Raw genomic sequence first — 144179 nt, forward strand, 5'->3', positions numbered from 1 at the left:
CTTTTATTATATAAACTTTTTCATCTTGGCACAGTTCTTTTTTATTTTTACTGCATCAAAGAGTCGAGACACTTTACCTGAGAGTATGCCGTGTTACAGACACAGACATATATGCTTTTTGTCTCCAGCTCCGTTGGGTCATGATCACACTGCTGCTCCAACAGCACAACTTTGACTGATTGGGACAGTCTTCCGGCCTTACAACAGCTGTTGTTGTAATGCGCATTCAAACCAGCAGGTGGCTCTGTGTCTTCCTTTTTTATTGAAGGAATATCTATTATGATCCATATCACACCACTACTTATGAGATTCTTTAATGTGAGGCCTTTTTAAACATGCAGGGATATTTAATGATGCGCGTTGTGGAGAAAGGTGGTCTAATGTGACATCCAGGTATGTGGAGGTATCACTGCCTTCATGGTTTGCTGAATAGACAATGGTACTTATCATGACCATTATTGAATAATACACGTGTGTGTGTTTAAATAGATGGGACCACAGAAGCTCTAGCAAAATATAAACAGCATTGTTGTTCCAGCTGTGGTTTCAAATCTGACATCCACCCATGATAGTATACAGTTGCACATAAACACGGAGTATTTCAGAGTTATAAGAGGACACACATTCGTCATTATTGACACTGGTGCAAAGAAATCCCTCAGAAGACAATATTGTGCGTCCACGTGCGCGCGCATGCACACGTGAAAGGGCCCAATTGTGATAGAATTGCATGTGGCTATTGTTTTAAATCGAGACAACAACTGCTGATACTCCAAAATGAAATCGCTGTATCTACTTGTGTATCTTGCAGTAGCCAGTTTATTTTGCGGTTGCATAACTGTCAGGTAGGTTATTATAATGATGTGCACGTTGCGATCCCCCCCCCCCCCCCCCCCCCCCCCCGTCCATTCCACCAAATCCAATCACACCCTCCCCCATCTCAAGTACATTTACGTGTTGGGTGACGTTTCAGCATGCGGAGGAGGGCGCTGGGCAGGGACCACTTGGACCAAAGAGGACTAAACGCGATTTCATTTCAGCAGCGCAGAAACAACGCATTGAAGGCAGCGGACCAGGGCGCCGTGCTGAAGCCCATTGTCTCCTGCGAAACAGAGCGACGGAGGAAAACGGGTTAGACCGACAGCAGCGGGGCAGCCCATAAAGGAGTGTCCGAGTGGTAGGCATTGCGGGTTTGTAAGCCACAGAGAGAGAACAAGAAAGAAGGGCCCTGGACAGATCTGGCCAAATAACGGAAAATGAATCACAGTCAAGTTTTAATAATATGAACAACAGCCGCGTTTCGTTGCATTTGGCGATCAACTATTGATGCTTCTGCGCCGATCGTTTTCCACACCATCAGTTCGCGCGGACTTCTTTTGTTCGCATCGCTTCAATCCCAAATTGTAGTCTGCATATTTGTGTTGCAGTTGTAAAAAAAAAAAAAAAAAAAAAAAAAAAGAGTTAGTCGCTCCCCCTCCAAAAAACAAAAAAAAAAAAAAAGATGAATTTCCAGTCGAGCGTCCCAGGGTCTGGTATCTCGCAGCAGTCTCAGCCAGCCATGCCTACTCCAGGCACGGTCCCGACGCCGGTTCCCGTCCCAGTGCCCCAGTCCATCCCGTCCCAGTTCGGATCCGGATCGTCCGCGAGCTCAGGGGCCGGCCAGTTCGGTTCGGGGACTGTTTCGGGACAGGCTTCCCAACCCGGCTCGGCGAGCTCGCAGTTTGTTTTGTCCAACTCGGCCGCCATCCGGGCAGAGATCCACCGGTTCGAGTCTGTCCACCCGAACATTTACGCCATCTACGACCTGATCGAGCGCATCGACGACCTGGCCCTGCAGAACCAGATCCGAGAGCATGTAATCTCCATCGAAGGTGAGTAGGTCGGGGAATCATGCTGGGGGGGTTCTCTGGCGTTTTGTGGCCGCTCATTCATTGAGGGTTGGGGGATGGAGGGGGGGTGGTGTGTGTCTGTTTTGAAGAGGGGGGGGGGGGGGTACTTTTTCCTTCCTTTTATGTACACATTGTTATGGGCGCACAGCAGTGTCAACAATCACACTGTGAGGTCGAAGGTTGGGGGCGTAGCCCAGCTCACAGTCCTGCTCCAGGAGTGGATTGCCCCCCGAGACACTGCAGTGTTAATAAAAGGCACTCACAGGAGGCAGCACCCTGCCATTGTAATGAGCTCTAAAAACACCTTTCTGCTGTTTAATGCCGTTTCCTAAAGAGACCACTTGTTTTCACTCCTCATGCACAACAGCGTGACCTTATTTTCCTTCTGAACCTCAGTGTAGCAGAGCCACAAGTCACATGTTGCATGAAACGAATGGTTGCTCTGGACAATGCAGAGGCACACATGCACAGCGTGCCACTAGGAAACGGCATGATGGACATCACTGGGTGTGTTATGAAGCCGCTCTGCGAGTTTATTCTTCACACACGCAGGAAATCGAGTCCAAATGTTGTGAGCTGACCGGAGGAGGATGACGACAGTGGCTGTAAACCAGCTACCACAGCTTGTCAAAATCTTAAGTGCGGGTGATGCACATGTCAGATTTGAACGTCTTAAATGATGGTTTGCGGTTTCTTATGTGTTTCTCTCTGCCTCTCACCCGCCCATGTATCCAGTCAGTGGCTGTGTGACACAGCAGTCAGCGTATGTCCATCAAAGTCAGCATGTGGGGGGGGGGGGGGGGGGGGTTGGAAGAGTGTTACAGCAACTGTCTGCATGTACACGCTTGCACCACTGCTTCCAAGACTGTCTTTTGGTAGCGTTGCCCTCATTTAAAGGGTCAAAGATCAGGAATCAAGGGGCACTTTATCTTGAAAGCAGAAATCCTTCCGAATACACCAGCAGTTGTTTCATATTTCTAGAATCTGAGGAATTGTGTTGGAGTTGGCAGTGAAAGAGTGAGATTCAAAATGTGGGGAAATCTTTTTAACAGTGTTATCGTTTAGCATTTCTGCACTGGGCAGTACAACTTGAGCTTTTGTTTTTGTAATTTCACACAAAAATATAGCAATTTTGTTATCATTAACAAACAATTACAGTTGCCCTTAGGAGTTGGCATTGTGCCAATAGCAAAGATTTATGGGAAACGTTACATAAATATTTAAAGGGACAGTTCATCCCAAATTCAAAAATACATATTTTCCCTCTTACCTTTTAGAGCTATTTATCAATCCAGATTGTTTCGGTGTGAGTTGCGTAGTGTTGGAGGTATCGGCCACAGACATGTCTGTCTTCTCTCCTATATAATGGGACTACACTCAGTTTCACGTAAGACAGATAATAATCACAACAAGGTCTGTGAATTATCTCGACTAACCGGGTCGTTATTTCTAGAAAGAGACATTGCTGTTGAGTTTTTCAAAAGTATTTCGGCGCTTTTCAGCAACATAATATTCAAGAGAAGGCCGACATCTCGACGTCCAATATCTCCAAAACAACACTCACGCCAAAACACCGTGGACCGATAAATATCACGACTGTCCCTTTAATGCAACTTTAACGATATTGACATGTTGTTTTTTCATGTGGATTGGTGACCTACCAAAATGTCCAGGTTATCAACAGAGTGTCAGAAATGATCTTTACAATATTTACCTGGGAAAAATCTGAATATGCAGTCAACATTGATGTTTTAGGATATTCCAGGATGCTTCCTGTCAATGACACAGATTTATATGTGTCTGGCGGTGTCCGTAGATTTGGGACAGGTCAGATCAATGGAAAAGGAAAGTCATCCTCGTGAAAATAAGCAACAGCTTTTGGCCTGTGCTGTCTCCGTTTTTTTCTGATGCCTTTAGGATTGTTGCATAATCTTCTCGATGAAGGCACGTCTTTATTCTGTATCTTGACGGGGCAACACTGGAGCCTTTTATGAGTTATCTCTTAGATGCACTTAAAAACATAACGGTAATTGCTTGCACTATTCACAAATCATTTTCAATACAAATATGTTTTCGGGTTAGAGTTGGGGGAAACAAATTTAATAAGCATTCTTGGATAAATGTTGTGGTGTTAAAAACGTCTTTATTATTGCGGATTCATTCTCCTTCTAGCTTTTGTGTCGACTTAAGCTGCAGAATTTTCTTTTCCCACAATGCCCTTCCACAAACCTCAGGAAAGATAGTTAGTATTGAGCGAGCTAGCTAGTTAGCTAGGAACATGTCTGAAGGCTGCTGTACCTTTTTTATTGTTCTCAAACCCTGACATATGGACTGCATGAATGTCAACTGCAGCTTCTGCTGGTGCAGAAACTGGTCCCTGTGGGACATGTTCCTCACAGTTCCCCCTCAGTTCCCCTCGTGTCATTGGGGAACGTCAAAACAGAGATTAGAAAAGAGCCCATGCTTTCTGATTCTGGAGCGCCGCATGCTAATCCTGATGTTTGAGATAATAAATCTCTCAACAGGATGTCACATTATCTGTATTTGGCCAGGTATCCTTGGGAATAAAAGCAAAAACTGTTGCTGCTGTGGCACCGTGTACACACCTGCAGGCTTATATACAAAATGTTGCATTGGGAAATGTTTAACCCCAAAAGCAAAAATCCACCGCTGAACAACAAAACAGCAGCAGAGATGCCAAGCACACTCCCTGTACCTGTTTATTTATGAATCTGTAACGCACATCGTTAACCCGTTTGAGGTAAAACCACGACGACAAGTGTACGACGCTTGGTGTTGAATTGATATTTCTAAGCATACACGGAATGTCAGCGGCCTCAACAGATTTTGGTGTCCTCACAGAAGAACCCATTGCATTAGCTTTGATGTACGTTCTGGTGCCTTTTTATTTCATGCTGTTAGATGAGATGCAGTTGCTTTAATAACTGTAACTCCAAGAGGCTTTGAAGAGCGGCAACAGGAGACGTTGGCCGACTTGTCTTCACCTGCACTCTGGAGCTGCAGAGCCGTTCCTCTTCAATCTTGCATCATTGCAGAGTCTGTTGCTAAGGAACCAGTGGCTCATGCATTTAGCTGAAAATGCTGAAGAAAGAGTGAATATAAATCACAGCCCTCACAAAATGAATTCCCATTATTACTAAGGTTTCCCTGTTTTGTTGATTAATAAGACCTTTCGTATGATGATGACAAGCCATTCAGACTCTTGTGTGCGTTTGTTCGGCCTCACATTCTTTGCTTTTGCTCTGATTGGCATTCAAGGTGCTGCTTGGTTTCCGTGCCAATTCATATATTGCACCTCCAAATTACATTTATTCTCTTGTCTTTTTTTAAAAACAGTGTTTCTGAATACAGAACTTAAGCTGATCTAAATTAGACAGGCGTGTAATTGACGATAAACCCATGAGTATGACAGGAAACGCAAATAATATAAAGAAGTGCAAAGTGGTTCTCAAGTGGATTTGCTGTTCTACTCACGGTTCGTTAATACTCCCAGAGGCTTGGATAAGCTGCATCTGTTTCTGGGCCCCAGGGCAAAAGAACATGATGCTGTTTTTTCCCCCATTGCCTTCAATTTCCCACCAGGTGCAGTTCACACAGCACACGAAAAGATGGCAGCTTCGGTATTTTTTGCACAGAGGTCCAGAAACCAGCCAGCGCTCCTATACTAGAATACTAAGCGGCCCCAAGTTGTCATGTCGGTTTGTGATAATTTGATGGAACAAATGACCGTAAAAGAACTGACACACGGTGAACCGGTGACTTTTAGAGGCCCGGGGCCAGTTGCCCACTTGGCCTCGCTGGTAATCACAGATCACAAAACGTCTGTGATCTGTGACCTGAATGACTGAGGACCGTCATCGACATAATGCTAAAATGACTCTAAAATCCCCAGGATTAGATGGTGGGGGTTGCCAGAGTGGTAAACCTTCATCAATATCAGGCTGGACAACGATTTGGCCTAATCCATAAAATGCTTTTAATGGCCGTGTCAGTTAAACCTTTAGTCTGGGAATGATTCTAGGTCTGGGCTTCTTCTCCATGTGAGCAACCGGCTCTCAGACTCCGCTTGTAACTGCGTCCCGTGATGGATCATATTCTGTCGTTTTTTGGAACTTGTCGGACACACTGACCAACAGATTGACTTGCACTAACGGCAGGATGCTGCTAAATAAATAACGGAAGAGCAGAGATTTATACATAGTGGCGACGATGCACTTCAGGACAGAATTGTTATAATAATTAATATATACATCCTAAAAAATAAAAGGGAAAAAATGTGTAGTGTATAGTATATAATAAATAGTATAATAGTCTATATGGAAACACGTCTAATGAGTAGTAGTAAGAATTGAGGATTGCACCACAGCAGTGATCACCCGATATCAGGTTAGCCTTCAACCAGTATGCTGTTGAGTCACACATTGTCATCGGGAGAAAAAAAGGATATAAATAAGAAAAGCTGTTCATGCACATTAGTGTTGCACAACCTGTACTGTGCATGACTGGATAAAAGCTGACCTCTAGTCAGTACAGATAGACGGGCTAATGAATACCCAACAATCATCTGGCAAGGCATTGGATATCATGTCCTTGCTGCATAATTAATTGTTAGAAATATCAGATTTATTCAGAGGAACAAACTCATTTTTATTCATAAATGTGTTTTTTACTGACTCTAATCCGTTGGAGGCAGGATTTGGTCATGGATTTTATTTGAGGGGAATAAATACTCGAGCGTATGTAAATAGAAGAAAATCCAGATCACTGAGATATGGACACAGCTGCAGAGATGTTCTGTGATTCCAGTTATATTTTTAGCTGTTCGTGTCAACGTGGAGGAGTGTTTCATTAACAAGACTACGTCCTGGGAATAGTTTTCTTTGGAGTTAATGTGCAATGGGAGTTCTGATTGCTTCCATGATTCACGTTCTTATCAAACTTGCGAAATGTTCTTTAGATTTACAAGGAAGCTGTGTAGGTAATTGAAAAGATATGTGGATGATTGCACTGCAGTATAAAGTACAAAAGCACCTACAGTCTGTCATTATAGCAAAGGGCAAGAACTACGCAGGTCGGTGATGGACAGGATGACGTAAATGTTTGACTCCTTCCTGCTTTTTTTAGCCATCTCACTTTCCCAACAGCCGGTTGTGATTTCTGCCCTGTGTGTATTCCTGAGGAGATTTCCTTTTTCGCCTGTTGTGAGTGTTATGATGTTACTCCGTAATGTAATCTTGCATCTTGAGCAATGACCCTGTTTCAGAAAACTGCAAAAAGCCCACGCTGACTTCCATATTTCCAACAGAGAGTCCAATGTCAGAGCAAGGGCAGTCACCCAAGTCCACTGCTACTCAAGAGGGGTGCTTGGGATTTGGAGAAAGCACGAATACGCCCGCACAATAGGACATTGTGTGCTCAGATAGCAATAGGGACGACACAGAGAGATACAAAAAGAGCACAGACTGAACCCTCGTATAGCTCTCTGTAGGCATTGTGTGGCACCACACATCTCTCTTGCAGTCAATTGCCAATGAGAGTGAAGCAGAGTGCTCGTCTGCCGATCACAAGCAGAGAGTGATGATAATGCATCTTTCCATCGCTGCTGAAGCGGAATTTATTTCCTCATGACCACTGAGATGTAAAACTGTGTGTGTGTGTGTGTGTGTGTGTGTGTGTGTGTGTGTGTGTGTGTGTGTGTGTGTGTGTGTGTGTGTGTGTGTGTGTGTGTGTGTGTGTGTGTGTGTGTGTGTGTGTGTGTGTGTGTGTGTGTGTGTGTGTGTGTGTGTGTGTGTGTGTGTGTGGTTTGAATTTGATTGGAGGAACTGGCCTTACAGTTGTCACTGTGGGCCATCTGTGTCGGGGAAATGCCGCTACTACTTCTGGCGAGTGCCGTCTCTACAATGTGCTCATTATAGTTCTGAACCGTATCCGTGAATATGGATTAGAAACTGTTATAGAGTTAGAAATGTCAGTCAATACCACCAGCTGTGTCGCTTACACGGTGTGTCAATATAAATTGCTGTTAGTGTGGAATGCTGGTGTTTATAGAGCAGCTCAGTAAGTATTTACTAGTTGTAGATCTTGTGCCTAAATAAAGCCTTACATAAATACATCTGTGAGGCGTGGAAGAGGTCCAACTATGGCCTGTTCTTTTTTCTTCATACTGAGTTACAAAGAAAACATAGGTTAAACACTGAAATTGCCATCTTTAGAAACGTGTAGGCGCTAATTATCGTCCTATTATTCTGGAGATTGGTCTGCAAAACCTCACATTTCTTAAGGGATAGTTAAACATCTTCATTCGCTTCCTTGTGCCCGGGCCACGCGGCCTGCGTGACAGCTGCCTCGCTGAACTGCTGCGTCTCTCACCGCGTGGTGTCCACACAGACAGCCCTTCTTTCTACATGTTTCATTTCATTATAAATGTCATTTGTATTTGTTTCAGACAGACAGAAAGTAAAGATGTGTGTGCTCATTTGTAAATGACAATCCACACTGTCCCGCAAATATTTCAGAACAAAAGCCTTGTGTAAACACAGAAAGACGCTAGAGGGCTTTTATTTTGAAAGTGTTAGGGTTGCAACGGATCATAAAACTCATGGTTCTGATCGTATTACTGTTTTGAGTCTCGGATCGGATCGGCACAAAAGAAAAAAAGGAAGCAAATATAACTTTGAGAGATTCGCCGGTCATTTTTTGCTGCTTATACCACTTGCAGATCGTTGATGATCCATATCGCCCAGGACAGATAGTTTTTGTTTCCAAACGTTAGATGAGGAGATTGATACCATGTACCAAAATAGTTTAACTGTTCCTTTAAATCAACTGTAGAAATGTAATTATGGTATATTGTTTTGCCTTTTCAAGATGGAACCAAGTGTTAGACGTACAAAAGCTGAAGTGAACTTGGGATGTCACTGTAAGTAAATGGGATGCATCTTAGACTGATGGACCTCTAGGATCTGTCATTTTGCTGCCAGTGAATATTTGTGAAAATGAAGACAAACACAGATTACCCTGAAGAAACGCATTTCACTTCAGTTCCATCAATGTTGAAGAAGAGAATGATCCTGTGTCTGTCGGGGGAAGAAGCTCCTTTGCTGCATCTAACGTCTCCGAGGTCTACAACAGCCCTGTCGAGCTCTCAGTTGAGCCTCTTTGATGTGATGTACCGTGGATTAATGTGAACACCTGAAATGTACCCTTGTCAACTTGCTCAAGCGGCCATTGATAAAAGCGTAAGCTTCTTTTTGATTTCCCATTCGCTTGAAGACCATCTGTAGCAAATGGAGCACCTCTGTGTTGAGCATGCCAAGTATCAGGCCCCAGTTTAATCTTTGAGAGTCAGCGTTGGGAAAAGAAACACTTGACATCACGTTTACGTCACAGGTTTATTCTTGGGAGCGCAGTAGTAACGGACGTTTCCCCCCGAACAGATGCTCACCAGATAACAGGGTATGCACATGCCTCAGCGCTCAAAAGACTCCCCTGCTTTGTGATCAGCTCATAAAAGTTCTGTCATCTGCAGCTTGAGAACGCTCATCCCGTCCCCATTGAAATGCATTTCAACACGCCGCCCGACTTTTGACCGTGGGTCAGCAGAGACGAGCTGAACTGGAGAGCTGTAGACGGCCTCGGTCTGGGAGGTCCGCGGGGTCAGAGTGCCATTTCTGCCTCAGCCCTGCTGTCCTCTCTCTGCTGCAGCACCACAGCATTGGCTTATTGAATGTGACGCTATCCTCAACAGCAGAATGTCCTCCATTGTGCTATTGAACAAAGGCTTGCTCTCTCCTATTGATGGACAACACATTTTTTTCTTCTGTTCTGAATGTGGAGGGACGGGATTGAGCTGTTTTTTTTAGTTTTTTTTTTAGAGTACCCTAATCTCTTCTGTACAGAAAGTAGAGGGTTGTTAATGGGTAGTGTGGAGTAGTTCTGATCTAATGTTGTATTAAAGGTAAGAGCCACTGAGTTTCTAAGCTCAGTTCATTTTGAATCACTGGGTTTTCAATACAGAAAAGGAGATAAGTGCTTGTCCCAACCATACATGCTGTGGTTGTTCATCCTTAAGAAGCTTTGCTACATTTAGATGAAAGAAAGAAGAAAAAAATCTGGGTTTTTGGAGTTATGTGGTGATGTAATATGGTCTATATTCACTTTCTCACATTGTGAATTTAGCTATAACTAGAAGGCCAATAGAGAGGATGTGACATTTATAATTTAGATTGCTGTCTTAACAAGAGCCGCTGATTGTAAAACCGTGGTAGTGTTGTTCGCCTCGCTCAAAGGCCATCCATACCATAATAACACTATTTTAGGAGCAACAGAAGTCAGACGGCGGCTCACGTTACAGCAGTTTCACAAGCGTGCAGAGAAGTACGGTGGCCGTCAGGTAGCGTAAAAAAACAAAACACTCTCGCTAGAGCCAGTGTTTGGTTTGTCCGTTCTGGGCTACTGTAGAAACATGAAGAGGACCCACCATGGATATATAAAGAGAACTGGATACAGCATTGGAGCTGGCGAATGAAATTTGCTCAGCGGCACATCAAGCCACTTTGTAAAATTTGCTTTAAATCCCGGCCCTCTTCCTCGGGCCTGGGGCCATCTCCCTATATGAAAGGCTCCTTCTAAGCTCACTAAAACATGTCTTTAGTTCCAGGTGATTGTACTCTGAAAACATAACTATGAATATTATGATCCATTTCTGCTGATAGATCCCCCCCCCCCCCCCAAAGTGCGACACACTACCTTTTTAAAAAAATGACTAGAATGATTATTCGGTTGAAGCCCTACATCTAAGGTTGTATTGTTTTGTAATATTTATTATTCCCTATATTAACGTTTAGCTTTTTACGGGAGACAGCGGTCAATACATTTGCCTTAGGCTCTTGTTTATTTTTTTGCGTGCATCATCTATATCCTATGCTGGAAGTGCTCATGTTTCCTGCCAGTGGGGTAGGGCTGGAAGCAGATGGCTGCTGACAGAGGAAGGGGTTTGGAAAGCAGCGAGTGAGCAACAGATGGAAAGGCGCATATGCCTCCAAGTCCCCTCAGCCTGCCAGCAGTCCCGTGACTAACTGTGGGAAGATTCTGGCCTCATCCAGGTTGGGGATGGATAGAGGATCATGGTGAAGTATGAAGTGTCCTTCGAATGAAAATGGCTATCCGAGAGCAGTTTGTCTCTGGAATTTCAACTGGGGGAGGATTCAGATCTCTTGATGAATGGAGAATAGAGGCAATAGAGGAGTGTTTTTTTTATTTTTATAAAACACAGTTTAGAAGAGCAAGCGGTGATCTTGAATTAGTTATCCAGGTATTTAGGAAAAGAAGCTCAGTTGCCTTTGAAAATAAATCTCATACAGGGACTTTTCTGGCCCTCGGGGAGCACATTTTCTCCGTTGAAGAGGAAAATGCCGGATACAGGAAGTGTGGCCTACAATATGTGAGGCCATATGGCTGCCGAATATGGCAGCATACGCGATGCAAGCGAGACAGTTACTCCTGCTCCTGGAGAGAAATAAAATTGAGAACACGGCGACTATTTAAAGGGCTGCGGAAATTAAATGTAATTCCCTTCACAGCTCGGGGACATGTCACAGTTTTTCTGCGTCAGTCAACCTTCAAGGACGTGCCTCGAGTTTGTTTGTTTTCCACGTGAGGGTTGCTGGAGTTATTCAAAGAAAAGTTGGTGTTCTACTCTGTGAATGAATCATGTCCATCAAAAAGGTTGGAGGGCCGCGTTGTTCTTAATCTGATAGTATCACTGCCACTTCACATCTATTTAAAAATGGCATACAAACCAGCTCCATTGTCTCTTGCTTAAGTGTGTAGTTAGATGTGTGTATGCGGCAATTTGACATTTGCTCTCACACTAGAATATCCTTACTGTATATATTTATATCTGTCACCAGAATAGTGTCAGCGTCAGTGCTACTTTGCTTCTTTTCTTTCATGCTAGCCCTGTTGTCAGTGCAGCTTGTTCAACATGTGCCAGCTGAGCGTTATCAGCCAGGTCCTACATTCCTTTAGTAGATGTCATTGTTTTGATGGTGTTGTGGCATGTCCTCTGGCCTTGTGCTCGCTGCCTTCAAAGGACTCACTCAGGCAACATGCCAGGTGCTTGTTCTTTCCTGTTTGTTTTTTTTTGTCGTAGTTGCTGTTGCTGATTGTGGGAAAGTAGATGTCACAGTTGAGAAAATATTAAAACCAACTGTCGATTGCAACATTGGTCTGTTGCTTTGTGAATCGTGACTAAACTCTAAGGAGGGTTTGTTGTGGAGTTTTCTGTGGGAATCACTTGAGAGGAAGAGTAATGTGACCCCTATTTACTGTTTATACCCCCGTTTCCTGCCTTCCCCCCGCCAACTGGAATAACCTAAAGTTGTTCCACTGCTGAATCCCCCCTGGCCATGACCCAGGAACATGTCATGTGGTGGGGTATGTGAACTGCATGTAGAACAACCCCTCGAGGAACACAATCGCGGTTCCCATTTTGGACCCGACATCTGACTCGGACATCGGCTCCAAGCTGTAAAGACTTACTTCCTGTGGCACTGAATGTCGTCCGGTCTTTTCATGTCTGAGTTTGTATTCGTTTCCCTGATGTGATTCAGAGAGCTCCAACGCTCTAATTCAGACCAATTAATAATGTCCGTATTGTTCTGATAATTGTCTACTTCATGAAAGGCTAGCGCAGATTCTGTTTGTTTTACTGATGAGAGGAAATGAAAAGAAAGAGATAGCCTGTCACCTCTGCCTTAATGCATTCATGTGGTCTCATTTATAAAGTATTTACCATGTGGATATGTTGTATGTATGTGATCCACTGTTCTCACTGATGAGGCCTGGTGTGATTTGGGTCACGGTGGTTTGTTTTACAAAGTGGACCTGCAGAACAAAAAGTTTGGGAAACGCTGCTCTACCTTATTGTCAGTGGTGCATTGACCAGATGTGGAACATTTTAAAGTCTGAAGACATTTTGTTTCCAGTTTGCAAGCAAGTAATGACCTGTGGTGAGCAAGAAATCATAACCCTAATGCATTATGCTCTTGTGGTTTTAGGGGTCTGAGTTTATCATTGCACACAAAGCAAACATTTTCCACTTATCCAGAAGCAAAACGGTTAATATCTCTGTGTGTGTGTGTGTGTGTGTGTGTGTAGGGAGTTTAATGACTTCATTGCTGCAGTATTTGTATACATATGTATTAATCATGAATAGGAGAGCTAGGAGAGTTGCCCTATGTTTGGAAGAAAAAAAAAAGTGGAGCCCTTGGCAACAAGACAGCACATTTAACTGAAGGTTCAGCCAAAATAATAGAAGGCCACGAATTGCCAGGACGCAAGAGGCCGAGCACACGAAGGCAAAAGTCATTCACACGAGTTGTATTCTTTAATACCCTGCCAGTTAGGAGCGATGTTACTATGGAGATTTGGAAGAAAAAAGGCAACCAGAATGCTGCGTCGTTCGCCAAGCACCATTTGGTCCTTTTTAAAAAAATTTAAAGCAGTTTCTGACACGAGGCGGTGCTGTAAACTGAGCGGCTGTATCGTCCTCTGTGTGGACGGGCGCTCTGTAGTGCCAGTTTTGATACAAGTCGCTGTAAGTCTTGCTCAGGGCTGTGTCAGTGCAGCTTCTCTGCAGCTCTGGTTTGGATGATGAGATTTTCCTCATTGAGGAGTGTTGGCGTAGAAAGTGCACCGTTCAGCAGCCCGACGCTGTTCTCCGAAGATGAGCTCTTCCTCGGTTTTGTGTTAGCGTATACTGGAAGGAACTGCTGGCCTGGAATGAAATACTGTACAGCTGAAAAGGAGGAATTATGACACTTGTGTTGCCACACAGTACATCTCAGGCCCCTGTTGTGCTCTTGGGCCCATTCTGTTGTAAAATTGGACCAACTGGTGTCTAGAGATGCACCCTGCTGCTGTGTTAAAACACAGTCAGCCATTTGTATCCATTTTGCAAGTCATTTGCAGGACATTTATTACATCAGCAAATGTTTTTTTTCGGTGCACCGTGCTGTTGACTTGCAGGGCAACTTGTCCAGTTACAAGTACATCTGTTCAAGGCGAGGGACAACTCACAATGCTAATGTTTGTGTTGGGCCCCTCTGAGAATACTCGCACTACTAAATTGTGGCTTTTCACACATTTGGCTTCAAGAGACCCTCCGCTCCAAAAAAGGTATCTTTGGTTGTGTCCGAATCTGGCATGAAGTTTTAGCTTTTGCCTCAGAAAAATAAATTGGCAGCTGATGTGGGCCCAAGCTTATTCAAAGCTACATTTTGTCTGTTTACACAATAAAACAAACCTTCGTCTGGTCTTTTCATGCCAACAGGGCTTTTAGTAAATAGGACCCTACGTTTAGTTGTGCTGGCGAAGCGAGAGCTTGGGCACGATTAGTGGTCCACTTTCAAAACGAATCCTTTGGCCACACTCTCAACCCTCATGGATCGTCAGATGTCAGTCCATGACAAGTCCATCCGACTGAAATCTCGGTTTTACACCATGAAGACAAACACGGGTCATTCAGCATCAGCACCTGTCCTCGCGTCTGACACGAGTCTTCCAGGCAGAGAAGTGCATCCTTATACTTTTGCAGCGTAAGCGCTCTGGTGATGCATCTCCGTCGGTGGCTGAGCGTAGTGCAGATCTGGCGGTGGATGGGTAGGCAGCGCCATGTGTTATGTAACACAAGTAGGTGGCTGGAATAGCTCTGCGTGTGTGTGTGTGTGTGTGTGTGTGTGTTTGTGGTGTGTGTTTAATACTTTGGATGGGTGTCTGTTGGATGCAGAACCCCGAGGAGATGGATGTAATGGGAGTTTGGGTTTGTTGGGGCGGGTAGGGACATGGTATTAGAGCTGTGTCATGTTGTGACAAAGGGTCAGGAATTGGGGTTGTTGGCGGTGAGTTTGCAGTCCAGGAAGCCTCTTAACACCACTTGTATGGCAGGATCAATCTATACCATTTTCTAGGATTGAAACCTACGTTTTTTTGTTTTTTTTTACTCTGTTCTCTCAATATCTCTACAGCCTCTGTGCAGATAATTGCCCCTGTATGGCACAGACTGCTGGCCCCGACCTCTTTGTTTGCAGCTGGTCTAGGACTACACATCCTTATTTCTGACAAAGAGGGGATCAGATAGAGTCCCCCGAGGCCAGGTTGACCTGAGGTTATCTGAGCCTGAGCTACTGGTCTGGTATTTTTTCCACAGATGGGATAATCCAGCTCAGTATTTGTTCTCTCAATCATCTACACAGGTCTGTTTACAGCAATGCACTCTGTGAAATCAAATGTGAGAGCAATTTTTACCTTTCAGTCACACTTAAACATGAATTCATTCACTTTCTATATCCGTTTAGTTAGTGGAGCACATCCCAGCATGCACAGGGGGAAAGAATGTGTAGAAAAGTAGCGTGTGTGTCGTTGGACAAACCTCATCCTGCAGACAAACACACTCACACTGACTACAGGTAAATACCACTCAACCTGATCTGCATGTTCTGTGACTTGGGAACAATAGAGCTCAAACAATTGGTCAATTAATCGATTAAAACAGCAATTATTTAATCACTTTTTCATGCAAAAATGCAAATTCATGCTTTTCAAAGGTGAACATTTGCTGCTTTTCTTTGTCCTATATAATAGTTAATTGAATATTTTCAGGGTTCGGGCTGATATTCGGATACAATTATGAATTTTCATTTTACATTTTTCATTTCAGTAATTGAGAGAGTAGTCGGCAGACCACCTGATGTTTATTCGTTTTACTATACTACACGGCTTGTTGCTTTAAATGTTCTGGTACATGCGTCTTTGTTGGTCACAATGTCTCACAACACGTCTTGACTGCAGGAAGAACTGAGCAAGCTATTATATGATGCACGTTGTGATTTAACTGGTATGCTGATGAGTCATTGTAAATTCTTCTGGATGCATATGACCCGCGCTGAGCAATACAGCACCTCGGCCTGACTCAAGGACGGGGATAGCTACTGCACAGCCAAACATGGAGTGGCTCTCGATGACTATGAGCTATTGGACATCAGAGTCCCACCATGACGAAGCACTTCGCACGTTAAAGATATAATGTTACATTTTGTCTGTAGAAACAGACACCACCGCACACTTCTAGTGGGTTATAAGTGATGATTAAGAGGGATTGTTTTTGTATGAGCCCATGCATTGTTTTTTTTAGAAAATTCCTGCATATTATACTTTTAATTCCTCTTCAACATGGAAGCAGTTAGGCTGATTTGGTTGTTTTCTACGGAGCCTTACTCGAATATCCTGGATAATTTGTCCTCTTGTGTCCATCTGGAGATAAAACACCCACTCTAACCAACCTTTGTGTTGGCTCCCTTGCTTATGAAGAACTCTATGGAGGAGATTTCAAATGTTCTATGTTCAGAATGTTGTGACATGTTAAAAACATTTCATATGATGTAACACAATATGAATCGTGTTTGGCAAATTCATGCAGTAGAGAAGCAAAGTTTACTTTTAAATGGGAAGCTGAGCTTGTGGTGTGATTCAGTCTGTTACTGTACATTACTGTACATGCAGCGCAGTGGCAACAATCAGGCCAGGAGCAGACAGGAGAGGGGCTCGGATAGATGGGGGTAGATGGAGAAGCAACTAACTCAGTTAAGCATCTGGTCGTCAGCAGATTTTGTCGACTGGATATCGAACAGCTCTCGCCAAGATTATCTAAACTCGATAAGGAACATCTCTGATGTCTGTGATCAATTTGATGCAATGCCACCGAACAGGAATGTCATCAATAATATTGCATTTTCATTGAACGGTGCTCTTCAAATCTGACACATAACCACCCCAAAGCCTTCTCTTCTGTCTGCAACAAAAAGGTTGAATCGATCACTAAGCTTCGCACGTCTGACATCTTTGGCTTATCTTTGTCGTCTTACAAAAATGGGAAAATGCCAACCGCCCTATCACATCCTCCTCACGACTTGTGTTTCTTTGTGATGATCCCATGAATTATTCATGTCATATTTTAGATGAATTATTCAACTCCTTTATTGAGTTACCTGAGACAGCTTGCAGTGTTGCAAGCAGGTGTCAACAAAACTGTCAACACACCAAACCGTCAACTGAACACAGTGATTATTATACTAACGAAGCCAAACTTATCCGGAGGTTGGTGGAGAATTCTTTCTGAAAGGTGTCAAACTTGGGACGGTAGTGGGTCGAATACAAAGAACGCACCGGAATAATCAACGACAAGTAAACTGATATTTGCTGACAGCATACCCTTAAGAAGTAACTCTCCAAGTTTGGCAGAATGTCAGCTCTGTCTTCGGATTTTAGTTTTTATCGTGACATGTTCACTGATGATTATACTGCAATGTAATGCAAGAATTCTGTCGCATGTCTTTGTGTAACGAGGGGTCTTTCCCGTCCTCCTCTTGACTATCTACGGTTCGTAACGGCTCCGGTGAAACTCGATAGGAGTGACGGCAAACCGACTCTGCGTTGTGTTCTACGATGGTTAGTCTACACTCCAACGAAGAAACACAGACAACTCCGATGACGATTCAAAGATGGTTTGATTGCTTAGAAGCACTTCAGGATGTGGTGGATACGAGTCAGATCCCAGTAAAACTATTCAATATGGAATACAGTTATAATCAAAGGAAGCAATACCAATCGATGATTTCTGTAGCCAAACTCAATAACCGTTAATAGACAATTTACAGGACCAGCGGTCAAACTTTGACCCGGATCTAATCATTCATTACAAGTTGCTCAAAGATATTATTGATACAGATGGATCAGTACACATAGATCAACACTACATATATCGTATTTGTTTAATAATTACTTTTTCATAAGAAAACAACACAAATATATACACCTTACAAGGGAAATAACTGACAAATTATATTTCTATATGACATGTTTTTTTTCTATCAGACAAAGTAACAAACCAATTCAAGCTGAAGTTATGTATCTAATATAAAATGCAAGATGTATACGTTTAATTTGGATGCGATGGGTATGTCCGTAAGTAGGCTCTGGGGTACTACTAGATTAGTGTATGCAATTTAGGTAAAGCAGTACAACAATGGAGGACACCGCCTTATCGCGTAACCCCTCAACTGATTTATTTTCAGCTTGACATCTATCGGACTTCTCATTGATTTTCTTTGTTTCCTCTCCCTCATGCTCTCGCTGCCTTTGGCCCACCTTGATGGACTCCCAACACCATGCGACTCTGCAGGTGAGCCTCAAAAATACAAGCCAATATGAACTCGCACTCAACACATATTTGTTAGATATCGGGGTGTACAGTTGTGATGTGTGTTTCATGACACACCTGGATGGATGCGTGCATAATTTGAGGGTTAGCCAGCCTGCCATACAGCGATGTGTCTAAGGATACAAAGCCCTGACTCCTTGCCCTCTCGCTCTCTAGTAGTTTTAAAAAGCCAACGTGCAGGCAGCCAAACCAACCATAAGCCTCCTAATGTGTTGACTTGACTGATTTGGCTTTCTAATCTGCTGAAGAAGCGAGTGCAAAAGAGGGAGGGGGGGGGGGTGTGTGTGACACATTACCCTTTGGTTTCTGTACTGCATAGATTTCCATGAAAGGAGAGGAGCATATAGCCCAGGGCGGGTTATAAGCAGGGCAGCTCTGATGATGTATTAAGGGGTCTTGTCTGGCTCTTCTTCTGGAGCATGCTGATTGCTCATGGTGATAGCCTCCTGAGAGGATCCCAGATGGGGATGCCATCCTCTCAGCTGGCCCACTTCCACGCCACTCGTAACACGTAGCAATTTGTCCAATCCGCCTGCGCCTCTTCTCTTGCTAAGCCAGCCATGTAATTATTGTGTACATTTTGGTTTTTTTCCGGCCCTGCTGCCGTGGAAGATACTCCTCTTGTGCAGAGTTTCCCGTACGGTGAGCAATTGGGGTCAGAGCCTGGCACGGCAAAAGTGACGGGGGGGGGGTGGCTCGGTAGAATGTGATGCTGACAGTGATGATGTGGGATAAAAGCAGTGGTTCTCAAACTTTTTCTGTCGCGCCCCACTTTGGAGGAAGAAAAATGTTCATGCCCCACCACCCCAACAAAATTGTAACAAAATGGTCTATGTTGAATTTTTATTGAAATAACATTTTGTGACTCCTCCGTCCGTGCTTTTTCAAATAATAGAATAAAGAAAATTGCAATCACTTTTAAGTAAACCAGATTGCTCCATCAGACAAAAACAAATAAAATGTGCAATCACTTTGTTAGAACAATGCAAATAAAGTTCAATCTGTGCAAAAAAGAACTACAATTTGGCAAAAAATAGCTTATTACAATTGGCTGATATGAGATGCTAAGTCATAATTATGAGATGCTCAGTCATTATTTTGAGATAGTATCTCATTATAATGACTTACAGGATCTGTAATTTTTCCTCACAGTGACGGAAACGGGCTTCCATACATTTTGCCATGTATTTATTAATTACTTAAAAAAAAAAAAAAAGATTCTTCATTTCCCCCTGCGCCCCACCTGTAATACCACCGCGCCACACTAGAGGGGCGCGCCCCACAGTTTGAGACCCACTGGATAAAAGTAAGGACCTGAGTCTACTTTATACTGGAGCAACAAAATGAACAAACAGAGATAGATAAAGGTCTGCCTCAGTCACCTGCATGACAATCGATTTAGCTCGATGGACTGTCACAAGTAGGATCACAACGTTGCAGGTCATCTCCTGGTATCTCCTGCTGGGAGGATGCAGATGCAATCCATGTGATCGAAGGTGGCTAGGCGTGCGGTACGCAGTGAAAGTGAGGCAGTAGTCAGTAGTAGTCCCTTCACACATAATGTGACGCTAACTTGTGAGGGCTTCAGTCATCAAACCGGATAACTTTAAACTCACCGGCACTAACTCCATTCATGTCTCTTGGTCCATCCTTACTTCCAGAAATAATAATCGTAAAAGCTCAAGAAGGAATCCAAAGGGAATAAACTTTTCAATTTAATTGTGTTATTTTATGCTAACAGGGTTGTCATGTGTAATTATGTTTACACTTTTTGCTATTTATCATTCATTATTTGGACTCATCTCAGTATTTGTCATTTGACATGTTCACTGACTCATGCGGTGTGTCAGTCAAAAACAACACCACCACTACTTACCTCCATTAAGCTTTGATTCTTGCCGACTGATAGAGATCCCTGTGGTCGTCCTGCAGTCGTGGGTGAGAGCCTGTGGTTTGGAGCTTGTTTGAAGCTCTGCTTGGCACCTGCAGAATGATTTTGCACTTTGTTTACATCTCTTAATTACTCGCTGTCATCATATTGACAGTGTGGACAATAGGTAGCCACACAAACGACCTCTAAAATGGTGTGTGTAATGAGAATCAAACGCCATGACGCATGACTGACACATTATGAACATTTTACGTGATAAACAACGTATCACGGAAGTAGATTTGTGAATAATGACCAACATGGTTTTTATTTTAAAATAAATCACAATAAAAGGGGGATTTTACAACCCAATTATAGCATCCGATAGATGTGTTTTTATTGGTATCTAACGCTACATCTCTATGAATGTGGGATGAACGAAACAGGGTTTTTAAGTATGATACTAACAATACAATTCAGAATTCATGAAACACCAGTCAAGCAATTAATGTGCAGTATGGAATGATGATTATTAGTTTGTATTCTTATATTTCTGCATCACTCGATTCACTGGGAAAGTGTCTGACACTGACCCATAACGGTAAATGTGCATCATGGTAACGTTACGCCGAAATATGTTGCGTGTCTAAATTTGCTAAACTATACGTGCAAAACTAATCGTTACGTCCAAAATATTATCCAAAATGTTTACAAAAGAAAATTGGCTAGCAGCTGTGTGAGGCGGCTAAACTTGCTTTGAGCTAAATGCTAATGTAGGAAACCCAAGACAACGTATGGTCACTTCAGAAATGATGATATAGCAACAAGACCACAACTAAGGATCCGTATGTCCATAAATCTTTTCACAGACGTTCAGTCGTGTCCATGTGACATGACGAAGCGTATTTTTGCTCCTCTGATTCTAGGTTTGACAGAAACTTGCTTACGGTCACACCTCCGCACCGCAGTATAATCACATGCCATTTATAATTCTGTTTTTAGCTCTTCAAGCAGTATTTGTGAAAATTGGCTCACTTATTTAAATACATATCACAATACAGTGCTTTGGCAGATCAAAGGAGAAAATGACTTTCAGTGTGCTTTTATGTGTGATGTCCTTGAAAACATCAGATGCTGTATGTGTTGTAATTGGCTTGAAGACCTGAGAGTCGACAAAAGCTTCCGGTGATGGGAGGCTTTTGTGATCCAGGTGGCTCCGGTGGTTTTTTCTTTGCTTTTCCAGTCCCGACTATACTGTGAAATCATTGGGATGTGACAAAAGCACATGGGCGCACAGGTGGTGCAGGTATCTTTCATTGCCGCCCTGTGGATTGGCTCAGGGTTTCTTCAGGTGAATGGAGTTACGTAAGATCTGCAGCCTCGTACTTAAAACAGGACGGTCGTGAATCAACCTGTGACGCCACAACAGCACGGCAACTTTTGCCTGAGTTGTTGTGAGTTCTCCTCTTCCTCTTTGTTCACCACTTCCCTCTCTCTTACTCGTTCCTTTATGTAATCCGGAGAAGATAGAAATGACAGGCATTTTGGATGATTCATAACCGTCCTGTTGTCGGGGCTCTCAGAGTGCACATATTGGTAATGATAGCAATTTGGCCCGAAATTGACAAAAAGACATGCATGTCCTTTCCTTTGCCATGACACAATCCATCCTCTCATTTCTTCACTGCAGTGCGCTTTGAGGCCAGAAAATTGTACGCTCATATTTTTTGCCAGAGTTGCCACATTTCCTCGTCTCATCAACTTTTCCGAGCAAAGGGGGAAGTCTGCGATTCTTTCTCTCCTGCTTTTTCTTTTGCATTCTTTCGGCATCACATAGCAGCACTTCGGCGGGAGCATCTCGTGAAAGTCTTTTCCAAAAGTTTGAGAAAATAGAAGCTGATGCAACTCTTTCCACGCTCGCTGAAGATGATTCGCTTTGCCAGTCTTGGGAGTGTGAAATTAGCTGTGACACGCTCTCTCTTCCTCTCTCTTATACTCTCTCCGTCTTTAAGCCGTGTCGCACTCGTTCTGCTACACGCTCATATTCTCTCGCTCTCACACAAAGATTCACTCGTACTCAAGCCCTTAATTATTTCAAACTTTTTGTTTCACAACACTTATCTACAATGAAGCTTAAGTCAAATTTGAATTTCAGCTTTTATGCTGTTTATGTAATGATGTGCATGCAGCCAGAGCAGTTAATCTGTTGCTTTAATAGAATTTAATTTTAATTACAATCGTACATATTTTCTGTCTGGTTTTTTTCACTTCAGTATTTGTCATTTATAAAACAAAACAATGGCAGTGGAGAGCAGCTGTATGCTCTGGACAAATCAATAAATGTACTTTAATGGCTTTCTATTTCCTCCGTCAGTGTTTGCGTTGCATCGACAATACAGCTCTGCCATCTTGTCATCTTACTAATAAGCAGCTTAAAACCTTCGCTGAAGCACAAAGACAGGGGAGCATCCGGCCTCCACGGCCTCCATGACGGGGGAAGGAGGAGAATGGGACTCAGCCACCGGATGTGTAGTCAGGCACCAGTCATCGCTCTCTTTCCTAATCTCCCTCCTTCGCCCCACTGTTCGCCACCATCTGGAAAGGATGCCAGGGACTGGCCTGGTGGCAGAATTATACTCGCGTGCTCGGAGCGCCGCCAGGCTCGAGAGGAGAATCCTGGAGGGAAGGGGCCTTTTTTTTGCAGCTCCCGCTTGTCTGTCCTGTGCCCTTGCTCCGCGGGGCTGGACAGCAGCCTGCAGTGCTGACGTAGGCCGCCCTGCCTCTCAACGAGACAGCATCTCGCTCATCTGGCAGCCAAAACATGCCCGTAACAACCAAATCCCTGTCCCGTGGGTTAGTTAAAAGGCTGCAGAGAAGCATTACTTTCGGCCGTATTGCTATCGAGCTGCTCCCCGGCAGTTATTTTGTAGTCTTTCTATTCTTTGCTGTGAAGGTTTAATTTCAAAGTATAAAAAAGGCTTTTCTTTCCCTCCTCCCTCTTTTGCGGCAACCGCCTAAATAAAGCAGTTAAGGTCAAAAATCGAGGCATCGGTGCCTCGTCTCTTGCTGTGCTCTATTACCCCGGAGGGCAATGAACTGCAGAAAGCTATCTTTCTCCGAGTAATGAGTCTGCTTGCTGCCTAATACCTGCCCGCAAAAATAACGAGCCCAAATGGAAGAGGCACCGAGCGTGTGTTCACACTGTATGCTGTACTTCTATATTGGCTGCCGTGTGCCGCACTCCTTATTAATAATGCTATTCCTGCTGCGGCTAATGGAGAGTGTATCGGATAGTGTCAGTCTGGACCCTCTTGTCATTTCATTCAATACAGGTTGGCTAATTGGTGATGTTAGTAGAGAGGGAGAGTGCAGTAATCCCCTCTCCATGGCTACCCAGGTTTAATGCTTTGTAGCGAGCTACAGGAAGGGACATTTTGTCTCTGACGGTGTGGTTGGTAAGCCAGATGGAATTCAGGCTGCATGGTGAAATGATTTTAGTTTGCTCAGTGGACCTCTGCTGCCAAAACCTGATTATCTCTCCGCTGCTGCTCCTGTTTTCCGTCATAACTACCAGTCGAACTAGTTCTGGTGGCCGCCTTTCATTTCCTGTCAGCTCATGGTCTGCGGGGAGAGGAGACGAGGACAGGAAGTCACAAAGGGCCGTTTGGGTGCTAGTGTTTGTTGTGTGCTCCCGAGCGAGCGGCCTTGAATCTGAGTCCCAGGAGATGAGCTCATCCTCACTGATGAACTGCCTCTGATAAATCCCCCCCCCCACCGCAGTAATATGGGTCACGGTCATGAGGGATCTTTAGATAGTAACGTAGATCAGTCAAGTCCCTACATGATTCCCATTGGTTTGTTATTTTATTGTGCATTTCTTTTTGCGAATTTCTCTTCCTGGGAACTTAATTTCCCCCAAATATGAAGGTCCACAGGGCACTTTAAAGCTCTCTCCACACTCAGCCCTTATTTATTTATTATTCTGTCGGTCAATAAGTAGTTAAATGTAAACGTATGTCTTCAAAAAGTAGTAATCCGCTTATAAAATGCTTCTCTCAAGTTGCCAACACCCCCGAATCCATAGAGGACAGAGAGGACATGACCCCAGTGGTGTAGAATGGCAGCTGCAGTCCTCCACCTCTGCCATTTTAACATCTTACAGGTTTTCGGATGGAAATTTGTTGGTCTTACGTAACATGACTGTTTTCTTTTTTTTTCTTTCTGCGGCCTAATTATGAAAGCTGTGTTTCAGAAACACAGCTTTCATAACTATGCCGCAGTATTCAGGATTTGAGTCTTGTCTAGACAGAAAAGTAGAAGTGTCTTGTATTCTTATTGGTGTGTTAGAGAAACATAGAAGCATAGAAGACCTGAGGGATAAACAGTATATCCGAAAATCTTCGGAATTGGCGTCTCAAATAAAAGGATTTTTTTTTTTCATTAACACATTAACAATTAATTTGTCAGGAAATTGCTGAAGTTTAGGGAGGGTAAACATGTCCCCGTTATATTGAGAACATCAACACAGCTCTTTGGCGCGTAGATTTAGGTTGCGCTTCCTTTCGGCTCTATTCAGCCGTGCAACCGGGACTATAGTAATCAAGGCCTGGCATTCCGCCTCGGATTTGTACAATATGCGCGCCTATTGTTTGGTCATGTAGTGGTTTGTAAGAACAAAAACAGCATGGAGCAATATGGTTTGTCCTTCCATAATGTATCGCTGGTCTCTCACTGTGAAAGCAAGGTTTTCTCTTCTACCTCCCTCCCACTCTCTCTCTCTCTCTCTCTCTCTCTCCCCCCCCCCCCCCTCTCTCTCTCTTTCCTTTCTCTCACACTCTGCGAGGGTGAACGTGGGCGGCTGTACAGAGCATGACAGCAGCGCTCTGTTGAATGTAGACTAGAAATGAGGAATTAAGAGATGCAACACCCATGGAAACACTGAGCCAGTCTTGATAATGGAGCTTGTTTGTCTGTGAGGCTGTGGATGTGCAGTTCTTCAGCATATAGTTTTAGTTGCGCCACCATTTTGCGGTGTCTGCGTGTGAGACTCCCACTTTTGGAAAAAGGTTGATTGCGAGACTTCCATTGATGCTGATTCTGTGTGCTTATCTCCAGTTTGGCAATCATTTGGAAGCATCTTTTTTTTTACTGATCTTATCGTGCTGTATATTCTTTTGTCTGTGTTCATGCCAGAGGTTGTTTGTTTGCATCCCGCAAGTCCTTTGTTTCCATGTTCGTCTTTATGTAAGCATCCTCTTCCTTCCATCGCGTGCACCCCTGCTGTGATTTGTGCAGTGAGGGGCTCGGCGGCAGTGACACTGATGAGCACAGCGCCGGCCTCCAGCCGTGTGTGTGTGTGTGTGTGTGTGTGTGTGTGTGTGTGTGTGTGTGTGTGTGTGTGTGTGTGTGTGTGTGTGTGTGTGTGTGTGTGTGTGTGTGTGTGTGTGTGTGTGTGTGTGTGTGTGTGTGTGTGTGTGTGTGTGTGTGTGTGTGTGTGTGTGTGTGTGTGTGTGTGCTTCATAGTGAGTTTGCCTTGTGTGTGTCACGCCCCCCTTGACAGAGCGTTGGCATTGATGAATGCAACAGCAGCTGAGTTGAACTGAATGTTACTTGTTATTCTGTCTCTCTCTTTCTGGGTGTGTTTTTTGTTTTTCTCTCTGACACAAACACAGACAGCAGATAGACATTTTTCCAATTTCCTAACTCGTGTTATTTTCTGATAGAGACAGGAAATGGTGTCGGTTAGTCGGATGGCTGTGCATCAGTCAAAGGCGTGGAGTCAATGATGAAAAATCACTCTGGACTGGATATTAACATGTTTCATGAAATACTAGAAATTGAATAAAGATAATGCAGCTCATTTCAGAATTGATATGTCTGCAGGTCATATCTAATAAAATACAAGCAGCGCTGTGACTTTGGATCATGTAGCCTCACTTATCAAACCTGTAGGTTTGTGCAAAAGTGTTAAAAGCCAGCATGGGCTCTTGGTTTCACTGTATTCATCACTGTTACTTAACAGGTAAGTTGCTCCTGTTATGTAACTGAGACTCTGGTATAATGTTTGTTTAGTTGTTTATTATTTGATCATTTATTTGTATTATGGCTTTGGCTGTGTTTCTACATTGCTGTGGTGGAAACAGCACGCGGTAATTGGGATTCAAATTACGCTGATCTGTCGTAGCTATTTGAAGATGATCTCTATCCGGTTATTCTCTGCTCATCATGGCCTACTTTGTGAAGCTGCGGCAGTTGTATTAGTTCTGTAAGACACAGGCATTGATGGAGAACAGTGTCTTGAGTGTCTGTTTGCCTCATTTTTTCGACGCCACATTGCAATTTTGTTTGGAGAGGGTCAGAGTTCAAATCTGAGCTCGAGCTTTGCTCTCAGAAAGAGAGACGGGCAGATGTGGAAATAGATTCATGAATGAAAACTGAACCGTTTGTGCAAGTATAAAATGTGAAATTTGTCTTGACACTGAAACAGGCGCGAGGGCTTTTTGGGGTTGCCACGGCAACTGGTTGCCTGTGCAGCGGAGTGGCAAGTGGGCGTGGAGTCAACGCGGGTTTGTGGGCCGGTGAGAGCGGAGGCAGGCGATTGGCACACAGCCTGCAGCACACGGGGGCTTGATGCCGCCTGCTTGGCGGCAGTGTTGACCATCATCTCTCTGCTGGGGGATGAGGTGGGTGACGACAGCGTGACAGCGTTGGGAACCTCTGCCTCTGTGGCACGCCGCTGCTGGAGGCCGACAGCGGTTTGTGAAAACGTCACAATCGATCCGTCCTTCCTCCGGCTGCTGTTTAGATGGCCGTCTTTTGCGGATCGAACGTGAAGGCCTCGCGCCACGTGTTGTAGCTGCCGTACAGGTAGTGCTGAAAGGATTAGTTCATGACTGGGCCAACAGAAAAGGTGTCTGCAACTATTTTCATAGTTGCCAAAATGCCAAATAATTAGATTTTTGTATTTTGGACTATCCATTTATCTGCCTTTCATATCCTGATTAATCGTTTGTCTAATAAAACTAAAAAAATACCAAAGTAACCTCTTAAACTTGCTTTTATGTCTGACCAACAGTCAAAATATTGAAGATTCCCCGATGTTTATTGTAGGGCTGCCACTACCGATTATTCTCACGATCGATTAAACCGCCCAATATTTTCTCTGTTAATGGATTTTGCCTATAAAATGACAGAAATAAATTACCAGTAGACCAAGGTGAAGTGTTGAAATTGCTCCAAAACCCTCAAGTATTCAGATACCACAAAGAAAAGCATCAAAGCTTCACATTTGAGAAGCTGTCAGCAGTGAATGTTTGGCATCTTTGCTTGAAAAAATGACTCAAATAATGACTTGATCATCAATTAACTGCTGAAATTACTCTTGAAATAATGTCTCCATGCTAATACAGTCCAGTTCACTCCTCTCGTTGACACTCAGTTGGTGCAATGAGCTCAAACTCCTATAAAAACTGCTGCATAGAAAAAAGCCCCGCAGCCTGGTATTAAAGGTCAAGGATTGTGTGGTTTTTACATTAGTACTCACTCTAACCGCGGTGAAGACCCCACTGACCACACTCTGCTCTCTGCTCACAAAAGGAAGTGGATCAACATTGGGAAACAACAGCAGTCTCCATATTGCGATGCATAAATAATGCTTGTTATGCATTAATGGGCTAATTAGCATTCCCTTCCCTGAAGCATTTGATCATTTCTAACGCTGCCTTTTCCCCTGAATCATATAGGCGCCCGGTTCGTTTGCACCGAGTATAGCGTCTCTTTAATGGCTAATTATTCACATCAATTTGCAGCCTGTCTGCTGCATTCTTCCCCCCCCAAGCCAGTCACCTCAGCCATTTTGTTCTTACTTTGAGTGAGAGGCCGATCAACAGCGAGAGATCCCACTGAGGATGCGGAGTGCGTGGGCCACTACCCCACTGATGAGCTTCTTATGTAATATCCATCTTCCAGCCTCTCCGTGCATGCTGCTGGTGCTGGATTGTCCACAGTGAGCACAAGCTGATTTGTACTCCTGTGTTGCTGTGGCTAACATTCAAGATCCATGTTTTTTGTATACTGTAAGATTAAATGTCGACACATAAAAGATATCTAAGATATCTGTTTAACAGGATTTTAGAAAATATGACAAATGGTTACCCTGCAAACATGCATGTAGACTGTGTCTGTACTATCTGTTCCTCTTTGAGATTCTCTACGTTTCCTCGTAAAGTAGTAAAAATCTGCTCTAGCTCCAGATGATTTTACGATTTCCTCCCTAAATATATTGAGTATTGTCCTACAGCAACAGCGACCCCCTGTGGTGACGCTCTGCCACCGCATACACGCCGGGAGAGTTTTTCTTTTTGACTTCTGATGTGAAACTCTTTGTTTATACGTTTTCAGCTGACAGAGGTGCAAAGTAGGTTTGCCACGTCAAATTGAAGTGGGACCGCAGCAGCAGCAGCAGCAGCAGCAGCAGCAGCAGCAGCAACAGCCGCGGCAACAAATGGCATTACCCATAAGCGCCGGGGATGCAGAAGCGGGAGGGTGTCTGTTTGTGTTGCGCCCGTCTCTGCGCAGTACGTGGGCAGAGCGTATGTTGGGATTTAAATGAATCTCCTCCGTTTATTGTGTCAAAGCAGCGCTCGGTTGTTGGCTAAAGTCAGATAAGCTATTTGCTTACTGTCTGCAGCTGTCCCTTCTCCAGGGGCTGTGCACAGATGCTGTTATGTTTTGGTTATTATCTGCCGATCTGGAAGTCTATTTGGAGTATCTGGAAAAGGCCAGTGTGCCATGATTATACTCCGTCCTTATCACTTGACTGACTGTATTTCTCATTTATTTTGTGGCTTCGGTTGAGCGGACAAGGACGGTCAAGGCGCTTTCCCCAAGTGACCTGTATATTTAATTGCAGACGTCCCTTTTCCCCTCACATTCCTAGGTTTTTTTTTTTCTCTGCGGTGGAGTCATTTCTGTCATATTAATCTGGAAAGGCAAGTTTATAATCTCAAGAGAAGTCTGAGCTTTAAAGGGCTGCAGTGCGACTTTGCTTAGAGCTGTATATTCGATGGCACACACAGAATCACGATGGCAGAGGACGGCGATCAAGTTGCACCTCTGATGGTCTTTAAATTATATCAGCTTTGAGAGATGTGATGGTTTCCTCCGTTCACAAGCCGTAAAATAAGTAGCAATTTCTGTCTTCATAATGCTGAAATACATCAAGGCGCCGTGTGACATTACTCGTGAGTGAGTTAGCTTTAATACCACGATAGATGGATACAAGTTTCTCTGGGCCTTAGATCTGTTGCAGAATGAGTCATTGCTGGACCATTAGGAGATAGATGGAGACGCGTACAGGATTACAGCAGAACGGGCAGCTATTTACATGTGAAGAGGATAATTAGCAGTCCCGCTCCCACATATCTGTATTATTAGAATGAGCTTTAGAATAGTCGAGAGAGTTTATTCGCGGTCGGCGCGCCCCGCAGGATCCTGGCAAGCACGGCCTCGGTGTAAGTTATGCGTTCTCCGCGGTGTTTGTTTCCTACCGAATGTGCATGTGTCATGACTTTTCCAGTGTGTGCTTTCAAAAAGCAAAGTCTACCAAAGTGAAAGCCAGCGCAAATCAGACTGAATCCCAGAGAGCAGCTGCTTATCTGTCAAGTATTTCGCAGGCAAACATGCATTTACCTCCTTACACGGGAAGTTAATTTGCCGTTTTTGAGGAGCGGGAAATCACCGCTGAGACTTGACACTTGCAGTATATTCACTCGAGTCACTTGTTTCTCCTAAATATTTGCTTCTTTTTGCACACTTAAACTGCTGGGTGTTCATTTAAATCATCACAGCAATGTAGTTTTGTACCTGACGCCCATGAAATCCTTGAATCGAATAACTTTTATTCGCAAACCGCGGTGGACTGTGAAAGAACATTTCCATTACTGACAGACTCTCCGTCTCCAGCAAGTCCAATAAGGAGCTTATTCATATCCGCCTGGTTGGGAGCGCCGAGCCCACAGGATCACCTTTAATTTATGCATTAGAGCAAAATCAATTTCTATTTTTTATCTGATCACCTCTCAACACGGCGTTCCTTAAAACAGTCAGTCATCGTGACAGCAGGCTTATTTCCACAGCTCTCATTAGGTGAGAGATTATAACTCGACGTCGGTACGCGATTAAAGCAGAGCAGTGATGTCACTCGAATATGTTCAGGTTGTGGCGTGATGATAATGAAATAAGCGTCGTCTAATGGGAAGGTGGTGTCGCTCTTCTCCTTCTCTTGCAGTAGTTGTTTAGAAACAACTTTAAACTTGGGCAGTTTCATTTATTTGTAGCTTTCAGGGACATTAATCATCTGTTTGATCCTGTTTAATGGCACCTAGTACATTAAGGTAGACTAGTGCTTCTGACTGCGTACCAATACAGATGCATAACATCAAACAGGGATGTGTTCATTACACAGTCCTTTGGAAAACCTTGTCTTTTGTTTATAATAAATTCAGTGGAGCCCGTTCAGTTTTCATTATTTTTATTTCCTGTTGCATGATTAATTTCCTAAAAAGCCCAAAACTGCAGGCTTTTTATTTTGACCGCGCCTTGAACTGGGAACAAAAAGACTTACCTATTTAGAAATTTGAGATTATTTAATTGATGAGTTTAAGTTTCTTTACTCAAGAAGTCATGCCCTAAAACTGTGGTTCCCATCCTGAGGATCAGAGTTTTCTACCAGCATTAGCTTTTTTTTTTCTTGTGAATTATTGAATGGGCTCCTAGACCTCTAATAGTAAACCACTGCGTCTCTTAAGGGGCCATTTGCCAAAAAGGTTGGCAACCACTGCCCTAAAACACAACAGAACATCATTGTACTGTGTGTCAGATTCAGTTTCCTGCTTGACAAGCTACACACTTATTGAGTGCAGGACTTATCTGGCATTCGGACAGCGAATAGCTGAGATACTGGATATGTTTCTTCTCCAGCCAGATACACGAAAAGATGACTTTTGGTGTACGTTATCATAAGACGTCTACTGAGACGCTGTCTCTGCCATCTGGCCTTTTTGGTATTGTCATTCATAGAGTTCTTTATCAGCCCTTCTGAATGCACCAGTCCTGTTTCTTCACTAGATAGACATGGCAAAGGGAGTCTGATGTCGACATAATGCCGACCATCCTGCAGCTGTCACTGTGATGAGGCGTAAAACTGACACTGCTGCTGTGCTGATCTCATTGGCATGCAGCAGCAGCAGCAGCAGCAGCAGCAGCAGCAGCAGCAGCAGCGGCGGCCATGCAACCGGTTCCGACTCAATCCAAACGATCTGTCAGAAATAACAGCAACCTACGCCAGCTTTTACCTTTCTGATCCCCGAACTCTGACCGTGGCTTGATTAAACTGCCTCCGTCACACTAGAGGTGAAACATGGGGGGGGGGGGGGGTTGGCATACCAGTTATTTTTTTGCACCATGCGGTATCTTTCCTGAAGCAGCGGATTGCTGTAGCACCTTTCTACCCCCCCCCCCCCCCCCCCCCCCCCCCCCCCCCCACCTGTCTCTTCCTGGAGCCCAGAAATGGAGCACTGCAGCAGTGTGCTTCTCCGAGGAGGGGGGGCAGCCATGTGACCTGAGAAACCACAGTACCTATGGAGATGCCAGAGTAAAAAAAATAGCAGAACTGGCATCTCCTAGTATTGTAGATCAGGCAGTGTTTGGGTGGGGGTGGGGGGGCTTCCCCTGGATTTCATGAATCTTGGAGAGTCTGCGGTTATTCATCAGCGGGTTACGTAACGGAGAATCGCATTATAGAAGCACATCTTCCCAGAAGGTGTGGGAGCAGATGGAGCCGGGGCATCTTGGCGGCGGTCTAGTTAAAGAGCAGGTCTCCCTTCTCCTGGGGAGGCTGCTGATGCATTGCTCAGCAAGCGCAAGGGTGGGGGGGGAGGCGGAGGGTTGTGGGCGGATTATGATCGAGGAGGAGGAGGAGGAGGAGGAGGAGGAGGAGGAGGAGGAGGAGGAGGAGGAGGAGGAGGAGGAGGAGGAGGAGGAGGAGGAGGAGGAGGAGGAGGAGGAGGAGGAGGAGGAATATTCAAACACAATCAACCTCAGTGGCATGGGGGGAAAATCAATTGCTGAAAAGTTTGCATGGATTGAAGGTGTAGGAGGTTATGACACTTCAAATCTCAACGAGGCAGCCATGCTGAATAATAATGCAGCCTGTACATGCTCTGCATTGAAGATACTTTCTATTAAGTGCATTCAAGAGTCCTCTGGTAGATGAAATATATAAACCGGGGGCACATCAGCATCTCAAGTGCAGCATATTTCGCTCATGCTCATTTAAATGCCCGTTAATGGCAATTTAAATGTAATTTTCCTCGCTGCCAGTGATTGGTTTCAGGTGGAAATGTGCATATTGCTACGCTTACTAAAAATTAGAAATATCAGAAATTGGACATTTCATCACGTAAAGTGCAGACATGACTGCCGCATCGTGGATGTTTGCTTAAAGTTCTTCACTGTGCCGGTGTGGCAGCTGCCTGCTCGGACACTCTCCACAGAGCTGCAGGAGTTGTTAGATATATATCTCTTTGGTACAGATATGTGCCTCCATTAAACCGACTCGATTCTGACACTTCCCAAAGCGAGAACTCCCCCTCATCTAATAAAGATGGCTTGTCAGCTTCTGGAAGAATTCGATCTCCAGGCTGGATGCAAGTCGAGTTGATTTCTCGTGGTGTTGAATATCAGTTAATATGATTTCAAAGCACATTTTTATTTTTTCCCTGTTGCCCCTGCAGGTTGAATACGCAGCACTTATCTCTTCACGTGATATCTCAAACAGGCTTTTTGCCCCCCCCCCCCCCCCCCCCCCTGTGTTTCCTCAATCCTACAAAATTGCTTCATACAGTTTTGTCTACCTTTCATTTTTCTGATTTTGAGTGATTATGAAGGCGCTGTTTTATTTTTTTAGGGAGGATTTGATGGCCAATAGTTCTTTGTAATGTTTCTAAACCTTTCACTTGTCAGTGTCAAAACCTGACAAAGACTCTGCAGTAAAGTATCGGATGGAGTCACAGAAACTGTGGACTCAGCACGCTGTGGTGCCCTGCGGAGAATCGAATCTTCTGATCAGCACTTTTGATATCCTCACATTTAACGTTAAAGATGCCACAAAAAAGAGACTGAAACAAGCTCATGTTTCTATATTATAGACGTTTGTGAGCATGTTAAGCTGCTGTTGTTTTTTTGTTTCTTAATATCCCAGCTCGTCCATCTCGTTGCTGCCATTTTCAGACTTGGTTGACATTTTAACAAAAAGGCCTCAGGCGGACCTCATTTCTCGAAAGCCAAATTGCAGGAAATGCTGGTCGGACACCATCACTCAGCGTCCCCACGTCTAATTCAATCACATTCAGCTTTTCTGGTTCACCTCGACCTGCTTGTTCCCGCCTACATCTTACCGGACTGAAACAATAAAAGGTTTCCTCCTCCAGGACAGGACGGTGCGTCATTGTGTTAATGTAACTGCTCCATATTGACTTTGACAAATTGAGCCGTCATGAAACTTCACCAATTAGGATAGAGATGTTTTCGCGGCGGCCTCTCCGGCGTCTGTGTCATTCAGACGGTGCGGGGGTCAGCGACTGAGCTGGGACTGAGCCGCCGTGTCTGGCTGTCGGACATTTTTTGATGGAGGTTCACAACGTGGAGTATAAATGATTTCAAAGTTATTCAATTTCACGCTGAAGTCCCACTTTTGGAAGCCTCGGTAAGATTTCAGGTCTGTGCGAGCCACAGGGAGGGGAAATAAAAATCAATTTGGTGTTTTTTGATATTGAGATATTATAAGTTAATAGATTTTTGTATGTTTACTTCTTCCATTTTGTGCCCATCAATCTCACAAGTTACCACGGCGGCCATCACACCGAGCTCCATTTAACTTGAACTGGCGGAGCGTGGCTTAATTGTTAATTGTCAGTCACCTGTGGAACTAAATCTCCCAGAGCTATTTCACAGGCCGAGCGTTTGAGATTTTCATCAGTCACAGATATGCTGGTTAAATGAACACAGCAATTAATCCCACCCCGGTGCCGTTATCTGTATCTGCAAACTCATTACATAACTGTTTGCAGTACGCAAATGGCCTCAACAGAGAGACACTGGCTCTTTTATTTTGTAAACCTGAGGTTCATGGGCTGTAGCAGCTTGATAGAAACCAATAAAGACTCCTGTGTTAGATCAGTCAGCAGCTGCTCCATAGGTTTGTGTGTTATTAGCGCGGGTGGGGGGGCATCAGTAGGAACACCGGTCTTCCTCCTGACTTCTTCTTTGTAAAACGGTGTTGTCAGCTTCATAACGAAGCTCCCTGCTTATTGTCTCAGCGTGCAAGGGCGGCACAGGAACGGAGACAAAAGGCGTGGGAAATTACATGGGAGCTTGTGCCCAAATGTGTCTCTATTCTTGGCCCTCTTTTTTGCAACGGCACGGAAAGAAAAGCCTTGAAAGGAGCGAAAAAGGAGGAGACCGAACAGAAGTGTATTATATGCTGTAGATGTTCTGCTTCTTCTAGAGACATGCAATAGAAAGATACGCAGCAGGATTGTGGTTTTTGCATGAAAATCACAGAAAGAACCAATGATATTGTCTCATGTTATGATTAGAATCTCAGCATCTTATGAAGAATAGCATGGGTATATGAAAATCTGAATTAAAGCAAAGTCGGTTTAATAGTTAAAGTGACTTTACGGTGTCATAGCAGGATGACGTCGGTTTGTGGCTGAGTAACGTTGTGATTGGCAGTTCCATTCATCTGAACAACTGCAGTATTGTAACAACAGGATGGCGGCGAGATACAAGAATGCAGCAGAAGGCCAGGTGGCGCACGACAAGTGACACGTAGCTGTTGCAAGAAGGACATTGGAGAAAGATGATGATCCATGTAGCATGATCGTTTGAAGGGTATGGATATTGATGAGCAAGCGCGAGTGACGTGTGAGAAGCTGCAACGTGACCTTTCAATACTCGAAAGCTCTCTTCCTAAAATGATGGCGAAGCCTGGTCGAAGGGATTTCTTTCACTTTAAAATGGCCTCCATCTCAACCTCCCTTAGTATTCTGGCGTTTCACGGATATGCCAACACATTACTGCACATTATAGCCATCATTAGTCATGGCTTCCAGTGAAGTGATTCACTAAAATCGAGCATATCTCATCCCTGCTCCCCGATGATCGTCTCTCCGTGTTGCACTGTAATAATACCCAAACTAACAGCGATATTACTACTCCTACATTATAATAGAGATTACAGAATGCATCAGAAGCTATTGCATAAAAGCGAGTTTTACAAGGCGAGTTTGAAAAAGACGACACCAGAAGCGAGCGGGGGTTTGCAAACTAATGTGTAGAGGCGGAGGAGGACTGGGAGCCACCAGCCCACACAAACCTGCCAGTAGAAACGTTGCATCTCTCTGCAGCTTCCTCCTACGTTCTCTCACTGGTCATTTTGTCATCTCCTACAAACCGCTATGTGCCTCCGTGTTTCCCCTCAACCACACTGACCTTTTTTTTTTTTTCTTCTTCTCTTTTTCTGTGTTAAGTTGTTCCATTCTCTCCGGCCAAGTCTGCAAACCTCACCCACTGTTTTCTGCACCTCGAATTTCTTCATCTGACACTTCAAACGAGTAGTAACATATTGGCTGCGGGCTGGTAGTGATGGTTGCAAGAAGCAAATAGTCATGAAGTCAAGACTACCGCCTATTCATCCACCCATGCATGTTCAGTACATTTGCAGGTGCAAACGCACACATACGTGCACACACACACACACACACAGCAAACAAACACTGATCCTTGGCACTTCATGTTTAGTGTGTTCTGTCAGTGGAAAGAGGATAATTAGCAGTGAGCATCAATGTTGCTTTTACAGCTCAGGTTATGCAACGAATACACACTCTGTCACAGTCTCTCTCCCATTCAATCTTATACATTCTCCGTTTCTCTCTCGCACACCACACAAACGCACAGGCTCTTTCTCTCTCTCTCTCAAAACCTGAATTTTTAGAGACGGAAGCGTCTGGAATTTTTTTTTTCACCACCTCCCACAGACGTCCTCGAACCTATCATTTTCTCTGCAGTGGAGCAATGGTGACGTATGCTCGTCGCTAGTGCAGCTGAATTTTAAAAAGCTCTACACCCACGCTCAATACCACTACTGCAAGCGTAATTATCATAAACTTTCCTTGCTGTCTGTAGCCCTTCAGTCTCCGTGCACGGTGCTCCTGACTTATTCATTTGCAGATATTAATTCAGTGGCGATGCAGAAAGGGGGAGGGTGGATGTCTTTCTTTTTTAAATTGGCAGGTGTGTGTGTGTGTGTGTGTGTGTGTGTGTGTGTGTGTGTGTGTGTGTGTGTGTGTGTGTGTGTGTGTGTGTGTGTGTGTGTGTGTGTGTGTGTGTGTGTGTGTGTGTGTGTGTGTGTGTGTGTGTGTGTGTGTGTGTGTGTGTGTGTGTTCCTGCATGCAGAGATGGACAGATTGGCTTACGTCACACCAAGACTGCAGTTTGTTTACATTACGTCTCTAAGCGATTCTCACTGTGCCATTTGAAGATACTAATGTGAAACATTATTTTGGGGGAGGAAGGCTTGATTTCAGTGTGCGGCTTTAACATGCATTCATGTGTGTGATTCTTTTTTTAAAACTATGAAGCAGATCTTTCAAGGGAATTTACAGTTTGACTGATCTGTTTGTGATTTTTCGAGGAGTCACGTCAAGTGTTAATTTGTGCCACGGAGGGCTGAATAGTCACACCCAGGAAAACATCAGTGCTCCAGAGGAACTCCCTTGTGACTGCCCACACTTCTAATTAACTGTGATAATTTATCCCGCCCCCCTCCTCCTTCTTTTTTTTTTCCCCTTTAAGATGTAGTGACAGCTTTTGAATCTTAGTTATGTGCCACACAGCGGCTTGATCAGTCGGAGAATACATGGGTTATGAAACGTAAAAGTATGTAATAACAATAGCACCTGCACTATAATTAGAAATGACTATTTTCGCTATTGATTTGTCTGTCAATTATTTTACAGATGAATCATTTAGTCTATGAAATGGCAGAAAACTGTGAAAAAGATAAATTCCCTGAAGGCCCCGGTGAAGTCATCATTGCTTGATTTCTTCTACCAACCGTCCTGCACTTCAGTTTATTATCACAGAAAGAAAGGAAGCAGATTATAGTCAAAATAAATGAGGTGGAGCCAGAGAATATTTGTCACTTTTGCTTAAAAATGTAATTATTGTTACACAACTAGTGCACTGTATCGTAAATGGAGAGCGATTTTGGACACACACTACAATCTATGTGTGTATCGTCTTCTTAAGTCTCTGTGCTGAACGGTCACTTATTAGCAATGTAGCTAAACATTACTGTTTCACTGTATCTGAAAATCTGCAAGCAGAGAAATAATTAGGGAGGTAAGGACCTTAAACTGCATAAAAACAAAAAGACTAATGGGGACATCATGGAGTCATGGACCAACCTAATTTCTCTCATCCTGGTATGTTTGGTTAAAGCCCCCCCCCCCCCTAGGAAACATAAACACAGGGAGCTCCGGTTGTAGTTTTTTTCTAAAACTAACATGATATTAATGTTGGGTCATACAGCCCCGATCAATGTCTACATAGTATTTAAATAAATGTTCTGAGAATTGTTATTTTCTTCTTCCCTGTACACATTCGAACTAATGTCTCAACATTATCCCGTCTTTTGCCCGAATGGAGCACAGCTACTTGCATTTCTTTGCTGGCAACCAGCTAGAATTTATAATCCAGACGATGGTATCGGGAGTCATTTGGTGTGATTGAAGCCTCGGGCAGAATGGCGTACAGGGCTGATTAGAAATCCAGAGCGCATGTGTTTGGTCTGTGCCCATCGCTGTCTCTCAGGTCGGATGTCTCTCCAATCAAGGACGCTTTCTGATAACTGAATAATTCACACCTTGTGCGATGCACTCACATGCTCACATTTGGCTATATTTAAAGTCATGACATCAGTACCTGGAAAAAAAAAAGAAAAGTTCTCACTAAACCTTGTGAGTCACTTCCCGCGAGCTTTGGCACCGATTTGTCATGCAGAGCTCTCACCGAACACCTCCGAATACCGCGGATGACACGTATGTTTGTGCTTTCAGAAAGTAACGCATACGGATGCTGGAGGCTTGTCAGGTGTGAGTCGTGCTGCTGTTGAGTATGTGTGAATGAGATCACCAACACCTTATTAGCAAAAAAAGAAAGTATGCAGCGTAGGACTACAACCACCTACCAGCCTTATGCTCATCATCCTAAGTCAGGTCGCCGCCTTCGTCGACTGTTCCTGTTGCCCCGTTTCCCAGATGAAGCGAACTGTCTCCTTGAACGAGTGCACATATGTGCACAGCCGTCTTCCTCACGCTGACTCACGCTCCAATGCTGACGAGGGGTTAGTAAGCTTTACTCATGGCTTGGATGCATCACGCAATATGCTAGACAACACCAGCACGGCTTCTGTGTCCGTACATAAACACGCCAGAGCTGCCCGTCTGTCACGTCTGCTGTTGGAACGTATCTGTCCTGAGCTTCCTGCTAACAGGTATTCAGAAGGCATCACAGGCCCCTGAAATTGCCTCAGCCCTGAAGGTAATTGATGATACTGTGAAAACCTCTCCTCGCTATCTCCAGGCTTACGGTGGTCGGTGACTGCAGCGTGGAGACATCCGAGTGAGGTCGTCTAATTTCAAAAGTTAAAGTTAGCTCAGAGTTTAAATCGAATTTTCAGTCTAGACGACAACATCTGGGCTTTGGGTGTCGACCGATACCGAGTACTGATCCAGTATTATTGTTTGATTACTAGGTTGTATTCCTCACTGTGTGGAAGAGACCGGGATCATTCCTCTACGTGTGAGGCAACACCAGGCTCGACTTTAACGGGGCACTCCTAACTTTGTAAATCTAAATGTAACAAATAAATACATGGATATATATTTAGTTCATTGTTTTTTTTTTGTATAAAAATAATAAATGACAAGCCAGCAACTTGAGAAGAAATCTTCAAAATTAACAGGAATTACAATTTAGATCCCTCCAGTTTTGTTTTTGAAAATCTTTTATAATGCAATCTTCAAATCAGTATGCATTACCTTAGTGATGTGATTATCGTGACTGAAAATGCAAATACTATTGATTAACATAAGCCCTTATTGAATTCAATTAAGAAGAAGAGGTGTTTTTCTATGAGGATACCTGTTCTGAATAAAACTTTTGTGTTATTTCCCATTAGATTAAAAAAGAAAAGAAAATGGCCCCTGTTGTTTTCAGATTTACTTTATAAAAAAATGTACAATAACAATGTAATGTATTTGTAAAATGCCAGTAGAAAGTGGAAAAGGGCGTTTGGGATATTCAACAAAAAACATCTTTGTATCTTTCTGTTTATGACATTTACCGACAGCGACAGCTTTGCTGATAGAGGTGACGCTTTTGTGTTGGTAAGGATTTTGAATGTAGCTTCAGGAAAGGAAAGGACAAAGTCAGATCAGAGTCATGTTGTCAAAACAACAACAGTACACTCATGTTTGTAACAGTGACACAAACAGACACACAGATGAATAGATAAATGTCCGACACACACGCAGTACATCTGCTCACAGCGAGACTAATGTGTACACACTGACACGGAGGCGGAGGGTAATTCAGGAACCTCAAAACACGCTAATCCAGTTTTTCTGAAAAACCCTCCCAGCTGCCATCAAGATACGGTTTCAAGAAGGAGAAACATTGAGCTGTGGGACAGAGGAGGCGAGAGGGGCGCACAAGAGAAGCTCTGTTTCTGTGTCAGTACTTTGAAATCTCGTGATTTACCACAGCCCGGGTTTCCTCTGGACCTATAGACGACAGGATAGCCGAGTAACTTTAATCCTATCAGTGTTTCTCATGTAGGACGCTGTTAGCCAACACCTGCATTAAGAATTACCAGTAGGAACCGACTCCAAGAGAGCCATGACACATGGGCTCTCCGGGCCACTTCCTCAGACTGTCCGGTAAGCGGTCGGGCTTCTGCTGGTAACCACATTATCGGGTCTGCATGGACGGCAAATCATGGCCACAACATGATGGAGCTGACAAAAGCGACAGAGGGCCTGGAACATGCAGGAGCTGAGAATTAAGCTGCAAGGAGATTTTCACAGCGATGCCTGATAGAAGCAAAATAAAAAAGGCGTGAGGAAAAGAGGGGGAATAAAGGATGACCAACGATTCTAACTGACACAGGATATTTCAGGCACCAGGATGTCTTCGTTTTGAGTCATAGAGAAGTTCCTTTTGATGTAAAATATGTTGCTGTGCTTCGGGGGTCGTAGACGAACACGACACCACCAGGTCCAGTGGAGCGAAAAGGACTGTTTGCTTGACGATGAGCCTCATATCATTCTAAACCCCTGCTTCAAAGACTCAGGTAAAGGCCGCCACAGTGAGCTTTGACTGCTTAACATGGGACCTAACTTCACTGTCAAGGCGTCTTGACATTTTACTGGTATTACTTAATACTCTCTCATAAGAAGTGTGTGTGTGTGTGTGTGTGTGTGTGTGTGTGTGTGTGTGTGTGTGTGTGTGTGTGTGTGTGTGTGTGTGTGTGTGTGTGTGTGTGTGTGTGTGTGTGTGTGTGTGTGTGTGTGTGTGTGTGTGTGTGTGTGTGTGTGTGTGTGTGTGTGTGTGTGTGTGTGTGTGTGTGTGTGTGTGTGTGTGTGTGCGCGCGCGCGCGCGGCACTGGGTGCCCTGGAACAATACCTTAAATAGTTGCAGTTGCAGTTTTCATTCTAGTGCCACTCAGTCTGCTGATAAGAACACAAAGGGAAAGAAATGCAACAAGAAACACTTGTTGAAATATTAGTACACGCATGTACTGTAAATAGTATGAAATGGCAAAGGCCTTGATGCAGATGAGCTTAAAGTAATGTCATTTTTAAACGTGTTTTTCTGCCATTCAAGGGCTTTAAGAGTTTTTTTTAATGAAAGAAATAAGTTTTTAAATCAAGTGCTGCTGTGACGCTTGGACTGCAGCTTCCTGCTTCATGGTTGGACTGGATTTCCCACAGTGACGCAGTCATGATTTCCCACAGTGACGCAGTCATGATTTCCCACAGTGACGCAATTGGCAGTCATTTTGTTCTAGGTTTACTCCCTCATAAGCAATACTTGCTCAATGATCATGCACCTGTGTTATATTTAATATTGCAAATGCTCTAATGAGACGTTTCAATATTAAATCCAATTTTAGAGGGTGGTAGTTCTGTTGTCGAGGCCAGTTTTAACTAAATTGATATCAATGTAACCTCAGGCGAACATTTCCTAGTTTTCTGTGTCCTACATTTTTCTCTCTCTGACCACAAAGGGGCAGTGTTCCAGCCACAAACCTCGCTGTAACTAGAGTGCTGCACAGTCGAGCAGGTGAAATCTGGCTTGATTCAGATGAAGCTCTTTATATCGTCCACGGCCCCGTATTTGATGTCCCCATTTCTGTTCACCAAAGCGTCGTGGAGCTCAACACCTGTGGAAAAAGAGGAAATGGAAAAGACGGACAATTGTGCTGGCTGTTTGGTCCATTAAACTTGAGCTCTCCCACTGTGTGTGGGCTGTGTAGTGGGAGCCACTGGAAGCGTGGTGTGTAGCAGTGTGGATACTTCATGATACGAACACAGGTTAGGTTTGCAGTTTTGTTTTTTTAGGCCCTGTAGTGAGAGGCAGGTTGTGTAAGTTTTCCCCTCAAAGATATGACCAAACTGTGTACAAGTAGTGCAGCTATACTAGACCCTTTTATTTTAGTACGACGTGGCTGTCTCTAAAATGTGGATAAATTACCAAAGAACTTGGTTAGCTCTATTCTCTCTTCTTCCCCCCTTCTCTGTGTTTTGAGAAGACACACAGTGTCCATTCATGGCAGGTAGTCTTTGTTGATAACAGCGGCGTGTAATCAGCTCAGTCTTCTCTCAATCTCGTGTTCACTTTTGTCTGTGTGTGTGTGTGTGTGTCTCCGGGGGCCACTAGCAGCCATGGAGAAATCAGGAGGGCGTGTTTAAAGCCTGTGGGATCCGTTCCTTGTTTTCCATGTGTCCCGGGGGTTGGAAGGCAGCTGAAAGTTCAAACAGAGACACACTCCCTCATGCTCTGCATGGCAAGAGCTCAGAGATTAAGGGGTTTGTCTGCACCGCCAACAACAAGGATTGCTCTCAGTTCGTAACTTGCCAAAGAGGAAGGGTGATTAATTTCCCTTGAGTTGCAACTTTTGCAACTATCACAGATTTGACTTTGTTGCAAAACAAGCGGTGGGATAACCAGTTTTTCTTTTGTTCATCTGCCTGTGCAAGACAAGTAGAACAAAGTGTGGGGAGAGAGCAGCTACCATCTAAATGCCTGTGTGAGTAAAGGAGCCAGAGGATGCAGGTGGCAGCGAGGCTTTGCTCTAACTTTGAAGTTTTTTTTTGCCATGTCAAAGGTGAAGGATTATGCGCGGCACAGGAATTTGGTCTTCAAATGAAGGACTTCATGAGCTGAATCTCAGCAGCTCAGAATGTGAGCACTGGCTAGTACGACACGCTTGTGAATGAGGATGTGTGAGTGAATCAGTTTTGAGTGAAGTGCCATGCTCTTCCTTAGCAGTGGGACCGTGGATGTGACATCAAGGAGTACAGCTATTGGCCAACAGGGGAAAACTGTTTACCACATCTCTGTAATCCTGAACGAAGCACAGGAATATGCGGCGGTGTCGGAGCTGGGAACGGGCCAGGTCGCCCACAACCTGGTTGAGAATTGCCAGCCGGGAGGAGAGATAATTAGCATGGTGCCAATGGAGAACAGCCCCAGGCCGGGCAGGGCAAGGCACGAGCTTGACAGGTGGCCCTCCCTGAGCTGCTCAGGTAGAGCTGGGAGGCAAATAGAGGAGGTAGTTGTGGAGGAGAATGAGGAGGAGTTGGAGGAGCTGGAGGGAAAAATGAAGACGGACAGGTTTTTGAAACAGCCTTACAGGTACTCAGGTAACTCTTCACAGCAAGGCAGAGACGTGGCAGAGTCAGCCAAGGAGCAACACATTCAGAGCTCAACACTACGACCTGTCACCGTCCACGCTAAAGGGCTCGTCTTGGGGGAACATGGTGCTGTTGTGGGACACAGCTCTCTGCCCCGGGCCGTGTTGCGAAGGTCGCGACAGGGTGAAGCCCCGCTGGGTATGAGAACGGTGAGCATGTATGGCGACTCGGTCAAGCAGCAAAGAGATTGTCAACTCGAACAAGAAAGGCGTCTGCGGAGGCCCAGGAGCGTGTGCATGCTGGCAGGCCCAGGCCCAGTAGTGCCGGAGACCCGGACCCAGCAGCCCTTCCAGAGGTCAGGCATATTGGAAAACAACCAGCAGAACAGGACCAGGAAGGCTGAGTTGAGGGCTGTGGATGGCCTCAATATCGTTGTGGCTCAGCGAACTTCGGCCCCCGGAGAGGCGATCCCCAGGGTCCGCCAGAGGAACTGGAAGCCCAGGCCTGTCAGTATGACGGTACTGGAGCTCAGAAAGAGGGGCTCTGATGATGAGATAGACAGCCAGAGGAGCTACAGCCGCACAGGCAGCGACGGAGGCCTTCTCAAAGGGGGCTTCCGTTGGAGGCTTTTTGGCAAAGCATCTCAAGAGAAGAGCAAAGACGATAGTGACATAGATGCAAAATCGTCTCCCATATCCAGTAAATCTGAAGCGCCAAAGAGTACACTGAGCTCCTTAAGAAGGAGCCTCAGCCTGCGAATCAGGAGGACTCTGCCCCGGGACAAAGTTGCTTTAGGACCTGAAAGGGAATTAAAGGAGAACTCTAGGACTAAAAGTACTGCTGAGGAGACAACAATGCCTCCACGGCCTTTCTCGTACCTCACGGGAAGAATGCTTCCAACTTCCAGTGAGCAGACTGAGGATGGGGCCATGGAGTACATTCATTACCACAGCAGGGGAAAGGTCAAGGTAATGGAGGTACCCCTCTGTCCAGCAAAACTCTCCTCCAAACCAGTTCAAGAAGAACCAAGCCTGTGGCAGCTCATAGCCAACCGTTTCAGGAGGAAAGAGCAGCCGTGCAGTGGCAAATGTGAAACCCAGCAGTCCCTAAGCAAAGAAACCGGCCAATATCCCCTGGAAGGGAATAATAAGTCACAGCCAGTCTCCATAGAGACTCCGGCAGGCATTGACTCCCACAAAGGTCAAGGTAAGACCTGCAAGATTGCTGAATTTCTTTCTCAGCTCAGTTCTCAATTTGCAGCCCCTCCTCCACTGTACAGAAAGTTTCAGCTCAAAAAGAGAGAAGGAAGTGCACTTTTCTTTTAGAGGGACAGGCAAATGAAAAACACATGGGGAATTCTGAGTTTGGATGGCGTTCAAAAAAACGTCTGGTTCCAGAGAGTCCTTTTGGAATTTCTATTTCGGGTGCTTTATTTCCCCAGTGTTTTTCCTTTGTGAACTGCCTGTGTGTGAGCACTTACGCAGCAACTAATTGGCCTCACATAAGATTGTTGAAGTTCAGTAAATGAGTAGGTAAGTACAGTAAACGGTAAACTCAAATCACCAGTGACTGATGAGAACACAGTGTAATGGCGTGTTTTGCAGTGGTGCAACTGTGGTGTAGCACAGCCCCAGTTCTGTCTGACATAAAGCTGTCTCTTGGCCTCCCAGAGATGCAGCTTAAAACGGTAGCATTAAAACAGTTAGTGGCTGTAATGGGGATTTGTTTGGCGGCCTAGCAGGGCTAAATTAAGAGGGCTTACATGCTGTAATGATGGGATGGGGGGGGAGGAAGACGACCTTAAGCACTGTTCTAAAAGACAACTCTGAAAGTGGAGTGCGTTTGTCCAGTTGCCTGGAAGATCAGGCAGAGAGAGAGGCAAATATTTGCATCTACCTGCATTAATAGCTGTGATTCACTACGTTTTTTTGGGTCAAGATCCAATTTAACACCTTCACGCAAAGACCTAATTAGTTCATGACAACTTAATGACTTCTAATGCCGGGTTGCGCATATCCTGTATTTATTCTCATTAAGCCAAACTTTGAACCAGCAAAGCAGACATTTCGTTCTCATGCTAGCATAACACCCGTAATGAGTCCTGAGTTGACCTTGTTGATCTCCCAGTGTCTTTGTTTTCTCACATGACATGTTACCAAGAATACCTGTTCCCGTGGTGCAGTGCCAAGTGGTATTTGTCCATTTTCTCCACAGCAGAGTCGCTGAAGTCAGGCATTAGGAATGTAGGTGTGCCGATCAGACTGAGTGAAGTTAGGTGCTCTGGGCGGGCCTCGCCGCTTGTTGCTACCTGCCTAAGTGTTTGCTCCTAAATTAAATCCAGAAAGCCGAAGCCCGGCACTCACAAAACCAAACACACACACACATGCGCGCGCACACACGCTCCTTTCAAGTGCTTCCTGATGATGACTTCTAAATCTTGTGAGGTTTTGGGGGAAGGGTGATTCAGGGTGATGGGTGTTGAGGTGTGCGCGCTGCGTCCCCACCCCCACCTGTGGATGAACAAAGCCACTCTGTCGAGGCCATGGAGGCATGAGTGATCAGTGAACCGTGTGCTGGGATGGGGGCTCTCTGGGGGTCTTTGGGTTGGAAGACGGGTGGCTGGCAATGCGGCGTAGGTGGTCAGCAATGCACTTATCTCGTTGAAGGTTGAAATACTGGCACTGTAGATAGAACTCTGTAATAAGTCTCTGCAGAGAAATGTGCTCATTGATGCATATTTATTTTGACTGGCCTTGACTTGACCTTATTGACAATTTGAAGATAATCCCCCCGTGTTTGTCATCCATTTTTCTTTTATCTTGAATCAGACATGTATTAATGAGGATGGGATTCCCTTTGCTTGTCTCCATCGCTCCGTCTCATTCACGTCCTGTGAATTCCTGCCAACAATGTTTCCTGTTATAACTTAACTTTGCGGTTGGAATTTGTCGGCCTGCTTTAAAATCTGCATATTGACAATTGATTTAAAAGATGCATCTGCTTATACCAGCAGGGGTGGGTGAGCCAGACTCCCAGCAGCTGATTATGTTCGAGACAAATAGACACTTTCAAGGAAATTGGGACAAACAGTACCACTGGGACGATGCCCCCTCACCTGCTGCAGGAGAAATATGGAGAAAGCGAGATATTGAAAAGCATGAGCACAGGGAAATCTGTTAATAACTGAATATAGCTCGTATTTGAGCATCTGCCACCGCAAATCTCAGCCAGGGTACATTTTGTTCGTCGGGACCGTGGTTGAGGAGGTGAGCAGCATCCTGCTGTTCTAGAAACAGTTAGCTTTTTCACCAACAAGTCTGCAAACAGTTTGAGTTTGAGTTGCAATTTGTAGATCCTTCTTCACTTTGTATGCAGTTTTTGTCAGTTCAGGGCCGATCAGTTTGTTCTGGGTAGAAAAAGATAAATCTGACACATCCTTCTCGTTCTCGACCTTGAGTCAGTCAACCCAGGCATTGTGCTGCAAGATGTCTCCAAACCCAATTTGCAAGTCTCATGTTAAATGAGAATCCTGTTTGAACCAGGAGGTCCAATTTATTTTCAGGAAAGTGATCAATGCCTGTCGGCAGACAGCGCTCAGCTTAAAGAGCCTTAAGTAGGGCAGGCCATCCAGACTGACACGGCATGAAGATCTTTACCTTGTTCTCTGCCGATTGTGTTTGTCACTTACTTCCATTTGATACACTGAAGAGTGTTGGTGTTTGGGGAACTCAGAAGGACCGAGATAAGATTTTCTGACCGGGTTGTTTGCCGTGTAAACGGCCCCACAGGGCAGCACACAACAAGAAGACGATACAGGACCATTTAAATCATCAAGAGAGGCACGATGAAAGTAGTCAGACTGGGGAATGTTGGTTGGCCATGAGGTTGGCACATAAGCAAAGTAGAAAAGCTAATTGCTAGCTAAATTCTCACTCTGTAATTTATGATAGTGGGAAAGCATGGTTGGAAAGTCGGTCAGAGTGGAAGTTTCGACCTCAAGGTTGTCCTCTCTCATTCCAAAAACCACTTTGGATTCCCTGCACGTAGAAATGCATGCACATGCACACACACTCAGACAACCATACGCATGTGGTTTTTTTGCTCGCGTTGCATTTTCTTTTCTCATGAAATGGGAGTAAGTGGGAGGGGTGGCGATTGTGCTTCGCTACACTCGGACAGAATGGTCATTTTTATCTGAGTAGACATGAGCGGTGAAGTGAAAAACCTAACAAACAAGCTGGCAACGCAGTTTCCCCCCCTCGCAGAGACAAAGACACCGGTGTCCTCTCTGAGCATCACAAACGCAGGGGCTCTCTGTTTCCATAGGCATTCTGGGACACGGTAGTGTACGGATGCTCATTTTTGAATAATGACGTAACACAAGCACATGGATTCAATTAGGCCTTTTTTCTTTCTTTTTTTCTTAGCATGGGACCAAACTGGTTGTACTGTATCTGCTCTAAGGATGGAAAAAGTTGTGCGTTTTCTCCGTGTTACAGTTTATAAAGGGGGTGTTCTCCAGAGGGGGTGTACCAGATGATTTATTTTAAAAGAGTAATGCACGAGTGTCAGGTCCTGTGCAATTTTGTGTAAAAGCTCCTCATTACCTCCTCCTTTCTTCTCATTTGGTGCTTTTGCGTCCCTGAGAGCATAAGTGGTGTTGTCACGATCGATAATAAGGGAGTGTGCTGCTCCAGAAATGCAGCGCTTGTCAGCGGCCAGCAACTCCGTTTCTGTGTTGGCCTTTGATGGCACTTAATTTCCCTGCATGGTTATCAAAGGATTGGTCTTTATTTGAATGTGTCCCTCTGTGAAAGTTTTAGTACGTGAACCGGGCAAATCAGGAAAAACATCTGTGCATCCGGAGGCCTTTTTCCCGTTTATTTTTAATTTTTTATTCTACTCTCTTTAGTGTCTGTTTAATTCTCTATTCATTGACTATTTGTCAATGTTGCGTTTTTCATCAGTAAGTGCTAAAGACTGTAACTATGATGTTTGTCGAATTGCTAGTTGTGACTGTTTAAAAAAAAAACTAAATTACGTGAAAAATAACATGTTATAAATAAAAAAAAACATCATAGTCAGTACAGTGAATGCAGCTGGAAATAATTGGTCCCTACAGAATGAAAGGAAGTACAGGAAAATTAGCAACCTTATCCGATATAGTCTCAGACCTGAAACTGGATCCGATGGGTGTCTTCGCTCGTGTTCAGACACGTCAAACCCACACTGAGAGAGAGGGCTTAGCAGGAGGCGTGCTCCACACAATGCTTGGTGAAAGGCCCTTCTGTTGAAGAGGAACTTCTCTCCTCTCCCACAACAAGAGCAGCGTGACGCTCTTTGTAAGTGGATCATAGAAATAAGTAAACATTTGAGTGTGTGTGGGGTGGGGGGGGGGGGGGTACTAATTGTAGTAGGTAAAGGAATGTTTGGCTCAGGTCTGCTCAGTTATGAGTCATTCGGGCTTTTAGCATCAATTTTGGAGACAAACCGCGTCTTATAGCGACAGTGCTTACCTTACTGTTTATGCTGTCATTCTTTTATCGCCTCGGGCACAGATGGAAACTATCAGTGCTGCAACAAACAGGCTCGCTGTTGTGGTGGCTCCCCATTTAGTGTGTGAGCACTTTAATTGTTATGGTTTCGACATGAGGAGGGAGTGTGTGGGGTTCACCTGGTATTACACACCTTGTTGTCTGGAGACAGGGAGTCTACTCTCCCATATCGGAGATTGCATGTTCTTCTTTGGGGGGGTGGGGTTCAGATGGTGAGAAAGCCATGATCCAAAACAGGAAGGTGGTCTTTGTTCTAATAGTTGTTATGACACACAGTTGTGTACTCCATCTCTGTGGGAAACGGGCACCGCTTGTGGAGCTGTCGTTTGTGTTTCCAGCTCTGAGGGTTTGCATTGTTCGTCACGGTGCTCTTTCCCACTGCTTGTGCGATTATCCAGTCGAAGTCTCCAAATGTCACTGGAACACCAAACAAGTTGACTCAAGCCTGATAATGGCTGTCTTTTGGAATGGATTAGCTAAACCCTGTTCAGTGATGGCACTGTGTTGAAAGCTTTTATTGAACTGCACATACATTGTACATACTGTATTTCAGGTGTTTCACAATTCCTTCCTGGCAGTTGTGTGTTTTGATAAGTTGTAAATACATAAAAAAAAGATCTGCAATTAGTTTTGTTTGTGATTAATCTGCTCATTACTTTCTTGATTTATCATTGTATTGATACAAAAAAAGAAAATGATGAAAGATGCCAAAGTTGGCTTATTAAATGTCAAAGATGTTCAATACCCACTAGGTGAAACCAGTAAAAATATCTGTTGATCGATCATTTGCTGCAGCTCTGTGTTCAGTTCTTTGTTTTCTGATCATATTGTTTGAATCCCTCGGGACTAAAGTGCAGTGAAAAATATGAAGAGAAAAATTAGCTTCGTCTGGAGTGTATGACTCAAATAAAGGTTGAAAGTTTGCCGGTTTGAAAGGCTGTATCTTCATCTAACCATTTGACCCTTTTAACTTCGCTCAGCTTGGTGCAGCATGGCTCGATAGATCTTCAGTAAACTCCATGACGGTTTGACACGATCCCACTGGTGAACTGTGGAGTTTCTGTGTGCAGGAAATAAAAGATGATGAGGAAAAGAATTGGTGAAATTTAGCTGAACAAGTCATTTGAAAAATCTCACAAAAATCGATCCCCCAGTACGTCAAAGTGTCCTAAAAACCTGACCAGACTGTAGATATGATCATTTATATCCATACGACAGCTGAATCCATCATACAAGTCGTTGCACACACTACAGACTATAAACTGCAGCCGTAAAGCACTTCACCATCGTCCAATGGGAAATACTGGTAATACCATATTATCTGTAGGTCAAAATGGGTTCAAACAGATGGCTTGCCTTTCAATGCTGCTTGTCTTCATTTCTTTTTCGTCTCTTTTTTCCTTTTAGACTCTTTCGTCAACAGCCAGGAATGGACATTGAGTCGGTCAGTGCCGGAGCTGAAAGTGGTGAGTAACTTTTCATATTTCTAACGGTCCCTCTGTCTGTTCGTCCTCCGAGGGTTTCGTCTTGCCGATCGTTTTTAAATGTCAATGGGAAAGCATGTTCTGCCCGTGTATTACTGGTTTAGCATTTCACACGAGCTGGAAACAGTCGAGAAATTGGCTGGACTTTTTCCCTGGCGCGTAACTGGGTGATTTTTTTATTTTTTTTAATGAGATGCGTTGGCATGGAGACGCCGGGTGGCTTGCAGCAGGACGCGAAATGAGTGACAGTTTTGGGCTAGACTGGTGACACATCCTGGGTCTGATCCCACCCGCCAGTGTAGCGCACACACGCAGCCACTGCCAAATGAACAACTAACATCCTCACATGATTTAGTGCTTTCCACTCATGAAGACTAGCAGCCTTTAGAAACTGCACTCCGCCATTCTGACAGTTGATATAATATTTCCGTGTTTGGGGAATTCATTGTTTGCCCCCCAAAAAGAGAAAACTTCAATGGAATGAAAGAGAGGGGGGGGGGGTCTTCAAACACTTCAAATGCGTCCCTGTTCCTTTAAGGTTTCTCAGGTGTTAATCAGCACATTGGTTTTTGTTCAACAGACTTGGAAAGAGTGAATGAAGTGATTCAAAGAAAAGCGATCATTCTATTCAAAGAAATGCTGTTTAGTGACAAGGTCGCAATGAAAAGAAGTTGGGCTCAGAAGCTTTTTAATATGGTGGCGTAATCTGTTTCTTCTTTTTGGTGCCATCATAATAATGACGGGGAAGTGTGAAATGATGATAGGCTGAGATGAGCTCTAAAACATCTGCTCCAGCTGTGAGCCGGCATTGTAGTTTTTACGATGGCAACTAAACTGTGGTCAGACCTTACTTTATTGCCCTCTTTTGATCATTAAATCCACTCTCTTAAAATATTCCCAGATCAAACCCAATCGTCTACAAAGAAGAGTGAAAGTTTTCTACTTGAATAGTGCTTTTTATTTATTTAATTTTTTACAAAGGCTATACATCAGCAGGTCACAAAGCCCAACAGTTAAAACAGGAACACTGGTTCGGTGGTACATTCAAAGTCGGTTGTTGTTGACTCATTGCTTTCACCGCACACAGCCTGCAACTTTTGCTAACTTAAAGCTTATTCATAGTTTATTCTGCTGGGGTACCACATGGTATATTTATACTTCAATTATACAGGGGGAAGGCTGGGAAAGGCCTTAAACCGATCTTTTCTCTTGAGCCTCAAACTTCCCTATAATTAGAACCATACCTGACTCTAACACCCACTAATGATCTAAAGAAGAAGAGGGCGATGGTGGGTAGAGGAGGTAGATGAGGAGGAGGAGGAGGAGGAGGAGGAGGAGGAGGAGGAGGAGATGATGAGGCATGTTGCAGCCTTTGTTCTTCCCAGACACGCTGGCATCATCAGCCCACCCTCCGCCATGCATCACCCTGAAGGCGTTGTAGCTAGGTCTGGTCTAGACACCAGGGAGAGGAAGTAGGGGAAAGATTGCAACCGCACCGTCGTATGTTAGAGGGCTATCCTCAAAATGTTTCAACCTCTTGCAGCCTGCGTAAAGAACCAAATAGTGGTTTTCTAGGTTTTGTTCCTTGACTGCAAACCAAATGTACTTTCTATTACTTCCCATCGTTTTCTTAGCATACCATACAAACATGTTTTGTTTAAATCAGTTTATACCAGTATAGAATTAAAATCGACTTATAGAGAAGCGGTCCGTCACGGTGGACATTGATTCACCTTTCGGTTTTGTGTTTGGTAATTATAGTCCAACCAATACTACAGCTCTGAGGCAGATGCCATTTCCCGTTACTTGGACTCTGACGTATATTTCAACATAAATCTATTGGATACAAACCAATACAGGGCTGCGCAAAATATAGGTTTTATATTGACATTGTGATATGAGACTAGATGTCGTGTTGAATATTTGTTATTGTAAAATGGCATTATGTGCGTTCTTTTCCTGGTTTTGAAGCCGGCATTACAGTGAACTTGTATCATTTTCTGAACTTACCAGACTGTGCTATTATTTGCCTTTATCCACTTAGTCTTCAAATCCACATTACTGAGAATTATTTATCAAAAATCTTATCGTCTCACAATATTGTTGCAACATTGATATCGAGGTATTTGGTCAAAAACATTGTGATACTTGATTTTTCACTGAGCACTGAACTAATATGTCGACATTAGATTTACCAGCTGGGCTCTAATGGTGATGCTTCTGTTAACAGGAACTGTTGTAAACACACACGAGGTCCACTAACCTCGTATTTCTGGAGCTTGTAACAACGTCTCATGGCCTTACTCAGCGGATAGAGTCGCTGAGCGAGGTGGAAAGCTACAGAAACACGACCTTGTGCTGAGACTTATTTTTTTTTTTTGTCAGGTCACCATTACCCCTCAAGTCTACATATGCTTCTGGTTTGTACCTGTCATGTTATGCCTGTCAGCGATAATCACAGTATTTTGCTCTTGGCCTTGCAGGGCATTGTGGGAAATCTGTCCAGTGGGAAGTCTGCTTTGGTCCACCGGTACTTGACGGGCACATATGTGCAGGAGGAGTCTCCCGAAGGTAAGAGTCTGCTGTTGGAGGTGCAGGTCAGGAGGCGATTGTGAACGTGTCAGGAAACCACAAAGATTCAGATTAATGCAGCGTGTTTACTGCGGCTTTCATGTTCTAATTAATCTTGTCATATAAAATACGTGGCCGCTGACGAGTGAACACCTTTTGTTTGCCTCTCATAAATTAAGAGAAGCCTTGTTATTAGATTGATGACAATCTGATGTCTTCTAAAATCATTTGATTAATGAAATTATACAGAAACCCGCCAGCTGGTAAATTAGTTTTCTTTGGTTTTACACGGGAAGAAAGTCGAGCATGTTGGCACTGATTGCCACTCGGTGCAGACGGATAACCATATTAGGATGTGTGTATTAGGATACTTACATGGAGCACGGTGCCTTGTGAGAGTGTTCTTCTAATTAGTTTGTATTCAAATGTTGTGTGTTGGATGAAATGAAGCTTCCGGATGCCAAAACTGATAGTCGGCTGGGTTCATTTTTATAAATTAGCTTTCTCCTCCTCCACTGAGATTGGTGAGATAATGACAAAGCATAACATTTCCAGTAAATTAGGGCTGTGATGATTACTCATTGTTAAAACTCAAAGGTAAAACAAAACCTCATCATTTTGTCTGTAAATCAAAGTTTTTGTATCAATCATTAACCGTTTGTGCTGATGGAGAATGGGTCAGTTTCTCAGTTTAGTTTCGGGAAGTCTATTTTCAGACCCTCTTCCTTTTTAACTCACTCTGAGATTAAAAAACAAACAAATATTCTTCCAATTTATCAGCAGAATCATAATGAGAATGCCCCCTTCTGGCCTGAAAGGTAAGTCCTCCTCTCAGAAACCCTCAGAGATGTTGGTAAACCCGGAGTGAGCTGCTGATCTTTGAGGGGTTTTGCAGTGTTTCATTTTTGTGTAATTATAGTGAGGATGAGACGTGAAGTGCATAATTAGTTTCTGGCATTTTGCTGCACCAAGGGAGAAAAAAAAGTCCTCATGGCTTAATTAGTCCTTGAGAAATCAATGGTGGTAAACGCAGGAGGAAAAAACCAGAACGAGCGTCGCTGCTGTAATCACGGGCTTAGATATGTCGTCCCTTTACGTTGCTGTGATACAACATATACCTGTCCCATAATGAGCTGCTGCTCAACCTCTCTTTGTTTTTGATTCATTTTACATGCTTTAACGCTGGCTCAGCGGCGGCCGTTTCTTCAGTGTTTTGTTCCTGTAGCTTTTGCTATGATATCTGGAAAGAAAAAAAAAAAAAAAAAGGTACTGGGGTGTGTTGCCATGGCAACACCGGATGGAGCTCCGTTGGATTGTGGCTCTGTGTGAAGGTCTAAGCCTCCGTGTAAGCGGAGTATGCTTACTGCGTGCTAACCGTGCCTACCAGCTCCTCACCGGCCCTCTGTAGGCTGGCTGCAAGGTTATTAGACGCCTCTTTTTTAAAAAGATTTTTATGTAAGATGGAGACACATTTGAACCACGCTGTAGAGAAGTGCGATGGTAAAAGAGGTATGGCGGGTCTGCCTCAGTTATTATTATTATTATTATCATTCACAGCACAGGCTTTCTGTGTTGGCTCAGCTCTAAATAAAGACAGCAGCATCCCGGATGATTACACAACTGAAATGTTTACTTCAATTTCCACCCGTGTTTCCACCACAGCCGCATGCTTTCGGTACAGATACTGATTTCAGAGAGACTTTCCATAATCTGTTCTAGCTTATATGCATGTACCGCCAAGCTCCGTATTCTGATACATCTTTTGGTTTGCTGTGTCGTTCTGATCCAGTCACTGTGTAATTAGATCCTCCTCATCTTTTTTTTTTTTTAAAACAGGATTCAGAGACACACAGACACGTAGTTTCTCAGTCCTTTGTCTGAATCTCCAAAGCTCTGTGACTTGAGTTTGAAAAAGAAAAAAAGCTGGCTGGTGTTACGTGACTCTCTCTCTCTGTTACACAACCAGCATCCAGCAGGGCTCGAGAGCCGGTGCAAAAGGGCTGGGAGAATCCCCTATTTTCCAAGCGGGCTAAAGTGGACTTAACAGGGTGGAAGTGTGGCTCAAGTGGATATGTATTGCTTGCTGCGATAGGAATACTCTCCGCCTATTAAAACATTACAGGGCCCGGCTACTGTGTGGCCCTCACCGCTGTCTCTGTGATGTAAGACCTGGAGTTCTTGATATGGAGGCTGCACAGCGTGAACTCCGACACTCTTATTACCCATGAATATCTTAGCTAACGGGGCCGCTTATGAAACTCCCGAGACAAGTGTAACAGGTGTACTTTTAGTCGGCACATCTGCTGTCTTCGGCACAATTTGTTCGATCTGTTTCATGATCATTCCTAGAACCTTTTTTTTAATTTTTTTATTTGTGCAAATACATTTTCGTATTCATAAGGCACTGTGTTTTCCCATCCAGGGACATCTATAGCCTCACGACTTTCTCATTTGAAGGTTTTTAATCTCTGCAGGATCGCAGACCATTTAAATGATATGCGAAATCTAATTCAGTGCATCGTTCTCCCATTGATCTCTTCTTTATCTGCAGCCGGCTTCGCTATAGCAGCGAGGAATATGCATTTCTATTAGAGGAGAGACGGAGACGAGGAGAGAGATATAGTCAAGGCTACACGGGGGCTGAGTGTAGGCTCGCCGCTACTCTCCTGTGGACGTGGCGTGACCTCAGGCAAACCGGTTCATAGTGCTTTCGCCTCTGGTTTTATCTCCCAATACGAGATTATTTTAAGCAAAGTGTAATGATTTATGTTAATCCCGTGAAAACCCAATCTTCTAAACCTCTGTATCTCACGCGGTGAAGTGACGGCCTGCACGTGCAGTCTGATAACGAAGTGAAGTGAAAGTTGGGCTTTTTTTCCGGGGACCTGTGGCTGTGCGGTGACGGTGACTGAACCTGTTCACTCAGCAGCTGTGCATTAAATGCGCTAAATGGCAATTTCTCGCCCACGTAATTGGCTCCAGAGAGACCTGGCTTCCTGTCGGGCATGTGCTCCTCGCGGCAACGCATCCAGGGGTTCTAAATTGAGAACTGCACTTCGACTCACACACCATCTCGCCCAAACTTTTATGGGCCATGTCAAGCTGTGTTTTGATATTAACTTTGGTATCTGGAACATCCTCATTGTTTTTATGATTTGTGAGATCTGCACGTCTTCTTTCTCTCCTTGGGGGAAACCCTGGTGGTCAGTTATTACATCCTGAGACAATTTTCCAGTATCATCTTGTACCAGATTCACCGCGTTAACAGAATCTTCTTGGAACAATAACAAATATTTGATAAATGTCTCTTCCTCAGGTGGACGCTTCAAGAAAGAAATCGTGGTGGATGGACAGAGCTACCTGCTTCTGATCAGAGATGAAGGAGGGCCTCCAGAACTGCAGGTAAGAGTTGATTCTTGAGAAGAAGAAAAATCTCTTTACTCTAAAGCTGCAGGAACGGTCTGTAAACTATGGCTGTCCCCTCGTAGTATTTTAATCAACTAATCTGTAGTTTTTGGTCTCAGTCGGGTAAGATTTCTTGTTGTTTATTATGCTTTTTAACTTTTTTACAAGATATCGTATGAGTGTAAGTCGACTAAGAATTTCTTTGGTCTAAAACAGCCTTAATAGGTTGGATTCTGAATTTAGGACTTAGACTTGAGAGAGCATTTTTACATCGTTGTATTGTCACTTGAGAAAAGGATCGGCGTACTTCTTCCTCCGTCATGAAGAGAAAGTTGTTCATGAAAATCGAACGCCTCTCAAAGGTGTTTGTTTGACCCGAGAACGTCTTTGGTCGAGTACAGCACTACTGCGAACCGTCATGCAGGCAGGAAGTGTTCAGAGACAGACCGTTACTTCTCTGCTGGACTGTTTGGAGCAGCGGGGCAGCACAACAGATCAATGAGCAAGCCAAGCCAAAATACTGTGTGCGGTCGAAGGGGCAGCGCAGCATCTAATACATTATTATGTGCAATATGAAGAGTAATGGAGCTACAGTTTCATCCACAGTGGGCTCCACTGAGTCTTCATAAGAGATCATGCAATTGATATTTTCATACTGATGCTATTTCATTCTTTTCCAATGGAAATACATTGCTTCCTGCTTAGCATTGTGTAGTGTCAGCGCAGGCATCAGACAGATTCTTGAGCCATGTTTTACCACAAAGTGTTGGGTTTCACCTCCCATCCCATACTATATACAAACGAATGGTTCAAATTTAGAACAATGGATCATATTGTATTTATTTGTATTTTATTCAGTCACATGTTTTGCATCGTAAGTCTTAATCTGCAAATAACTATCATCTAAAGCTGTCTAAAAAGATTGTCAAATGAGTTACAAATGCAATATTTTACTGTTTTGGTTCACTCGGCCTTCGGCTGTGTTGTTTCCAGATGCAGCAGACCGCTGCTTGCCACCAAAAAGCTCTGATAAACCGACTACACGCCACCGATCCAGCGCCAAACGGCAGACAGACAAAGCTGCAGCTTCCTGTCGAACACAGTGGAGCATTTAGCTGCTAAAGAGCCAGATTTCTCCCCCAGGAGCTGGCAGAAAGTGCAAACGGAACTAAAAGAAAGTTGGACGTTTGTCAGGTGTTTCAGAAACACGACTCTGAATGAATGCTAATGTTGCTCCGTGTCTACTGGAAGTGTAGATAGGCAGCTATCTGCTAACACTCACAAGACGACGACATATTATTGGTCTGTTCTCAGCTTGACCATAGTACAGTACTTACAGTAAAGGCACGTCGTTACTTATCACCTCTAGCAAAAACAAAACAGCAGTCTGTCTTTTTTTATTAACAGAGTCATATACAACACCTTCATGTGGCAAAACATGAGTATTAGAATGTATTGAGTGCTTTTTGAATATCCCTCTTAGAGTTTTAGTTCTTAAATACTAAGTCATTTCTAACTTTTGTTGCTTGAAATGAACAAAACCCTAATAAAATCTAAAGATTTTGATTCGAAAGAAGGAGGTTTAATAAGCAGATTCAATGCTAAAATGCTAACAAACCCCCAGGAATCCAAAAACGACTTGCTTCTGGCTTCTCTCCCAAGATTCAATGTTTCTCGCCACACGTCAGGGTGAACTGACCGTGCGTTTCCATCAGCAGCTATTGTCACCTGGCCTGGCAAAGCTTCGACTTTACGCTTGCATTGCGCTCAGTGAGATTAGGGAATAGAAATGAGTTTGGTTTAGTTGTCAGCTGCCTGTATAATTAGTGGCATAATTAAAGGCCTCCATTATGTTCACAGGAAGCTGAGCAGAGTTGTGGCTCGTGAGGCTTGATTTTTCCATTCATTCCCTATTGGGGGTCTGAGTGAGGTGTGAAAGCTGAATGGAGAAGAGGGCCGTACGGGGGAATAGCTACCACTTGATTGTCACTGCTAGCACTACTCTGAGCTCTGCTTGGCCTCTTCCCCACAATGAATGGTGATTAGGATTGATTTCCTCCGCTCAAGGGAAACTTCTCTGCCCCGTTTGATCATAAACTACGCTGACATTGTCAGAGTATATGACGCAGATACAAAGATTCCAAAATTATGACAGCAGTGGGAATACAGATACGGCAGTAGTAGCGTTAACTCATTCGCTTTCATATCACCCGGTGACGGTCCTTGTGTTGCGGCTGCTGCTACACTGCCCCCTTCTGTCTGCATGTGTGAACGTCAGTCCAAAGAAGGCCTGCAACACTTAACAGTAAAAACGTCCAGTTAAGATCCATCGCCTATTTCAGGGGCCCCGTTATAAGAACAAATTGTATTCATTAAAAAAGTTTTAAGACATAATTATTTCAAAATAATTTGCCTCTCAATAGTTTAATAACCATAATAAAAATGATTTAATGTTCATCTATTACTTCTAGGATCAATGTTCATGCAACTTTTATATTTCAAAAGTTTAGTAACTACTTATGAAATGGACTTTGTTCCGTCACAGTTAATGCTGGAGCTTTCAAATGTCCACGTCACATTCGACCTCCATACTAGTTGTGATGTTAAGTAGTTCACCTTTATAGGTAGATGAATGTGAAAACAGCCTTCTAGTGTCAAACTGTGCACACGCATCAAACTGCACAGTGACGCTCAAACATCCAAGTGAAGTGACAATAAGCAGTTCTGAGGCAAAAAAGCAAACGTTATGTAAAAGTTATTGTTCAATAATATGGCATCTTAGATTTCACAGTGCTTCAACATGCCACCTCTGCTCTGTCCTCAGTTTGCTGCCTGGGTGGATGCGGTGGTGTTCGTCTTCAGCCTGGAGGATGAGATCAGCTTCCAGACGGTCTACAATTACTTCTTGCGCCTCTCCAGCTACAGGAACACAGCTGAGGTCCCCATGGTCCTCGTTGGAACACAAGGTGCTCTTCCTACGTCTGATATACACGTTTCTCTACTCCGTGTCCTTGCCCTCATCACAGTGAACATCAATCCTACACACAGCGTCCTGCTGCCGGAAATACTCGCATGCTCATCAAATGTGTATTGCAGCTAAAAACAGTCCTCAACAAACGCACTATTTATACCTCTTTTAGTAATGTTTCTTGAAAACGGCAGTGCAGTTGTTTTAGCCTGTGTTCAAAGTTAAAGTGTATATTTTTGTGAAAATGAATTGACTTCAGAATATCATCAGCCTCATCCTCATATTTTCTTTCCCTCTTCTCTCAGACGCAATCAGTGCTGCCAACCCCAGAGTGATCGATGACTCGCGGGCCAGAAAGCTGTCGAATGACCTGAAGCGCTGCACGTATTATGAGACCTGCTCCACCTACGGCCTGAACGTGGAGAGAGTCTTCCAGGACGGTGAGAGGGGGGCCAAACAAAATGGAAATGGGTTAGACAGGAAGTAGAAGGTGTAGCTTGTGAATAATTAGTGAATAATTTGTTGGTTGAAGCCCTAGTTTTACCTTATTGTCTTATTCACATGCTTCACTCAAAGCAAGCACAAAGACTTTGTTTATTCATTGAGATCAGAATGATTCTTAAACATCACAAAAGCTACGTCACATTTCAGATGAACAACTTCCAATCTGACAAATTTGATGGAAAGTTTACAGGATTTTTCGACAATTTCCTGAATCAACAAAATAGCAGCGTTCTGTATGAACGATGTGAACGCCACTTGGATACCGGATGTTTTCACCGTATTCCCGTTTCAAGGACAGTTTGTCAAATTATGTCCAACTTGTGCAGATAAATTATGAGTTAGTTTCTGTGGCAAAACATTATATCAACTTCTATAATCTTGGATCAACATTTTCCTTTGCAACCTCCGTGTGCCACGCTGTTCAACGTGAATAGAATTTGCTTTAAAATTCACTAATTATCACCTGTTTTCTTTCTCCACTACACTTGCTAATTGAAAAGGACTTCATGCTGTTGAGCATGCACGAGCATCAATGCCCGTGTGACTTGTGCAGAGCGGCGCGCATACACATTGATATTCTTTATGCTGTGTGGTCAGCGGCTATGATTAGCAGTATACTCTGTGAGCAGTAGAGGAGCAGGCTCATCTTAATTAATAACACAGCAGGCATTTTAAATCGTCAAGCTCTTCAAGCTTAAATCGTGATGTAGGATTGCATAAAAATGTGGAGCTGGAAGCTAAAAACACCGGTTAATATTCAGCCGTGGATGACTGGTGCAATGCCCTCTTAATGTCTCTTAAAAGAATCGGGGAACTCTGCGTTTGAAGTCATGAAACCGTCGCGTGGAAACTCGGCGGCTTCGACTCCGGCACATTATCCCCTCAGGCTGCAGCTCCTCTGAAAGCCTGTCATCCCTCCACAAAACATCTGAATATGTAACACAACGTTCGCTTTGCATGCCGATGACTTGGTGCACAGGCACGCTGTCTGCCGTAATTGCTTCCTGAAGCCCAATTTGAAATAATTAAAAGAGGTGAAGGAGTGCTGGCTGTTTTGGAGACGTCGCTCCGTCTCACTCTTCTCTCCGTGTGTGCCACGCTGCAGCAGGCAGCCGGGCGTCGTGGTCCCAGCTGTCAGCGCAACTTCAAATCGTCTCTCCTTTTATTCCCCTCGGTGCTAATTCACGTCACGCAGCCACGAACATCCCCACTCTCTCGCTCCACCCGGCCCCCTCGCACGAGTGTGCTGCGAATTAGATGACGGGGTTGCACAAACTGCACGGAAAATCAGGTTGTTCAGGTGGTGACAACAGTCCCATTTGGCCAAGTTCGCTCTCCAGGGCTCAGTGAATGACACAAAAAAAATTGCAAGCATCATTTTGTATGATTATTTTTCTTGGAAAAATAATCCCCCCCCCCCCCCAGGAGATATGCATGAGACTCTTTTGCAGTATGCTGCTTATTACCTGACTGGCCCGAGGTGTTTTGTGATAATGTGCTCATATGCCTCTATGTCTGGCTGGAATTAGCTTTGCTTACTTTGCTGAGCTTTATTTGATTATTATGCTGTTAGTGTTCTGTTTATGAGGAAACAAGAGGAAAATAGTGTGAAGGAAGAGGTCTGATTACACGTTCCACGTCATGCATCCTGCAGTGACTCTGATGTAGACGTTGGTAAACCTGCAGTGGAACTGCTTTGACGAAGGATTTAATCATCTGTGTGTTCCAGACTCCTGACAAAATATTAAAGGGCCAGTTCACAGAATGTACTGTATCTGTAACTTCATAACCGTTGCAAATAAAACAACTGAAAAATATCTATCTGCACAGCTACTTACTAAAATAAAGTAAGAAAATGTGTTTTTTTGGGGGGGGGACTAACTCTTTAAGTGATGACAGGTGAGGAGATTGACCTTCTAATAAGACATGCTGTTTCTTAACTTAAAATAATGAGATATCTCACATGTATGGTTTCTATGTTCACTAAGCAGTCCCCCCCAAAGCTCTCTGAATTCCTTTACTGACAGTCATTTATGTGAGGAAGACCGGGTTAACGAACAATGCGTTGCTGTGTCTTTGCCACGCTCTTCTCCAGTTGCCCAGAAGGTCGTGGCCATGAGGAAAAAGCAGCAGCTCTCCATCGGCCCGTGCAAATCTCTCCCCAACTCTCCCAGCCACTCGTCAGTCCCCGCTGCATCCATCCCGTCTGTTCACATTAACCAGGTAAGATCCAAACCATCAGAGGCGGCACACAGTTGTGCTCACTGATCGTGCCGTTCCATTATTGCGTATAAGAGCTTCATTTATGTAATTCTTCTCATAATCGTGACTTCTTTTATCAGCGTGGGAAAATAAATAGAATGTCCCTCCATATAAAGACTTTCAATCCCTCCATCTTTCTCTCTCTCTTCCCTCCTCCCTTCTTCTGATTCCGTCGGTTCCTCTTAATCTCTCTCGCTCCCCAGGCGGCCAATGGTGGGGGTGCATTCAGCGACTACTCCTCCTCCGTTCCCTCCACCCCCAGCATAAGTCAGCGGGAGATGCGCATTGAGACCATCGCTTCCTCCAACACGCCCACGCCCATCCGCAAGCAGTCGAAGCGCCGCTCCAACATTTTCACAGTAAGTATGCGACAGCTGATGCAAAGCAACACCCACTCACACTACTAGGAGGCATGTTTGCCAAAGCACACTTTGTCCACCAGAGGGAGACAGGTCGCTCGAAATGCATCTCGGCCATCTCTCCTGCCTCCTATGCAGGCAAAGAAAAAAAGCGTCTTGTTCACACAGCACAAAGGGCAAAAGGAGAAAAAGACGAAGTAGAAATTAGATTAGATCCCCGAAAATGCTCCAAAGGAATAAACCCTTCTTTCAAAGCAAATATCAAAGATAAGCACTGTGGAAAATAAAAGCTCTTTTCATGTCCTTTTTCTTTTCTAATTGGATGTAGTAAGTGCACATGGATTACGTTTCTCATCTCACCCATAACAAACTAGGCCCTCTGCACTGTCTAAATCTTTGACCTCCCTCCCCCTCCCCCTCTTATTTTTACTAGATCCTTTCTTTGCAGTGACTTCCCTTTTGGGCAGAAACGGCAGCAACAAACCGCCACCTCTCCTGCCCGACCGAGCTAAACTAAAAAGTCCGAGCCAGCCAATGCCCTGTTAACGCGCTGCTAGTAACGCATGCCCTTCACCCTCCGACGCCCCAGCTCCAGATAGAAATCCTCACCCAGCCACGAACCGTCTCGCTGAGTCTAAACAACTCCCCCCAAACCTCACCCCGCTTACTTCTACTCCGGCCCAAATCCGATCTCGACCAGCAGGAATTACCGCACCAGTATCCCGACCCTTGTCTGCCTGCTCTTTACCCCATGTCCTGTCATATTCGCCCTTTGCTCTAACCAATAGCATATGTGTGCACTAACCACTCTAATTTCCTTAGCTGTCCTAAGCTTGTCTTTTACTTGTAGCCTCTGCCCTTCTTCTTCTACCCAGCCTGCTCCCCCCTTTCCTCCTCTCTCTTCCCTCCTACACCAGCCTTCTTCTCTGCTGCTAAGCCTTTCCTAATCTCACGTAGTCCGCCTCTTTTCGAGCTCAGGGAGGTCTGCAGATTTTTTGTTTTTTTGTTTTAGTCCCAGAAATAGCGTTGTTGTTGTCCTTCAAATCAATGAAATCATTCTTCAGAGAGCCTGTTTGTGCCTCCAAAAAAAAAAAAGCCAACGAGTGTTTTCACAATGCCTGAGTCAGCTTTTCCAAAGGTTTGCTTATCGTAGTGTTTTTTTTTCTCCGGCACTCTGTGAGCTTTGTGAGACAGAGAGCAGGCTATGTGAGATGACTTCTTTCCTAACTCCTCCCTGGTACATCCACCCTTCCCCACCTTTAAAATAACTCTTCTCCTCCACCTGTCTTTCCTGTCCATCAGCCCTTTCTTCTGTCGCCCCTCTGACCCCTGTCTCCTATCTCCTACCTCCTTCTCCCCCTGTCTCTAACTCCCTCTCTATCTATCCCCCGACTCCTCTCTTTCTCCTACTGCCTTCACCCTGTTACCCCAGCTGCTGTGGGAGCCGCAGGCTTTTTTGTGGCCTCCGAGCAGTACAGGCTGTGTGCTAGCTCCCCTTGTTGTCTCCCTTCCCCCCCTGCTAGGTAGTGACTAACCATGTCCACCAGAGAAATGACCCTCTCCCCGTCCGCGTCATGGAGATACCGAAGCACGCCACCTACCCAGTGTGGGTGCCGGAGTGGCAAGCCGAGCGGGAGTTTCAGCTCATGACCTTCTGAGGAGCAGCGAGCCGAGGGTGGGAGAGGGGAGGGTGAGGGAGGAAAGAAGGAGGCGGAGGAGGAGGAGGAGGAGGAGGGGACGGAAAGTTTACGGGGCGATGTCGACATTTCTTCAGTGACACTTGAGGAGTGCAGTGGGCTAAGGAGAGGAAGACTTGCAGTGCCAACCTTTTTGCCGTTACAAGAAACCCCAGAAAGAGAAAATATTCCATCAACACAACAATATCGAGGATGTCCCTTTCCTAGCTTTGTCCGTTCTAAAAAAAAAAAAAAAAAACAAGTTGACATCTGTGTTAGAAAGTTCTCTAAAACGTCCTGCTGCTCGCTGATAAGACGGCAGGCTGCCATTCATGTTTTCTAGCCACACTCTTGTAAGTAGTTCACTTTATGTTAGTTTTGGGAGTTTCAAGAGAAAGTGTTCAATGAATGAAAATATGCCTTAATCTCATCAGTAGACGAGCTTTGACAGATCAATATCAGACTCACTTTAGTCATCACATACAATGTTTTTGATCTAATATAGCAGAGGAGAACATTGCTGCAAGTAATAAATCTTCACTTGTAATCAGATATAAAAGTAATAATGGCCACATTTGTGGCACTGGCATTGGGACTCTTGAAATTAAAACAAATCCTTTGCTATGTGCAGCGTATTGAGTTAACAGTGTTGGAGAGAAAAGAATTATTGCTTTTGGGTTCAGATTCTTTTTGGCCCGAGTTTAATCCGACGACAAAAAACATCAGATGTGGTTTATTAGAAATGCCCTTTTTAAAGTAGGTGAATCTTTTTATATTACACTTTGGTTTTTTTTAATTTAAGGAAACAAATGAACTTTAAAGCTTTACTACAGAAGATCTTATCACTCCGTCTTTTCACCGCCCTCACAATCAATTTCACCAACCACAATCATTTCAAGCCAGTCTTTGCCATAACTGTCCTCGGCCACTAGGTGTCAGCACAGTACACGTTATTCTTTCCTAGCGCTTCCATGGTCAATAAGTTGAAACAATCGGTTTTGTAATCTGTCTGTGGTTTTCCTGACGTCTTCAGGCTGTCCGTCCCTTTTTGTGTTGAAAAAGCACACTGTTTAAGGAATTTAGAGGAATACTGCGGCATTTTTTATACTTAATTCCATCCCACTCATTCATTCATCTTCATTTAATCCATGTATTCATGTCTGCCATTTGACGTGTCCCATTTCATGTTTTTACTCCCTTGACCTTTTACCAGATCTCCACGTATGAAACGAAACATAACCAAAACAAACAAAGAACAAAAAAAAAAAAAAACATGACACTGTTTTTCAATATTTGCAGATTTGTGCTTCTATTTCCAACCTTTCTTCAACAAAAAGGGCTTTCCAACTCCTTCCGAATTAGAAGAGCATGATGGTTTAAAAAAAAAAAAAAAAAAAAAAAAGTCAGAGTCCCCCTGCTTTGCCAGACAGGATAGAGAGGAGATTATTTATTGAGGACTTACAGCTTGTCGCTGCTTTACCCTCGGTGCTTTATGGCATTTAGGGTAATGCATAGAACTTGCACTATACGGAAACCATGTGACTTTGCGTCGAACGCGGCCTGAAGTCGAGTCCATTTTGGGTGTTTGAGCGCACTCAAAGTAGACTTTCAGAGACAGACTCTAGGGACTCTTCTGGAAATGCCCGTCCACCACCTCCCCCCCTCCCCCCTCCCCCCTTCCCCCAAACTCCCATTCAGACATCCCACACAAACACACGCTGTACAGTCAAGTCACTCTTGGAACTGTTATCCAGCCACCCAAAGGACACAACCTTTCCTCACATGACATCACACTGCCTTTCGCCATAAATGAGGACTCAAGGACTAGACGTGCCACGTTGTTGTTTTTTTTGTTCTTCCTTTTCCGATTTTTCCGACATTCGTTTGGTCCGTTTTTATTTGATTCCTTCTTATTTTCCAGGGAGTATTGAATGGAATTGAAAAAATGTGGTATAAATGTATTATCATGGAGGTATTTCAGATCAGAGTAATTTGGGGTTATTTTATGAAGGCCTTCATAAACAGCAGGGTAGAGTGTTGAGGTATTACAGAGAGAGATCATATTGGATGACACTGGGTTGCACCGACTTGTATGAATGTAGTTAAACTTAACAATTGTTTTCCCTTTTATTTATTTGAAGTTATTTATTTTTTGCACATTCAATTGTCTTTTATTCATTTATTTATTTTCATTTGATCTCAGTTTAGGTTTTGGTACAAAGATTATGAACTCTTGCATAATCGCTTTTCTATCATGAACGGATTGACGAAACTATAGACTGCTGTATATCTTGTATTGTATTTTATTTACGATGGTACTCTATAAAAAGTACATACATATAAGGAGTATATGAAATAATGCCTTTATTGTTCATCCTATATTTTGTGGGAACTGCAATGTTTGGCTCAATCTGTTGAATATTTTGAAGTGAATTTGTGACTTGCTTTGTATGGTGTCTGTATAGAAGCTAAACAAGTCATCATTAAAAAAAATAAAATGTTGGAAAAAATATAAGCAGCAGAGTTGGTTTACTTGAACTCGGACTCTACCTCTTCTCCATTGGTGACTGGACATTTCTCATGTTCTGAGTGAGCCCATACACACTCATGTCTGTCCCTACCTGTGTCACATCTCGTTGTTTTGGGGTGGGAAAGTTATTATTATTATTTTTTTAATGATTTATTTTAATGTAAAGTTATATTTACTGTCTAACCAACTAACTCCCCCCCCCCCCCCCCACACAGGCACAACCTGAAACTTGAAATGGTCATGTATTCTAACTTGACATTTGAATTGTTTGATATTTTGCAAAGATGATTTTGTGTCCCACCAGGTTTTTGCAGGTTCGGGGGAAGCTTCTTAATCTGAAGTCTCCTGTGAAATAACCATTTCCCCTTCTCTCCCTTTAACCTGTTGTGAACTGTAATGTAACTATGATGCATCAAAGGCCTGTGTCAGTGCGACTAAGCACAGCTGAAGCTGCGCTGCTCTTGCAGCAGTTGGTCTGCAGGTCCACTAAGGGCCCGCTCTGGGTCTCACACAGAGGAAAAGGATCCCTCCCCCCCCCTCCCCACCCCAAAGGGTTTCAGGGCTGAGTCATGACTCAATGTGTGGTCGTCCTTGGTCTCCTCTGTGTTGAGATGTGTCTATCGTGGTCTTGGTTTTTTTGGTCTCTTATTATTTTAATTTGAACTTGCACGTCGGTGTTACTGCTGTTTGTTCCGCTGGTCTGCTTGTCTGTTGATTTCGAGCTTCTTTTTGAGACTTTTATTTTGCAATGTCGAGTTTCTCCACGATGCTCAAAACACAAACCCCTCACCTCCCCCTTCTCACCCCCAGTCTATCTCTCTCTCTCTCTTTCTCGTTCTCTCTCTCTCTCTCTCTCTCTCTCCCTCACACACACCAACATACGCCCCCCAAAACTCACCTCACACCCCACATCTCCCACTCTGCTTTGCCGTCAGTTTGTCGCTTCAGTTGCTGACTGACTTTCTTGTTTTCTTGCAGTCACGGAAAGCCAGTGAACAAGCAAAGAGCGTTGACAGTAAAACAGACAGCATAGGCAGTGGGAGGGCCATACCTATCAAGCAGGTAAGCCGCCTTCCTCATTTCTACCCTGTACCTTTCTCATAGATACCTCGGTAAGTGGGATCCCCTTTGGTGCTATTGGATATTGTTTCCTGTTTAATGTTGATATGCTGTGTGTTAAGGATTTAATAACAGGGGATATAGGCCGTGGAGCTCACCGGTGGGAATTGGTCATGTGCTGTTGTAACCACTAGATGGCGACATAATACAACTTATCAAACTACCTCAATGCCAAGTGTAGCCGAGGACAAGAGAGACGAAGGCTGAGGGTTTAGATGTAGAGATTATTAGCGAAAATAATTTGTGTAAATCACACGCCTACCAAATTAAAAAGACACAATCAGCTCGTTTCGGACCTCATACATTGCAGGTAAAATGTAATAAAATCTTAATAAAAATAAACATTTTGCGTCTTTCTTATTTTAAACATAACTGAAAATAAAGGTTTGTTTTAACAACCAACGTAAACGAACTTCAGAAATTTTCTTTTTTAATAGAGCCAGTTATTGTGTGGCGTTAAGTCGTGTCCATCAGTTGGGGAGAGATGGTTCCAATCCTGTTCTGATGATAATCTTACACATTTTAATATAAAAACGTTTCGCCCCCGTGGAAATGTTATTGTTATTATTGCTCATAATTGTGCGTTGGTAGTAGTTTTGCATAAAAGTTCATTCAGGCACATCCATATAATCAACTTTGACAGCTATGATTAGATCTCCCAATAGACGTCGTTTTCTTTAGACTGTTTTTTAGGTAGTTTCATAATCGGTTACTTTGCGCTGCATTAAATACAACAGACTCACTGACTGATTTCTATTTAAACATAGTTACAAATTTTCCCCTTCTTGAAGAATTTTTGCCGGTATCTTAGTTATTTTTTTATCCCTTTTTTTTTTTACATTTTTCTTTTATGTATTCAAGCTTTGCTTTAAAGGAGCGGTTTGCAAGTGCTGAACACTGAATTACACATCTGAGTGAGGATCATTTTCTAAAGGTCCGACCACAACCGAAGGAGAAGTAATTGACACATTGATTAGTAATCACTTGTGATTATATGAGGGCTTTTGAAAATGGGTCAGCATCATTATACTATCCTCTTTACCTGCGGAAGATAATGTCCTCTTTGAAAATGTTGAGCCAGACATCCTCTTTCCCTTTGGAAGAAAATTGTCACGGCTTTGGTTCGGCGGAAATAATGGCACTTGTGACACTTCCGAGCCCCCTCGCTCAATCAAATATGGCTTTGAGGAAACCATCAGATACAGCATCTATCGGCCTCATCAGTCCGTCACTTATCGTACATGTTCATATGATAGATACAAACATCTCGTGGTGTTAAATTAAAATAAATTAATTTGTGTTCCATTTCTTTTACGTCAAAATTATACTTATTAATGTGACAGATTTGTGCGCACCACCCTGGATAAATGGCTGAAAATAGATATTCAAACTTCACGGTGGCCATTGTGCGAACATGTCATCTCTGAGCTCTTGGTTTTTAACTAGATTAGTGTAAGTCTCTGCAGAAGCTGGCAAATCTGATAAGCGCAGGTGAGCAGGAGGTTGTTTTTCACACATAGGACAGAATCCCCCTCTGAGCCATCTTTACTGTAAAATCCCCCCCCCCCCCCCCATTCTTATCCACCACACTACGGGGAGGCTCCTCTCTAAAGTCCAGGGCCTGTTTCTCTGAGTATCATGGCAACTTTTGACAAGAGCCATCCCCCTCTTTATCTACAAAGGACTTTCAGAGAGGAGGGGGGTATACAGATGTGAAGGGAGGGGGCTAGCGGTGTTACTATCTCATCTCCAGGCCAGTCAAATGCACAATCAAGGAGATCAAAGTGTCAATGTGAGCTTAATTACCCCCCCACCCCCCTCACAAGATCAGGCCAAACTACAACCCCCCCCCCCCCATCACCACCTCTCCCCTTCTGCTCCCACCCCCCTCCTATCTATAAAAATAGTGAGTGAGGATAACAATGCCGTTACTGCTGAGGAGCCGGCAGTGAGTGCATTCTTGCCCCATCACCGACCCCTCCCCTCCCAACCCAACACACATTAACACACACACACACACCCCTCCCGTCACAAAGGGCCGGCCTATCAGTCAGGCACAGTGGCAGGATGCAGCTTTTCTCCTGGTCGTCTGACAAAAGACGGGAAAGACACTATCTCCTCTGTGTAGATATGACAATTGTGTGAGCAGAGAGCACGTCTGGCGATCGGCCTGTTTCCTTATGTCGCACACGCTGAACACACTCATCTCTTTGTGTGTGTGTGTGTGTGTGTGTGTGTGTGTGTTGAAGGGAAGCACACATGTTACCATTTGACGCCAAACTATCCCTTAAAGAGCAGACTGCTCAATCCGAATGTGGCAGACAATTGAACAATTATGATGACTTATGTCAAATCGTTGTTGTTACTGAAAGACGTACCACAGCAAAACTGATCAAATACAACGACAGAAATATGAGTCTGCACTCGCAAAGATTTTCACATTATTGTCTTAGCATCTTTATTGATCTGCTTCCCAGCTCTGATGAATATATGAAGCTGCGCACTGATTGCATGTATAGATTAATGTATGCTTCAGTAAGGCCATGAGATGAGCAACATATTTGCTTGTAAAACATGCATTATAAAGTCGCCAGAGGCCCTGTGACTGGATCATTTACTTTGTATGATTATAGAGTCATTTAAAAATGTGTTTACAGTTCTTTTATTGACTAAATTGAGAAGAGTCTGGGCAGTCAGCAAGTTATCGATTGAAGGACACAATATTTCTTCCTGAAAAATCACCAGAACCAAGGCTTACTGAAATGTAAAATCATATTTATGTCATTTAAATGCACAAATTTCACTTTTTTACTACTTACTTTGAACAATAATTAAAAAAGAATATATGAAACTGTTGTTTTTTTCGTTTTTTGAGAATTTTAGGATTTTTTATTTTATTGCAATGCCCAACAAGTTGTTTTACAAATTGTTCAGAACAATTTATTAAGCTTCAGCAACACACAGCCAAAGTTGATGCTGATCTTTGTTCCCAGTTGTCTTAATTTTAATTTGGAAAAATAACGTTTTCCCATCGTAAAATAAGATTTTAGGAGAAGATAACATCAAAAAATATCCTTCTACTCTGTAATTTATTTATTTTATTTGCAATTTTTTACCCATATTTAAAGTCCAGCTCCAGTGAGAAGCAGGCAGGTATATTCATAAGGTATTAAGAAGACCAAACTCTCCCAACATGCAGCCAACAGTTAGCACTTGCCCCCCTCAGATGAATCAGGGTTCGGATTAGGATGATTGTCGGCAAACAGCCTGGTGCCCAGGTCACCGAGGGTCAGCTCTCCCTGATGTGTTAATCAGGATTAAAGCCTGCAGGATGGGCCTGGCTAGCAAAATACTACCCCCTTTAACCCCCCCTGTTCAACTCACACACACACACACACAGGCCCTGGCTGTAAAAGCACAAACATCGCCCTGGCTTAATCCCCTAATTAAGCGTGCCCCTCCTCACTATTTAACCCCAGAGAGCCTCCTGGCCCTTGCACTCAGCAGCGTTTGGCCACCTCCAGCAGAGGAACTGCATTGTTTACCAGTGGATTTACTCAGCAGATAAGGAAACCATCTGATGCCTTAAAAGGCCCCAGAAGATAAAGTAGAATAGAATAAGAGCTGAGTGGGCTTTGAAGAGGGGAGATCACACTCCCTAATCCCAGGATTGAGAGGTCTTCCAGAGTTCAGCATGTTATGTGTATGAATGCAGGGAGGAGGTCTGGCAAATTGGATTGTCTCTCTCTCTGAATGCTCTCTGTGCCAGAGGAACTTGGCCAACTTTGTAAGGTTCAAAAGATCACAATAGAAAAACTAACACGTCACTAAACCTGCCAGCCAGCAAATGATGCTAAGTAATGAAAGTTTAAGGGGATTTAATTACATTTTTTTCTTTTTAAATGTATAATCACTTCCATACTGTTTCATAATCGTCACTTATCTGTGTTTGTTTTATGACACAAAGGAAATGTAACTGCCATAACGAATGTGTAATAACAATAATAATGCTGTTTTGTGGTGTTTACCGTCCATAATGGCTCATATCATCCACCATGCTGCTGTTTGAGAAGAGCACATGCTCACCGTGATGCCTTGTCTGTTACAGGGAATCCTTCTGAAGCGAAGTGGCAAATCCCTCAACAAGGAGTGGAAAAAGAAATATGTCACACTGTGTGATAATGGCGTCCTCACTTACCACCCCAGTTTACATGTGAGTCTGAAACCCCCCCCCCCCTCACGTCCTCCTTCTTTCCTCCCCATTCCTTTTCCAATCGGCTTTATGTGTTTGTTACACTACTGTTTGTACTCGAGGGTGCTGCTGGAGGTTTTAATGTGCGGCTCTTTCAACCGCTGAGCGCGATTCCGTTGATGGGATTACATTCACCACCGCTGCCGGAGTGAGCTGGATTACAAGCATATAGGCTGATGGTTTCTACAGAGGCTTATCGCTGTATATTACAGCTGTATTAGACAACCCTGTGACTTTAAGTGTAGTATTAAGAAACGGGGACTACCTAGTGGTCATCTCTGTCCCCCCCTGTGGTGTCCGTCCCCGGTGCCGTCTAATGGAGACATGGCTGTGCCCGCCGCGCCCAGACTCCACGCTGGCTTGTATTTATAATGGTTCCCGCCACATGGCAGCAGAGCCTGACCAGCCTCCCACATCCATCTTTGTCAGAATCCCGCTGGGCCGCTAATACCTCTTAAACACTCGGCTGGCTGGCAGCAGACAGCTCACGAGCCCCGGTGCCACACGCAGAAAAAAAACGCCCGCCCTTCTCGCAAAAAAGAAAGTCCTCCCGTCGCTCTCTGATCTTCCAGCCCCGCGTTTAAGATGTTCAGACAATTTGGCGAAGGTACAGTGAAAGATGGCCGCAACATCTCGTCTCTAATGAGACAGCCCCAAACTTTGAACACAAGCCCAACAGTTAGACACGAACCTTGTGTGTGGCCTTGTTGCACTGACAGTGTGTTAGTGGTTTAATTTACAGGCAGTTATTAGCAGAGCGGAGCCGTGCTACAGTGATGTATGTAATTGACTGAACAGGCTATCTCTTGATCATTACAGCTATTACGGGTCATCAGGGCAATCTATGAATCTATGAATCTGTTGACTTACGGAGGGAGGTGAAATAAGGGAGACAGTTACATTAACGCGGTAACAGCTCCAGCTCATTTTGAGCGGCGGAGCGGAGAAGCAGTAAGAAAAGGGGGGAGAGAGATTGAGGGAGGCAGAAAGAGGGAGGGAGGCAGACTGAGAGTGGAAGAGGGGAACCTTTAATTTCGCAGTCAGCCAAGCCATCCACACAATCACCTTCTGTTAATTCTATCTGCTACATCAATTAAATTGTTTGTAGAAACTAATTGAATGTGGCTTAATCACACATCTTAATAGCTTTGCACGCTTCGATCTGGCTGTTAATTCCAGCAATAAAATGAAATGAGAGCGCTCACTGGGTAATTAGCGAGGAGGCTTGGGAAAGAAATGAGTGCTTTATGACACGGTAATAAAGCAGAGGAGCCGGTGGGGGGACGGCAAAGGCCGAGCTCGCCCCTATCTGGGTCTTTTTCTGCTGAGCCCAATGATTTTCACCTTGGCTTCCCACATTTGGGCAGTAGCGCCGCTTTAAACCAAATCAAATGCCCTAAATTGAAAGAGAATGAGACTGTTTCCATTCATTAAGCCAAACATCTCGCTATCGGGAGAGGCGGCGTGGGCACAGGTGATGTGTAATGGCTTTACAATCATTTTTTTCCGCTATCACACACCTTTTAGTGGAAGGTCTATAGATGGATTGTGACTAATGGGGATGGAAATTGAATAGTCTTTTAATTTGTTTTTCTTCCATAATTCCTGGATTCTTGTTGGTCCGCTGTGTGTAATCAGATCCCTGAATTGAGGGACATGAATGGAAATATTGGGACTTTTTTTTTTTTAGAGAGCAGGCCATTGACAACATTTGTCTTTTTTTCCCACTTTGTGCAGGACTACATGCAGAATGTGCACGGGAAAGAGATAGACCTGCTGAGGACGACAGTCAAGGTTCCTGGGAAGCGACCCCCCAGAGCGGTGGCCACCGTCGCCCCCACTGCCAGTCCCAAAACCAACGGGCTGACCAAGGACCGCAGCACCTTGCAGCTGGGCATCGGAAACACAGGTACCGCTTCCTGTCCTCATAGTACGGGCAATAAAAGTAAAGGGTCATAATTAAGAAACGGATTAATGTACAATTCAAGATATTTATTTCATGCATTCTGGAAAATAATTAACTGAGTGATGATCGGTACATTTTTATGCTGTTTTAGCTTCAACTTTAGTCTAGCTCAACAAGTGTGACGTCACATGACGTACTGTATATGATGAAGGATCTTCAAACTCTGATAAGAGAAACGTGTTTGGTTCAGTGCTTCATGAGGCTCATGACAACATACAATGGGCCAAAGACTTTTGACTTCAGGCTTTCAATCAGTGTCGTCAAAAACGATAAACAAATACCTTTCCGTGAGCCTCTTATCAGTGTTAATATAATATCACGGATTGTATATTTTTAACACTTTTTTGACTAATTGTTCATCTTTTAAATCGCAGCCACTCCAGTTTAGAAGTACTCCGTCTACGCAAAGCTCTTATTTCTCTTTTTCCCTATTTGTTGTGGTATGGACATTACTACTACATAATAATATTCAATTATTTTGGTAAATATGAAAGGATTGACATGGTAGGTAGAGAGTAATGTCTCGTGTTTCACGTGCCACGCTAAAGAGAAAAGAAATCCCAGGTATAATGTGTAATGGTTTATCAAATGAGTCTTTTATTACTGTACTTATTCTCTACGTCCTCACGTTTGTGATTAATCATAAAAATGTGTCCCAACAGGTTAATTATCTGCTTTCCGTATGTTTCATTCATGCAAATTAGCTGCCTCATAGTATGCACAATGATTACTTAATGAGCGCCTACGAGAAATCTATTCATTCTCAAAATTATTAAACAGGGAATTGAAAATTGTGTTTAAACATAATGGCTGTGTTTAAGGAAATATAATGAAAAAAATGGAGAGTTGTTTATTTTGGACTGTTAACGGCACCATGACACTGACCTAGTTGTATTTCATCCTCTATGGTAGAGGTGGGGGTCACCGTAACAAAAACCCGTTTGGTCCTGAGCATCGTGCCAGGGTTCCCACCTTTCAAGTTTAAAAATAGAGCTCCTCTCCCAGCGAGCGGTGCCACCGGAGGCTGCGGAGAGAGTCTGGCAGGTTTACAGAGGGGAAGCCAGTGATTGGATTTAGGGGTTAGGATTAAGAGTAATTAATACTAATTAGCAAAGTGAGCCCCGGAGGGAGGCGGGGTCCTTCATCGGCTGTGAAATGGGCACAGTGTTTCCATCTCTCAGGCTAAAGCTAACTGGCTCAGAGTGGGTACGGTGCCAAAAGACGGGTCGGCAGGGACCATTAGCACTGTCCAGGCAGGTTACCGTTAAACCTGCTCTACGGGTTTATCAGTCAAAAAAGCGGGAAGATGTAAGAGTTTACAGAGCGGAGGACGCTGGATCTGTTGACCTTGAGCGCTGGGTTGAGGGGAGTCGTTGGGGGCACACAAAGGGGCTTGAAAAACAGGCCAGATGAGCCGGGTTTTTCTGCCAAAACGGCACCAACTGGTCTGTTTTCTTTGTTGTTCATTTCTTGGATCTCAATGACAAATTCCCAAGATTGTCAGTTGCCATCCATTTGTGCATCAGGGAACAATGTGTGGGAGATTTGCCTTAATCTCCACTTAGGAAAAGAAAGGTTACAAATCACATCAGGTCTCTCTCTGGGTGGAGGACCATCTTCTGATTATGCGATCGGGATTTTGATTTCATTAGACGTGCAATTGATGAAGGGAACAAAGGGGTAATTTTTCATTCACGGCGCCCAAATCACAAGCCTTGTCTGTGCCTTTGGTAATTCATTCATTCCTTAGATCTAAAGACCTTTATAATCACTGGGAGAAGAGGGATAGCGACGTGGAGAAGGAGGGGCGGAGTGGATGGGGGAGATGGGAAGATGAAGAGGAGAGGCTGAGAAGACAGAGAGTAAATGAGAGGAACGCATGCGCCCACGAGTTTGCCAAGCGGCCAGGTTTAATTCCTTTGCTGGGTGCTGAGCGGAACCATTTTAAATATGATCCTCCCTGTTAACACGCATCCTGCCGTGTCACCGGCGACAGATACATTGTATCAAAGTATTAATGGGCCCAGTCACTTTGAATCAATCCTGTGGTGGAGAGAGATGCATGTGGAAAAGGTGGAGATTTTTAGGAAACTGTTGAGCTCATCCACAGTTAGTCTCCAGCTCTAATCTTTAGCCCAGTAGAACCAGTAGCCACGTACTCACCGACCAGCAGACCCTGCCAACATGAGACACTGGTGCAATCTGGCCTCTTGCAGGAGTCATCCAGCACTTTTATTTGTTAGGAATATTTTTTGTCTTCAATTACCTTTAAGGCAGATGCAATTAGCACCCAGGTATCCATAACCAACGATGCTATTTGCACCTGATCTGGGCACACAACATACTGTCAACTAAGTGTAAAAACAACCCCAGTCTCCTGGGTACAAGTCCTGAATTTGACTGATCCATCCACATCAACCTACTCCCTACACATACTTTGTCGCTGTTTCCTAAACCTACGACTACTAAATCTAAATATTCCGTCTTGCTAACGTTTGCTAAATTAAGTAGCATATTCAACTTGGCCGGGTGTAAATAATCCGAGTAGCTGCTGTGTGAGATTCTCCCCTTGGTGCAAATAGACACTCTTTTTATTTTATTTACTTACGTCAAAGTATCATCAAATTCATAGTAACAGTGCTGGAAATGTCTACAAGCATCCTCTGACGATAAGAAACCATATCATGAGGCCTAAATGACAAAAACAAAATACAATTTTAGATTTGTCCTAAAAAGAGAGATATCTAAACAAGTAAAGACAATAGGATGGTATTGTCGTACACAAGGGTTAAAGTAGAATCTTGAAGTTGGTTCAATGCATACAGTTTTTGTATAAAGACAATATATGATGCACAGATTTGAGTGACTCGAGTGGGGACTGGCAGCAGCAGTGGGGGGGGTGGAGCGTCTGAGCGCTGGTCAGGATGATGGTGGTGGTGGTGGATTACACACAGCCGCAGATGATGTGCTGCCCGGCCCACATTAGCATGAATGCTTCATTATCCCACTACTTGTACATAATGGCAACAACTCCACGGAGGGGTCAGGCCTCGTCATGGCTCATCAACCCACTGACGGCCCGGCCTAGAGAGAAATGAGAAGCAAGGCAGCGCTGCTCCCCGCTAATCCATCGCCTCTACTTAACACCGCGGCCCTGGATCGCCTGCAGAACACACTACATGGCTTCTGTTTTACACGTGACGATACAGTCAGCAAGACATATTCATAACGCTTTGTATTCAAGGAGTCATTGTTGTTTTTAATAAGAATTGTGCTGAAGGAGACTTGTTGTTTTTAATTACAAAATTTCATTTGCAGTGGTTGAAGTAGGATTCAGATACTAAAAAATAAAAATACTCATTTTTATTAAAAGCTAAAGTCTGTCATCAAAATGTAGAAAAGTGTTCAAGAAAGTATCAAAAGTACTTATTATGCAGCAGAATGGCGGCTGTCAGTGTTATGTAATTAAATATGAGATTATTATTACTGATGCATAAACTTGTTAAAGAATTTTAATGTTGCAGTTAGCTGAGGTGGAGCAATTTTGTTACTACTTTATGTTGTTGGGTAGTTCAATCCATCAAATTGGATGTTATTAAAAAAATATGCAAAATATGAATTCACAAAGTACCTAAAGCTGTAAAATAAAGGTAAAGAACAAGTCTCAAGTAGAATGGAGTAAAAGTATAGAAGAAAAACTCAAGTAAAGTACCCTTATATTTACATTTACGTACATTAATTGTGTAAATGTACTTTATTTTCTACCACTGTCTACGTGTCATGCAATTTCGCACTAAATGTCTCGATCGCTGCTGAATTTTATTGCAAAGATAAATGCTGATACATTTCATCAATAGAGACAAAACTAATGTTTTCAGTCTTGCTTTTCTACTCCTCAAATGTTCTCTTGCATCATAGTTTTTTTTTTTAAATGATTCGTTAGTATATTATGCTATTAGTTAGCAACGTTCAGAATGAAATCGAATCCTTTGGACGTTGGGTAGCAGTAGTCGGGTCCATCGTCGCTGTCCGTCCACCAGAGAGCCTCCACTGAAGCTGCAGGTCTGGAGTCAGGCCTGGCTGGAGCTCAGAGTACAGTGCTCTTTTAATGCCACAAGCTGATTATTTCTCCACTGTAATTACATTATCCTCCCCTTTTATGCAGGAGTGGCCTCTGGGGACTAATGATACAGCCATGTATAATTCATTAATCATTAGCATCCAATTTGACAATTAGACGTGATTGTTGAATTTTAAATATCAATGTAACTTGCCTTGTAGTTATCTAACAGGTTTTTTTTATTATTATTTTTTTTACCTGTTTTCCTTTTTAAGGGGTCAAAGAGTCAAACGTCACGCTTCAGAAATAAAGAAGTGTTGCTCTTTTAGTAGCAGAAAATAATTACGTCTAAACAATGATTAAACATTAATCTGTATAAACGAGGTTTTTGCTATAAATAACGGTGTGTTTTTTATGAATTTTTTTTAATTAATTTTTTTTATTCAGTAATAATAAAAGCATCCAAAAGCCTGTTTTTCGAGAAGGTATCAGCTGATTTAATGTGTCATTCATCCATCACTTTTTTAAAAACAAAGTTTCACATTTTCTTTTCAGTAGCCCTACTCTCTCCCCCTCCTCCTCTCCCCCTCCTCCTCTCTCCCTCCCCCCTCCTCCTCCTCCTCTGCTCTGATTTCAGCATGCTAATTTAGTCAGTGCTCCTCAGCGTGATTCCCTCGCTCTCTCTCCCATTCTTGCTGCGATTCTGCTCCCTCCCCTCTGGGACCTGAAGATTAATATTCCTGGGCCCAACAAGATAATTACTGATACTAATTAGACATGATTATGTGAATTTGATACACTTATTACTCTAGATAATGAGTAGGACATATTATCCTAACAAGCACCCGTGCCGCTTAGTTTACTTTACACGCGACTTACACACTATATATTTTCTGTTATTGTCACCTCAATCAGAAACTGATATTTTCTAGTAATTATTTAATAAAAGGTCCTGACGTGTGATACCTGCGAGATGAGAACGCATCGTTGAGAAAATCAGAGATATGGCTTGTTTTCCAAAACAACACATTTGAACCTTTCAATGCCTATTTAATTGTATTGTCTTTGGGATTTAGTTGTGCAGCCTGTAAAGGAGTATTTGTGACAACTTTTAGGGTACAATTACTGTGAAAATTCACTTTTTCTGACGACTAATTTTATTGATAAACCCACCAACCTCTTTCTTGTAGGTCATACAAAATATGTTCTTATTAGTGTAACGTTAATTAATTTCACAGAATAAAATCGCACTTCTTTTAACAAATGATTGTATCACATGACACAGTACTGCTCCCGTTTGATGCATTGTAACTCTGAAGCAGTTAATCTGATTCCCCGCTCATGACTGGAAGTGTATCGATGACTTCTTCAGAGTAGTTAGGAGGTGTCGTAGCGACTGCTCGCGAACAGGAGGGAAGGACCCCACATGGCGCAGCCTAGCCCATGAATTAGTAAAGAGAGCCAGGCGTCCGTGGCTCGCCTGATTGGAAGTTAGGGAGAGAACGCCTGCTGACGCCAGTGGAGATCGATGTGGCAGTCAGAGGGATGAGGCGAGATAATTAGCGTTCAGAGTGTATCTTGTTAATTAAGGGCTAATTAGAGGCAGAGGCGGAGGGAGACGGGTTTCGTGTGTGTGTGTGTGTGTGTGTGTGAGCGGGGTAGTTGACAGAGGGATGTGCACAAATATGGAGGCAGCAGCTTTGCATTGCTGTAGAGACTACCAAAAACTGTGAACTCAATTGCATCACTATAACTTCTTTACAGACTTTTATGGGTTTTAAGAAAAAACTAATAAATTTTCTTCTGCCTGTGTCTTATTTTCCAGGTGCTCCTCACTCCAACAGCAGTTCGTCCCTCCAGACGGGCGCGTCGTTGTTTAGCGGCAGCAAAGACGGCATGCACCAACGCTCCTTCTCCGTGTCCAGCGCCGACCAGTGGAATGAAGCCATCAACACCAGTACGAGCAGCGGAGCCCGTAAGACATCCACCTTCTACATTCACATCCCCCTGAATCTCCTCCAAAAGTCTTGCCATGCATTGTGCAACCGAAGTGTTCATGCAACCCAAAAAAATGAATGGACCCGATCTCGAGGTGCGGTGTGACGTGGAGACGCCATTTTCCCCGAGTGTGTTACACAGGTGGAGCGATCCTCTTTTTTTTTTTATAATGAGGTGATCAGGGCTGTGATCACTGTGACCTTTGTGTCTGCTGCTCTGTGATCGGGGCGGCGTGTTCAGAGGAGAGGAACAGTGAAGGTTAACTTCAATGCGTCTCCACTCGCTGCCTCTGCGTCACATTGCACCTTGTCACTGTACTTGAGTGAAGTGAGATAATATATTCACCATGCATGTCTACACCCACCCTGTCTTTACCTTCCATCTTACTCTTATGCCCCCCCTCCTTCCTCTGTTTTCCTCTCTTTTCTTCCGAAGAGGAAAATGAATGCTTTTTGGGGGTACCATTCATCACCAGTTATTTCCCTCTCTTTGTGGTTGGCAGTAAAAAAGCACTTAAATGCACATCAACAGAATAACAGTCATTTCCATGCATGTTTGCACTCTGGTAGTTCTCATTAGCGCGGCGGCGGCTCCCCCCCTCCCCATGGGCTCCCAGGGGCCCCGGCAGTTTAAAGAGCGCACTTTACGAGCGCTGCTGGAGTCCAACTGCACGGCCCTCGTGGTTCCGCAGACAAGCCTGTCTCTCATTTGGAGCTGCCAAACGATCAATTCTGCCTGGACGCAGGCACTTCCATCACCCCCTACCCCCGTCTCCCATCAGCAGCATGCCCAAAGCAGAATTACTTAGATTCGTGGGGTCCTCAAATAAATGAGTGTGTGTTGTGTATGTGCGTGCGTTCTCGCTGATTCTTTTTATTTTTCTTGTGTGTGAGTGGGTTGCTGTTTGCATGTGCGTTTTGTTTTCCACGGCGTGTGTGTGGGAGGAGGTAAAAAAAAAGGCTTCATACTGGATGTTTGTGAATGTGCGTTCGGCGTTTGACGCTTCTGCAGAGGACAAATAATTCCTAAACGTTGTGTTGAGGAAATAAGGAGGCCTGGAATTTTCCCATTTTCATGTTTGGTAAACTGAGAAGCCCTCGATATTAACATAGCTCATTAACCAGCATCCAGTCTTCAGCTAAATCAGATCCACACTTTGCTCCTTTATTCTGTTTTCTTCAATTATTTTCATGCTACTCTTAAGGTAACCACAAATGAGCTCAAATGAGGCAAATGAGCTGAAAATAATAGCAGAAACATTGCGTCAAATGATAGATATGTTGCTCGTCCTTGGGAAGGAGTGTCTCTGTAATCAGTGCATAGTCAGTGCAGACAGTTTAAAGGCTCGTAATGTACTCCAGGAGCAACATCTCTGTGGCTGAAAAACTTTCTCGAGAATATCTTGTTTTCATGTCACAACTTAAGAATCTGAATGGCGGCAGCAGAATGCGTCTGTAGTGTAAAGTGTGACTGGACTATCGGAAAACAAAAGCTTGATTGAAATGCGGCCCTCTTATCTTTCATCCTAATGTGCCTTCAATAATCAATAGAGGGAGTTCCACAGTGAAGCGTGCTCATGTTTTGCCATTTGAATTGACTTGAACCTGGCCCAATCACTCCATTATCCTTGGTGAAGGTTGCAGGTTAACATAAAATGTGATTCTGAGATGCAAAAACAGCAGATTGATGATTCACTGGAGAATGAATGCGTCTTAGCCAGGTAACCATTTCCATATTATTTAAAGAATGTCCTCATTTGTAAACCTATTGAGCAAAGGCAGAAGCAGAGGTAGTAGCGTCTCTTGAATATTGAGCGCAGATTTTTGATTAAATCCCGGCCCAATTTTTTTCTATTGCTTGCATTCATAAAGACACCCATTCTTAATGCGCCGGGTGCTTGTTTAGATCCCGCTCGCCTTCGTACGCCTCAATCTTTGAGCCTGAATTAAAAGCAAGAGGCTCCAACAGTCGTCTGAGCAACGTGACGGGCTCGCTGATGACAACAACTTAAGTCATGGTCAAAGTGTGAGTAATGTCACGTCTCCAAAGGCACGAGATTACCGTAGATCGGTGCTCGCCACGGGTTCAATAATTAATTCAATATAATCTTGTTGGTAGAAGAGAGATGTATTGGTTCACTGATCTCATGGCCAAAAATATATAACAAGTGAAATTATGCTACAAATCTGTCCAAAATGTAATTTAATAAAGGAATATCTTCTATTAAAACACAAACAATTGAGTGAGTAGGAAGTTGACTTTAACTTGATTTAAAAGATCGATTCATTTTTTCAGCTTCTCAAACGTGAGGATTTTGTTGCGTTTCTTTGTCAAATATGATCGTAAATTGAAAATCTTGTGTGTTTTAGATTGTTTGTCTGACAAAATAAGCAATTGGAAAATGCCATTTTAGGAACTGGGAAACCATAATTCTTTACTTTTTTACTGCATTTTATGGGAAAATCCCATTAATTAAGAAGATAATCAGGAGATTTGTCCTTGAAATTAATTGTTAGTCGCAGCACTAATGAGAAGAGCAATATTTTAACTTTTTACCTTGTGAGCTTTAACACTAAGTTGCATGTTGATAATTCTTAAGTATCGCAATATTACATTCGTCCATATCGCACAGCCCTCCATGAAAAGTTTTCACCGCTGCCTTTTTTTTCTTTCTGTCTTTTCGTCCTCCACGACTTTAATGCTGCGACTGCCTGCTCTGCTATGTGGTAATTTATATATAAGTGCTATTTCTCCTCCAACTTTGCATATCAGGACACAGGTAGCTAATGCATGGATAGCCTTTTCCTGTGGCACTGTGTTTTATACCTTGGCCTCCCGATGTGAGGGTGATAGCATGTGGGGCGTTTGATTTCTACGCTAGGCCGTAATGAAGTTTGACATTTAGTTTGGAGAGAGCAGCAGAGCGCGATCAGGCCTTGATTAGTACGCTCTAATTGAGGATAATAAGGGGGAGGCGGTGATTGTTTCTAATTTTTGCCATTAATTGCAGCCGTTGGCTTTGATTGAGGACAGGCAGGGCTGCCATGTCAAGGGGCCTGGCGGAATCATAGTGCTCCTCACCCGGAGCCTCTTGAATAACAATGAAATGACTCCCCCCCTCTCCTCTACATCCCCCTTCTCTGCCTCTCTCTCTCTCACCCTTTTTTCATTCTCATTCATTCTCAGTGTGGCATTGGTAAAGGCAGGAAGCTGTTAGCGGCCCCCTCTTTGTCTCACCCATAGTCTTCAACCTGGAGCGTGTTTAAACTGTCATTTCCATAGTGGGAGTGTAATACGCTGTAATCACAGGTTAGACTGATACCTATTCGGCTGCCCAGGTGATATTGGCTGAGTGGGAAAGAGACTCCTGATCCCCAGTGTGCTTCATTACCCAGCTTGGTCCTGATGGCCCTCATACACACTAACAGCTAGCTAATAATGCCGCCGTGAATACTCTGCTTGTGGAATCAGTCCGGTTCTAACTTCATAATTCTCAATTTAAGAACTATAATCTACCAGTCATGCACAGTTTAGAGCTGAGAACCGCTTAAAGGCAGGAGCCTTTACATTATATAAAACCATTAGCTTTCAGGTGCTTTGATATTGTTGCTCAGTGAAGTGTACTGCGGTTTGATCCATTCTCTGCTCCTATACCTTTCTGGGTGCAGACTTCTTAAAGCCTTATTGGTGCAAACAAAGGGAGGTGCATTACCCCGTATATGTTTCAGGTGCAGGGGGTGCCGGATGAGCAGGGCCAGGGTCATTTTCCACAACATTAGGGGCAGAAATTGATAATTAGAGGTGTTTATGACACGGTTGGGGCCCCCGGGGGGCAGCCCTCCCCTTTAACCTCAAGCGACATTAAACAAATGCTGGCTGTCACGTCGGAGGCAGGTCGGAGCTCGAGTCTTCCACCCGCCATACGGAGCTGTGCCGGCGGGACAGACGCTGGGATGGAGAGGGAGGAGGAAGCAGAGGGTGGGAGGAGGAGGAGGGGGAATGGGGGGGGGGGGGCACATGGAGGACCCCTGTGCCCCCAGCTGTCTGAGCCAGCTAATGACTCGTCTCAGGGGGGCTGTTGTAAGAGAGCAGGGAAATTGAAACAGACGCCTCGACGAGGAGCTGCTACATGTGTGGCTGCGTGCTGCCATTCAAAACACCAGAGAGCTTACTTAATGTATGTAGTCCAGCACAAGCACCAATGTTATGTTTATTAATGGGATGGCGAAGAGTCAATGTTGTTATTTTCCAAGTAGCACTTCACTATTTATGCTTATTACTACTTCTTAGGATGGTCACTTATTCTATATCAAATTAAAGATACCAGTAGTTATGAACGTTTTTTCCCCCCCCCTAGTAATGACATCGTTGTTTGTATACATCAGCTCTCATCAAGATTAATCTCTAAGTGGAGTGCAGACGTAACATTGTGTGTCTCAGGTGCCTCCTATGTTTTGCCCGTGCTCAAACAATGCATCCCCCGGCCGAGAGCTCCCCTCTCCCCCCACGTTAGCATCTTCAATCCCCCGCTGAGCCCATCTTACTCCTCCAAGACAGCCCCATCTCCCCAAAGGTAATGACCGAATTAGGCCTAATGTTGTACACTGGCTAATGGCACAGTGCCGCACATTATAGCATGTGCAACTGGCAACGACAACAGCAATAATCCCTGAGCCCCTTGTCCTCCTGCACTCCACCCCTGGGGCTGGGACGGTGCACAGGGAAATGAATGGAGTTTGCCACACTACAATGAGCTTTTGATGGGAGACAATGGAGGAGGCTGCCAGCACCACACAGGGTGGTAAAGGGGAGAGCAATATGGGGCCCATCTACCGGCCCTCCCTCCCTGCTTCCCCAAGGGCCCTGGCCCCCGCTCCCAGATTCATAATGGCATCCGGAGGGGGAAAGAAGGGAAAGTGATGTCAAATGTCAGGAAATCAGAAAGATGGCAAGCTGACAACCCCCTCCTATCGGCCCATCCCTCCGATCCCTTTGCCCAACGGTAGCACAGGTTAATATCACATTTATAAAATCACTTACAAGAAACAAAGCCGGCTCTTAGCCCCCTGTCACTCTCAGACAGTCATATAGAGAGCTTTGCCGTGGGCTAACTTAGGTAACCATTTGTTCACGGATAGCCCCTTACCTGTCCTTCACTCTATCTAAAGCCGGAGCCACGCGGTTACTTTTGCAGCGATCACAGGCGCCTCTAACTCTCACCGCTCGTGGACACATTTTGAGGATGTGACGAGCCTGCCTCTACTTTGCATGATGCTTTCAATGAAGCTCCTAATGTCATTCATTATTCATAGCTCAGTGTCATTTCACAATGATTCATGCGTTCTTACATTCGATACATAATCGTACATTTTATGACTTGAATAAGTTAAATTGAAGCTGCCAGCTTAGTTTATTTTGAAAGGCACGGTTTCCCATTTTTCAAATCTGTCTCCATTTTATACTTTTTTTTGTCTTACATTTCTGTCTTCATACTGGTCTTGCAGCTTCAGCTGAGAGCAATGAAGACAATTAATAGTGGACTAATCAACGGTCCTCATTAAGCACAAAAAAGAGCCAGCGTGATGCTACGGCACTCTGCCGGAGCAATTTCGAGTTGATATTTCATCAAATCATTTTTATTTTTAAATTGGACTCTCTTGGATGCTCTTCATCCATCTTCTGCAGTTCATTATCTTTATATTATGGTTCATCATGGCAATAAATATTAATATTAATTTTCTTCATTTTATTGTTTCCCTTCATTTTGAGTTAGACAGAAGCTTTTGTCTACTGTATTTGTCAAATTCCATATAGTTTCTTAACTAGTTTCAAAAACTCTTAGAAGTATAATAGTTGAATCCAAGATGTCATCTTTGTGACTGCACATTACGTCCATTATAAAATCTTCTCAAAGGTTTTTTGAGCGTAGTTTTCTCCATGCTGGTAAATCAGCCTTAATAAAGTGTTGAAAACCCACCAAGGTGCATTGAAAGAGTTTTATATAACTTCTTGACTTCATGAGAGAATCCTGCAGGATCACAGTTTGTTGGATGTGTTTTGTGGAGTTAGTATGGAACTGTCTATAAGCTGAAGCTGTGACAGTGAAACTCAAACTTACCTACATGGGCAGTGATTATGAAACTGAAAGAAAAATCTTTAACACACAGAATAATAATAGTTTTTCACTCTCTGTGTTTTTCCAGCCAATGGGATGAGTGATCCTGCGAGTTCCTTTGTGGGCAGCGCCACGAGTCCTAAACTTGAGCCGCCTCCTTCGCCGCACGCCAACCGCAAGAAACACAGACGGAAAAAGAGCACGGGCATCACGAAGCCAGACGGCTTATCTGCAGGCAACGAAGGTACAGCACGATCACATTGCTACAGAGACTGAAAGTATAAAGATGTCATATTTCCATCACATTTTCTGTATTGTTTTCCACCGTTTGAGGTTTGACCACCGCTCTTTCATCTGGTTACGCGCTCTTCTTCTGCAATGACTTAATGGCACCTGAGTGAGAAATTAGAGCCACCAACTATTTATCTTGAAGAACCAACTCCTAATGCTCGCATAGCCGAGGTGGATGTAAACGTGCACTTAATTTGCATTTTCTGTTGCTGATTTTCTGGAAATTTGCGCTAAATTTGGATGGAAACCTGTAGAGACCTGAGTTCACTTACCCGATAATTAATAATATAATAACTAATAATTCGTTTAGTTTCTATGTGCAGCACAAAGGAGTAAAACCCACAGATGTTTCAGTCAGTGTGCAAAATTGGTGGTGCTTACCAACCAACACAATCGGCTCTTTTTTGCTGTTGGGAAGCCAGAGAGGGATCACATCCTAAGAGACGCAAGAGGGACTCCTATTGGTGGGACTGTGTGCTTACACAGAGGTGGGTGGGATTTGGGGAAAAGTGCAAACCTGAGCGTTAACACCCTCCCAGGGAAGCTCCTAACTGGCAGGTTAAAGGAAGTGGTAGACTGTCATAAGCAGGCAAGCAGACAGAGAGATGGTTCTGTGTAACGAACCATCTGGCGGGTCAAGTTAATACAAAGTAACTGCAGATACTAAGTTAGGAATGGAAAAACTGTTAAAAAAACACGTAACAGAAACTTTCTTACTTTTTCCTATGCAGTTTGTTATAGAAGTAAAGATCCACTTTGATTTTAAAAGAGCTTCTACATTGTGATTGAATAGGCATATGAGGCACATAAAGGTGTGTAGTTTGGTATCTCTGTGTGCCCCCCCCTCCTGCACAGTGCACACTCTCACCCCCCATTTTTATTTTAGCGTAGTCTGAGAGGCCTGATCTCCAGAAGCCGTGGCCCTCCTCAGCAGGGGAGTGGCAGTCGGCTCTCCACCCAATTAATAATGATTCTCCGGACCAATGATGAATGGAGTACCCTAATTGGATGGCATTGTGAAAACACTGGGACGCATTTCAGAGGCCATAAAACCGATGTCACCGGAGCGGGATGATCAATCAACAAGATTGATACGCTGGATAACAACAACAATGGCATTGACGCCTCCTAAATGGGGCTTGGCATTTATAATCATTATACTTTTTTATCATGGTCTCTGACAGCTTCTCTTGAAACTCCGAATGGGGTTCTTGACCACATTGTTGTTCAGAGGGAACATCATCAGCATGTCGCAGATAAGTGCTGTGCGATAAGTGGTGCTGTTTTTGTTGTTGGAGTGCTATGTGGTCACGTCACCAAACTACTGGAAGTGAAACTCAGATCTGATCATTTTTTTTTACATTTGGCAGTTGTATGCACAGAAGCAGCTAGCAGCATAGTTTCCTAGTGTAGAGTCCATTGCTTCTGTTTTATTTGACATTACTTGGCTCTTAATGGGACCTAGCTCCTTAATGGCTGGCATTATCAAACATCATCAAATCTCCTCGATGAGCGCCCCACACAGGAGTAGCTGATGTCTGATGACTCCTGGACTTCCCAGGAGGAGGAAATCTAAGAGTAATCAGACAGGAGGAGGCAGATTCTGAATGTTCCTCACGTCATCAAACACGCACATTGTTTTCTATCTCATTCATTGTTCTCTGCAAGGTTTTCCATTAGCATCACCTTGTCTGTTCTGCTGAATGCTCTGGAATACAGACGTATCATCTTAAATATTGGATTCACCCAAGTCTGGGATGTGAGTTGTGTCTCCTGTTGAAAGAACAGAGGAGAGAGGAGAGGAGAGGAGAGGAGAGGAAAAGCAGAGGAGAGGTGGGATCCTTGAATAAATTGCTATCAGTTTATCTCATTTACGGGGCAATCAGAAGCGTGCAATGCAGGCTGAAATTGAATTTTAGTAGCTGTGAAGCGTCATAAATCAAAACAGCGCGCACGTCTTAAGGTGAGAAATCATTTTGGTCAACATTGGACGTGTAGGATGTAGGAGGGAGCCTGGAGAAACTGTTGCTGCACCATCATTTCCAAATATTGTACCGCGGTACTCTTCTACATGGCTGCTGAAGTGGGAGAAAATCTTATACATCTTTTATCAACTCAAATTCGTCACTCTGATCACGAAAGGATAAATGACTGACAGTAATTGCACAGACATATATTCTCTGCAAACGTTCAAATCGGCTTTAGGCGAGCCAAGAGCTTCAAAATCACATTTGAACCTGTGCGTTAGATTTAAAAATGCATTTATTTCAAATCAATGTAAAGCTGTATTTGGTTTGTGTTTGAATTCCCTGTTACGTCTACGGTGCTACACTTCCACCAAAGATATGCACAATGGACACAGTCCCTAATATCCTATGCACTGTCAGAGCTGTGTGGTGTAATGAACTTCTCATGTGCTTAAAGAATGATGCAGGATGCATGGCGAGACAACTGACAGCCCCGTAATGTGTTTCCCAGCAGCCGCTGCAGCGACGAGCTCTCTCGGTGTGTCGCTCGCCATAAACCCACTGGAAAATCGATGGCCGATAAAGAGTTGTGTTCGGGGGGAGCCCCCTCTGATTAATGCAGACTGTCAGCGAGCATCATTAATGTATTTCTCTTTTAAAGAAAGTGTATCAAATGCTCATTGTTTTGGGGGGTTTTAGTTTGTCCAATGTGAGCAGAAAGGGAGGTGCAGGAACGGAGGGGAGTTGTGACGAGAGGCTCCCGATTCTTCCAGGTTTACAGGATGACGATATTTACTTTCGCTAAGGTCACAGAAATCAACAAGAGCTATACGTGTTTGCCTGAATGCTTTTAATGTAAAGAAGGCGTTAAAGTGCTTGTTTACATCCACGTCAAGCTAGACGGACAACAAATCAAACCAAACCGGTTCAAACTTTACTTTTAGCCTTCAGTCCTAAAAGAGGATAACGGACTGAAGGAAGCATTACTGGCACTGCATGATATGCCCCTCTTAATCTGTAATGGACTGTAATGTGCTGCAGAGCATTGTGTTTGCAGCAGAGGGACTGGGGGCAATTTATTTTGGCAAACTACATTTTTTTAATTTAATCTTGAACTGGTTAATAACCTCTTTATTTAATGAAAGATTCAACAATGGATTTTAATTAAGTAGTTTTATTTTGCATTTTGAATTGATTGAATCTAAATTGATTGAAAGGACTCTTCCACTGGGTTGTATTAGCGATTAGCACAAGATAGGAAGTTTATTTTTTCATGTGTCAAGAAAGTGGACTGAATCCTAAAGGGATGGATGCAACCTGCCCTCTTGAAAGAAGGAAATCTAGACTCTATATTTGCTCAATCGGAACAAAATCTTGACTTAAATGCATTCGTGTAGTAAAGTGAACACTGGTGGAATGTTTGCTGACTATAGATACATGCATATATTACATGTGTTTAACTTAATAATGTGGGTAAACTGGGATCAAAGGCATGGTCACTAGTAACTGGACAGTGAAGAATTAGCTGCAATAATCACAACTGGGCATTCTATGTTCTTCAAAGTAATAAGTTTGCGGTGACGTTGAACCGTCTGAACTAACAAGACTACAGGCTTAAAGGTGTAGAGATCATTTAGTTCCTCAAAGGTTCTCTTTGCCACATTCAGTATTATTAATAAAGCATCAAACAGCTTATTAGCTATGTAAAGATAGCTGTGTATATGGTAGAGTAATGTGTGTGCCTGTGGGAGCTTCTCTTTGCTTCGTTGACATAGCCGGGCTGGATGAAAGTAGATTGGGTTATATTTGTATGATGTATTTAAGAAATACTTCCAAAATTTACTTAGATTATGACCGATTCTTTTACTCCATAGTCGGTGTTCATGTTCACTTCTCCCATTGGAGCTAATAGACTCAGGACCTGCCGCTAGTCTCCTAAAGAGGGCGGGGCAGTGGTATAACCCATGTGACACATCTCATATCTCTCTCTTCCCCCCCCCAGGTAAACACTGTCGGTACGTTAGCACTGTTAGCTGCAAGCCGACAGCTGAGCCGTCGTGAGAGCCGTGTAGAGGCAATCGATATGCTCTGAATATGAATCTAGTACCTCCAACAACGCTGCTAATGTAACCAGTTATCAGATTTTCTTTCATCTTTAATTTGTTATTAATGACTTTTATTAATCTGTGTCTGCTCTTGGTTTTCTTTCACAACCTTTGGCTGTCCTACACTCCATAAATACTGCAGGTTTAGATGAGAAGACAAGTCTCGTTCTGGACTCATCCACAGATTGACTGGAACAAGCAGTCGTGGTCTTTCTGTGGCCCAACTACAAATTAAAACGCATCGATAGTTGATCAAAAAACGACGTTAAGTAAAATATTTTCAGTCCAACTTAATCCACTCTGCTATTGTCCTGCACCTTGGGAAACTAAGGGTTAATATCCTCTGGAGTCCAGCTGAGGATTAGGAAATGGAGGTTTAACTGCCTGTGCTAATGGTGGGTGTTTATCTCAATACTTTGTTTTGTCACTCCCCGACTCGCTCTCATTTCCCAAAGCTGTCCCTGGAGCCTCCACTCTTGTAATGGCTTAGCTTTCTGAGCGCCACAGTATGGAGGGAAAGGAATAACAAGATTCTCATTTGGGCTCCGTACACACTGCCCACAGATACATGTATAATTGGCCCTGTTTTCATTCTGCTCTGTTGTTAAATGCACTAGCTATTAGCGTGGTAGTGGTATTGGTGCTGATTTCATGTGTTTGTTTAATGTTGGAAGGTGTGCTCCTTGTTTGTTTGAGAGTGTGCACGTAGAAGTATGTGTGTACACGCGAGCGTGAGTGCATGTGTGTGTGTGTGTGTGTGTGTGTGTGTCAGATAGATAAAGCGTGTGCTCTATCTCTCTCTCGCCCTCCCCGTCCTCCTCTTTCTGAGTTTGGTCGTGGTTCCCCTGGGGCCCCTGTCGCAGTAATGGCCTGCTCCTGATTGCTCTGATACAGGTTAGGAATATTGGCTTTAATGATGTGTAAAATGAGCAAGCAGTGCCTGTGACATTTACAGATGGCACCGCCTTGGCCTGTTCTTCCCAACTGCTCGTTAATTCACGGGAACGGCGAGCACTTCTTTAAGTGACTGCCTGGTGCACGCATACGACACGACACAACACAACACGTCCCGCACACCAAAACAATAGCTCACCTTGTGCACCTCGTCATCATTTCAGCCAAAGTGTTCACACAAATGGATGGAGAAAGAAAAAAAGGGAGTCCTCAAGGCTGAGGAGTGTTGGCTAAGTCCTCTCTAAGGGTTCGTCACACCGGTCTCCAGAGGTCTTAGAGAGGCTTAGACAGAATAGATGCCGCGTTGCTCTGTGCCGCACAGAAAGCACAGCTGGGCTCAGCACCAAAACCCCCCCCGAGGTGCTAATCTGGTCCACAGGTTCCCCGGCGGTGCATCTGCTGCACATACACAGCAGTAGAGGAGTCATCGTCCTCAGGTCACTCTCTTTTCTTTCAGGTCCCACTTTTGATTTTCAGGTCAAACGAAACACCTTTTTAGAGGTTTTAAAATTTGATGAACAACTTTGCTTTTAATGGCAGCCAGTCAGTGGTGGAAGAAGTAAGCCGATCCTTTACTCAAGTATGAATAAAACAATTTAAAAATACTCCATCGAGTAAAAGACCTACATTCAAAACCCTACTTATTACTGCTGTTCTCAACAAAATAAATTCTTAGTTGAACAACGGTTTTGTCGACCGATGTCGAGTTTCAAACAAAAGCACCACTTTAAATCTTGTGTTTGCCAGAGATGTGCTAAAAGGTTTCTTGAAAATACGTCATTCAGCATGAAAAAGCATAAAAAATGACTAAAGAGATCTTAGTCTGCTAAGACCAAAGCGACTGATTAGTCGACTAATCGACTAAGAGGGTGCAGCCCCACGACTTACTTAACTGCACAGAAGTATCATCAAATATCTTAAATCAATATTTATATATATATATAACATTATGTAACTGTTGTTATTGATGCATCAAGAAGCATTTTATTGTTGCTGATTGAGGTGGTACTTAATACATTTAGTTTAAGGGCCCCCTCCAGTGTGTCACATGACAAATCTGATAGCGTTTGATAAGTTGACCTCTTTGAGTCTTTATTTTTAACAGTTTATATTTAAATTAAACCATCTGAGAAGTTTTAGGATGAAACCACTCTTGAAACCGTGAATAGCTCATAGACATCTGTAAAGTGATGACCTCAATCAGACACCGCTGTTGTTGTTTATTAGCTTATTGTACATTTTTTTTGTTTGTTGTAAAATCTTAATCTGAAAAGTAATTATAGCTGTCAGACAATTGTAGTGGTGCAAAAAGAGCAATATTTTCCTCTGCGGTATAGCTGAGTAGAAGTAAAAAGTAGCATGAAATGTACATCAAAACTGTACTTAAGTTCAGTACATGAGTAAATATACTTACTGTAGATAATATAGTTACTTCCCACCACTGCAGCCAGTACATTTCTGTATCTAGAAGCAATAATTTATTAGTGGCGAAACAGTCTGACGTGTCTGATGAACAACATCTGAGGTTCCTGAACACTTCTTATGATCCAGGTAAAAGGAGGTGGATGGAGATGTGCATCTTTTTATCTGTTCCTTCCTCTTTGCAGCTCTATGGCCATTACGCTCTTAATTTCCTTTTTATTATGCCGTGTTAATTAAAGGAAAGTCATATTTTCGCTCATTCTTCACAGTCGGCTCCTCCGTTGGCTTTAAATCGTGTTCCTCCGTTGTCCGCCCACTGCCAGAGCTGCGTTAATTTATTTCTAATTGGCGAGAACTTGTTGACTGTGGGCTCGCAGATAGATCTGGTCAGGAGGTTAATGCTCACGCTAATGTGACAAGGTGATCGCTCCTCTGCTAGCCACGTGCTAACTGCACCCGTTGAGTGATAACAGAAAGCGCTAATGGCCCTTTTACAAGCTCATCATGTCAGGTGCCTGTAAGACAGCAGCGATGCCTTCGACACATTGTACATGCTCAGATTTACCGTCTCTGAGAAGACCACTTTGACCCTCGGCATCGTGCTTACATGGAGCAGAATGACTTTGGCTTATGGTGCTGGATTGCCACACTGTTGGACGGCATTAAAAAGTAATATCGGTGTGCTGGAGCCGCACGTAATGACAATACCGGTGTCAAACATAAAGCCTCCTGCTGCACATTGTCCTCTGTCTCTTTAGTGGCTACAGTATGTCTCGCGTGTGCATTACTATGCACGGAGAGTTGGATTTGTTTTCCCTTGTATACTCATCAGTTTAAGAAACCAGCCATCCGTTGCTTTTTTAATCTCCATAATGAAAGTGTTTTAATGCCTCCAATTTATTGCCTGGGCAGCCAACAGAATAATTAGCTTTGTTCAGGGTTTTTTTTTTGTTTTGTTTTTTAAAGATGAAAACACAAGTATAACAACATTTGAGTCTGGGAGCCACAAATTATAATCAAATGCATTAGTTATTGTACCTGAAGTTATATTGGACAAGAAAATTGATTTTTACTGTGTATGTATTCCAATTAATCACGCCGGTGTTTTTTTGGTTTTCTTTCAAATTTAATATTCCTTCCTTGTTTTCGTTTTTTTTGCTTTTGTTCTCTGTCACTTTAAGGCTCCTTTTTAAGTTGGCCATTTTTGGTTTCATCAAATGGACATTTTTCTTTATGAATCCCCACCAGTGCTTTGAAATGTCACACCCACATAAACACTCTGTCACTGTGAGTCTAAATAAAGAGACTTCCAGGGCTTTATCGATTCCTCGTGACCCGTAGTCGATTCCACAAACTAAATCAGATAATTGAAGTCGGTGTCGAGCTAATTGGATTATTGCTTTCCCCCTGAAGAGATGGCCCTCCACCGCAGCTCAGGGACTGCTACATCAGTGGCGTCCGTCAGACATCTGTCATTTAACAGCACCGGGCTGCGTCTCGCACCAAGGAGGCTGAATTGATTATAAATACAAAGTGTTGTAATTTCTTTGATTAGATGATTTGTCTGACGATCTTATCATCATCATCAGATTGCCGTCATTTCATAACTACAGACATGCAGTTAAGAGTTAAACACATTAATGCACAATGCATTAGCACATCAGAAGTATAAATATATTTTGTTCATTTAACACATTTTAATGTAACCTCTTAATGATTAATGATAAAGCTGCACAGGAGAAAAAAGAATCCCCTCGTGTCTACTTGCCTCCAGTCCTCCAAACATGGTTTATGCAAATGAGATGACTATTTGCATAGACATAATTAGGTAATTACAAATCATTTGGCTATGAGCTGAAGCATGTGCACAGACCAGAGATGTTACACGAGTCACATTGTACAGTACGGAGTTAATGAATTGCCTCTGAACAGCAGAGGCATTACAGCATGTGTTGGAACATATGTCGTGTCAGAACTCTTGTTTGAAAATGACAGGTGACATTTTCATAAATCTTAGTTAAACACAAAGAGAAGTGGAAAAAAAGACAACGCCGATTCACAAATTTCATGATAAAACATGATTGGACTCATTGTAACAGACACTAATATACTGTACTTTGCATTTAACTAAGACGTTAGAAGAAGTTCCTGTCAGTACTCAAACTTTTTCTTTCAAAATGTCAATGGAATCTCAAAATCTAGTTTGGGACGATAACTTTTGGATCCGAGCTGGAATTGTATGAAAATAGAAATTTGTGGTTCTTTGATAATAAGTAAAAAGAATCAGCCTGTGTACATAAAAACTGTTGGCTAGAAGTTAACTACGACTCCCAAGGTGCATTTCTACAAAAAACTTCCAAATACCAAGCTTAAAATTCTGCCACGTTCATCAATAGCAGCTGGTGAAAGATAAAGGAGACGGTGTTGTATAGTAATTTGCTTTGGCTCTGATTGCCTTCTTCTCTATGGCAATGATAACCAAGGCTCTTGGGCATTGTAGCATTTACAGGTGTCCTCCATGACAAACTAATTGAGGACAAAACATAATTTCTCAGAAAATAAGTTGAAATAATGAACTAAACTTTCAGTAATTTTTCTAAAAAAAACCTTTTATTTCTGTTTTCCTGTCGATTCTGGACATTTATATATTAGGTAGAGTTATATAACTTTGGGATAATTGCAAATTAAATGCTTAAAGGCACAGTCTGCTCTGATTGGTCAGCGTTTTCAGCTGAGGGACCAGCTGTGTGTCAACTCCAGAGTTTAGCAGCACTTCTACTCGTGACTGTACACAGGAGTTGACATCACAACATTACCGAAGTCCTGACGGCTCGTTTAAAGGCGCAGTGTCTGAATATAGGCTGTGTGCATTTCTCCGTGGATTGAGAGTTTTGAATTTATACTTTCACAGTATTTTTATAGCACCTAGAGCTACTTTATAATAAAAATACAAGACACTTTCTACAATATTGGACCTTTTAAGAAAAGATAATATTGTGTGTTGCTGCTGATTGGTAAAGGTCTTAAAAGTCATTCAACTCCAGCAGAAACGAATTAAAAATGTATCCTAGTCCTTTTTTGTTTGAGATTTTGAAGCATTGTCGAACAAAGCAGCAGTGCACGGGAGGTGCCGAGAAATCATCTGAGCGTTGCTGAGTTCAACAGAAGCTCATTTCACCGTGCAGCCGCGCGTGGATGGGCCTCAACCGCCGAGCTGTGGCGCTGCCTCGCACAGTCGGATTGCACAACCGGCCTGTGTGTTGCTCGAGTACTAATTCTTTATTTATTTGTGTTTTCCAGAGCAAGAGGATTCCTTTGAGTTCATCATTGTGTCGTTGACGGGTCAGACGTGGAACTTCGAAGCCTCTACTTATGAGGAGAGGGAACTGTGGGTCCAAGCCATTGAGAGTCAGATCTTCGCCAGCCTGCAGTCTTGTGAGAGCATAAAGAACAAGGTACGTACAGTAGGTCACCAGAGAGAAAACACATTATGTAGACAATCATCTAATCACAGCGACGTCATCATCCTGCAATTCTGCTGCTTCATTTACACTTCCTCTTTTCCCCTTCTTTCCAACCTTTATTGCGCCCCTCACCCCCCCCCCCCCCCCCGCCCCTCCTCACCCACTTCAAGCTGTCACATGTGGGAGGTTGTCAGACAGGTGCACCACAGTGTGGGGGATCTGTTATTAGAACTGACAGACATCAAAGAGAGAACACGGCTTGTGTCAGCATACTGGGGAGACACAGCCTAATTTTCATATTCATATTTTCCCTTTGAGAAACCTCGTCCCTCCCTCTCCTCGCTGGCTGTCTATGATTTGAGTCCAGCTCTAATTGTTTGCCTTCTCCTTCTCTTGCCATCATTAGTTCCTCCTGACTTGTTCTCTCCCTCGTGTCTTACAGTCTCGGTTAGGCAGCCAAAGTGATGCGATGGCCATTCAGTCCACACGAAACGTGAGGGGGAACAGCTTCTGCGTGGACTGTGATGCACCCAGTGAGTATGACTCTTCATCGCAACAGCTCATTTCTCCTCGATGAAGGCCTTGTAGAGGAGGAAACAAAGCGTTTCTGTATTTGATCATAGATTTCATATAAAAACATTCAGAAATATTTGATTTTGAGTGGTTTTATAGAGTCATTGCATTAAAGATCAGAGATACAGACTCTCTAACCAACACAACACAACTTGATTGCTTGCTCTCACAAAGAAATGACTGATTCAATTCTTCTTTGACCTGCAGTTACACTAGCACATTTATTTGCAAAATATGAATTATGCTTGTCCTTTATCACGCAGACCCAGACTGGGCCAGTCTGAACCTGGGCGCCTTGATGTGCATCGAGTGCTCCGGGATCCACAGAAACCTGGGCACCCACCTGTCTCGCGTGCGCTCCCTGGACCTGGACGACTGGCCGGTGGAGCTCAGCATGGTGATGACGGCCATCGGCAACTCCATGGCCAACAGTGTGTGGGAGGGCGAGTTGGAGGGCTACACCAAGCCAGGGAGCGACAGCACCAGGTTAGCATGCGTCTGCAAATAAAGGTGCTGCTTAATGAAGCATGCGGAGATTATAGAACGGGGAGGCAGCGCCGTCTTCCCTACATTACCTGCCGTTTATTAGCCACCCACATTTCAGCACAGGCAAGTTCACACCGCGAAATGCTCCATAAGAAGCACCAGGGGTCCATGAATGTCAGTCTGCTGAGCCAAGAACACAGTATTTTATGTTTCCGTCCACCGTGTCTTTTATCTGAGTCAGTACTTTGTTGGCATCTCTATCCCTCTATCTCTGCATTTAAGGATGTAATATGTTTTGTTTCCACCAGAGTATCTGTTGTCTTGTACGTCCGTCCTTGCACTTACCTGATAAAAGCCCTGACTAGCTCCAAATTCACGAGCACTAATCAGGAAAAGATCTTTAAATCTTAAACCACATCTGAATCCAGCCTTCGTCCTTTGTTGGTGCCTGTTTTCAGTGAGAGTATACATGTGGAATCTTTCCAAACTTCTACAACTTACGTAACCAAAGCTTGTACTTTTGGAACCAAACATGTAGCTCTTCGTCTTTTTAAAATGTATCTCTTTGGACTTTGCCGCTTCCTCCGCACTGCCCTGCCCTAACTTCCCCCAATGACTACCTGATCCCGCTCCTGTGAGGTACCCAGATCCGGTTGGAGGATTGTTTATCTCTCGGTGACAGGTGAGACCTAACGTCCCAGTCTGACTAATGACCTGCTGTGTGGCTGTGCAGGTAATTAAGCACACCATTATGGCTAAACTCCACCCCGAGAGCCAGGCCCTCGGGGCCCAAGTTGCCGTGTCACATATCCATCACACGGGGCCGGGTCATCACTCAGTCTGTCACAGCAAAGACTGTCTGTAGGGTCTCCCTGGTGGCATTAGAGGGTTTTAACATCACAGCTTTGTAACTTTGTCACTAAAAGTGACATATCAACAGAGAAACATTGCTGCTTTCTTTCTTTTTTTTTTACTACTTCTGTCCTGCTGTTATGGCTAATAAAACATACAAATGTAATATAATAATAATATTGTTATTGTTGTCCACCATGTAAACCGAACAACATGTAAAATAACATTTATGTATTACTGATAAACTAGTAGTATCAGTTGATACAAGTGCCCAAAAAAACGATGATTGAATAGTCATTCAAGTCAAACTAAAAAGCAAATTGAATGCTGGTTATAGCATTTAAATGTGATTATTTTATGTTTTCCCTTATTAATTGTATTGCATTGTATAAGTCATAACATTATTAGTTATAGGAGGATGTCACTTTGGGCTCTAGGAACTTGAGATGGGTGTTTATTCTGTAACAGTTTCTGAATAAACATTTAATTGATTTAAAAAAGTTCAATAAGAAGAAACCGATGAATTAATAAGGAAAACTCATCAATTTCAGGGCTGATTTCAGCCTTGAAATGTCCGGTTTTTCAAAGCCAGTACAGAGTTTTTGCACTGAAGCTGCTAATATTTTCATCAGTGTTATTTGTTTCCTTGCAAAAAGAAATTGCAAGTTTACAATTATTCTTATTAGATTAAAAAAATGATAATAATACAACAACTGTAAAGACAATGACGTGACAGGAGAACTGCCCCTTGAATGTCAGACTAATGAAGTTTAATAGGGTTTGCAGCTCTTTAAGGCAGGACCTCTGCTGCTTACACACCATAACGATCATCTGGCAGAGACAGATTACTGAAGTCAATGTGTTCTAATTTCATGAAGAAAATAAAAAGGCAGGTTTATGTTGCATGTATATGGTCAGAGAAGAACAGCATATCAGCCTAGCATTTGTTCAAACATAACCCTAATAATGACACCAATTCATATCCCATAATTAGTTTTACTCACATCACCTATAACCAGAAACATGAGGGATCACTTCACTGAGGAAAAGTTAAAGTAGTTGTGAGTACCTTAAATTACACTTCCCTATTTTACTTTTTTTGTCGATGGAGCAGTTTCAGGATGCACTTCAGCACATGATCACTGGACATACAGTGTGTACTACTTACACACTTCATACTGGGACCATATGAAAAGTTTGCTAATGAACAGTTTTTCATAGTTTTTTTTGTTTTCTTTTCTTTTCCACTCCGCCGGTCGTCTCAGGCCTTTTTCCTCTTGAATCCATCCTGCGCTCTCCGGCCAGTTCAGAACTGAATGATGGCCTACAGTTATTTATTGAATGGTATCTGTGCCAAAGTGCTCCACTGTGGACTTGATGAAAGATTATCGATGTTGATTCCTCTCCCTGCCGCTGTCAGTCCCACGTCGCCTCGAGCAGGAAGGTTCTTCATTGTCTCAAAAAAATCCGATCCCTATCCCGCAGCAGCATCTCCATTCGTTTTCCCTGGCAAACGATAAATCTCATTTGCAGCATAACTAATCTTCAGACAAAACACAGCAGTTGTAAATATCATATATGGCCACTGGTCATTGAGATGCTGATGGTTTTGTTGCTGATAGAACAATGTACCCTCGTGGGGGAAACTTTGGTATCAAATTATTTTGCTCACAAATGATGAATTGTAACCAACTTAATGGGATGTCGGTTTTTTTCTTTCTTTTAACACCATAAATCCTGACTCTCTCTCTGTGTATGCTCCTCTTAACCCGAACACATATGAGAGGATTTTAATTGTGTCACATGGGTGACGTGCAGCAGCTTTGTGATGGCACCCAGGCAGGCAGTGTGTGGCTCCCGAGTCCCACTAAACATTAGTGACACCTAATCTAAACGATTCAGTAACTACCTGAATATCAACTCGGTGTCTGATTGAATGTCTCCTGCAAGACTAGTTTTGCCCCCCCTTGCATCTTTTGGATTCAACTTAAAAGCATTCATCCACAAGATTGGTTTAGCTTATGATATTCTGGATCGGAAGAACACAATATATAGATTTGTCGTACACAGATCCGCACAGCAGCATCAGACTGATTACAGGCATCGTAATGGGCGCAGATGTGCATGTATATATATATGTGGCACCTGTTTTTAGACGTTGTAGAAGAATGCATGGTGCAGCTTTCTAATAAGGCAGCCTTCATAAAGTTGAAACTAATGGCTTTTTAGATCAGTTATAAGCCATTAATAGGAGAACATTTTGGAGTGCCAGGTAAAAAAATCCCTTTGGCTGGTGTCCATCGTTTCTTTTTGGGGGGTTGTTAATCCATCAATAAATCCTCGAGTGTTTATCACTTTCTAATAAGCCATCAAGCCTGCACTTTGATAAGTAATTAATAAAGTCTGCAGTTGTAAGTGCTAATATTTTCCACAAAAAATTAATAAATATGGATTTCCAGAAAGTAAGGAGTCAGACGTGTGAAACAGCCAAAGTCATTTTTCCCAAAAAGTTCTTCTTATTCATGGATAATAACTGATCTATAAGAAATACATTATATACCGACCATTAATAATGCCATTAGTTACAATTATGACCCATATATAAAGGAAGCCTAGTTAAAAAGCGTGACCTGGCTGTTTTACAGTTAAATCCGTGATGATGAATTTGTGCGAGCGCCTACATTGAGGCTGATCTCTGCAGTCAGCATGTTGGAGGGGAGTACTTCTTTTAATTAGCACCTTGGAGTCGCTGTGTTTTGCACGTCACCTCTAATTGCTTGGCGTGTTCGCGATAGAAAACACCACAGACTATTTTGACAGATACTGTGGGGGAGGTCCAACAGCTAACTTTACCCTTATCGTCTACTGGCACACAAACACACACTCACACACATACACAGACACCGGTTCTCATTTGGGGGAGATGTCCCGGAGCGTGGACGGATGTGGACGGCTATCCCTCACCGGCGCGGGCCTCTCACTGTCACCCTCTGTGGGCTCCGCGCCGCCCTCGGCCACAGGCAGGTAATAGCTCTGATGAGAGCCCTCCACTTTGTTTCAGAAATAATTTGCCACTCCTGCCGCCTGCAGGGGCTGCGTGGTAATAAAAATGAATCACACCGCTAACCTCTCCAAACCTGGCCCCGCTGCCTCTTTTAACCCCTTCCGCTCCGGCGGTGGCACCTTTTTGCTCGTCCCTCCCAAAGCTGTCTGACCGCGTTTACGACAACATTCGGCGCTGTGGCCAATAGATTTCTGTTTCTAGGATTTACTCCACAGTGGACTCCGTCCTCCAAGTTATTCCAACTAAATAAGCGAGCAAAGCTTCGGGGCTACTCACAGGTTAGGAGAGCTGGAACGCCAACTCTCAGAAGAGCTTTTAGAATAGCCGGCCTTGCCAGGAGCCCTGGTGGAGGAAGAGTAATTAATTAAGACAAATGAATGGCCGGGTCTTCCCATGTCCTCCCGCTCTCCCTCTTTTCTCCCTCTCTAAATGAAACCCACAGGTCAGTAATTAGCCCTGTGTGGGAGAAACAGGAACCGCAGTCACTAATTGCCCACATACCACCGGGTTTCAGACCCAGGTAGACGTGGAGGAAGGTCTGAGTCACCGTGGCGAAGTCTACTTAACCAGTAAATGTAGTTTTAATATTGTTAGCATTATACAATCATAGCAGAAGTTCTTCTCTGATGATGTGAAGAAAGAGAAAAAAAAAAAAAAAGAGACGGCCCCTTTATGTGACCGAGAATTTGAAATGTGTTCGTGCAGCAGGCCGCATGCATAAGCAGGGCATGTGTTATCGTCCCCTCTGCTTTGTATGTGAGGCGAGGGTTCAGCAGGGGTTAACAGCATGAGCATTTAAGGGTGTTAGTCTTGCCGGCACAAAAACACAGCCACTCCATCACGAGGAGTCTGACAACCTCATTAATGTCACAATATATTCAACTCATCCCTCTGACTGCCTACGGCACCCAGATGCTCTCCTGTCGGCCTCTCTATAGAGCTCAGCACAACAACCTTTTGAATTCTGGTCATCTGTTCGGGGCCGCGCTCTGGAAGCGAGAAAAGCGGCAGCGATTCCACTTGTGAAAATATTTGTCTTAATTCTTTCGCAGCTGTTGTTCTCGGAGCGTAGCGTGTCTACACTGTACCCACTGGCCCACGGGAGGCCTTATTTAGCACTTTTGCGGCGGCGTTTACTGTGCTGCTCCTTCATTTCTGGCCCTTAGCAACCTTTGATGCTTTGGGGCCCAGCTTTCTGTCCCTGTTGTGTGTGTGTTTTTTTTTTTTTTCATCTCAGTCGTTTTCCCTCCGAGCCCCCTCTCTGTCTTTCTGCTGCTGTCCCTCTTCCTCACTCTTCTGTCTCTTCCCTCCCCTCTGCTTGTGGAAGTGAAGCTGCTGGCTGCATGGGAATCGGTCCCATACAAGTTGCCCACCCCCACTGTGAGGTCTGTTCAGGCTGGTCAAACCCCTCCTCCCCCCTCCTCCAACCAACCACCACCACCACCATTTCTCCCCTTCACTGCGTCTATTTGATGTGTCCGCAGTGAATTCGGATCCTCGGGGAAGAGTAGGAGGAGCTCCAGAGGCTTTGATTGTTTAGGAGGACTCGGTATGTGTTTGAAAGATGGGCGAGTGGTGGGACGGACATCCTCCTCTCCCTATGGACCAATGCACCTTTATTGCGGGCAGTCAGATTGGTCATTCGGTGGCTCCACCCCCGCCGTCTCAGTTTCCCTTCCCTTCTTATAAATTCCCGTTCGCCTTTTGTCTTTCAGGCTTGACTAATTATCCTTGTTTGTCCCTCTTTATTTGAATTCAGTCATGTGTTCTTGACTCCGTGGGCTGGGTTTAGGAGAATCATTCCGCCATTTGCCACTTAATTAAGTCAGGGTCAGGATCCATTGCTCAACGGAGAGCTGAAAGGACAGAGCTCTAATAGAATTAGAAAAGAGGCCTTTCTCTACTGTTAAGGCTGCCTTTATCGAGGTGGCTTCTACGTAGTCAAATGAAAGGGGACACCAGCTCTGGACAGGAGCCCATTTCCACTTTAGACTCCGCGAGCATTTTGATGTTTGTCCCAAGATTTCTTTCACATGAAATCTTAACGATGTAAAAGTGAAGCGATGATTATCGGCTTCGCGATAACTCTGAATGACGGGAGGAAGATTGGGGCGAAGCAAACGCCAGCTTGTTTTTACATGAAAGAGACACAGGCATTTTTATTGGGAACTTTAAGCTCCCCTCTGTCCCCTCAGCAACAGAGAGATTTCCAACAAGCATGTGCTCAAACCAGGGTTGTGTGTGTGTGTGTGTGTGTGTGTGTGTGTGTGTGTGTGTGTGTGTGTGTGTGTGTGTGTGTGTGTGTGTGTGTGTGTGTGTGTGTGTGTGTGTGTGTGTGTGTGTGTGTGTGTGTGTGTGTGTGTGTGTGTGTGTGTGTGTGTATAAGAGTAACCATCGGTTCAATTTCCTAAATATCCCCCCATGCTGTGAAAATTCCCTCTCCTTTCCCTCTCCACCTCCCCTCCTACTCTGTCCTGGCGCTTTGACATGCTAAATCTGCTGATTTTATTTTTCTTCCTCCTGCGGTGAGGAAGTGTCCTTTTCAAGGGTCTCAGTTTTCCCCCTGACCGTCTAAACCCGACCTCTGTTTGGATTGTTTTTTTCTATTGCAAACAAAAGACAGAGGCAGGATTACCATTTCACTTCCTTTCACGCTCTGGCTTTCAAGTGGCAGAGGTTTAGGAATTTTCCCCCAAAAACAAAAAAAAAAAACTCCGGCTGGTTTTGCTTTTTGTTAAAGTAGACGACGTAAAAAATAACTGTGGTTGAATTGAGAGCTCAGCATCAGCAGTGAGTGAGGCCTTTTTTTCCCCCTGCAGGTCTTTGGGGCTGATTTTCGTAGCGGAGGCTAACAAAGTGTCCTCAGGGCTCCTTTCTGAGATGTTGACGTCTTCTTAATGGCTCTCCTCAGCCTTTTTGTTTCGCATCTCGCTGCTAACTTTCTGCCTCATTTAGCTCATATCAATTCACTGGGCTCTACAGATTCAGCATCTCATTCATGGTCCAGCTTTCTGAAACAAACTTTGCACAACAGCTCTAAGTGATTGATTTTAACCATGCTCACATTTTTGTTAAAGGTTGTAGATTTTTTTTTTTTTGCCTTCAGGATTACAGTTAGTTAGAGAGTTTTTAAACATACTTTATCCTCTTTGGCAGTAAAAAAAAAAACACTTGTTTTCAAAGAGTCCACCGGAAATAAGAGGGGAGGGCAGGACGGCCCCTTCCTGTTCTGAGCAGTCCTCTGGTTCTAAGGCCAATTGATTTGCTAACAGGCTTGTCCACACATAATGACTGAGTGGGGATTGATGGAGGTCTTACACCATAAAACTCTGAGCCACTGCAATTGCCTGCCATTAGGGCTGTATTGTTGCTCACATAATACCCCGTATACCCTAAAGAAAAGATTGTCTGATGGGTAAATGGGTAAAGGACTTTCCCCTCCACGTTTTCCTCGAGGTCATAATAAAAATGCACCCGTATGCTTATAAACGCAATAGAGTTAGGACGATTTTAAAGATGTGGGTTAAGTTGCTTTACGAGCTTCCGGTGGCGTTTCGCAGTTAATCAATCCGTGCCGGGGAGCTGATAAAGACCTGCACCTCTTCCATCATATCCTTAACTCCTGCAGTTAGGGCCGGTGCCAGGCTCCTCTGTGCAAGACAGACTGCTCTGTGAAGTGAGCCTGGCAGCTGACATATGAGTCTGAAAATGGTTGCTGTCTGTGGTAAGTTGGCAGCCCTGACACCTAGCTGCTATAAGGTCGTAATAGAGGAGAGTGACTAATGTTGAACTGGCTACTATTGTTAAAGCTGCTGCTGTAATTGAACATGTGCTATTTGGGGACGTGCTCAGGTCAGTTCACACAAATGACGAGATTACCTATTTTATCTCCTTTATTTTCTAGTGGTTCTAGTTTTGGGTTTTTACTCAAGCAGGTTTTTGAGGTATCACCCTGACATTATCCTAATTGCACTTTTTCAGCAGGCACTATATCATCATTAGAAAGTCTATCCGGCGAGGTGTGTGGGTTATCTAGAGTAACTCCAGGGCATTGTTTCAGGAGGGAGATATTGCTGTTTATTTATTTTTTAAAGGATAAGGCTGGAAATATTCTTGGTTTTTTTAATTTTCTACAAATCCCATGAAAAGTTCAGAACTAACAAGTTGATTTTACTAAAGAGTATCGTCTGAGGAGCCATAGACCGTCACTGTTGTTCAATAACTCTTAAGAAACTTCAGAGCATCAAATGTGTATTGATCCGCAGCTGAAAATAGTCCCCAACAAATGCACCATTTACTGCTGTGTGAGTAACATTTAGTAAAAACTACAGTGCTCTGACGTTTTAAGAAATTACTGAGCCTTTTAAAAAAATGAAACCAAAAATGTGTGAGCTGGTTTTCAGTCGATGTAAGCACGGGGCTGAGAGCCACAGAGTATAGGGAAGACTAAAATATTGAGAAAAGGACAAACATATTGACAAAAGTCCATTAATCTCCATTGCTTCGAGGGGGAAACAGAAATCCAAAAGAAGAATAGCTCAAGTAAAACCGTGTGTGTGTGTGTGTGTGTGTGTGTGTGTGTGTGTGGCTAAATAGGGCTTTTGTAAATTGGGGGGAACCAACCCTTTAATATATGATGATAAATATATAATTGAATGTGTAGATGATGGGATGTTTCTGGTTGATTTTGGTAATTAAGTTGTACCGTTGGAGTTTGTTGTCACTGTGATTGTGATGAAACGGAATTGAAGTGAGCTTGATTGTCAGCTTGCACTTGGCTGCAAAGCCTCGGCCCGTTGATAGAGAGTCCCATGAGAGCCTTGTCGCTCTCGCCAGCGTCTCCGCTTCAACTTATCCGTGCAAACCTTCTCCTTTCTGTCACTCACCCGCGAATCCAAACAACAGCCTCTTTCTGCTCCCCTTATCACGCCGGCTGACAGGGTCGCGGGGTTAGTGCCACACTGGGCATGCTCAGTCATTCACATATTGATATTGATTTTTTATTTATTTTTTTCCTCTTTCTTATTTGGACAGTTTGTATGTGGGCAGAGAATGAAATGGGGGGGGTCAAGATGGAGAGCAATAGATATAATTCTGCCTGGCGATAGAGGACGGAGCCTTCCCTCTGCCTCTATTCTCTGCTGCATGCTGGAGTGGAGGAGCCCCGCATCCCGCCGTCCCTCTCTGGCTGCCATTCAGCCCCATCGATCTGACTCAGGGCCCAGCTGCCCCGAGGGAGACCGGGGCTTTGGAGACACACACTGCCTCTTTTGTGGAGGGGATCCACCGGTTCAGACTGACAGCCGACAGCGCTGATAAAAAACTACGTCCCCCTCCTTCCTGTATTGTCAGCAGCAGACACGCTGTTCGAGATGTGTAACCTTTAGAAAGCCGGCCAGGCTCTAACCGTCTTGCTGTCGACCTTAATCACTAGAAAAGTGGAATATTGCCCAAAGCGTCGCAGCCTTTGGCATTCTCTCATCTCTGCAGCCAATCTCGCTGTATCGTTTCCCGCTTTGATAGAGGAGGCGAGTGGCTTTCCTGTGCTCTAATCATTTAGAAACATCACTTAAGTGAGTCTCTAAGACCAATTACTTCAACACTTCCCGTATGTGTCTACATTCTACCTTTGCCACATGGCTTTGTCTCAAGATCACTGCCTCTGGCTTATGAGATGTGTGTTTAAAAGTTCTTTAACTCATGTGCTAAGTTGCTCATAGTCATGCACATATGTTCGCCATGATTTACCCCGCCATCACCTGCAGCGTCCCTGTCATTCACTTCTCTCCAGGGAGGAGAAGGAGCGCTGGATCCGAGCCAAGTACGAGCAGAAGGTGTTCCTGGTGGGGCTGCCCCAGTCCGACGTGCCCCTGGGGCAGCAGCTGCTTCGGGCAGTGGTGGAGGACGACCTGAGGTTGGTGGTGGTGCTGCTGGCCCACGGCACCAAGGAGGAGGTCAACGAGACCTACGGGGACGGAGACGGACGCACCGCTCTGCACCTCTCCTGCGCAATGGCCAACGTGGTGATCACGCAGCTGCTCATCTGGGTGAGTTGGCCTCTCCGGCTTTGAGGGTGAACGGTCAGAGGTGGATGAACGTTGTTATTGTAGGCATTTAGTGTTTGGGTAAGTGATTTTAGGAGTTTAAGTGTGAAAAGAAAGACTTCCCAACAACCTGCAAACCTCTTTAACATTACCAGATGTGCCAGTTTCTCATTCAAGTGTCTAAAAATGTTAAATGATTGGGATTTTTATTGTTCAATTATATTTTCTGCAAGTTTAATTTAAAAGGAGCCGTTCCTTAAAGGAAGTAACTGCCTATAAAACTTAACACAACTAACTCAACTCTAACTAAAATGAATGTCACAGCTACAGTTGGTGTTAGATTGCACACTTCTTTCCAAGAAACACCCGAGGAAAGTGCTGAGAATCTGCAGACTCGTAAAATAAAGCATTACCATTTATTTCCCAACCTGACCGTTTCAATGCTGTTTTAAAGCTCGCTCCACGCTGTTAGGAATGAATGAGAATTACTGAATCATCTATTTATTTTGTTGCCCGTTGACAGCAGTCCATTTTAAGTCTAAAAATATAGCTTTTTAAATGTACCGTGTTAATTCCCAGGAGGATGCTAAAACCCCAATTTTTAACAGAAAATACATCTACCTCAGTAGTAAGACATTAGATGGAAATAGTAGCCACATACTCATTATGACTCACCCAAAAGTTTTTGTGCTACCTGTTCGAGGAAGATCGGTGCAGGTTGCAGTAAACAAAGACGTCTTGCGATAGACGCAGCTCTGATTGTAGACAGTGAAGAGAAAAATGGAGGAAGAGAAGGTGGAAACTATAATGAGCTTCTAATTAGAATCCGAAAGAATAGTTCAACTACACCGTGCTTGCATTGCATTTTGTATTCAATCAAATAAAGCATATTAAATGGAATTCTCATACTGTTTGTATGACCATTTATTAAATCTTGATACATGTCTGTAAATTCCTTGGAATTTCCCCCAAATATATACAAATCTTATATCTGATCTGCCTTTCCTACCCGTCATCTTCTCCCACAGTACGGTGTGGACGTGAAGAGTCGTGATGCTCGTGGCCAGACCACGCTGTCCTACGCCCGGCGAGCCGGCAGCCAGGAGTGCGGCGACATCTTACTTCAGCACGGCTGCCCCAGCGACACGAGCAGCCTGACGTCCGTGGCCACGCCCAACATGAGCCGCCGCAACCCCAACCCCAACATCAACAACAACAACGCCCAGTGTGAGCTCAACCGCAGCATCAGCATCATGTAGGAGCCGACGAGCAGCCGCGGACAAACGCACGAAAGAACCCGAAACCCGCTCGCCCCCTTCCCCAGCATTTCCTCCTCTGTGTGACCCAGAATCAGTACCAACGGAGAGAAATCCGGAGCGACGGACTCATTGTTTATATTCCACTATGCCGAAAGAAGTGGCTGTTCAGACATTGTACATTGTTTGTTTTATATTATTATTTTGTATTCGTTAAATTCGTTCAATCTTGGTCTGAAATGATCACGATCAGCTTTAAGCTCTTTGTTTTTTAAGCGCCAACCAAACAAATGACTTACTTTTGCATTCGTACCTTCTCTACGAAAAGCATTTCCCTAATGCTTGAACATTTCCTCTTTATGTCTTCCCCTTCCGCGACGCGAACCGGTTTTATAATGAGCTTGAAATGAGAAACTTCCTTCAAATTTCCAAGGCTAAAGCATAATAACATAAAACTGTGAGGAATAGTTGTACAAGTGACAAAACACTGATGTGGGAAAGAAACTAAACCTTCCATGATCTCAATGGCTGTTGCAGCTTTAGTAATGATGCATGTCTTCAACACGGCGATCAAACTCGTGACACACTTTTCATATACAAAGGCAAAGCAATTATAATTGAAGAGTCCAAATGATTTAGACACGTAATTCACAGGAAAATGGGTTTGGATCATCATAAAGGAGTTGATTGCAGAATTCCTATCGGGGGAGAAAGTGAGTCATTTCCTTCGCCTCCCTTGTCGTGATCCACCAGTGAAAGTGTCCGTGACTATAAAGGAATTAAGGGGCACAATGTTTTATGACCATCGAGCGACGTGGCTTCGTAAGCGTGCCTCTTCAATCAAAATTCATTCAAACTCAAACGTTTGATTGAAACAGTGAAAATCGTACCGTTAACAACGTCTTTGTTGGAGTAATTTTTCCCCGATTGACTAGATTGTGCTGTTGATTGTTTGACATAGATAGATAGATACTGGAATATCCATTCTCCTCCTGTGGCCAAAAAGGCTGTAGAAGCGGTACTCTCCAGAGCGTTTCCTCTTTTGTTGCTGTGAAATACACATATGGTACAGTGTGTGTGTGTGTGTGTGTGTGTGTGTGTGTGTGTGTGTGTGTGTGTGTGTGTGTGTGTGTGTGTGTGTGTGTGTGTGTGTGTGTGTGTGTGTGTGTGTGTGTGTGTGTGTGTGTGTGTGTGTGTGTGTGTGTGTGTGTGTGTGTGTGTGCGTCCGTCCGTGCATTACTGTTCGACACGCTTACGTCTTCGTCTGTGACCGCGTGCAGCAGAGAGCGACCGGGCATTTCAGTTCATAAACCTCGAGGAGACACCTGAAGTGCAAGATGAACATACCTGTGTTTTAATGTACAGCCGTCTGTAAAAAAAAAAAAAAAAAAAAGTAGTTCTTTGTTCATTCACCTTACTCCTTATAAGAAACAGTCTCTGACTTTCCTTTTTTCCTTAAACCTGTGTGTCAGCCTAAGAAGCGTGGAGTTAACAAAAATGCATTTAAGTGACTGAAGTGAGACATTTAGGGATTGAAAATGAGCAAAAGGAGATTCATAGAGGGACGTTACATTAGTTTGCCTCTCTTTGCGTTAATACAAATGTACAGTATTCCACTGACATGATAAACAGATTAATTTATAGTAACGGTAAGGAGTTGCAGTTTCCTTTTTGTTCAACTGCCATTTTTAAGGTTTTTAACCATCTTGATTTTATGGGTTTACAAAGGCAGGATGTGTGTTTACAGAGCAACGTTTTTGTACCTTATGTTCAGGATTCTGTTTCATGTTTTTGAAGATGTGGTCAAAAGAGGATGTTTGTAAATCAATGAGATAACGACATAGTAAAAGAATAGTTTGACATTTTCTGGAAATATGCTTTCTTGATCAGAAGATCGATGGCACTCCCAGGTCTGTGTGTTTCATTCGGAGCTGATGCCAGAAGGCGATTAGCTTAGCCCAGCAAACAGTTAGCCCAGGCTTAGCATAAAGTCGGACCACATTACTCACTCTAAAACCACAAATTGTCATTTTTACATTTCAGTGTTTGTTCAAATCAAACGAACAAGAAAGAGCATGTCTATTTTTAAGCTCCAGAGGTGTTTGTAGGCAGATTTTCGAACACGCTAACTGTATCTCCCTGCTCACGGTCTTTATGCTAGCTAGGCTAAGCTAACAGCCTCCTGGCTCTAGCTCCATACTCAATGCACAGGCAGGCCAGTGGCATTGACCTTCTCATCTAACTCTCAGCAAGAAAGCAAATAACCACATTTCCCAAAATGTCTTTCTATTTCTTTGAGACATCCCAAAACCGACCACACATTCAACCACATAGCTTCAGATGGATGTGTACTGTGCAGTGGTACCGGCCTTACTTCTGATTTCTACTTGACCAACTTATTTCAATGTTTCAGTGTCCGCGGGGATTACTGAGAGGAGTTTAAAGTGTATAGTGATTACCTGAACCCTTATTTACATAATGTAGATGATGAAGAAAACACGAGAGACCTGCCTGTCCCCCCCCCCCCCCCCCCCCCCCCAGACACACCATGGACGTGTAAATATTAGCTTCATGCTTTTATCTGAAGACGAGCTCCTCCTCGAGAAACAAGCTAAACTGGTTTTAGGTCAACGGTCCCTTTTGACCCACGAACCATATTTTGATATGTTGTTTTTTTTCTGTTTCTCCTTATTTTTAAGGTACTTCTGTTTGGTCTCGACCATGAACCGACCATCTTTGGTACTTGTGTATAATGATGTACATTTGACATATTTATAATGCAGTTTGTAAATATCTTTTTTTTGTTTTTTGTTTTGTTGTTCAAGTTAATTTTCCTATTGTAATTCCTTTTTACGTTGAGAACGTGAAACGAAGCAAAAGCTAAAGAGTAACTTGTTGTACGCTTGGATGCTCGGCTGACTGTTGACCTATTAATAAACACTCAAATAAAAACGATGTAGCCTTCCCTGCATTTAGGGGAAAATCAACACATCTGTCTAGTGTGTGAATGTGTTCATCCGTCATCCATCCGTGCATGACCTTTTGACGAGGTGAGACGCTCAAATTAAAAGCATCACTATCCCTTCATCCAGCGCTACCATTTCATGTTCTTCCCCTTTTGCATGTTCCTTCATCAAACTTCCTGGAGAAATCCGACATCACCGGAAGGAGTTCCCGTGAATGTGTCCGAGGCAAATCATTCGAGCCTATCTGGAGGTAAGTAAAGCAGCCTCTCTCCGCTTCCTGCTTGTGGGACCCCCAACAGTTCGCTGAAAGAGGATTAAGATAAAGAAGCCGGGCTTAGTGTCAGGCAGCACAACGCCGTGGGGAAAAGTGAAAGGTCTCAGTGTCGAGAGGAGTCGAGCCCTCACTAATCTACTTCTTATTTCCTGCTAATCTGGTCTCAGCATATCTTCATCCCCTTCCTCTCTCTGTTGGCCGGCTTTGTCTGAGCCTCATCACCTGGTTTCTCTTCAGTGTTTCCTCTTCCTTCCTCTGCGCTGGCTCGACATGGAGCCACAATCCTCAGGGTCACGCTTTAAGGCCCCCAAAAACCTTTTTTATCAATCAGCTTCCTTTCTAGCACTAATGGGGCCCTGCCTAAATAAACACAGTGGATATTTCACATGAAAGATTTCTTTGTTTCTCTGATCTCTTCTCACTGGTTTGAAGTGGGCGTGGCTCATTTAGAAAAAGGGTGACATTAAATATCCCTGCACCAATCAGGATTAAGCAATATTTGAATCAGAATCTGATGACAGTTGTTTGGTTACTGTACAGACCTATTGCAGCACATTAGCTGGGCTTTTTACTGTAAAATAAATTATATATTTATAAACTATAACTTATCTTTATTTAACTTGGATTGTACATTTGGCCCGAATATTCAGTGTTATTGAGGAAAACTTTTAACATCCATCGAGTGATTTTCGGGCCACTTTGGAGCAGTAAAGCTGTAAACACAACATTGACGTATCTTCACCTTTTCAGTTGATATTAGCAAATATTAGCCTATTTACACATCCAGCCGATATGAAGCAACCTTAGGTTTCAGTTAGCTTATGTTACCCTGAAAAATGGAACCTCAATATTCACTTTTTTTAGCTTTGTCTTTTGTTTTGTCTCTACCAACTCATGAGGGAAATGTCTCTTTAAGGGCTAAAATCTCGGCTATGTTCACCAGCTATCGCTAACTGGTTGCTATTTAGTGTTGAGCAGGTAGCGCACAGTGAGGTTTTAGAGCTTTTGTTTTCTGCTTGAAAACACAGAGTGAACCAAAAAAAGTAAAGTGAGGGCTAAAAAAAAAGATAAAATTTGCTAAAACTGCTCTAGAATTCAGGTCTGTCGGTCGATAGTCTCTTTCACATAAACCCATTAATGTGATCCATTGTTAATATAAAAAAGATATTTATTATAACTTTTAAAGTCTTCATGGGCTTTGAACATCAACATTTTAAGGCCTCGCTTAAATGATCCTAAACTGAATCACATTCCTTCCACATCTCTTGAGAAATGTCACTGAAAGTGCGTGTCCTGTAATTTATTACGCCCTGGCAGACCCGGGCCACTTGTGTTTGTTGTGGTGAGACTGGAGCGCTCGCTTGCACCGCTGTGTGTTTTGATATTTCATCAGGGCCTGCTAAACAGTGAGGAGGGCTCTCTGCCGCCCACCTCTTCTCAGACAAATTGCCTCCAAGATTGCAGAGGTGGGTCTGAGGCTGATGGATGAGTACACAAAGACCTGACGAGACCATATTTGCAAACATTAAATCCATATTTCCATAACATGTAGGGGGCTGCTTGGCCACAGGCCACTTGAACAGCCTGTTTAGCGAGCGGTCGGTGATGGTCGTAACGTAAATGTTGCTTTAAGGTGCCGTTTGTCTCACATGTTTGTGTCAAGCTTGTCTTCATTTGGACATGTCGCTCCCTGTTTTCTCCTCCTTCCCTTCACCCTTTCAACCTCTTTAACCAATAATTATATCCACGCTGCTCCTTCCAGCCGAACCATCTCTGCCCTCCCGAATCCCCCCCAGACCTGAACATCCATTTATCAATTTCAGCTCCATCATGTCTGACCAGTGCATCCATGTTGCTCCTCTCCATCTGACCTAAAGCTCATGTCTTCATTTCCATATCCTTGAACCCGCTCGCTAATCAGCAGATTTTAGCGCATCCCTGCCTCTCCGCCCCTCTTCTCCTGCTGTTTCATCCGCACCGTCTTCCTCCTCATCCTCCCCTCTCTCTCTCTCCTTTGTCTTACATAAACGCTCCGTTCCCATCACTCTCTCCCCCTTCTCTCCTCTCTCCTTCCCCGTTGGCTTTTGCCTGCGTTTCTCTGTTAATTTGCCTGAGAATGCATTAGCTGTAATGAAGGCTGAGGGCCGAGGGAATCCTCCAGGGTTCCATTAATCATCCCCCCTCAGACAGGCAACCTTGATTACAAGTGGCAAGAAATTCATTAGAGCTGGGCCTCTGACAACTCTTATCTCCGCCACTAGATCTGACTCATTAGGCAGCCAAATTAAAGCTATGATGGCCCTGATGAAACTCATCGCTTGTTTATCTTGTGCGATTTGATGCATCTGCCCATACATCACTCTAGCCACGACCGCCCGGACCCTCCCAAGAAGTCAGGCCTGCAGTCGACGCTGAGCAGCCTGCACTCACACGAGCAGCAAGTAATGAGCTCCCTCGCTTCCCTCTCTCTCTCTCTCTCTCTCTGTGTCTCCCTGTCTCCAGGTGGGAACGTGGAAATGGTTTAATGTCTTCGCTGGAGAGAACTTCTGATATTTCAATTTGTGATTCAAGTAGCAGAATGGTAAAAGGATACAGATGCTGTCTTGAGACTGAGGTGTTCACTTACAGAGTAGCTGTAATGGAAGAGGAATTATTAAAACTCCTAAAACGATTAACAAATTCACAACACGCTCACAAGATCTGCTATCGCCGAATATACAGAAACATGATATCGTTTATCGATTTGAATAAGCAAATCCTATAAGATGTCAGCTGTTTAGTTAATGATTCTCCTCACTTTGGAGTAATAAAATAGTCCCACTCAGGATCCTGCTCACAACCACCACCATGACCTTTGCCTCTGAGCTGTGTCATGGCTCCTCGTCGTCACCTCACTGGAGCCGAAATAGCCGTTGCACTCTGGCACAATGTCGTGGAATTGACCGTCTGCATTAGTCAGCTCTTGGACCATAATAAACACTTCCACCGCTCCTTCACATGACCAATCACTCCTTGAATCCCCATCCAAGTGTCACAGTCTTGACATATGAGGTGGACGGTGGAATAAACTTTACTACTCATGGGTGCCCTGGTCACGAAGTGTCTGTTTGAGTGCTGAGGTCAAATTGAGATACAAATCATGTTGAATGTGTGTGTGTGTGTGTGTGTGTGTGTGTGTGTTCCATGAGAGGCTTCAGGGAAATATAATGTTGGATAATAATGTGCTTCCTGCTGTATTCAGCATTTTCTTTTTTCCACAAACCCTCCATATTTATATTTAATACAAGAATACAATATGTGAGGCATCTTGCCCTATCATCATACTTCAACAGGTGCTGCTGCAGTAGCTTTAACATGAGGCCTGAGTCTATTTTGGAAACGGGAAACCAATCAGTGTCTCTCATCTGAGCAGAAGTGAAATTATTTCAACATGAGACGTTTCTGGAAACACTTCAGAGAAACCACGTAAACCACAAAAAGAATGCATATGAAGGTTTGCATGAAACGTTGAGCCCTGTTTTCCCCTTCCTGTAAATGGATAGCTATGTGGCTAAACACTGTTTTAGTTACAGATGATTTGAATATTGCAGCTCTATGATTTTACATTGCCATGTAAGTTTCCGTATTGGCCTATGTCACCATCTTTGCAGATGAGGTCTGTAAGTGTAAATAGTCATTGGTTCTAATTTTATTTATTAGCTATGGGAGTCTATATTTATTTAAAAACCGACATTTTTAAAAGTGTTCCTTTATCTGTAATAATAATAATCTTTTTTATTTTATTCTGGGGCATTCAAACTTAAATCTAGACTTTTATTTTTGTAAGAATTATCTACAGGTGTCAGTGTTTTAAGTAAATATCAAACTACATTTCACTAGAAATCTATATCTATAAAGAAAATGACACATTATTTAAGAAAAGTACTGAATCCACAGAAACAACATTATCCTCTTTTGAGAGTTTTTTAAATGTATTTTATGCCTCTTAACGGGTCTTTATGAATCACGTCTTGATTTACATTTTTGCAGAGTCCATTATTATTATTTCCCCAAAAATAAAGTGTGTCGCTCACAGATTAGTAATGGCTGCTGTCGGTTTGGGTCTGTGACTGATAGATAAGTTCATTATGTGTGTTGAATGTTCTCAGTCTCATGAGGATCCATCCACTTGAGACAACATGGCCTCCTGAAGAGAAATCAATTAAGGCTGCTGTATTACATATTCAGGAAAAAACAATTTATAAAATGAAGTGATTAAAACCACCACGAGTGTAAACGAAGCTACGATACTGCATCAAATAACACCTTCACATGTGTGTGAACTTTTCAGTTGCAACGCTGAATCTTTCATTTTTTTCAGTGAAAGCCTTCATAAATGTTGAAATTATATGGAAAGATTTTCTCATTATATCATTTTGAATAATATCTTTAGGATTTTCTTTTATTTAAAATGTGTTAATAATATCAAAATAGCCGCCTGACTGCAGTCTGTACTACATTCGTCGCTACATATTTTTTTTCATTTTAGCTGGATAAAATAACTCCTCGACATTTTTCGCGAACATAAAAACATTTTTACTCTGCCCTCTAAACAATAATAATTCAATCTGGATTCCAACTTTCGTATAAAGCGATTTATTAGGTCAATATACTTTACAGTTGTCCCTTGTTTGGTCATTATTTCCTTCACATCTTTTCTTTTTTTTTTTGTCCACAAATGGCTGGCAAAGGTGGTTCCTTCAGTTGCCAAACAAAATGTAAAACGTCTTACATGCAAATGGTCAACAAATTGTACGAAACACAAAACAAAAATTCAGCTTCACCAAATGAGGACATGCACATAACCAACTGAACATTTTGGCCCAACATATAAATACTTAAAAACAATCTTTACAGTCTCATCTCATAGTGCCCATTTGTACCAATTTTTATCCATTTATATTTACATATTCACAGCAATAAATAAAAAATGACAGCATATTGCCAAATAACTGATCTGTCTGCGAGCAAACCTCTGCTCATCCTCACCTCTCATACAAAAAGAATCTAATCCTCCATGTTTGTGCTTCATGCGTTCAACGAATCAGTGGAAGATAGAGTCATTGTAAGTGTTTTTTTAAATTATTATTAATAATAATATTTTAGATCTTCGTCTGAGTTCATGGCCTGCTCCCTTGTTCTATTTGTTGGTGCTGACTCCTCACAGCGAACCTGTTGACGTGCACGGGGATGGGGACCACGATTTTGGGATTCCTCACCGGCTCTCCCGACCGGTTGTTGACGTTGCCGGCTTTGATCCGTTTCCATTTGGCCCTGCGGTTCTGAAACCAGATCTTCACCTGCACCTCGCTCAGTTTGAGCGCGTGTGCGATCTGCGAGCGCTCAGTCAGAGAAAGGTACTTTTTACAGTGAAACTCCTTTTCGAGTTCGAGCAGCTGCTCGCTGGTGAAAGCTGTTCGTCTCCTCCGGCTCTTCCCCGCCGAGCTGCCGGTCGGCAGCGCCTCCTGCGAGCCGGCTTTTAGTTTGCTCTTCTGGGACAGCGAGCCGCAGTTGTTGCCGTCCGAGAAACTTTCGTTCTCACTGTCCACGGAGCTGTCCTCTCGGTCGCTGCACGCGGTGTCCGCGGACGATTTGAGGTCCAGCTTCTCGTCGTCAGAGCTGTACAGTTTGGTCTCACCTTAAAATAAAAGAACAAACACACATCCACGTTGAGTCACTTGAGTCTGCGAGCCCCCCCCCCCCCCCCCCAAGTGAGCCCCCCCCAAAAAAACCGTCTCACAAACGTTAGACATCAATCATGGTGTTTTTTTAGTATGCTGGGAGAGTAGCAACGTAAACTCAACTCCTTTTGGGCCTATTTTGTTACAGCTGTCCTGTGTTTTAACAGTGTTGCCCTGTGAGTTTTCAATGCAACGGTTTCTGGCAACTAAAGAGGTTTCATTTCACTTTCCTGCAAAAAATCACTCCACTGAAGTGTCCTAAAAACGTTATTAAACATGCCCTGCAATTTGTTATAATAGTATGAAGAACAATTCAGAATTCATGTCAATAACAAATAATAAATGTATCTGGAACGACAGATTTCAGGGTGTAACTGTCACCAGGCTGCATCCCCATGAATTTGTCCTCATTCATTTATATCATTAATATTTCTGTCACTCTGCCACGGTGGCAAAACTCATGTAAGATGGCTTTTACTTTTCGTTGTAAATGTTGCCGGCATCTCTCAGACCAAACACTTTCTCCATGGGCCAACAACCTCTGATTTAACGCATTTTACGCACAACGGTCACTCTTTTACGCGACAGCCTTGAGGCTTTGCGTCTGATAAAAAAATAAAAATACCATAAATAAGTAATGAGGCCAAGCTTACCTGATATTGTTTGAAAAGTTTCCGAGAAGTTCAGCAGCTCGGAGCCCTTGTCCCGGCTGCGCAGCTCATCGGTGTGCGGACTCTCTTGCCGTCTCGCTCCGGGGTCCACGGCGCTTAAACGGGGACCTGGGAGTTCTTGCGGTGGGTAGAAACTGTCCGGAGGATCCGAGAAGCTTGGCATCGTCGTGGTGAGCGCCACCATGGACGGCACCCCCTGTCCCAAACTGGCACAGAACGTGTTGGTGAGCCGTCCCGCAAAAGAAGCCAAAGGCGTGAGTGGAGGTATACCGGACGTTAAAGACGAGTGGGATAAAGCTTGTGGAATAACCAAAGGTCTGTACGGCATGAACATAGGGTAGCCCGTGTAGAGCAGGTGTCCCGGTCTGGGATGTGGAGTCCCTATCAGGGAATCGATTGAAAACGCCGTCCCTTGGCCTGGTCTCTGCATTTTTGCAGGCAAATCACTTTTTTTATATTGTGGAAACTTAGAGGCAGGTGTCCTTTTTCCTCGGCGACGCGCAAAACTTTCAGTGCAAAGACGGAGTGGATGGAAAGTAGATCCTCTGCCGTGCTGTCATCCCCGGTTAGTGGACTGCTGCTCCGGATCTCCGCGCTCTATATGCGTCAGGCGGTCGGGCGCTTTGTTGTGAGCCCCACCGCTACCTTTTCCCTCTTATTTGTCACACACTCAGACATAAACACACGCTCTCTCTCTATCTATCCAACTTCCCCCCGCCCCTCTGCGATGTGTGCGTATGTGCGCGCGCGCGCGGAAGAGAGAGAGAGAGAGAGAGAGAGAGAGAGAGAGAGGGCGAGAGCGCATTGGTTATCATCTGCAATACAAGAGGAATGAAAAGGGGGTGTTTCCCTTGGGGCTCATCCATCTTCCTCAAATTACGCTTCATTTCCTTATTCAGCCTCTGACTCTTTGGCCGTCCTGAGAGGCGGTAGTTTCCCAGTGGAGACCAAATAGACGGGTCGCACCCCCCAACCACCCCTCTCCAAGCCCTCCTCCCCTTTTGCCAGGTTCACCATTGACTGCAAAACGGTGTGAGAGACTGCTCCAGCCCTTCCCCTTCTATAATCGTTGACCACACCAACCCAATCAGCTATTATTAATTTTGATTGATGATAAGTAATTACTCTGGATTCAAGGGACAGCGTAAAACAACGGTGGCTTTTGTTGCGATATTGGGGCCGATGGGCATCAAGAGTCGGGAGGGAGGAGAGGCAGATGTTTCTCCGCTCTCTGTCCCATTCTCCGCGGCTAAAAACAATGCGTTCGGCTTCAGAGAGAGAAAAAAAGAAGAGAGAGAAGTGCCGCAACAATTGTTCCCTGGAGAGAGATACTCCAGTGCGAAATTAGATTCAGATAAAAGGCGTTTATGCGAGGTCAACTGCAGTGTGGACACGGACACATAGTGGCCAAAGTCAAATTTGAGTGATTCCACGTTGTTTGAACTCGATTGGGGGGGGGGGGGGTGGTATTTAAAAAGCTGTGAATGATAAACTTTCAACGTCTCTCACCGATCAGCTGTCACCTAAATCATCCCTCAACGTTTATATATATATATATATATATATATATATATATATATATATATATATATATATATAAATTAAATAATACACACAATTTTTTCTGGGAGTTGTAATGCATTCCTGATCCAAAGAGATACAAAAAAAATCTCTTTTCTTTTCTTTAAGCAGTGGTTTAATCGCAGATCATTTCACCTTTTAAATGGCAATGGGAGCTGATGATGATTAGCCCTATTGAGTCCTGGTGCCCGGGCTCTCCAACTGGTCGCCTGATTGCACGAGGACATAAACATATCACACCGACTCTGATTAGCAGTGGAGGGCCCGGCCAGGCTAATTCTTATAATTGCAAGTGACTCCAGCAGCACCTCTCTCTGATCTATTGAAAGCATTTGCTCAGCTCCTCTTCCTTTTCTTCTTTGAGAGGAACTCTGATGTTACTCAGCTCCTCTTTACACTATTTATTAACTGTTATTTATTTTTTTGTCACGTTTTTTATGACAAAATCAAATTTAGATTCATATAGAATATTTATAATTTCAATCTATTTCTGGTGTTAAGTAGGCCTCAAATTGCCTGTTATAACAAAATATATATGTTTTTATTGTCATAAGAAGTGACATTATAAAATTAATTGAATTAAGTCAGCAGATAATTAACATGTGACCATAATTCCTCCAATTTAACGTTTTCTTCGAAGATGTCTGTGAGAGACTGACAGACAGGTGCAACTTCCTGAATCATGTCGTTTTTTAATTTCTGAATCATGTGACCAGGTCAATCACTTTATCACAACCTCTTGATAAAAGCACACATTTCAATCGTTATTCCGCACGATTTAATGTTGTTTCAGCTTGTTTTTAAAGTTCTTTATATTTAAAGTTTAGTTTGACAACATACAATCTGGTTTAAAAATAAATGTATTTTCTTTCATTAATATAGAAACCTATAGAGTATATTTAAAAAAAACGACAGACAGCAACAGACGACAGAAACACGATAGAAGAAAGAGAGAGAAATGTAAAACAGGAAATAAAAAAAGAGCAGTGACTAGATCACATGGCCATGGTGGAATATTTCATTTTACATCACGACAGAAAAAGCCTAATTACAATAATACCTTTGGGAATAATTATGTATGCAAATATTTTAAGGCAATCCTCAATGTACAACACATGATTATTATGCCCATTAGCATCAAACTACTGCAATAATTATTATGTATAAAAACACAAACGCCTGAGCCTCTTTACTATCAAGTGAAGAAGTGAAAAAGAAAAGATGATCTTTATTAAAATATAAAACACATTGTATGCCTGCCATGTATTTTATCAAGTCTAGTCTATAGCTCCCTCTTGTGGTGCAAAATCAAATGTGTAGCTCGAACTGGAATAAAAGTGACACGAGAACAAGCAGCTGCTTCTTCATCCTGAAATGTGTATTTAAACATATGAATAAGTGTACTGCTGCTACAGTTGGAGCCACTACTTTAATTATGATGTTGACTTACTAGCGCCTTCCTCACATGTGGCAGCACTCTGTCCTCATCGGGACTCACACCAACACTTTCAGTGGACATAGTCTCTGTACTCCAGGAGCAGGTAGTTCTTAATGAAGGTGGGCAGATCCAGTTTAGGGACCACCTTGTGCACCCGGCCCTCCAGGAAGATCCTGATCTTGAAGCGTGCCAAGTGCTGCAGGGAGCGAGGGGTCCGTTCCAACGAGAAGACGGACTCATAGAACTCTTTGTGCTCCTGGTGAGACAAAATCACAGATGAGATCAGTCGATATTATTTGTCCACGTAAATACCATAAAGAAATTGAACGACACTATCTAAATATATAACATCATTTTTTTTTTCAAATCTAAAAAGATTTGTCTTGTCTTAAAACACCCACACGGGTCTAACTTCATGAATTAATTATTTAACAAACTTGCCTTAAACGCCTCCGATGACACTGACTCCACCCAGGCGTCTGTGACTTTGAGGTGACTGTAGGCGTTCAGCAGGACCTCGATGGTGCGTGGAGATCCACAGCAGTGCTTCAAAACCTGCCAAGAAACACCACAACACAGAGCACAGATTCATATAATCATCATTTAAGTTCATGAGCGAGCTTGTGACTCCATAGAACTGAAGAAATAAAGTAATTAAACACTTGTGAAATGAACAGATTGGTCTTCCCTCCAGGGGTTTAACTGGAAATTATGCAATTAGTGCTAATTAATCTCCTATTAACACTTGCCTAATTAGGAACCAGGCATTTTGTCTAGTGCACGTGGGTTCACTGATGGTTGTAGTCTGTTTCCCGCAGAGTGCAACACTTCATGTTGTGTCATGAAATGGGAATGATTTGAATGTGAAGTTGTGAAGGCTGGAATATTGCAAGGAACAATTTAGTGTTTCAAGACTCTTTCTCAAGGTGTTACATGTGCAGTATGCTAATTATGCAAAATTGATGAATAATTGGTTCATGCTTAAAATACAATATACTAGTTCAAACCAGTGTGGAATGCTTTAGCTGATATGGAATGCATCCTTTATTATTTTTTTTAACAACACGTATCTTTTGATTTCCTACCAGGGGCAGAGCTCCAGGCCACACCCGGATAGAACCGTGGTTGAGCAGAGCACGGACGATCCTCTCGGGTTGATGGGAGAGCTTGTAGCACACCACCTTCAGGATGTTGTGCATGGGCGCCTCACCGCCGTACTCCATGTCGTTAACGCAAGCTCCGTTGGCCAGCAACAGGTCCACTATGTCTGGGTTTACATTCTTACAGGCCATGTGCAAAGGCGTGCGTTTGTCCTGGTCCACGGTGTGCACGTCGGCCCCGGCCCCCAGCAGCATCTGGCACACCTTGAAGTACCGCTCGAGCTCCTGCACCTCCTGGGGTTGTGAACAGGCAGCGATCAGGGGCGTGAGACCCTCGTTGTTCCGTTTGTCCACGGCGGCTCCGTAGCGCAGGTAGAGCTCGGTGTGGTCTGGGAGGCCGTTGCTGGCTGCCACGTGTAAGGGAGTGTCACTCTCATCGAGAGTGCGACCGTTGATCGCTGCTCCATACTGCAGGAGATTCTTGGCACATCTGCAGAAAGAATTAGCAAGTTGTATTCCCACATAAACATGAGATCAGTTGTCCCCACCATTCTTACCAGATGAAGTACCCCTTCATCAACACCACACGCCACGTTCCAATGTTTTCATTTAACTTGATTTTAAACCGGATATCATTTAACATGGATATGGATATTAGTTACATTCTTACAAGGCATTATCCTGAATTTGTTGATGTCTAGGCTAGGTCTTTGTGTCACAAAGACACAAAGACACAGGAGTTGTTGTACCACTTTGAGAGGCAGAAACTCCACATTTCATGCATTTCTCCAGCACTTTTAGCTAGATCCAATTCACCACTTTCTTCTCTGTTGGCCGGCTAGCTAGTTTTGATGCACCCTGAACAGGATGCCGGTGGTGTTACAGTGAGACTACGTATCGCTTAGAAAAGTTGAATTGATCTGCAATAAATGCACTCTTGCTCAATTCAATCCACTCGGAAGTTTTGCTGCTACGGCCTGTCTTGGTCTGTCATGACCAGTAACTTAGCTGATGGTGGCTAATGTTAGCAAACTCTGGTTAGATATTGTGTTTCACTGATTATGTATAACACAGTCGTCTTCTTATTAAAGTTGAATTGTGCTCAATAAATGCGCCCTTGCTTGAGTCTGGTATGACCAGTAGCTTATGACGGCTAATGTTAGAAAAATGCTGAGTATAACTGACATTACTGAGTAAATTCACTGATTCATTGACTCTCCTCTTGTGCTTGTTACTTTTTTCTACATTTGTTCTACTTTACTCACTCAAGGGATTCGGGGCTTGTGCAAAAGTGCAGAGGCATGAAGCCCTCTTCTGTGACCGCGTTGGCGTTGGCGCCATGGATCAGCAGCAGTTTGTTGCACTCTGGCTGGCAGTTTTCACAGGACTCGTGCAAGGCGGTGGTGCCCTCCGGTGCCAGGTCTACATCGGCCCCGCGCTGCAGCAGGAGTCTCAGGCAGTCGGTGAAGCCTCGGCTAGCTGTGATGTGAAGCGGCGTGGTCAGCTCCTGCTCATAACTCAGTGACCAAAGTCCTGCCAGCAGCAGAGAGTAAAATATTAAGTCAACTTTGGCCTCAAACCAGCAGCAATTAGCAATTAGAACATACTTTTCAACATTTTCAAAGTATTAATGCTTTAATGACTTTTCTCAACACTCAAAATACTCAACAGAGTGCTGCAGGAATGAGTCAGCATTTTTGCACTCGAATTCAATGTATTTTTTGAATGGGTTTTTGGTTGGATGCCAAAAATAAAGTCTGCGGTTAACACAAGCTTAAGAGATTTTAACGTTTTGTTCTACGACATAAAATACGTCAGTAAATGTCCCGCACGTGAATTTTGAAGCTTTATCGTCTCTTAAAAAAGACGGTTGCTAACAAGTGGCTAAATGAGACAACAAAATGTCACCACACCGACTAGTCCGCCTTCACAGCCTCATTGTGTTTACTCGTGCTCAATCGACCGTGGTGTAGTTTGTTTAAAGCCCAACGTTTCACATTCACATTCCACTGGCTTCTTGACATCGAGGGAACCAGTATTGCGCTAACTTTCGGGGTTGGCCTACAAAAATACGTCATCCCTGTAGCCCTCTATAACACGGCATAAAAAAGAAAGACCATCAACTTGTTTGCATAACTTCAGCCAGTTTGATTTAACAATAAAAGCTCTGATAAACCTACTCAGGCCTCCGTAGTTAAATCTGAAGTTCTTCCATTCCTCGATGTTGCTGGTGTCATAAATGGCATCGATAAGGGACACGTACTCGTCGTCGTCCACGATGCTGAGTACCGTCCGCTCATCGCCCACATTCAGAGAGTTCCAGAACTGCAGCACACAACCCGAGGCCTTGGCCGTGGCGATGACGTCGTTGCGGTACTTCTTTGGTTTGTGCCACTTAAACGTGGGAGCTGCGTAAGCCATACTGACTGCTGACTAGATTGTTTGTTTACGTTTTAGTAGGCTGGTTTATCCTGAAGGAAATAGGCGCTTATGGTGGTTGTTTGTGCAGATGGGGCTATTTTAGGGTGGTGTTATTTGATATTTAGCTTGGCCAGTGCAGTGGCCTGGAGGCCAATGACTGGTGTGTTACATGTCACCTGCGCACTGATTCAGCTAATTCCCTGAGCTCACAGGACAATGCTCTCTTGCACTCAAGAAGATCAGGGGAAATACATTGTTTTTCAAATTTAAATGATTTTTCGTAACATCCAGTTTTGCAAAGGCCCATTATTGTTATGTGTTCATACAACATTTTAACTTGGAGTCTTGATCATTAATTTCCAGGGACTCAACAAGCCAAAACTGTCTTAAAATGTTAGTCTGTCTTCAGTGATAGGCCTCAACTGAGTCCACCTCTTGAGTTTGTTTATGTGGTGGACAAATGATGGTTTCTATAAATATTGCCTCGTGCTCTTTTCTATAAATATCACATCACTGTCTCTTTAAATACTGGCTCAGGGTGACACATGGCTTGCAGTTGCATTTTAAAGTTTTAAAAGCAGTAAATTCACTTTTTTGCACAACAACCTATAAGTAATGTCTCTCACTTTTGTTCATTTTGGATGCTGATCTCCAGGAAATAAAATAAAGCCACATAGCTGTGCAAACCATATAAATTCCTGAATTAATACATCTAATGAATGACAAATGTTGTCTCTTACCGTCCCCTGCGGCGACCCAGCGCATGTCCCCTCCCTGTGGCTCGATGATGAGGTTTGCTGTGGACCCTCGAGGAAAGAGGTGCTGCATGGCCGCCAGGTTTCCCGTGTACAGAGCGTTCTGGACAACCGCATCTTGGCAGACAGCTGGTGGCACGAAAGTGCTGGACCTCAGCGGTGCCCTCTCCCTGAGCTCCTTCTTCAGCATATAGCGATTGAAGTGATGGCTGGCCAGCTGCTTCTTGTACTTTTGTCTCTCCAGCATGTTGTCTTTATCAAGTTCGAGAGAGCGCAAGGCCGTGGACGTGAAGACAAAGCTACCTCCCGCCATGCTGCAGGTTTTACCTCTTACAGAGAGAAGAGTTTGTGTGAGTGGCAAAACTAATCTGTGATTAGATGAGGGAGGCCTGTCTCTCTGCTTCTGTTGTTGGTTCTTTCTCCCTGGCTAATGTCCACTATGTGCCTGCCGGCTGTTCACAGGTTTGGTTCACAGAGTTGTTTTGTTATTCGGTATGAGACCCTCCCTGGAGTGTGACAAGTAATGCTATTTTTATGTCTCGCATGCAGCCACTTGAGCCTCTCCTATTTGCCTCCAGCAAAGTTACAGCCATGAAGTGTCTCTGTCAGGCTGCAAGTATCTAGTGAGTTGAATAAACTCATGTTTTGTAACTACCATGCATGCTGTTTATTAGGGGGCGATAGAACATATATTGATGACATTACATAGTATCTTATTAGAATAAGCAAACAAATGGGAAACTTGCTTCCTTAACACAATATGGTAGCATTGCATTTTAAAGTTCATCCCATACTGCTTATTGCAGATATGTTTCTCCCTGTTGTGCTCTGAATGTTTCAGAGCAACAATAGTTTAAAGGGTCAAGACATTGTATTATAAATATTTCCCACTCCCAGCAAGGCTTTAAACTTAACTCAAAAAGTAATATCTGGCTTGGCTTTTGGACATCTGGGCAACTTTTAAGGTCAAATGTTGTCCTAACATTTTTCTTGCAAATGACAATGCCCTTATTGTAAACCCCTGTGAGTAAAATGTATTTTTCTGCTCAGTATTTTATTTATTTATTTCGAGAGCCTTAATGGATTTTGTGTATCCACATGGCTCCCTGCATTAGAACATTAGGCTGAATGACTGGCAACCGCTGTGTCACTCTGCCCCACGTGTAGCGTTGTGATGGCGGAGGGACGGCGCATAATTAAGCCTCTTAAACCTACTCGCTTGGCATCTGACAAACATCTCTTTTGACTGATGGACCATCATTTTCAAATGCTGGTAGAAATTATATCCAGTGGCAAAACTGGTCCCCTCCTTTAACTCTCAAGACACCAGATTTTCCGAGACTGATTAACTTTTCTATTAAAATGTGCTGTGTTGGACACACAATGTGTAAATATCGCTCATAATTCTAATGTCTGTTTACCCACCTCTGTGTTTGGAGTCCATCAAAATGCATGTAAGCTCTGTGGAAAACAAGGTCGGCACCACAGGTGAAGAAATACGGGATATTTGTGCAGAGGTGTTACCTTCTTTCCCATTTGAAAACGCCGAAGCATCGCTGCATCTCATCTATACCTTAACGACTGTTCTGCTATGGAAATCAAGGTCATTTATTTTATGTTACAGTTTGGTAATAGATGCTACATTAAACTGAAGGCGAGTAAGAGTTTCAACTTTGAAAACACACATTACCAGAGAGAGACTAGGAATATTGTTTTTGCGGCTGGAGTACATCCTTTTAAATGATATACATAATGAGTTTATAATATGCATCTGGGCTACCTCCTCTCTACTTTGATGTCTTCCAAATGGCCCGGGTGTCATCAGCAAAACATGTAGGCACTTTCCCGCCTCATTGACTCCCAAATGTATTTTAAATATCATTCCTGGTAACGCAATTATTTAAAACGCTGAACTAAACACTTACTAATGGGGAAAAAGACAGCGACTTCGATAAATTCATTTCTCAAATGGTAGGCATTCATGTTTCTTTTTTTTTCTTCTTCCTTCCTCTGTGAAGCGGAGGCAACTCTGATGACAACAAAAAACATCAGCAGTAGTAACACCCCCTGGCCTCGCAGCCCCCCGTGGACATATTAAATCTTTGGTTTCCTCACATTACGCACCAGAAGCCGTCTCTCCGAGGTTTTCTACATTGTGGTCAACCTTCCTCTCCCGAGGCGGTGAGGGGCTGGACATCAGCAACAGGCCTGATGAGAGTGAGGCACTTCATTTATGCAATCATAGGCAATTAGTTCCCTCTGATTATGTGCCTCTTAATGCTGTTTTGAGTACTGTGGCACACAGTAATACAGAAAGAGATTAAACTATAGCCCTCCCTCCACACTGAGCACTCATTTAATATACTGAGAACATAATGAAATGTACACAGTAATTACAGTAATATTAAATGCTAATGGCTTTGCAATTGGATCTGAAACAGAGTGCACCCAAAGAATTCTAAGTTTAGAGAGTGCCACCATGACATCAGAGCAATCAATTATCCATCAGGTGTTTCTTTTATTAATGAGCTGTGTGTTACTTATTGTTATTCCAGTCAGAGGAGGCCAGATCCTGTCTGGCATATGTGCAAGTCTGTGCTGGTAAGAGAGCAATTAATATGCAATTTACACATTTTATTCACACCGGGGGAGTTAAAGAGGGTCTGAAGTTTGAATTCGCTACGGTGGTCACTATGGAAACATGATGAGAGATGATGAGCATGCTTAATTGGCTAACGACATTATCTGAAGGAAAAGTGGTTGGTGCAGTTATGCCTTTGTCTGCTGATTCTGATATACATCTTGACTTGTTCTAATTTTTCCTAATAACGTATTGACTTTGGTAGTCCATACAGACACATTAACGTAGACACACACACACACACACACACACACACACACACACACACACACTTAATGCCATTAAAGCGCCTTTGATAGTCAATCACTGGTTTCCTTCCATATATATGGCTCATCAGAGTCCACAACGGGGCTTTGACAATATGCCCTGTTTGCAAATCTCCCCCAGTTCTCATCACGATGCTTGAGATGTTGGTGGAGAAACCTAAATGAATTTATAGAGCCTTGAATTGAACAGTAGCTCCAAACTATTCCGTGGAAGCGTGATTACTTTTTCTGTACTCTTTCAGCTCTGAGCCCACTACCTATACTGTATTGAATCGGTCTTTGCAGATTGCAATTGTCTCTCAACGCACTGATCACCACGCAAATAGCCCTTTGTTTCATCATGACAATTGAGAGGTTCATATTTCAACCTAATAGTCCTGTATAACTTTAACCATCTATCACAACCTCATTTCATTGCGGTTGCAGTTAATACGCGCTTCCCTGCCAAGTGGAACATTTTCTAATGATGCACTCTCACACGAAAACAAGGCAAGCCAGCCCGGGCTCTGCATCACTCACTAATGCATCCATCCATAATGTGTTTGTAGCAGTCTGCCTAAAGGAGTCAGCGATGACTACCACCAGGCATGGGCACGAGAGGGGATATGGGGAAGGGTGCAAGATACAAAACCTAAATGGCCATGATAATCATGAACAAAGTTAGTGCCATCAGAGACTGTATCACCCTCATAATAACATCTGTAGATTTTACATCATTACAAAGAATACGGGGAAACATCTAAAATGGTTATCTCAACAATAACAGTCAGCGGTGGGAGTCACATCCGAGTGCATTATCACAGTGAGCCTGGCTTTGTAGGATGTTGACAAGGGTAGCCTAATAGGTGTATGTAAAGCCTGATGTAAACACCGTCCTAATTAGAAAGACCTTTATCAGTTCCTCCATTTTATGCAGATTGGACTGGTGTAAACGCAAGTGCCATTATCCTGTAATCAAGTACTATTCAGTTGACAGTGTCGTCTTTTAAAACACTGATTAGAATGCATAACAAGGATACGATGTTGCATTATTTCCTCTGTTAGTTTATAAATATGTACATTTTTTAAAGCGATCTGAATAATGGATCTTGTCAAGGTTTGGAGAAAGACATCGGAGGTGAAAAATATATATGACAGACCATTGCTGTATTTTCAAATAAATATTACCTCATGTATTCATTGTCTTTATTGATGAGGATTACAATTGAGTCAGAGCAATGCAAGTTTTTTTTTCTGAAAACCAAAAAGTAAGTTGAAACACGACACCTGTTTTCATTTCTAGATCCCTCAAAGACTTCAAATCTAGCTAACGGTAGCACGAAAATATGCTGTGGATGTGATTTCTGTCCAGTTTTTTGTTGCTAGATACTTTCCTTTCTCAGCTTAAGAAACACAATATCCTCATTTAATGCATTAGCGCTATTTCCCTTATTATAAAAAAACTATATATTCTATACTGTTGATATTTTTCATATATTCTATACCGATGATATTTTTCTAAAAAACATTCACTTCCGGTAGCCATCTTTGTTTGGACCGTCGCCGCTTGAGAAACAAGTTTTAATAGCAAAAGGTCCTTTTGGTTTTTGTTGCAGGCGGGATATTTGTTTTGTAGCAGCTGGATAGAAACATGGAGAAGTCTAAAGTGTTTTAAACATCGGTAAACATCGGCAAACAACACTTAGAGGTTTTTGTTGTTGTTGAGGTTTGGCCTGTGTTAACGTTAGCCCTTCCTATGACATAACCATTGCTAGCTAGCTAACGTTACATGGGGCAGCTACAACATAACGTTACCCAAACATAAGCTATATATTACTGATTCAGTTAACATAGGTAACTGCTCACACACTAGCTAGCTAACGTTAGCCACTTATTTGTCTTGAGTCGATACACTTTTTCTTGACTTGTAATCAGTTGTGGTTGTAACAATTGGCTCTCAGAGCTTCTTTCCCATCACATTTAAACAACAGCTTCGTAGCTAACGTTAATAGCCTCTCAATCATTGCAGAAGTATGGAAGCCCATTCTCGTCAGCAAAAAAAATGTAAAAAGAGAAATTATGAGATATTTTAACACACCAGTCATAGAAGCAGCTCTTCATAGGTTACCCTTCATTTGACATATAAATGTATTGCGAGTACATTGAAGACTACTTTAAACGTGGTTTTACAACACATGAAATACTTCACGTTATGGGATTGTACTGAGCAAACACACCCTTGAAAGGATTTTCAGCAAGAAGTAGCTCTGGCGTAGAAAGAATCAAACTGATGTGTGGCAACCTTCATTGAACAGCAACTGGAAACATCTGGTCAGTGTCATGGTTACAGATGGATGCACCAAAAGTGTTGCCGTTTGTACTTTTTTATTTTATGCTGGTAGAAATGGGCTTCCATACCTACCACACAGTCCTCTGCTATGCTGACAGTTGTACTTTATTGTAAAACCATTAGTTGAAATAGTTTGTCAGATTGTGACAAATCCTTAGAGGGAATACTTTTTATTACCTTTGTAACAAACGTAAAAATGCTTTTATTTTCAGACTGTCAAAAAGCCCAATTGCTAGATATGATTTAGAGCACTGAGCAGATACATAGGCGTTAATATAAATAGATGCGGTATCACACGGATTCATGTGGGTTATTGTAACATTGCAGTTGATTTCACCAAATAATAGTTTGTAATGGGAACATTTATAGCTGTAATGTACAGAATGAGGTCTGCTAAGTCAAAGACACTGAGTCAAGATGTGCGATTGCTCCATCTAGTGGTTAGAACGCGGTACTGCTTCACCCTGCAAAAGGCGGGGATAAAAAAAAAAAAAAAAAAAACTCGTTTTTTCTGTGCTTATGTTTATTGGAAACAAACCAGGGCACAACATTTGAAACCCTCGTCACAACAACTTCCAGTCGCGCTGAAGTCCTCATTTGGAGCTGGTGTACTTGGTGACCGCTTTGGTTCCCTCGGACACGGCGTGTTTCGCCAGCTCCCCGGGCAGCAGCAGCCTCACTGCGGTCTGCACCTCTCTGCTGGTGATGGTGGAGCGTTTATTGTACTGGGCCAGCCGGGACGCCTCTGTGGCGATCCTCTCAAACAGGTCATTCACGAAGGAGTTCATGATGCTCATGGCTCGGCTCGAAATCCCCGTGTCCGGATGAACCTTTTGGAAGAAATTTTAAGGTAAGAAAACCGAAACATAAAAAGCACGGTGTCTTTTTTTGTGTGTTGGTCCACCCACCTGTTTCAAAACTTTATAGATGTACATCGCGTAAGTTTCTCTTCTTTTGGCCTTTCTCTTGCCCTTTTTCTCACCTGTACTCTTCCCCTTCTTTTTAGATACATCATTAGTCATTTTCTAGATGCTGTTAAATAGGCTACTAACTTTGACAATATTAAAGTACGTTCAAACGCTGTATCGAGTGCTTTAGGAATAGTTATCCCAGTTTTGTGGCTAATGTGCAGCTGTTTATGTAGCGCGCGTTAATTAGTGACTGATTTAGCTCACCTGCTTTGTTTCTGCAACGGGATACGCTCGCGTGCCATAAAGATACAAATTAACGACTACGAGAAGGAATACATATGTTGCTAAGAGGCCTTTCAAGCGTGTTAGTTTTTATTTAGGCAGTTAGGTTTTCGTACAGTAGCCTTGCACAGTAGTCATGTGAGAAATGGAGTTTTTTTCCCATTGCACATACTAGCTGTGTCCACTGGGTGGCGCACTTACACCATATTTAAGGCTGCTTGAATCTGTCATTGGAGTTGTTTACCTGTCGTAGATTCCACTGTAATCTTCCATGTAGCTAGTAGCTAACTGGGAGTGTATTTGGATGACATAACAATGTCCGGAAAACACTTTTGAGCTGCATTTTGTCGTAACATTTAGTGTTTAGGTAAGATTACTCCTGATCCACATGTAGACCTGCTCAGTTTCCAGGTAGATTAATGTACACTGAGGCTGTGCTTATTGAAATAAAATGTACGGTATTATGAGCAAGGCTGGATTAAAGCAGGCACGTGCTCACCAGGTTCATTTTGTCTGATTAAGTGTCTGCACATGTTGTGGGAATTTGCACTATAAATGTCTATTCTTGTTGCTTTCTAATCTAGTGGAGGAGTGCTGTGTTAAGTCCCTATCATTTTAATTTAGCATGTATTTACTTGCTAGATTAACTATTCTAAACTAGTCCAAACAAACTGCTAATTGGGACTAATTGCAAAGGCCATTCAGCCTTGTCCTGGTGAATGTTTTTTTGATTTCCTTCGCAAATTATAATTAAGGCATATTCTAAACATACAATCACTTTCAGATTGCAGAAAAAACAATCGGATACAGTACTATCTATATAGATATAGATATATCTATATCTATATACTGTATATATACAATAATCAATGTCTTTGGTGAGCCCTCTCTGGATAGGTTATTCTCTGGGGCCCCCTAGTGGGTCCGTCTGTCCTCTCAAAGTCCTCAGAATGTTTTCCAGTTTTAGTTGGTGCTTCTGTGGCGTCCTGTCTGTGATGATGGGGGCATTTGTTGTTGTTTAGTAATGCTGTGTTCACATCCCTAAGCCTGTGTTTGATCCCGGACACTGTTGTGTGCAGAACATCTCGGCAAATCTCTGATTTTCATGCTGATAATTGGGCTAAAAATATTTCTTACTCCAGGCATGTGTTTTCTTTATCAGATCCTTGTTGTGTTGTTCAGGATGAATAGTTTAACATCCTATTGTCCCTCAGTCTGTGATTGTTCTAGTCACGCAGTGTAACATATTTTAGGCAGTGTATTTGAGGACTAATTATATCGAGATTTAATTTAAAACCTGTCGGCTTCTACTGACTTTAAACACAAACACTGTGTTTGCCTTAAAGCATTTTACTCCCCATATCCCACAATGTTATTGTATATTTCAGATTTCAGTTGATCATCCTTCCTATTTTAATAAGTAGATATTTCTTAACACTGACAACAGTTGAAGTAGGAGCCAATAACACACATCACACATCTTGTCTGCTGTGTGTGTGTGTGTGTGTATACTATATGATCTAGCTCCTGTATCACAGATGTTTCATCTTTTTGATTGATGAGACTCAAGGTACTTAAAGGAACTGAACACCAATAATTCCCTTTGTCGTTCAAACACGTCTCTCTAAATGGTAGAGCACTTCATCGTGCTCTTTCTCTACTGTCATACCAGAGCTTGGGACAGTCGTATTGGCTTTAGTCAAGCTCCCGAGCTTCCACTCAATGTTGAGATGCATCCGTGATTAATCTCAGATAAATAGGGAATAGAAAGCTGCTGCAACCCCACTCTCCATCAAGGAGGCTATTTCGTTTTCTATAGAGTGTGAAGTAAATTAACAGCAGTGTTTAGAGAGTTTTAGGCAGTTGGAGCTTTGCAGTAACCACTTCATCACGGAGACGTTTTGGGGTTTTAAATAGGTCCGGATTCAATACGGAAAACCTTTAGCAAGTCAGAGTTATTTACTTAAAGTTTCACAAAACACGATGTGAAGAGATCATTTATATCTGCCAAGTAGTAGCACACACAGAAACAACTGTGCTCACAAGAAGACAAACTTCTAGGCAGCTGTGTTTTAAGCATTTTCAATCGAGTAGAGACACGTCCTTATTTTTTGTCTTCAACATGAAATACATTTGCTGTAAAACTTCACCGACCCTCTGGTGTTTCTATTCACAAGTAAAGTAAATGAGTAAAATATCTGCTTTTATTTCTCTTTTTTTTGTCAGAACGTAGAACATTTGGGTCGATGAACGACACATTAGTGTTACAATTTGAGTTTGTATTTGCCATTCTTGTATCTCGGGTCTTGGACTGTTTCTCCTCCTCTCAGTTTTGTCCTTCACATCACACGGCAGATATTTGAGCAGTAGATTACATGCGAATAGGCCCCTTGTCTCACACAGCATTTATGCGAGGTCATTTGCAGCAATAACATTGAATAGCAGCCATCGGTTTACTGTATTGTGAAGGCTGTCTTTTTCTCTTTTGTCAGGCAGATATCTGCGGGTTTGTTCATTCATCTGTGAAGAGAAGATGGGGGGGGGGGGGGGGGGAGAGACATAGGTGTGTGAGTGTGTGTGTGCACGTCTGACAGTCACAGAAAAAGAAAAGTGTTGGCCGTTTATCAACATAACATATTGCCAAAGGTTACGATTTTCTGCAGGGTTAGTAGCTTAATAAAACAAAGCTTAGCTCGATGCCTGCAGTGATTACTCTGTAGTGGCCAAATGCACATGTTGTTTCACAATCTTTTATTCAAATATACCGGTTTGTGTTTCTGTGAACATACCCGCACTCCAGCAAATGTTAGAGCTTCATCATTTTGCCCCCCCCCCCCCGTTGGAACCCTTAAGGATAACGCAGCGTTTAGTTTATCTTAGCAATAAAATAAATGTCTGTGGTACAGATGGAACAAAGGTCAGCAACATTATTTCCAAATGCAACTAGTCTGCCACTGCAAACAAAAGATATTTCTACTATGGGCTGTCCACATCTAAACTATAGGCTGGGATAGTATTAAAGGATCACACTTCAGTCTCATTTGTAGTTCAGGTAATGTTTTGGCTCCTCCGTGCTGGCTCTGCTCTGTTGGGTGCAGTGTTGCATCTCTGCTGCTCCTTCCTTAACTTCTTGATGTATGTGCTCTTAAACGCCGACTGCTTTACTGCAGAGTTCACTTCCAAACAGGGTGATCTGTCCTCCGAGCTGCTTGCCAAATCTGCATAACTTGGGCATCACAAAGAATGACTTACTGAAATTGATCCTTTTAGCTTTACGTCGTGTCAGGGAGGGTTTGCTTGTCTTAGGATTTCCTGCTGAACTGTAGTAATTAGAATAACACAGAATCTAGTCAATTCTCAGATATCCTGGTCTCAGCTAGCGTTCCATACAGTAGCTTTTGATTCCATTTGATCATTCCTGGCAGTGCTAAACATTTTAATGTGCATTATCCCAGATAAAGCTGTTCTGGATTAATATATGAATCACACTAAACATGGAACTGTAAATGAAAAGTTGTAGCATTTACACAAAGTATGATCAAATATATAGGGCAAAGGATGCACGTAGATTATAGTTAAGAGCCACATTGTATTTAGTGCTGTATCAGGACTCAGGAGTGTCTATATAGCGTATTTTTTTTCAGTTTTTCCCAATAAAAAGAGAGCTTAATGCGGCTGCATGTGCCCCCCTAAGGGAAAAGTGCTGCACCCAGCTCCTTTTCTTTTCCAGAGCGCTCCGACTTTTTTTTTTGTGCGACCGCTCCGAGCACTTCCAGTTGAAATCTTTGAACTTTTCAGTCCCCAGCGCCCTGCTATCGCTTTTCTGCCAGAGAAAAACACTGTGGACGCTCGGCTTTAGGTCGGCACACACATATCAGACATTACTGTGAATCACTCCTCGCTCTGCATTAGGGGTCAACGAGTCTATGAATAGTGTTGCATCTTAATATTTGGTTGCTTTTACAAACATACCTGGACGAGTTAACATGCAGTTTTGACATTGTGTCTGTTATGAAGAAACAGACCGGCCTTTATAAGCCAGAGGTGTTTTAGGCCTGGAATCTTTCAGAACATTAGTTGATAGTTTAAAGTCAAATTCAAAGGCAAAAAAGAGAGTGCAGCGCCATAAATATTTCCCCTCCTTATTAATATTCCCTGCATTATGCTGTGCCTTCTACCATCCACTTGAAAGCCAATTACTGTTGAAAAGTCCACTACTTTCATCCTGCAATCTGCAACAACAGGCATGCCTGCTAGTGTGAATTTGGGATTAAAGTTTGCTAATCTGTACACAGGACAACGTCACCCAAGTGTTAAGAGAAAATAAATAAATACAGCCTGCCGTGAAGAGTGCTTCCCTTCTATCTCTGAATATGGAAAGATGCAGATTTATGCTACAACGATGACAACAATCACCATTCTGATATTGAATATTCATCAATATATGAGGAAATGTTAACAAGACAATTTTTGTTTTTTTATCACAATATATATGTGTTTTTTAGATCATAGTTCAGATGCTATGAAACCATGTATGTAATATCACTTCAGTCTCAGGGTTTCCTGTTTTTCTATTCTAAACGGTGAGGTTCAGCTCTGACAGGACACTTAATATCATGGACACAATAGTTGAGGTTCCAGTCAACCCACTGCACGTCCACCGCGCTCCACTAATTGGTCCGGTACTTGGCGCTGGTCCCTTAGACACTGTTACTGCTGTTAGTTTGCTAACGGCTTGAGCTTATATGTGTGTGTTTATAATTCTCACTGTGGAGCTCAGTAGTATCTGTAAAGTACCGCAACCATTCAGCCGATTCCATACTTGGCCTGTGTTTCAGGCAGTGATTCAGTATCTTTAGTCTGTCATTGCTTTGTCAACCTTGACTTACGTTGCTCTGTTTGAGAATGAAGAGATATTAAAACTCAGTCAAGGTGTCACATGTTATGTAGACACAGCATCATCCATCACTGTTTTTTTAGCACATTAATCGTTATCGGTAATGACTGTGAATACAAAGCAGTGCTGCTTAGCTAGTACAGGAGGGAATTATAGCCTTAAGTCAAGCGTCAAATTCAAACATCTTAATACAGTCGATGGCATTTTGACAATAAATAGCATTGATTATTGAGGTGTCATCAATGCTGTTTTGATTTTAGCTTGTACTGCTGTTGGTGGGGGAGAAGCAAACAAAAGGCTTCTGTCTTGTAGTTGTGAAATTGCAATATGTCCGACGTTGTTTTGGTAGACTTATTCTAAGTCGTTCCCCGTCCTGTGAAAAGACTCCATCACTTCAGGCTCCATGTTGCATTTCCTTCTGGAGCATTTCCTTTAAAAACAAATTGCATCTGGACTGTGACAATGTAGGGTTGATGTTGCATTTCTCAAAAGTTTCCAGATGAAATGTTTTTTTCGCAGCTTCATCTGAATTGCATACCTCTGTAGTGTTGTGGGTAACAGTTGCTATGGTCACTGTGCGTTGTTACCAGGGCAGAATATTGATTTAATCCTCGAGGGCTGCGGTCACATCCTCGGCAGCTCACCTTTTGTTATGATAATAAGACATCCCCGGGTGGCCAGTGAGTGATAATCTCGTTCGGTCCGAGGAGAAATTAAAGGGTTTCTTTACAACGGTGTGGGGAAATAAATATCAACCAAAGTCAAAATCACCAACTTCATCACTGGTCAACCTTTAAACTCTCATGTCGTCACACACGGCGGACCGTATCGCTGGACTGCTGCAGCCTGACTGTGAAATGCTTTTGGCGTTAGTCCACCGCTTGGAACTACAAAGAAAAATGGAAATATGTAACCCACGCTGTCACAAGAGAAGACAATACAGAAAGGTCTTTTTATCCGATTTTTAATGAATTATACGTCATAAGGAAGAAAATATTCAACCAGCAGGTTTCGGCCGTATATTTGCCTGCTTTACTTGTTTGCATTGTTATGAAAAGGTTAAAATGAGGACATTTTACGTGTATATGCAATAAACGTGCAACCTGTAGCATTGTTGTATGCGAGCAAGTATGTTGGAGCAGATTGGAGAATAATAACACGGTGAAGGTGCCGTCCGGATTGAGAGACTTCCCCTGTGAGCACAGACATGCAGGCAAAGCAGCCATTCAGCAGTGGGATGGATCCTGACTACTAAAGAGGATGAGGGAGAGAGAGGAAGACTGAGAGAGAGAGAGAGCGGGAGAGAGAGAGAGAGCAAGAAATGGGGGAGTGGTGGAGAGAGAGAGAGAGAGAGGAAGCGAAAAAGAGAGTGAAAGGCTCCACACGGCAGAATATAAATCTGTATGTTTGCAGGACTAAAGCTGGAGGTGTCGGAGCGCCTTTAGTGGTAATGCCGGTGGGGGGGTGGCCATAAAGCATCAAGAGATGGTTTTTTCCTCCTTGTTAACTGAGGATCTTTTGCAAATAAGGAAGTGGAACCCGCAGGAGCTGCGAACGCCGGTTGTCAAGCACATTGGTGTGCTGGTCGGAAGGTCTCTGACCCCCTTCGATTTTTAATTTTTGGGGGAGAAAAGAGGAGCCAAAAAAAAAAGCCACGAGAGGAAGGTGGCAGCGAGGGGACCAGTGAGCCATTTCTCTCTTTATTACTTCCATTCACAAAACCATCGCATCCCATTATCACAGCGATGTAGAGGCATTCTCTCCGGTTAGAGGAGGAAGGGTCCCATTGACTGCTGAGGCTTATTAGCACCTCTCTCCAAACGCTAGACCTTTTCATTGCAGCCCCTCATCTCCCGCCTCTATCCTCTAACGTCTCCTATGTTCTTCTCTTTCTCCTTGTCCTTTTGTGTTCTTGTCCCTTTTCACACCACTCAGGAATCAGGAGGCTTTGCGTTTTGGTAGAAGTGGGTGTTTTTCTGGTGCTGTCATTGTATTTGGTGCCGCTACAAAGGACAGCTGAGCGGGGAGTGAGAGAGCGAGACAGCTTTTGGAGATAATAAAATTGCAGCCAGAAACAGAGGGGTGGGGGGGACCTGGGACTACAGGAACAGCTGACAACCACTGGGAGCTGAATTGTGATGAAAAGAAAACTGTTACAGAGACTGACAAACCATTTTCAGGTGGCTATTTATTGGGACAATTACCACTTCTTGAGGGAATAAAAGGAGCAGTGTGCCAAAACCAAACACTGCTGGTTGGATTCTGCTACTGCTGTTGCTAAGCGAAGTCGTTTAACCTGAAGTTCTTGGGCAGACGGTGTTGAGCATCACTCTACAGCCATGAAAGGGAGCTCAGAGGAAAGCATTGGGAGCACCAGGCCCTCCGACCTGCAAGCGTTCGCTAACAGATCCACCCTACATGGCATGAGTCACATATTCTCCTATGGGCACATGACGTTCCGTCGGTTTCTTTGGAGCCTCTCCTTCCTCGGTTCGCTGAGCTTATTGATGCTGGTCTGCATGGATCGCGTGTCGTATTACCTGGAGTACCCCCACGTCACCAAGCTGGACGAGGTGGCGGCGACCAACCTCACCTTCCCAGCGGTTACCTTCTGTAACCTCAATGAGTTCCGCTTCTCCCAAATCACCAGAAATGACCTGTATCACGTGGGCGAGCTTCTGGCCCTCCTTAACAATAACTACCAAATAGCCAACCCGCACTTGGCTGAGCCCGAGGTTCTCGCTGCCCTAAAGGATAAGGCAAACTTCCAGAACTTCAAGCCAAAGCTGTTCAACATGACTGATTTCTATAACCGCACAGGTCATGACATCGGTGAGATGCTACTGCAGTGCACCTTTCGAGGAGAGGACTGCTACCCGGTGAACTTCACCACAGTAAGTGTTCTATTATCTTAACATGTTGTAATTCTGCACAGTGTGCTGTATTCTCCTGCCAGACCTGGCAGCCTGTCCCTGTCTTTTATGGTCAGATGGAGCTTTGAGTTTTATTGTAGCGGGAGAGCAATTTATTTGAAACACATGCCTGGCTTTAATGCATCTGGTAGTCTGATATAGTGTTATTGTTGTGGTTGTTATTTCGTAAGTGTTGTCAGTACAGACGATGTTGTTGTTGGTGTTGCATTGTGTGCTGTGGTTGATGTGTGTGCTCTGCTGAGAGCAAATTGTGCATTAAACTTGTGATAAGGGAAAGGTCCTAAGGTGAAATGCTGCGAAGATTTCCGTTTTTTCCTTTACTCTTTTTGATGTCTTAAGACATCATTTTAGTTAGGTGTTGTGTCTCCCTATGTGTCGAGGGGAGATTGTTTCCATGAGGGGTTGTACTGAGGTCAAACTGATGGTTTAAGCACAAACACACACACACAAGCATTTCTTTTTGCAAATCTGACAGACGCTTTAATAACGAATCGAAGTTCTTAACTGATTATTGCTTTGTTATGAGGCTGGAGTCACCGTGCTGTCTGTTGTCATTATTCTTCCCACCTCATTCAAATATTCATTAGTGCTGCTCCGAGTGATCTCTTTCAGTTATTTCTCAGCAGTCGGTGGAAACAATTTATTTGTTGTGCGTCTCAAATGTCAAAATAAAACCGATTCTTCTACGAAGATTGTTTTTTTTAGAGATCATTCAGAAAAGGTGCCGCGTTATCACCGAGCAGTCCCACTGTGTGCTTTGATTCATTCATCAACACTCCAGTTGGCCACGCATCCAATCACGCACAACTCTTCATTCACCATTCAGTGTGAATGAAGTTCACTAAACTCCTAAATGCTCATTTAAACGCGTATGCAGTAACACAGATTGGCCCCACAGTAGTTTTTAAGTATATTAGTTAAAGCAGAGACCTGGATCTCGGTGACATCAGACTATATATCCTCATATCTGAGCACACCCAAGCACTGCAGCTGCATTATAATGTACACTGTGAGATGTAATATCTTTAAAAAGTGACACTTACACAGGGAGTGTAAGTGGGCTTTTAATGGAAAGGATGACCTTATTGCACTTATCCTAAAGCAGAGAAACTATGGTCACAGAGCAACTTAAATTAGTCCTCCAATTTAATCAGCATCAGAAAATCTATCGAATGAGAAAGTGATTAAAGATATCACTGTATGTGTGTTATGTTATTGCTCCAAACATTTTCCTGTCATGCAATCTGTGATCTCCACTCGTACTCCAATCAAATGCAGGGATATAAGTTTGAGTTTAAGACTGTTTAGTTACTTTTAGAAGTTTTTACGAGTGAAATAGAGACCTAAAGCTCTCCTTGGCTTAGTCTGGATTGCCCATTATTTCATTTAAAGAAGAATACACTGGGCAAAAAGAGAAAGAATAATACAGATGCAGCCTGGGGACAGGCAGCGCTGCAATATCACTTGTTTGTTTCACTTCCCACTCTTATTTTAAGACGTTTTATTATTCTCACTGCGTCTGTGTCCTATATCCCGTATCTTCAAGTGCAGGTGCATGGAGTAACACCTAACTTACTTATCTCTCAATTGAGTCGATCCACTCCCAGAAATACCATTTCTAATCTGCCCTGTATCTTTAATCAAGCCTGCAAGAAATCACCACAGATGGCTAGTTTTTAAGGAAACGGACTATAATCTTCAGAGTTGATCAAAACTCTTCTCTGCTGTGTCAGCAGATGAATTCCTAATGTAATATTGATTTTATGTTTCAATTTGTATCGCGGATACTGTGAATTTGAAAAAGTCTCCATCTACATGTTTGTCTCCAAGCGGCACTCAAGAGTGTCTTGAGATACGGATCATTCATGGGAAGCTAATTGCCGTTGTGTTGCTTAAATCAAAATGCATTCAGCGTCACACGGTAGAAACAGTTAATGAATTTGGGTTTGCTGCGTGTTTACTCGCTTTTGTTGGGACAAATTTGTTGGTCCAACAAACTGTGACCTTTCACCTGGCATGAGATTTGAACAGTCTTGTTGATCCCCATCAATCATTGTGTGTGTGTGTGTGTGTGTGTGTTGTTTGGATGGAGCGGTAAAGCACTGCCACGCCACACTGCATTGTGCTCTCAATGGACAGAAATGTGTTTGTCAGGACTTAGATGAATGCCAGTATTCCTGATGTGTTTGGTGCTGTGTCTGATAATAATCTCACATAACTAGCTGCGAACACTGAGGCTCGCTCACTAATAGAGTAACTTGAGTTCTTAACTTGCTTCAGTGGGGAAAAAAGACATCTCAGCTGCAGTTTATTAGACATTTATTAGACAAATGAAGGAAGAATCCCATTAAATCTGGTTCATGACGCATTTGGGAAACAAAGCATTCAAAAATGTTTTGCATTGTAATGGGCGGGCGAGGGGAGAATGTCACTTTGTGCTTCCAATGCAATTAACAGCCTTAATCCCTCCTGCTGATTCTGTTGGACACGTGGTATCAATGCCATGAAACATTTAAGACCATGGCCAAATTTAAGAATATTTTGTACCACCAGTTGAAAATCAAAATACCCACTTGAACATGAAAGTTATCAAAGAAGTTATCTGTCAGTTCTGAGGTCAGGGCAAGCTGTTTCAATATTTAAAATCAGATTTTTCCATGCCAGTTGCTCTCTCTTTTTTCATAATCTTCAGATGAGTATATTCTCTAACCCCCAGATTCTTGATCTTAATCTTCAGAAAGATGAAAGACATTTAAAACAACCTCTTCTGTGAGATATAAAAATCTACCTTCCAGTCTGACAGTGAACCAGAGTTCAAATCTCCTCCTGAAATCTCCCAAAAGCTGCTTTCCATCCCGGCTATAGCAGCAATCCTGCAACCACGACTAAGGCTTTTTTCTATTGAAAGATCATAGTAGGATTAACTAGATTTCAATTTCGCCATTTTTTTTTTCACCATATCAACAATAGTTTAAGTGAATTTACTGGGGATTATACAGATTGGAATTTTAAAGATGGTATTTGGTCCTAAATGGCTGTGTTCCTGTCAAGAAAATGACCTTTATCAATATGTATTTATTGACTCTGAAAGATGACACGAGTCGCCTGTGACTCACGCTGTATGTAAATGAGCCTTCAGTAGGTGATAGACTGCAGCTAGTGAGCAAGAGGTTGATTATCATAATCTGATGGTGTGGATGTGGCGCCACATTCTTAAGTCTTGACGGGTCATGACAGGTCCCTCTCGGCTACATTTCTGTCCATTTCCTACGGAGTGTGTAAAATCAGTATTCATCATCACATTTGGCTGAGGCTCGGTCTTTAAGATGCGAGTTGTCTTTCATCTTATCACCCGGATGACAGCAAGTGCCAAAGGGGAGGAAACCCGGCTACAGTTGAGACGAGGCTGACTGACACAATGTGACTTGTGGATCTACGCGTTGGAAGTTTAGGTTTTTTTCAGGCAGAGGTCCTCAACATTTCCCCTCTGAACAGATTGACACAAGAGCCCGAGGATGCATCTCTGTAGCCCCGATGTCGTTGTCTCATCACAGCTTATCTTCAGCGGTGGTGTACATGTCGGCTGATTTGCACAAATGGAGTGCAATAAAAGCCGCGTCAAAGAGAGACATTTGAATACAGAATTTTATGATTTCATTGTTTGCAGAGCAGGTTCTTTTGTTGACAACACGCTGAGTTGGCGGAGTAAAATATCACAGTTTAGCAGATGGTGATGCAGATTGTGTTAATAATGACTGTAATGATTAACTGTAAAAAAACAACAACACAAAAACCCCTGTAACATATGTTTGTCTCAACTCTTTGATCAATGACGTGTCAGTTTGTGAATATCTTTCTGACAGAGGACATGTGGACTTGTCAAGCACAGGTGTGGCTCCTAACATTAATAACAGCTGCATTGTGTTTGAGTGTGGCAGTGCCAGGACCCTGGAACCCACACAGAATGGAGCCATCATTAAAGCACCATTTATTGATTTTTTTTTTTATGCAACATTAGCATTTAATGGAGTCTTGTTTCTGGCCATCTGATGCACGTTAGTCGGACATTCCCTCTCCTGGTTAGCTCTGCTTTTTTGTTTCCATAAGAAGAAAGATATCTGGTTCTTAAGCTGCTTCATGCTCAACAATGTTCACCAGCTAGTCGCTAACTTTGTCTGCCTGCTGCTAAATGCTGTTTATCACAGCTTTGCCAACAGCTGCTTTAAACTGCAGAGTCAGTCGTTGATAATTAGCTGTTGGGTCATCATATGTGGGGCCTGCTATCAGGAGGGTCCATGTAGTGTTGTTGGGAAATTAGCAGGATTTAATCGATGCGCATGCTCAAACTTCTGTTTACATCCCGGTATCTTCTTACCAAGTGTAACCAGACATAGGCAGACACAACACACAGAGGCCTGCCTGTAGTCAGGAACATGGCAGCTGACACTAACACGTGACGCCCAATGTAGACATACACGGATACACAGTGAGAGTATGTAACAACACTTCACAAAGCTACTTCCCATGAAATGGTATTTGCAGCAGTAAGACACCAAATCCACAAACTGCTCCAGCAGCCACTGTATGA

General features: G+C 43.3%; 4 protein-coding genes across 6 annotated transcripts; 1 reads left to right on the plus strand and 3 right to left on the minus strand.

Moving 5' to 3' along the window:
* The first annotated feature begins 944 nt into the window (after nt 1-944).
* Nucleotides 945-108409, plus strand: agap3 (ArfGAP with GTPase domain, ankyrin repeat and PH domain 3). Of its 3 annotated transcripts, none has more exons than XM_076098492.1 (18): nt 945-1871; nt 50067-50125; nt 52627-52714; nt 56031-56116; nt 58944-59085; nt 59393-59527; nt 61687-61814; nt 62057-62212; nt 67397-67480; nt 71646-71750; nt 73527-73698; nt 79641-79790; nt 86017-86172; nt 95968-96122; nt 96574-96664; nt 96968-97190; nt 106898-107153; nt 108179-108409. In XM_076098492.1, exons 1-18 carry the CDS (start codon nt 1502-1504, stop codon nt 108407-108409), a joined length of 2787 nt encoding a protein of 928 aa, XP_075954607.1. In that variant the 5' UTR covers nt 945-1501. The 3 variants fall into 3 exon arrangements, with proteins under 3 accessions (XP_075954607.1, XP_075954609.1, XP_075954610.1); XM_076098494.1 differs by having other exon boundaries at nt 79641-79781; XM_076098495.1 differs by lacking the exons at nt 67397-67480; nt 71646-71750; nt 73527-73698; ... (5 more) ...; nt 106898-107153; nt 108179-108409 and adding an exon at nt 65188-65250.
* A 7862-nt stretch (nt 108410-116271) lies between these two features.
* On the minus strand, nt 116272-118672 carry gbx1 (gastrulation brain homeobox 1). The gene is made up of 2 exons (XM_076098228.1): nt 118020-118672; nt 116272-117323 (listed from the first exon to the last, which is right to left on the minus strand). Exons 1-2 carry the CDS (start codon nt 118465-118467, stop codon nt 116806-116808), a joined length of 966 nt encoding a protein of 321 aa, XP_075954343.1. The 5' UTR covers nt 118468-118672; the 3' UTR covers nt 116272-116805.
* A 2454-nt stretch (nt 118673-121126) lies between these two features.
* On the minus strand, nt 121127-125645 carry asb10 (ankyrin repeat and SOCS box containing 10). Its single transcript, XM_076097162.1, has 5 exons — nt 125318-125645; nt 123422-123689; nt 122142-122646; nt 121498-121611; nt 121127-121312 (listed from the first exon to the last, which is right to left on the minus strand). The coding sequence occupies exons 1-5, from the start codon at nt 125643-125645 to the stop codon at nt 121127-121129; spliced, it is 1401 nt and encodes a 466-aa protein (XP_075953277.1).
* A 5072-nt stretch (nt 125646-130717) lies between these two features.
* Nucleotides 130718-131590, minus strand: h2bk1 (H2B.K variant histone 1). The gene is made up of 2 exons (XM_076098048.1): nt 131477-131590; nt 130718-131398 (listed from the first exon to the last, which is right to left on the minus strand). Exons 1-2 carry the CDS (start codon nt 131588-131590, stop codon nt 131162-131164), a joined length of 351 nt encoding a protein of 116 aa, XP_075954163.1. The 3' UTR covers nt 130718-131161.
* Nucleotides 131591-144179: the final 12589 nt, after the last annotated feature.

This window comes from Anarhichas minor, unplaced genomic scaffold (genome assembly GCF_050575085.1).
Source record: "Anarhichas minor isolate MPS153535 unplaced genomic scaffold, ASM5057508v1 ptg000024l, whole genome shotgun sequence".
NCBI classification, from domain to species: Eukaryota; Metazoa; Chordata; class Actinopteri; order Perciformes; family Anarhichadidae; genus Anarhichas; species Anarhichas minor.

What these genes read in the sequence shown, in the direction of transcription:
- agap3 (XM_076098492.1), top strand. Translation starts at nt 1,502, where the DNA reads ATGAATTTCCAGTCGAGCGTCCCAGGGTCTGGTATCTCGCAGCAGTCT. An exon ending in GCCGCTCCAACATTTTCACA is followed by an intron (nt 62,213 to 67,396) that starts GTAAGTATGCGA and finishes GTTTTCTTGCAG; the next exon opens with TCACGGAAAGCCAGTGAACA. An exon ending in CCAGGGAGCGACAGCACCAG is followed by an intron (nt 97,191 to 106,897) that starts GTTAGCATGCGT and finishes ACTTCTCTCCAG; the next exon opens with GGAGGAGAAGGAGCGCTGGA.
- gbx1 (XM_076098228.1), bottom strand. Translation starts at nt 118,467, where the DNA reads ATGCAGAGACCAGGCCAAGGGACGGCGTTTTCAATCGATTCCCTGATA. An exon ending in AACTTTTCAAACAATATCAG is followed by an intron (nt 117,324 to 118,019) that starts GTAAGCTTGGCC and finishes TTTTATTTTAAG; the next exon opens with GTGAGACCAAACTGTACAGC.
- asb10 (XM_076097162.1), bottom strand. Translation starts at nt 125,645, where the DNA reads ATGGCGGGAGGTAGCTTTGTCTTCACGTCCACGGCCTTGCGCTCTCTC. An exon ending in GGCCTGGAGCTCTGCCCCTG is followed by an intron (nt 121,612 to 122,141) that starts GTAGGAAATCAA and finishes GTTTCTTGGCAG; the next exon opens with GTTTTGAAGCACTGCTGTGG. An exon ending in TGTCATCGGAGGCGTTTAAG is followed by an intron (nt 121,313 to 121,497) that starts GCAAGTTTGTTA and finishes TTGTCTCACCAG; the next exon opens with GAGCACAAAGAGTTCTATGA.
- h2bk1 (XM_076098048.1), bottom strand. Translation starts at nt 131,590, where the DNA reads ATGACTAATGATGTATCTAAAAAGAAGGGGAAGAGTACAGGTGAGAAA. An exon ending in TCTATAAAGTTTTGAAACAG is followed by an intron (nt 131,399 to 131,476) that starts GTGGGTGGACCA and finishes TTCTTCCAAAAG; the next exon opens with GTTCATCCGGACACGGGGAT.